The 144,179-nt window shown below is 40.8% G+C and overlaps 1 protein-coding gene across 1 annotated transcript; it reads left to right on the forward strand.

The window, feature by feature from the left end:
- Positions 1-8,668: 8,668 nt before the first annotated feature.
- On the forward strand, positions 8,669-119,076 carry LOC124556391 (inhibin beta chain-like). The gene is made up of 5 exons (XM_047130354.1): positions 8,669-8,869; positions 80,624-80,675; positions 88,507-88,745; positions 118,022-118,203; positions 118,318-119,076. The coding sequence occupies exons 1-5, from the start codon at positions 8,669-8,671 to the stop codon at positions 118,745-118,747; spliced, it is 1,104 nt and encodes a 367-aa protein (XP_046986310.1). The 3' UTR covers positions 118,748-119,076.
- Positions 119,077-144,179: the final 25,103 nt, after the last annotated feature.

Genomic DNA, 144,179 nt, shown 5'->3' on the forward strand with positions numbered 1-144,179 from the left:
AATATATTCGATACCTCATCCAGAAACGCACCCTCTCGACACCTGGCGAGCAAGCTACACCGCGATGCAGAGCGCCTCTCTTTCAGAGTCTGCCACTTGAGTTTATTAAACACAATTACTGAAACAGTACACTTCTCCTCACATATTCATAAACATAACAGGTGTTATGACATCTACTGTGGCTTAGATCCACTGTGTCAAATCTATTAGACCTCAAACCTTTCTTCTGTGAATGTTGTCCTTGATAAACCTATCCAGCAGAGTCAGACTGCGAGTTTGAGGGGGTCATATAATGGGACACTCCGCTTCCCCACCACCTTTCCATTCCAATGCTCAGAAAATGTCTCATGGAGAAATGTGATAACATCCCCATGATAGAGGGGTGGTGCATTATTCCACTGGAGAACCAAGTCAGGAGGCATATGGGAAACTGTATAGTTCACCAACATGTCAAGAAAAGTATACCCTATCACTGTAGACTCCATGAAAGAAAAGGACTAATCACACCATGTATAAGTAATCCCAACCACATTTTAACTTTTGGTGTGTCCCTTTCATACTCAACTGCTTCTCCTAGAGCCTCACTTCCCCATATTGAACAGTTACATTGGTTAACTTTGCCACAGATGTGAAAGGTAGATTCGTCACTGACCAGCACTGCATTGAGGTAGTAATTTTTGTCTATACAATGCAAAAATTCAACAGGAAAATCACATCATCTGGAGTTATTCTTAGGCTTAATGTGATGCAAAACTGGAGTTTGTAAGAACAGAACCAGAGACATTTGTACACTGTGTCATACAATTTTGAATGGGGAAAGGCAAGTCCCCCATTAGGTTGTCTAGTGGATTTATATGGATTTCTAGCAAATGCTTCAATCACATGTTCCATGCTGTCTTGATCCACATGTGTTTTAGATGAGTTCCAGCATTTGAAATAAAACTTTCTCTTTCTCAAAGAGTTCTGTCCAACTGATGAATGTTTTAATGTGTGACAGTATCCACAATACATTCTCTTCTTGCTTGCTGCTGCACAGGTGTTACAGATTTTAACTCTGCTAACCATAGCATGCACCTTTCAATTTGACGTCCACATGTTGTCTGTCGGGAGTGTGTCTGTCTACTGTACAGTAAACATTTCTGTAGATGTACATGCACGTGCCATGTGACTAGTTCTGTTCATGAAATGGTGAGGATCAAACCTTGGAGATGGTCTCTATCAATTGAGTATTTACCCAAGAACATAAAATGTCGAGTTGTTTTGTTACAAGAATCTGTTTGTGTATATCTCTAGCCCACACACTTGTATTATGAAACAATCTGGGTTGGGTGGGAGAGGGGTGTGTGTGTGGGGGGGGGGGGGGGGGGGACAACCTTTTCTCCTTCAGTTTTAAATAAGCTATTTACACTTAATTTCCTCGTTTATAACAATATAACATGTGCAACATTGGGATTGTAGAAGGATCTGCACACTATCAGGGGTGTTAAGGACATATGCACAACAGCTGTGCATGGTGTTATGATAAATGTTTTTACTATGTACCTTTTGTAAGCCATGCAAAATGTATTACTCAATGCCAGTATGAACTTAAGAGTTCTAAGAAGTCAGCATCGAAATAAATAAATATTCGCCAAACTAAAATTAAAAGATGGAAGCAGTTACTATTTATTTCAAGTAGATATCACTCACTCAACTTTATATGCATGATTTTTCTGTTAATAAGTGAAGATGGCTACACTGTAGCACAAGGCATAGTGCAGCCCAAAACTTTGAATTGGTGTACAAGTTAACATTTCAGAGCATCCATTGCCATCTATTTGTGCCAATGTAAAAGTGATCATAATTTGTCTGTGATAATGAAATAGTTTTTTGAGGTGCATACATAAGGTAAATTTTGCTTTAATATAATGTTTTCAGTATTGTTTATTGATAGGTAGTTATAACAGTTCCTAGGAAAATGCAGTTAGTAATATACTTGTCAAAAAATCTGCTTCAAGGGACACAGTGCACCATTTTTATATGGAACAGAGTGCAAAATTATTACAATGTGCAATGTTATATTGAATGTTGGTAAATAATAACTACTATCTATCCACAGAATGATATTTGTAAACAATATTTACAGAAATAAATAAATATATTTAAACTGCTCTGTCTTATTAAACAGTGACAACAGACTGCACAGGAATCTTGACAGTCATTACCATGACACAAGGTCAAAAAAATTGTCAGTACTTCTTCCTCATTCTACAAAGCTGTATAGTAAGAGTGTTAAATGGTTGGGAATCAAACTGTACAACTACCTCCTGAAAGAAGTAGAAAATATTCAAAAATCAACAAAATCTTTAAAACTTAAAGAGTGCTGCTAACCAAGCATTGCTTCTGTAGCATACAAGGCTTTCTTCAATGTGATCCATCATAAATTATGTTATATATTTTGATTATGTTTCAAAACTAAACTCTCTTGTTATAAATTGGGTACTGTCCATTAGAAAACTTTTGCTGTTTGATCATGACAAGCATTATTACTTGAACTTATTCAAGTATTTCTATGAATACATATGTAATATATCTTCTCAGTGATGTACACTTTAAAATGTTGTGTCTATATATGTTCTCGTATTATAAATTTGACTTGTCCCATATTGTGTTGTACACTTCTGGACATTTAATGTACAGCACGTTATTTTTCGCTCACCTTCCTGTGATAGTGTATGCTGTGAAAAGTGCAAGTCTGATTCCAGAAGGGACTGAAAATGCATTGCTGTGAAGTTAGTCACTGGAAGATAGATGTCTTTAAAATACTGATGACAGTTGATAGAGTCACTTTAGATAAAACTTGACAGAAATTAGGTCATCTACTTATTGCCAGAGTGTTCCAACAATGATGAAAGAAACACTAAGAGAAAAATAGGGAATAAGCAGCACCACTACGAACACCACAGTTGTAAAGCATTTTAAAGAACAAACCAGACAGAGAAACGTTTAACAAACTATCAACACCGACTGTAACTACTAAAGATAAAATGTCTGCTCCTTTTGATTCCTTGAACCAAGAAGTTATGAAAAGTCAAAATGTGGATGAAAAACGAATAAACAGTTCAGTTATGCATTGGTAATGTCTTAAGAGAGTGCTCTGATAAGAACACAGTTTTTACATTGGAAAAATTGTAATGAATAGATATGATGATGGATATTAAAAAGTCGCACTTACAGAGAAATTGAAAATCAAAATGCATTTGTATATTCCCATATACTTATAATTAAATCAGAATGTTTTAAAAAAAGTTATTAGCACAGATTTTTTTAATATTCATTTTTCAGGCAGATAATTGTTTTCTATACAGTGAAAAAATTCAGTGATATAACTTTTACTTAAATAAATGTTTTTCAGGCATGTACACTGTATCTCTATTTTATTACACATAGCCCCATTATGGGGCAAACTGCAAGTTTGCATTACATGGTAGTCCACCTTTTTTTAAGCTATTAATGTTGACACTCCCTCGAGGTCATTGGAGTTATGCTCAATTATTAAATTAATTTAAGGTAGTTAATGTGAGAATTTTATAAAGTTATCTAAGGTCGTATTCCAGCAGATTTCGAAGGTTACGAATTTCGTTTCCATTTTGATTAAGCTAACCATTTTAGCGAAACAAATCTCGTCAGAGAATACAGGCATTTACACAATACTGTACGTTTGTTTATGAACAGGGCATTTTCCGTATTCCGAGAAATGCTCCAACCCTAATGACATTTACGAGGGCGAGACGTCAAACAGTGGAGAATAAGCTGCGTATAAGTAACCATTAAGAGGTCAGTCGTAGATAGTTAAAGTGACAAATATAACATAGTTATTTGAAAAGAACTGCGCATTTTAGAAGAAGTCCTGTGGCAAATCTTTCTAGAAATGCGTTTGCAATTATGACGTAATAAACGGCATCATTCATTGCGCGCACTTGTAAAGATCGTAGAAAGAGAACAGCTGCTAACATTAAAAACCATGATAAGGAACATTTTCTTTGGGCAAAAGCTGGGATTATAACTCTTGAAACAGAATCAGGCACTGTGCACACAGGGAAGTTACTAAAACTAGACAACTTTGTTGCCCATAACAGTAGCTGTCTCTTATATCAGTAATAATTACCTCCCTGCGGGTAACTTCCTGCACTCTGGTAGTATTTATACATTTCCTGAAGCATTTCTCAGCAATCATGAGATATTCTTTTATGGAGCGTTCAACCTGCAAGAAACAAGATACCGGTATTTATCCATGGCGAAACGTAAGTTACGATCATTTTGATAAATCGTGCATATTACTTACGGAAACATCGTTCTTTCTAGACATGGTGAGATGCAGCGAAGTAAATGTATCGGATTAATGGTAGATGAATGAAACTTTATCTTCCGCCAACCTCGGCCTAGTAATTCTGCTCTGGGGAACAAACGACAATGCGTCGCCTGCGCGCCAAAGATAATACTACCTGACACGTTCCTTTCCAGTGTTTGCGTTTATTCTGTCTTAGAACGAAGGTAATTTGACAAATCGAAAACAAATATTAATTTTACATTTTAGTTCAAGAGGGCGAAGCATAGTTAAGAGTTGATGGTAGTATTTAGCGCTTTCTGTTTTGTATATGAATATGTTCTGTTGTTCGAAAGCTGTCGTCGCCCCAGAGAGAACACACTGTATATCACGTAAACGATTGATTCGGAAAATTGTTTTCATCATGGTTACAGATTGTGTTCCTCAAAATTGTGTGCTGATTTGGCATGGGCGACCTTTTCTGGACTGAATGCTAAGAAGGAGCTGTATTTCCTTCATTCATTTCATCACAACATAATGGTGTTATTCCAGCGAAGAGTGAAACCATCGTATTTCTGGTCAGTTTTTTCTACGAAAGGCCGCCGTAGGCGTCCATCACAAGTAGATGACCTTAGGACCTTAGAGAGAAATGCAGTTCATGTCAATATACAAAGTGTTTCCAAGTAGCCTCACGTTTTTCACAGACAATGCACTTTATCTATAATGAAATACTGTCTCATAGAAGCTGCAGAAATATTCAGTCTTGAGAGGATTTGAAAGTGGTCAAAGATTGGAAACTTTCTTTAAATGTTCAGAAATTTAAGAAAATGAGCACTTCACAAAACGATAAAACGGTATCCTATGGCTATATCATCACCGAGTCATAATCAGAATTGGGCAATACAAATACCTAGATATAACCCATGGCAAATAGGACTAACAGTGGATAATGAACACGGAGAAGAACGAATGGTCAAAGTTTTGTTTGAGCCGTGGGAGAGTGTCACAGATATTCCACAGAAACGTATCTGCTACACCCTCAAAAAGATAAACGTAAATTATTCAGTGAAAGCTTGCTTACAGAGTTTAAAGAAGCTGCTTCAAATGATAACTCTAGGAATATGCTACAATCCCCTACGTATCACTCCCTCAGAGATCGTGTGCAGAAGATGAAATTAATTACAATTCACTTGGAGACATCTACATAGTTATTTATCCCGTGTTCCAACCATGAATGAAATGGGAGGAAGCCATAATAACTGGTATAGTGAAATGTATCCACCACCATGCACTTCATAGTGGTTTGTAGAGTACAGATGTAGATGAAGATGTCTTGGCATCAGATGTCTGGGGGTAATAGATCGCGTCATAAGGAATAACGTTTGTCAGAGAGAATGCTCGTAGACGCTTCCCACCAACACTAGGTATTCATTAATATTTGATGGCCGTGGGACCACGAGAGTTCACCAAACTAGCACAGACTGCTCACCAGTTGTGATGCATACTACTTATCCCTGTAAACAGAGTGATTTTCAACAAGAAAACCTCAAGAATGAGATTTTATAAAGACATTTTAGAAGTTAATCAGTAACATTAATTTTGTTAGGCCTAAGTAGCGTAGCCGTGGGGTTACTGGTCTAGGGGCAAGACAGATATATAACCCGTACTACAGTCAAAGGGGCATCTGTGCCATGGAATAACTGTGCACGCTACATGTAGCTGTATCTTTAAAGATCAGCTAGCAAAAACCTACACTATGACATCACAGCAGCAGACCTATGCCAACCATCCTAAGTATAGACTGCCAGAAAATTCACACAGCCTGCATTGTTGCCAGATTTCATCCCTCCATCTACGGCCTCGTTAATGATATCATATAGTGTTGCCAGATTCCACCCCCCCTCCCCCCTCCCCTCCCCCTCTGACATAGACCAATAGCCATATTTGTAAATGATGGTAAATTCTAAAACTTTTGGGAAAATAAAGACAGCCCAATTGAACCACAGATTTTTCCCCCACTTTTATGACATCACAGCTCAGGACCCATTTGTTCTAAGTGTAAAATTGTGAGAAATTAAAAAAATACAAGATGAGCAAATACCCTACTGGTTGAAAATGTTGATGGCTGACCTGGGAATACGAGCATATCCATGTGACATCACAGTTCAAAACTGGAATATGAGCACAGCTTGCATTCTTGGGAGATCACTTGTAGTAAATATGGATTTCAAGATGGTGAACTTGATCATACAAGCTCAGCCTCCAGAGTGCCACCTCATTTGTCGTAAGTTTAAAAAAGTAGTACCTCAGCTGTCCTATGTTTCAACCATTCCCCTCACCTCACTGACATCACAACATGCTATCTTAACTTTGAAGCTGACTTATTCTAAGTCCATTTAGGCTGTTCTTAAGCAATTTTGCCCTCCCACTTGCTGGCCCACTTTTGTTGTTTTGACCACCACTGAGAGAGGATAGAAATGTTTATGGCTTTATTCAAACAGAAAAACTGGAGGAGAGGTCCCTTCTGGAGACAGATTGTCTGTGCTGGCCACTGCACCACGCACTAAAGACTCCTCCATTACATCACATTATGCCACTTCATGATGTATTGCACAGTGCCACACTGCACCAGTGTCTGAGCCACATGATGGCATCACCTTGCCTGCCGTTCAAATTGTTTCTGAAATTATATTCCATTGATTGTAATAATACAGAGTGTGTCAAAAAGAATCATCTAATTTTTAAAAAATCATAACTATGATGTTATTTGAGATATGTGTGTGAACAATGAGGGAGTTAAAATAGAGTAGGAACAACAGAAGTTGTTTTGTGTTCTACATTCTGCACAGTACGGGTCATTAATAACTGTTCAGTGTGACTTTCGTACCAGGTATGGTGTGGATACTCCTAGAGCAGAATGCATTAGACAATGGCATGAACAATTCCGAGAAACAGGTTGTTTGCATAAAGGCATATTGCCGGGCTGTCCCCAAGAGTGTGACACAGACATTGAATGCATCTGCCATAGTTTCACAAGGCGTCTTCAGAAATCCATTCACTGGGCAGCTCAACAGCTCAACATGCCCCCAATGTCCATGTGGCGTGTGTTGCATCAGCGTTTACATATGAAACCATACAAAATTCAGCTACTGCAAGCTCTTCATGAAGGTGGCGAACAACAATGTGTGGAGTTCCCTAATTTCGTTCTTGGCTAGATAGATGATGACAGTTTCCTTCCACACTTAGTGTTTAGTGACAAGGCAACATTCCGTTTAAATGGAAAGGTGAACTGTCAAAATGTCAGAATATCGGTTATGGAACAACCAAATTAAGCTGTAAAACTTGAGAGGGACTCTCCAAAATGTAATGTGTTTTGTGCAGTTTCACAGAAGAAGGCATATGGTCCATTTTTCTTTGCCGGGAACACTGTTACAGGAAGCACATATCTTGATTTGTTTGAGAACTTTCTCTTACCACAGTTGGAGGTAATTCAAACAATTTCATTTACCAACAGGATGGGGCGCTGCCATATTCGCATCTGCAAATGGGGAAATTCTTTAATCAAAAGATTACTGAACGATGAATTGGTGGTATTGGACCAAATGATTCAGCCTTACATTACTGACCTCCAAGGTCACCAGACCTGACTGTATGTAATTATTTCTTGTGGCGGTTTATAAATGAATCTGTTTATGTGCCTGTGTTACCAACAACCATGAATGTACTGAGACATTGCATAATAGCAGCTATGGAAGTTGTAACTCAAGACATATTCGCTGCAGTGTGGGAACAATTTGAATACTACATTGGCATATGACTTGCATCACAGTGGGAGCATATTGAACACTATAAAAATGGATGAAAAAAGCTTTTTGAGTTTCCCGTTCATCAAAAAACAAAGTTCATTATATATGAGATGTGACTGGAAATTCTTAAGAATGAATCCGCTACTGCTTACACGGAGGGTGAGCTATTTCCTTGTCCTTGAATGCCCTCTGACAGGAAACTGCGTTTCTTTCATTCAGTTCATTGAGGCAGCTGTTTGAATGCGGGTCAGTTAGGACTTGTTGCCGGTTTCTGTCTGCATGAAAATGGACGTAAAAACGAAGCAACGAGTTTGTATAAAATTTTGTTTTAAAACCGGGAAACCAGTTTCTAAGACTTACGAACTATTAAAAACAGCTTTCCGAGAATTTTATGAGGCATTCAAATGTTAATGTCTGGTTCAACAGACTTAAAAATGGCCACGAATCATTTGAAGATGAACCACAGTCCGGCCGTCCTTCCACCTCGAAAATGAATAAAAATGTTGTGAAAGTTCCCGACTTAGTGCTCCCTGATCGTAGACTTACAATTAGTGATATGGCTGATGAACTTGATTCAAGTTTCTATGAAGTTCAGTCAATTTTAACTAAAGATCTGAACATAAAACGAGTGTCCACAAAATTCATTGCAAAAGTGTTGTTAAGTGACCAGAGACAGTACCGACTTGAAGTGAGCCAAGAACTGGTTACCCGAACTAAAAATGACCCAGATTTGTTAAACAGGGAAAGTCTGTCGAAGGTAAAGACAACGTTGATGATTTTTTTCGATTCTACCGGTATTGTGCATTATGAATTTACCCCTGGAGGACAGACAATTGGCTAGGAATACTACAAATTGTTCTTGAGCGTTTGCACGAAAAGGCGCAGAATAAAAGGTCTGCATTGTAGAAAGACAGGAATTGGGCAGTACAACATGACAATGCTCCGGCTCATTGTTGTGACTTCTCCATCGTTGAATTTTTGATAAAATTCAAAATTCCTGTGCTTCCACAACCGCCATATTCCTCTGATTTGGGCCCTGTTTCCAAAACTGAAATTTTCGCTGAAAGGGAAGCAATTTAACTCTATTGAAGACATCCAGGCAAATACAAAGAGCGTCCTTAACACACTTTTTCCAAAAGTGGAAACACAGTTGGAGTCGGTGTGTTCAGTAATAAGGGAACTATTTTGGAGGAGATGCATCACAGTTGCATGTAAGTACCACCATTGTACCATTACAAGCCCATTCTTAAAACTTTAAAACTTTCCAATCACTCCTCGTATGTTTATTAGTTTCAGTAATATAGACATGCCAGATCGGATGTTTCTTTTTGATACACCCTCTATACTTAATTTTGCTATAAATCACTTTAATGAAGAATATATTATAATTGAAAATTCTACTACAGTACCTACACAATGGAGATATTTTCATGGGCTGATCAGAAGATGTGATAATATTGGCGCCTCTCATTAGAAAGTGATCACTGCAGTCTTCCTGGTAATCTATTTCAGTTTTCCAAATACTAATTAACTTAGAATCCATCTGTAATTAAAATTAGCACCTTTCCAAAATTACATTTGCCGATTTGAGTCAATATGCCAAGTATGGTCTACAATTTCACTTTGTAATTTTGTTGCCCTCATTTTTGTGAACCAGATACCTTTATTAATTATTCAATGAAGCATTTAATTAAAAAAGTGACTAAATTAACATAATTAAAACTATATTAAGTTTTCTCATAAACAGGAAGCGTACAGTGTGCTATCTATATATCACTGAGAACTTTTTATAACTCTTCAATTAACAACCCTACATGTAAAACAAATCATTTCTGGAGCCAATAGCTCATCTATATTGCCAATGTTTCACTCAGCTGTCTTAGAAATTATAATTTAACTCTCGAAATCTTAAACAATTGTTGCACCAGTTTATATATACCTCTTCCAACCAAAACTCTTCAGTTCTGAGTAAGTTAACATACAAAAAAAAAAAAAATTAAAAAAAAAACTGTGTCAGTCCCTGGTGTTAACACCATGTAGAACTTGATAAACTCTTTTGAGTTAGTCTGTGGGTAACATTCATTCCAGTGCTGTCGTTCTGGCAACACCATGGACGTCTGTAGATTTGTGTCTGGTCTACCAGCTAGCTGTGTAAACTGAAACCAAGGTCAGAACTCTACTCAGAAAGAGCGCTATAGACAATTTGCCAGTGTCATACTGATTAATATGAAGTTGAAAGTGCCTGCTTGTGCACACCATTTTATGTGAAATCAGAAGCTTGTCATAGTATTGCCATTAGTGACAATAAATGTGAAAACAAGTAAAATTATTTAAACACTGCATTGTGTATGTAACTGGATAATTTAAAATAAAACCAGCCTGCAGCAATTCAATAAACTTCCACCCATGAGACACTCAGTGCAAACAGGAAATCACAAGAGCATAATTTTTGCTTGGTGCAGCCATGTGAGGATGCATTCCTTCAAACACGAGACTGTAAGTATAGCTGAGTGTGACATTGCAGACGACTACTTATTGTCAGTGGCAGAAGTCTGGGGCATAGACAGGGGGCGGGGGAGGGGGGGTCGCAGGGAGTGCCAACACCTCCTCCAGAGACATGAATTTTTTTAGCAAGTTTAAAGTCGTGCAGGTCAAAATATGGCAATTATTAGTTGTAATGAATGTTATATTAAATATTATAATGACAGATAGAAAAGTTTGCAGAGGTCGCAGGGAGTGCAAATCCCTCCCCCAGAGACATGATTTTTTTTTAGCAAGTTTAAAGTCGTGCAGGTCAAAATATGGCAATTATTAGTTGTAATGAATATTATATTAAATATTATAATGACAGATAGAAAAGTTTGCCAGTAGACAGACTGGCAAAATGTCTATAAAGGTGTGTCCACATCAGCCACAACATGCAGCGCAACAACAAACATGTTTCATGACGTGTCGGAACATCACAGGAAATGGTTTGTTCGTGCATGCTTCGGCACTCCAGACCATCAGTCCTGGTTGTGAGGCCGTTTGGCTTGTGACAGTCAGCTTGGTATCTCATCACTGTCAGGGATGTATCCAGATACATCTTTGCTGGTCATTAGACTTATCAATGAAGACAGTTCTACTCGTCAATGAGATTCCAGGCCAAAGATGTGCCTGGAGACTCCCATGGCAGCAGTAAGATACCAAAATGACTGTCGCCCACTATATTACTCGACAACAGGAGTGACGGTTCAAAAAATGGTTCAAATGGCTCTGAGCACTATGGGACTTAACTGCTGTGGTCATCAGTATATAGTAGTCACTATTTGTTACAAGTCCAATTAACAGGTGTATGGGTGTTGTTGACAATCAAAATTAACTATTACAGAAATAACATGATCAGTAGCACATATAGCAAAAACATAACGGCTCCAGCGTAACCAAAGTAGTGCATTAGGCCCAACACCACGTCTGAGAGTGTAGATGTTTGGGGAAGTTAGTGAAAAGATTAACTAAGACTTAAAAATGGTTCAAATGGCTCTGAGGGCTATGGGACTTAACAGCTGAGGTCATCAGTCCCCTAGAACTTAGAACTACATAAAACTTACTAACCTAAGGACATCACACACATCCATGCCAGAGGCAGGATTCGAACCAGCGACCGTCCCGAATTAAGACTTAAGCTAAAGACGTATTCAAACAGTATTGGTGCTATGTGTCAAGTTATTTATGTGTGCAGGCTTGGCCAGGAATACTGTTAAATTTTACTGGTAAGAATATTTGAATTAAAGAAATCCAAATACGTCGTCTTATTCAAGTAACTCAAACAGTCAGTCCATTTTTCCAAGTTCACCATGGTCAATATTAGTCTAAATTTCTCATGATACATCAGTATTGTTGCACAGCAGAATAGTAATAAAGTGTAAGAATAAAATTTCGTTAGAAGCGGTTGGGGCAACGCTAAGTGGAAAATGCCTGCTGGGTACACAGTGGTGGCATAACCAATCTTAACACTCACAAGAACTGAAGTACAAACCGACAGGGAGAAAATGTCTCATAGTGTGAGACAGAACATCAGGATAACAGCACAGAGTAGACACAACGCTCTTCTTTAACTAGGCTACATGTAGTAACTTCACATAGGGATGATATAATAATACCTTGCTGGCTGGAAACATAGGATGTATGACACTCTGAAGCCCTGAAGTTAAACATCAGGCCAGTGAAGAGTGCTGACAGGCCAGAAAATGGGGGCACATTTATTCGGTCATATGGGAAATCACACCATCCACTGTTATAAAAACCTCACCTTCCTCCCACTCGCTCTAAGAGCAAGACCACTCCATCTACCTCACTGGTGCTTATGAAAGGTCAGCTCTACTAGTTGCAGGATGCCCGGATAAATTCCACAAAGTGTCTACAGCTGCAGCAGCATTGGAGTCCACTGTTAAGAGTCCACAGCTGTCTGGTTGAGGTGGGGATATTAACTCTGTGAGCTGCACTTCTGTCGGTGACAATGGTGGCTCAGTGAAGATGAAAAAAGAACCGATCTGCCCATCGGTGAGCTGTTCAATGTGGGAACAGATGCCTGTGCAATCACTCATGGGCACTACAGGTACAGCCTTAGTGGCTCTATGCTGGGACCACCTCTCAGGCTAACCTTGGCGTCACTGTTGGGTCTTCTGCCTACACGCTCTATTGACAACCGGCAATAAGGCATGCAGATTTCTGGAGATGAGCCTAAGTTCAGCTTCACTCAACGAGAGTGCTGTAGCTCTGAGAGGTGTCCACAGTCACACTGGGCTGTAGCAACACGCCGGCTGCTGGACCCTTCTATGGCAGATCCATGACACTGGCCCCAGACAATCCCCAGGCCTGAGCCTGCAGATTTTTCATTGGGTGCTGATGTGCTACTCTGTACCCTCATCCAAACGTGGGCTCAGCATGGCTGGTACTAGGCAGCAGAGAGAAAAGACAGAATAATGTTACAACTCTCAGAATCAAATATCTGTTAACTGAATGATGTTTCATTTGCTCCCCAGTACTACACAGAACCCCACCCGCACACCTCCGCTTGTCTATCCTACAGTCAAGTAGGAGGCCACTTCTGGTAGTCTCCTGCAAATTGGGCACCAGGAACGTAGACATCAGTACTGTCGCCATCGAGGTGCCACAACTATGCATCAGCAGCCATTTACTCCTTTCTTTATGCAGTGTGGTGAGTGGCCAATTTTTGTTGGCCTGTTTCCTGTTTTCCACTATTTTGTGGCCATGTTGAGTTGGAAGGATCTGCATATGAACTTGAAAGTGGCATTGTATAGGCCAGAACATGCAGACGTTTCACACTTGAGGGGTAACTGCCCAGAAGAGTACCTATGTCCAAATAGGTGCCGGTATTGTAATTTATGAGGGCATGAATTACCATTTGCTAGAGCAGTGCAAGTAACGTGTAGAAGTTTTAGCCATGAAACATGGCAGTGCAAGGAGTCCTACTGGACTGTGATCCGTAGTAATGATTAATACAGTTTTTTCCGCTTGTTGACAGTGTGTCAGTATAATAGGTTCTCTCTGGGACTTTATTATTAGTCGAAGCAGACGATAAATGAATACAGAAATTCTGAGTGAAACGACTGAAATTTTGAAACGTCATGTAGCCATGTTGCTCCAGGATAAAACGGAACATAGCCAGGCTAGCGAAAACTACAGAGAGAACTAGAAGCATTATGGGCTGTGACTGGGTTGATGCAATCATAAGGGGGAGGATACCAAGACTGTAGTAAACTTATCAGTCCCATTCATTGATCCTATGGCATCTAGTCTCCTTACTACATCTTTTCTGGGAAATCATCTGAGGATGTATCAGCCTTTGTGGATGATGTGAAGGAAGCAGCATGGTTGGGGAATTGATCCAGTGTCACATGAATGTCTATGCCAAAATTATGGTTAACGGTTCACCCTAAAACGTATCTCATAAACCATGAAATCCTTAGTAAAACATACACATTTTGCCCGCTAGCTGAAGAACCTATCCAACGCTATCACAATCAAAATAGTGTAGATTTTTCAGGGTAAAGCTCACAGAATTAAGACAGAAACACAGTGAGTCATTAGAGGCATACTCTGGCAAAATTCTTAAATGAAACTTAGAGACTTATAAGCTGATGCACACTACAGAGAAAGATATACACTACTGGCCATTAAAATTGCTACACCAAGAAGAAATGCAGATGATAAACGGGTATTCATTGAACAAATATATTATACTAGAATTGACATGTGATTACATTTTCACGCAATTTGGGTGCATAGATCCTGAGAAATCAGTAGCCAGTACAACCACCTCTGGCTGTAATAACGGCCTTGATACGCCTGGGAATTGAGTCAAACAGAGCTTGGATGGCGTGTACAGGAACAGCTGCCCACGCAGCTTCAACACGATACCACAGTTCATCAAGAGTAGCGACTGGCGTATTGTGACGAGCCAGTTGCTCGGCCACCATTGACCAGACGTTTTCAATTGGTGAGAGATCTGGAGAATGTGCTGGCCAGGGCAGCAGTCGAACATTTTCTGTACCCAGAAATTCCCGTACGGGACCTGTAACATGCGGTCGTGCATTACCGTGCGGAAATGTAGTGCTTCGCAAGGATCGAATGAAGGGTATAGCCACGGGTCGTAACACATCTGAAATGTAACGTCCACTGTTCAAAGTGCCGTCAATGCGAACAAGAGGTGACCGAGACGTGTAACCAATGGCACCCCATACCATTACGCCAAGAGATACGCCAGTATGGCGATGACGAATACACGCTTCCAATGTTCGTTCACCGCCATGTCGCCAAACACGGATGCGATCATCATGATGCTGTAAACAGAACCTGGATTCATCCGAAAAAATAACGTTTTGCCATTCGTGCACCCAGGTTCGTCGCTGAGTACACCATCGCAGGCGCTCCTGTCTGTGATGCAACATCAAGGGTATCCACGGCCATGGTCTCCGAGCTGATAGTCCATGCTGCTGCAAACGTCGTCGAACTGTTCGTGCAGATGGTTGTTGTCTTGCAAACGATCCGATCTGTTGACTCAGGGGTCGAGATGTGGCTGCACGATCCATTACAGCCATGCGGATAAGATGCCTGTCATCTCGACTGCTAGTGATACGAGGCTGTTCGGATCCAGCACGGCGTTCCGTATTACCCTCCTGAACCCACCGATTTCGTATTCTGCTAATAGTCATTGGATCTCGACCAACGTGAGCAGCAATGTCGCGATACGATAAATCACAATCACGATAGGCTGCAGTCCGACCTTAATCAAAGTCGGAAACGTGATGGTATGCATTTCTTCTCCTTACACGAGACATCACAACAACGTTTCACCGCCGATCAACTGCTGTTTGTGTATGAGAAATCGGTTGGAAACTTTCCTCATGTCAGCACGTTGTAGGTGTCGCCACCGGCGCCAACCTTGTGTGAATGCTCTGAAAAGCTAATCATTTGCATATGACAGCATCTTCTTCCTGTCGGTTAAATTTCGCGTCTGTAGCACGTCATCTTCGTGGTGAAGCAATTTTAATGGCCAGCAGTGTAGACCTCACGTGGGATAGGGCCTTAACTGTACTCATAAGTTGTACTTCAGCGGATATCTCATGATGGGTGAGGATAGAAAACCTTAGTGATTTGTCCTCAGTTATCAGAATCGCGGCAAAGGTAGAGCAAATAGATACTGAAAGTCAAAAATGGAGGGATCGTGATGTCTTCTGCTCTGAGCCGGCAGCGGTGGCCGAGCGGTTCTAGGCGCTTCAGTCCGGAACGGCGCGACTTCTACGATTGCAGGTTCGAATCCTTCCTCAGGCATGGATGTGTGTGATGTCCTTAGGTTAGTTAGGTTTAAGTTGTTCTAAGTTCCAGGGGACTGATAACCTCAGATGTTAAGTCCCATAGCGCTCAGAGCCATTTGAACCATCTTCTGATCTGAGGTCAAATTCTGCAGATGTGGATGAGTGGTTCACATGAAGAAGGAATGCTGCCAGCTACAGTGCTCTGAATGTGTTCAGGGGGGGGGGGGGGGGGGGATTAAGTGTGTGACTACTGAGGTGGAAAGCAAAATAGGCACACTAGAACGAAGCGTGTTTTAAATGCAACCAGGGGCCCTGAACTATTGGAGGTCGAACGATGCTCTAAAAGGACATATGTAAAGATGGATTGTTGCTTGCATGTTGCAGTGAATAATGAGGAACGCATATTCTTAGTAGACCCAGATGTACACATACCAGTTGTTAGTATGGACCTGTTAGGTAAGAAGAGACTTGTGTATCCATGACATAGGCTCTGTGAATGGCTTCTTAAGTGCATACATTTTCACCAGTGCTATCCAATCCTTAACATTACAGAGACACTCAACAATCTGGGTCAGTGTAAATACTTCTCGACCATGAATTTGATTAATGGCCACCACCAGCCGAAGTAGTTCCATATGAGCAGCTGAAGACTGGTTTTCCCACATCATGGGGACATTTCCAGTACCGAAAGATGTCATTTGGACTGAAAAACACACTAGCTACATTTCAGAGACTCTTGGATGCAGTGCTTTTGGGCCTGGAACCTAAAGGATACATGGTATATCTTGATAACATAACTGGATTTTGCAAAGGATATGGTATAACATGTGACATGTTTGGAAGACTTTCTTAATTGACTACAAGCAGTATGCTTAACACTGTGCTGATAATTGCCATCAAACTGAAGTAAACTGGCTGGGACTTGTAAATAGCTAGGAAGGAATAGTAACTGTCCCATGGATGATATCAGTGGTTTGTGCTTTTGTACCACCACAGACTACGAAGCATTTAGAGTCATATTTAGGCCCTTTGTATTATTGTAGGAATGTTTGAGAGGAATTTTGCACAAATTACCGAGCCCTTGAATTGTCTATTAAAAAAAAAAAAATGAAATCGAGCGGTCAGCCAAGGGCCAGGCTGCATTTGAGAAATTCAAACATGCTTTGATGTCGAGTCCAGTGTTGGTATTTCCTGCCTTCAAACAAGAGTTCATCCTGTTCTGTGATGAGAGCAATATGGCAGTTAGTTGTGCTTTGAGCCAAATCGTGGATAATGGGTAACATCGAGTGGCTTATGCACCAAGACAACTGATAAGGCGGAACACAATTATTCAACAACAGAAAAAGAAATTCAAGCTGTTATTTAATATATTACCTACTTTTGCTGCTATTTATAGGGACAAACCTTTAAGGTAGTTACTGATCGTGATTCCCTTAAGTGGCTATTGGAACTGAAAGGCCCTTGAAGGATAGTAACAAGGTGGACACCGAGTTTGTTTAAGAAATGGTTCATGAACCTGGAAAGTCGTGCACTAACGCAGACACACTAAACTGAAAAATTGGAGCTCTGCAAGCACTACGCAAAACTTGTCAGAGAGGTAAAAGACACAAGCAGCTTACATAGACTCATGCTTTTAGATCAGAGCAACAGATAGTGACACACAACGGAATGTTGTGCAGAAATATGAAGTGTGGACGATTTGTTGTGTTTCCCACACTGTTCAGAAACGAAGTATTCTAAAAGGGATCTGATCACTAGCTGGCATGGGGATGTAGGACAACAGATAGACATGTAGCTGAAGAGTTCTGGTGGAGAATCCAAAAGTAAACCACTGAACATTAGGTAAATGGCTGTGTACCATATGTGCAAAGAGCAGACCTTAGTCACCGGTGTATGCCAATACAAATGTTGACAAACGTGACAAAATGCTTTGAAACGCTATGTTTGGTTATTTTTGGACCATTTAACAAGACAGCAGCTGGAAATATGTACCTTCTAACAACAACAGACCACTTTTCCCATTTCATAGCAATAATAGGGATTCCGGACCAGTGAGCAGGTGTAGACGCATATGCAATGGTTAATAACTGGGTATTAACATCTGGCATTCCTGAAACTATAATTACAGATAAGGGTACAAATTTTATGTTGGACCTCTTGAAGCAGTTGTGTCACCTGATTCTTATCTGTAAACTTTGCACTATCTTTGTACTGACAGCATAAAATTTTAAGACATTTGTAAATAGTCAGCACAGTAACTGGGATACATATTTTCATTACATTTGCTGCACTAGTATGAGTCTTGGTCGTAGAAAGGGGGAGTTTTGTTAAAATTCAGTAAAGGCGTGGTTGGGCGATGAAGTCTGAGGCCGCTGGCAGTGCATGGTAATAGTATGCATCCAGTAGGTCAGGCAGAGTGAACATGGCGCGAAGCGGCAGTGGCGTCTTGCACGTACGATTTGTCTGGTGTGGAGGTACAGCGAGGCAGGGAACTGCAGCATTGCTTTAAGTTATTGCGATGTATGAGGCGAGGCATTAGGCCAGAGCCAGGAGTGGCAATGTGTAAGTGGCTGACCTATGGGAATTTACCCCTGCCATGGTTTTTGTCTCTCTCTGACACTACATCAGAAGCGAGGGGAAAAGCAGTATAAATAGTCAGGCACTTTTAGCTTGAGAGGGGGCTGCCAGGACAGTCGACAGTCGGGTTGGATCTGTGCTTGTCTACGCTTATAGGGGCCAGTCTAGTAGCGATGTTGTAAATGTTGTTGTTGTGGTCTTCAGTCCTGAGACTGGTTTGATGCAGCTCTCCATGCTAATCTATCCTGTGCAAGCTCCTTCATCTCCCAGTACCTACTGCAACCTACATCCTTCTGAATCTGCTTAGTGTATTCATCTCTTGGTCTCCCTCTACAATTTTTACCCTCCACGCTGCCCTCGAATGCTAAATTGGTGATCCCTTGGTGCCTCAACACATGTCCTACCAACCGGTCCCTTCTTCTCATCAAATTGTGCCACAAACTCCTCTTCTCCCCAATTCTATTCAATACCTCCTCATTAGTTATGTGATCTACCCAATTAATCTTCAGCATTCTTCTGTAGCATCACATTTCGAAAGCTTCTATTCTCTTCCTGTCCAAACTATTTATCTTCCATGTTTCACTTCCATACATGGCTACACTTCATACAAATACTTTCAGAAACGACTTCCTGACACTTAAATCTATACTCGATGTTAACAAATTTCTCTACTTCAGAAACGCTTTCCTTGCCATTGTCAGTCTATATTTTATATCCTCTCTACTTCGACCATCATCAGTTATTTTGCTCCCCAAATAGCAAAACTCCTTTACTACTTTAAGTGTCTCATTTCCTAATCTAATTCCCTCAGCATCACCCGACTTAATTCGACTACATTCGATTATCCTCGTTTTGCTTTTGTTGATGTTCATCTTATATCCTCCTTTCAAGACACTGTCCATTCCGTTCAACTGCTCTTCCAAGCCCTTTGCTGTCTCTGACAGAATTACAATGTCACTGGCAAACCTCAAAGTTTTTATTTCTTCTCCCTGGATTTTAATACCTACTCCGAATTTTTCTTTTGTTTCCTTTACTGCTTGCTCAATATACAGATTGAACAACGTCGGGGAGAGGCTACAACCCTGTCTTACTCCCTTCCCAACCACTGCTTCCCTTTCATGCCCCTCGACTCTTATAACTGCCATCTGGTTTCTGTACAAATTGTAAATAGCCTTTCGCTCCCTGTATTTTACCGCTGCCACCTTTAGAATTTGAAAGAGAGTATTCAAGTCAACATTGTTAAAAGCTTTCTCTAAGTCTACAAATGCTAGAAATGTTGGTTTGCCTTTCCTTAATCTTTCTTCTAAGATAAGTCGTAAAGTCAGTATTGCCTCACGTGTTCCAACATTCCTACGGAATCCAAACTGATCTTCCCCGAGGTTGGCTTCTACCAGTTTTTCCATTCGTCTGTAAATAATTCGCGTTTATATTTTGCAGCTGTGACTTATTGAACTGATAGTTCGGTAATTTTCACATCTGTCAACACCTGCTTTCTTTGGGATTGGAATTATTGTATTCTTCTTGAAGTCTGAGGGTATTTCGCCTGTCTCATACATCTTGCTCACCAGATGGTAGAGTTTTGTCAGGACTGGCTCTCCCAAGGCCGTCAGTAGTTCCAATGGAATGTTGTTTACTCCCGGGGCTTTGTTTTGACTCAGGTCTTTCAGTGCTCTGTCAAACTCTTCACGCAGTATCATATCTCCCATTTCATCTCCATCTACATCCTCTTCCATTTCCACAATATTGTCCTCAAGTACATCGCCTTTGTATAGACCCTCTATATACTCCTTCCACCTTTCTGCTTTCCCCACTTTGCTTAGAACTGGGTTTCCATCTGAGATCTTGATATTCATACAAGTGGCTCTCTTTTCTCCAAATGTCTCTTTAATTTTCCTGTAGGCTGTATCTATCTTACCCCTAGTGAGATAAGCCTCTACATCCTTACATTTGTGCTCTAGCCATGCCTGCTTAGCCAGTTTGCACTTCCTGTCGATCTCATTTTTGAGATGTTTGTATTCCTTGTTGCCTGCTTCATTTACTGCATTTTTATATTTTCTCCTTTCATCAATTAATTTCAATATTTCTTCTGTTACCCAAGGATTTCTACTAGCCCTCGTCGTTTTGCCTACTTGATCCTCTGCTGCCTTCACTACTTCATCCCTCAGAGCTACCCATTCGTCTTCTACTGTATTTCTTTCCCCCATTCCTGTCAATTGTTCCCTTATGTTCTCCATGAAACACGGTACAACCTCTTGTTTAGTCAGTTTATCCAGGTCCCATCTCCTTAAATTCCCACCTTTTTGCAATTTCTTCAGTTATAATCTACAGTTCATAACCAATAGATTGTGGTCAGAGTCCACATACGCCCATGGAAATGTCCTACAATTTAAAACCTGGTTCCTAAATCTCTGTCTTACCATTATATAATCTATCTGGTACCTTTTAGTATCTCCAGGATTCTTCCATGTATACAACCTTCTTTTATGATTCTTGAACCAAGTGTTAGCTATGATTAAGTTATGCTCTGTGCAAAATTCTACCAGGCGGCTTCCTCTTTCATTTCTTAGCCCCAATCCATATTCACCTACTATGTTTCCTTCTCTTCCTTTTCCTACTTTCCCTACTGTCGAATTCCAGATGTTGTAAATATTCTGTGTAAACCTGTACTATGTTTCTGTGTACTTGTTCGGGCTGTATTCTGCCTCCGGGGCCACAACACCAGGGGGGATGGAATGGCAGCCAGGTACTTGGAGATTGCACAGTCTGCCTGAAGGAGGGCAGTGACAGCAGTCTGCAGCATGTCCAGTCTACGGCCACGTTCGCCTCACACCTGGCGTACCAGGGTCTGGGCGAGGTGTACACTGTGGGAGGCACAGCAGCGCTGCAGCAGCGCCACAGATGGCGGTGGGTGTTGACATCTGGCATACACCACTAGTGGCAAGTTTCGGCACAGCATCCAGGAGGGCGCAGGTTTGCGTCCGGTCCTGTCCTGGAAGCAGAGGCAACCTGAGGGCCACGGGTGACCAGTACATCCACCTTCATCCCATGGTCGGACAGAGCAGGCCAAATGGGGCAGAGGGCGGCGAGGTTCAGGGATTGTAGCAGTCTCCAGAATCGAGGGCAGTTACGCGGCGCAGGACGTGAAACATTGACGGGCGGCAACCGGGGCGAGAGCGGTGGTCTTCCATCATCGGGCAGCCTTGATGACCACAGGAACAGTGTCGGCAGTCCAGGAGTACTGAGACGGCCGGACTCGCGGAACAGCGTGCAGGCGGGGTGGCAACACTACGCTTCTGTAAACTAGCTGAATAAAGGAATACTTCTGAATATTGCTGTATCACTCGGCACTGCCTCTTGACACTATTGAACTTGCTCAGCCTCCTGACGAACTATGGCATGGTGGGTCCCAGCTTCAGCTCGGCCATCTGGAGTCCTGGGTTTGACCACGACAGTCCGCAACTCATTGTTTCAGCATATACTTCTAAAGTACACATTAGTACAGGTGTTTCACCATATGGGGGAGTGTACTGTAGAAAGAGTCCATGTCCTTTCAAGGTTCTGAAACCTAAATTAGGCACTAATGAAGAGCTAGTGAAACGATTAAGCGAAGTTTGGAAGAAGGTAAAATGAGAAAATTCAAAGGCACTTAAAGGTCAGGAAAAGCAGGGAAATATACAGGAAAATTGTCACAATATAGAGCCTGTGGACTTTGGTAACAGATCTGTATACCACAAAAGGAAGAACAAAAAGGTTTTTACTAAGTACCAGGGCCCATATTAAGTGATAGAGATTACGTCATCAGTAAATATGAATGTGCAGCTTCCAATGAAGGCATTAATTATTCACATAAGCCAAGTCATTGGAGCAACAGATGCTTTGCGACAGATTCCAACACCACAGGTTGCACAGAGTAAAAACTCTGAGAAGGCAAAGAAGTCATTAGTTTAAAAAGCTCAGGATTCATGTAACATACCTTATGCATTAAGACTATGTGTTAGGTTACTTCTGTTTGTCATGTATATGTTGACTTAGTGTTTCTGGACCATAGAGGGTGGTGTTGTTTTGTTTTGGGGGTTTGTTTCCTCCTTGTTTATAATAGGTATGTTAAGAGATTCATAGTGTTGCAGTATTTGAAAGTATTTTATTGTGCACAAACACATTTGAAGGAAGGGGGGTAAAGTGACAAGAAATACAGTTCACACAGATGGCATGCCAGTATGAACAGCCAGGAATAATATAGTAATCTTGCTATTCCTGCACATTGTCCAAAGGGATGTAGGAGGTGAACTACAGAACAAGTCTCTCGAATAAGGAGTGGTGTTTTCAAAATAACCCAAAGTCCTGGTAACATGTCGTCAGCGAATGGTTGGGTTAACCTTGAATGTGCGAAAAATGAGAAATAAAGTGCATGGTATAGAAAAAAATCTTTGGAAATTCCAGAAGGAAGCAGAGAAATAGGAAATTCAAGCAGAAGTTCAGGAGTATCACAGCTCTCTTGCAAATAACTAAGGGATAGTTTGAAACAGGTGATCGACTTGGTGCCGAGAACACTGATTTGAAGAAAGAAAGGATGGATAACTGCATTCAGAAAACTGTTGAAGACCGTGTTTGGTATGATGGTTCAAACCATGTCAAGCCATCCTGATTTAGGTTTTCTGTGATGCCCCTCAATCACTTCAGGCAAATGCCAGAATCATTCCTTTGAAAGTGCATGGCCAATTTCCTTCACCATCCTTCCCTAATCCAAGCTTGTGCTCCATCCTTGATGACCTACTTGTCAACATGATGTTAAACACTAGTCCCGTTCTGCTCCACAGTGTTCAGCCGGACAGCAGATGATCAAGATATTCAGAATTTAATAGCACACCAGGCCAGGCATAAGCAGTAGCAGATGATACGAAGGCTAAGGTAAAGTGGCATACCACACAACTAGTGGACATACAGCAGGTTTCACTAAATAACAATAAGTTAGCATTGTAGTTGATGCAGTACATACAAAACACCAAGCAAAGTATAACTGGTGATCTAAAAAGGTACAGAATTAAATGGATGCAATTGATGAGCACATAGCTATACCTAGAGTGTTACAAATTTTGACACACAGTAACAATGACACAAGACTGGAGACATAAACTTTACAGGAATCCATCTTCCACACCATACAAAGGCAACTAAGTACTGCACTATTACTGCCATAGCATTTCTTAACAGGACTATGAAAATTGTTTTTATTACATTTATTAAATTACAATTTTGTTTGTGGTGGGCGTGATAAGAAACCCAGTGAAACCTTACTAACTTAGATGTAGTTGTTTTGGCCAGAGAAGCTGTCAGATATATTACCAATCCTAAACCTAATATTTCTAAATGACATGCTAAACCTGGATATCCTTTACACATTTGACCAACTTGTAGTTTCATAGAAGCAATAGATTACCACAGAAAAGATGCTGTAACACATCCAGCAGTACTGTGAGAAAAAGCTTAACCTGGTTTTCAGTTTGAAAGCAAGGATGTTCCATGAAAGGATGAATTAATAGAGCATGAATACTAGCTAGTAATGTACAAAACGTCAGGTCAGTTTTATACAGAGCTGGGGAATGTTAAACAGCAGAAGAGTAATGAAGTGTAGGAACAAATTTGTTTTAGACCAGATTGGGTAACAGTAAGAGGAACCTGTCAGTCAAGTATGCAATCATAGTTTAACCAATGTCAACACTTGGAAGAACTGAAGTACAGATACACAGGCACCTTTCTGCCTCAGAGTGTGTGAGAGAGAATATCTGAACATCAGATTCAGCACTTAGACAACAATGTGGAGCAGACACAAAGAACTTCTGTAACAAGGTTGGTTGGTTGATTGGTTGGGAAGGAGACTAGACAGCGAGGTCATCTGTCTCATCAAATTATGGAAGGAAGTTGGCTGTGCCCTTTCAAAGGAACTATCCAGACATTTTCCTGAAGCGATTTAGGAAAATCACGGAAAACCTAAATCAGGATGGCCAGATGTGGGATTGAACCGTCGTCCTCCCGAATGCGAGTCCAGTGTGCTAGCCACTGCGTCACCTCGCACGGTCTGTAACAAGGCTAAGTGTAGTAACTACACCCAGGGATGACACAAGAATACCTTTCAGGCTGCAATCTCCATATAAAAGAACGTTCTGGAGCCCTGAAATTAAACATTATGCTGACCAAGAGCACTGACAGGCTCAAAAAAGGGAGCACATTCAGTCACCTGTATGGGGGGAAACACATCACAGATTGTTATAAAGCCCTTGCCTTCCTTCCACTCATTCTCAGACTTGTGCCACATCATCAGCACTACTGATGCTGATGAAAGATCAGCCCTATTAGTTGCAGGATACCCTGGTGATTACCATGAAGTGTCTTACAGTCACTGCCATCATGGAGTCCGCTGATATGAGTTCACAGCAGTCTGACTGTGGAGGGAACTTCAACTCTGTGAGCTGCACTGCTGCTGGTCACAATAGGGACCGACTGAAGATGTGGACTGGGCCAATCTTCCGTGAATGAAGAACAATTTGCCCATTCTGACCGTTCCCACTCTGGTACTGCGTGCCATGAAATTTCGATCCCCACCAGACGTCATGGGCGTCGAAGACTCCTAGAGGTCTCTGCACCATCACTCCGTAAGCTGTGGCCCGCATTTAGTGTGAGGGTGCCACAGTGGAACACGTGGCTCCAGCGGCCAATAGCGGCGTCCTCGATAGAGTATTTAAGCGCCTGTTTCTCCCTCAGCCAGCCAGTCTAACCTTGCGTACGTCTCTGAACACATTGCCTCGCCTTAGACAGCTTATTTACTTTCTTGTTCTGTGTACGAGTGGACGTGGTTGTTAGGTTTTCTTGTGAGTCCGTTGTTTCGATCTCGTTGTTGTTTTTCTGTCCTTCGTTGGTCGTGTCTGTCCTCTGCCATTGTGTTGTTCGCGGGCCACTCCACAGGTCCCGCCGCGCTTTCCGTCGCTTCAACCCCGCGACTGTTCCGGTTGCCGTTACAACATTTTGACGATGAGGTAAGTGGTGGTTGTAGTTGGTATGGAGACGAAGTTGGTCTGTCTGCTGGAGCAACAGCAGCAGCCCATGCAGCAGCAGCAGCTCCAGTTAGACATCCTACAAAAGTCGCTGCAGTTGCTAACGGACAAAATCGATGCCCAGGACGTGTTACCACAACAGCTTCAGAGTCCTCGGGTGTCTGATGCTGCTTTCCCATGTCCGCCGCCGTTTCCACCCTTTAATGACGCTAAAGAGGACAGGGAAACCTACTTACATCAGCTCAAACAACATTTCATGGCTTTTCAAGTCATGGACGACTCCTTGCAGCGGTCGTTGTTTTTGTCTTGGGCCTCCCCAGACACGTTCTTTCTCCCCCGCAAGTTGGCACCATTGTCTGATCCTCTGGCTCTCTCTTTCCATGAGATCTGCCTTTTGGTGACAAACTATTATTCCCAACGCTACCATGTGGTCGCTTCTCGGCTGGAGTTCCACCAGTACCATAAACAGCCTGGTCAATCGTATCATTCCTGGGTCACAGACTTGCAAAGTCTCAGCTGTCGATGTGTTTATACGTGCACCAATCAGCAGTGTAAGGCTTCATAGGTGGTGGTTCAGCTGGCTCCCGATCCTGAGGTCCTAACTGCGGCACTGAAACTCGACAACCCTTCCTTGGAAGAGATTCTCCGCATGGCCCATTCCTTTGAAATTGCTGTAGCGACTAACGAGGCGCGACCGCAGGTGGCGACGATCGCGGCGTCATGGCGGGTTCTGCCCTCGTGATGACGACGTGGCCCAGCCAACAGAGGCCAGTGCCGTCGGGACCCCTTGTTGTCTGACGTCTCTATGGTATCGGCACCTTCGGTCAACCCTCGTCGCCAATCGTGCTTCCCACTTCCATCTAGCCCATAGTGCTTTACTGCCCATTCATGGGCTGATTGTCCCCAAAGCTGGAAATCGTGCACGCTGTGTAACAAGGAGGGCCACATCCAATTGGTTCATCGTAGTTGCTCGACTCGCTCCAGTCCTCCCCTCCTGGGCCTCAAGATACAGTCCATGCTCTGCAATCGGTCATCCTACAGGATGACCCATCAGTGCGGAAGCTTTTCTTCATGCTCTGCATTTTCACTGAGGATGTCAGTTTTCAGGTCAACACTCAGGCCACCGTCTCCGTGATTAATATGGCGACATATACCCGGATGGGCTCTCGTGCATTGTCGCCTCTCTCTCGCTGTTTGGTCGACTATGGAGACGGTTCCATTCCCCTCCGTGGGCAGTTTGTCGTCCAGGCGACGTACAAGCGTGTTCCCCGGCTCCTTAGCCTCATTGTCGTCGACCATCCGTCGGCTTCGAATATTTTTGGCCTGGATGCGTTTCAACTGTTTGGCTTTTCCATTTCCGACGGAATTAAGGTCGTTTCCACGGCTGTTCCCTTTCAGGACTTGGACGATCTGTGCTCCACTTTTGCGTCGTTGTTTGCACCGCATCTCGGCTGTGTTTCTGGCTTTCAGGCGCACATTACCCTACGGCCGGATGCACAGCCTCGTTTTTTCTGGGCCCGGCCCCTTCCGGTGGCCTTACGGCCAGCGATTGAGCAGGCCACTGGCGTGCTGGAGCCTGTAACTTACAGTGCATGGGCGACACCATTGGTGGTCATACGGAAACCCATTGGGTCCCTTCAGCTGTGTGGGGGCTTCGGCACTACAGTCAATGCTCAGTCCCTCGTTGACACTTACCCCATTCCCCGACAGGAAGACCCTCTTGCCAAGCTTGCCGGGGGAGACTATTTTTCCAAGATCGACCTGGCTGAGGCATACCACCAGTTGCCCTTGGATGCCGAATCTCAGGACATTATGGCTATCAACACACCTTTCGGATTGTATAAGTACAAGCGTCTTCCCTTTGGTGTCTCTTCCGCACCTGCCATTTTCCAGCGATTCCTGGAGCAGCTTACACTGCATATCCCTGTATGTGTGAATTATCTGGATGACATCTTGGTCACCGGGCGTTCCCACCAGGAACCTTGGCGCCTTATTTCACGGTCTGCAGTCTGCTGGTTTACGCTTTTGGCTGGACAAGTGTTCTTTTTTTCAACCGGAAGTCGAATACTTAGACCACTGGCTTAGCAAAGATGGCATTCGCCCTTTGGGTCATACTGTCGCATTCATTGAGGCCCTTCCTCGTCCCAAGGACTTATCTGAACTCAAGGTGTTTTTGGGCAAGGTTACTTATTACTTAAAGTTCTTGCCTTAGGCTGCCTCCATTGCTCAACCCCTCAATCACTTGCGTCACAGAGGGGTACATTTGATTGGACTTCTGCCCGTGACCAGGCTTTTCTCCGTTTAAAGGCGATGCTGAAGTCTGCCCCTTGCCTTATTCCCTTTTCTCTGGATCGCCCCTTGGTTGTGGCAGCTGATGCATCAGCATATGGCATTGGGGCCATCCTTGCGCACTGGGATACCAATGGCTCTGAAGAGCCAATCGCTTATGCCTCTAAGACATTGACCCCAGCACAACAGAACTACTCCCGGATTGAAAAGGAGGCTCTGGCGATCGTGTTCGCTGTCCAAAAAATTTCACACCTATCTCTTTGGGGCAAAGTTCACCCTCCTGACGGACCATAAACCATTGGTTACACTTTTCGGACCCCAGGTCTCACCTTCCAGAGTGGATGGCTCAATGTCTCCAGAGCTGGGCATTGTTTTTACATAATTATGCTTACACGTATAAGCCCACCACCCATCATGCTAATGCGGACGTTTTGTCACATCTTCCAGCAGGCCCCGATCCTGCCTTTGACCAACAGTAGGCCCTCTGCTTTCACATAGATTCCGCCCGCCGGGATGCACTGGACGGTCTGCCTCTTTTGGCTGCTCACATTGCTGCGGCTACCTGCCACAACCCTGTCTTCCAATAGGTTCTCAATTACGTGGTCCACGGGTGGCCATCCTATGTTACTCGTCAGATGAATTTAGATTTCAGCCCCTGGCGCCACCTGTCCTAGAGGCTCTCCATGATCGATGATGTCCTTCTGTTGGCCATGGTGTCAGATGCTCATCTGGTGTTCGTCCCTCTGGAATTGCGGCTTCGGGTGATCGGTTTGTCACACCGCGGGCACTGGGGTATGTCTTGTATGAAAGTTTTGGCTTGCCGGCATGTCTATTGGCCCGGCATCGATGACGATATTGAACACCAGGTCAGTGGGTGCACTGCCTGTGCACGTCACCAGGCAAGCCCCCTCAGTCATTTGCGCCCTGGCCTGTGCCTCGCCGGCCCTGGGATTGCATCCATATCGATTTTGCAGGCCCATTTTTGGGGTCCACGTGGTTACTCATCGTTGATGCCTACTCCAAATACCCATATGTTGTCCGCATGGCATCCACCACCACGGAGACTACACTCACAGCCCTCACCCAGGTTCTCGCCATTGAGGGCCTGCCACACACATTGGTCTCTGATAATGGCCCCCAATTCACGGTGTCCTCCTTCCACGCCTTCTGTCAGGCCAACGGTATCAAACATATCCGTAGCCCCCCTTTCCACTGTTTGTCCAATGGCATGGCGGAGAGGCTTGTTCGCACTTTTAAATACCAGTTACCTAAGGCGGTCGACACATCTCCAACCACATTGGCCCTCACCCTTTTTTTGAGCACCTATCGCACTACGTTAATTGATGGACGAAGTCCGGCAGAGCTCCTTCATGGGCGACAGCCGCAGACCCTGCTCCATTTGCTGATGCCATCCTCCTCCCGCCCCCACTCCTAGCCCTCACAGCGGTATGCCCCTGGCACAACCGTGTGGGCCTGCAAGTATGGGCACAAGGTGGGTTGGACACCCGCCACGGTCATCGCAGCCCATGGGCAGCATGTGACGTCGGTGCAGACGTCGAAAAGTTTGGAACACTGTCGTCATAATCAACTCTGCCCACGTGCAGCCATGGGACTCGCGCCACCTCCTCCTCCCCTACCCCATTCAGGTAGGGACGGGGTCCTGAAGTCACTGTCCATGCCCCCACTTGCCGTCTCCCTGCGGGCCTGCCGCCGGCCACCTCTGGGGGGATCGGTGGCTCCCTCCCCTGCCCTGGACTCTGGATCAGCTGTCATTTATACCTCGGGCACCACTTCCTCCCTGCCAATAGTGGCTGATGAGCCTTGCTCCTCTTCCCACTGCCACCCACCTCGGCACCGTCCTGGACGTTTCCGCCCCTATGCGCAAGTCTCAGGGGGGAGGGAACTTGTACCGTGCACCACGGAATTTGAATCCCCGCCAGACGTCATAGACGTCGAAGACCCCTAGAGGTCTCTGCACCATCACACCATAAGCTGTGGCGGTGCATGCATCCTCGCCCGCATTTAGTGTGAGGGTGCCACAGTGGAACAAGTGGTTCCAGAGGCCAATAGTGGCGCCCCTGATAGAGTATTTAAGCGCCTTCCTCTCGTTCAGCCAGCCAGTCTAACCTTGCGTACATCTCTGGACACATCACCTCACATTAGACAGCTTATTGACTTTCTTGTTCTGTGTATGAGGGGATGTGGTTGTTAGGTTTTCTTGTGAATCTGTTGTTTTGATCTCGTTGTTGTTTGTTCTGTTCTTCGTTGGTTGTGTCTATCCTCTGCCATTGTGTTGTTCGCAGGCCACTCCACAGGTCCTGCCTCGCTTTTGGCACTTCAGCCCTGCGACGTTACAACACCCACCCTCTTGTTGCCCAAAGTTGGTTTATTAATCATTAGAGTAAGTTAGTAACTTGTGTGGCTAATCACATTTTCACGGCTCTTGCCATACTGAGATAGTGACACACTGCAGCGAGTGACAGGGACAGTCAAATATAAATAACTGTTTCTTTTAATAATTAAAAAACTCATCATTTTGGTGTATTGATGGCTTGTTGTGAATTTTCTTTCGGAGATTTATGATTCTATAATTGTCTAGAGGATGATCAGCTTAATGTTTCAATAATAATGTGAATTCTGGTGGACTTTCTGCAGAATTGCATACACATATTCAGTCATTTCACTTCACAATACAAATCAATACAACACACACAACTCGTTCTCCATTCTCGTACTTGAAACTCGTACAACCAACTGCACAACAGAACAGAGATTTACCTCTAACAACATGTAGCAAAGAAATTACCATCATATATCAATCTATTTATGCAAAATAATCTTTGAAAGATACATTTCAATACATTTCATAAATAAAATACAATTAATTGTCCATCTTTTTCCAGAAGTCCATAATCTTCATTGTAAATAAATTAAATTTTTATAAATGATGACATTTAAACATTTTCGTATAGCTATGTAGTTGTGCAATTTGGTTTTGTGTCTTCAGTGTGGTATCGTTCACTTCATATGGTCCAGGATCAGTTAGTACATATATCTCACCATAGTTAGTTTTATTACAATAGCTCCATAAAAGGTTTGAAAGCATAAAATGCGAGAAAAATTTTGATACGTCTGGTTCAGCCAACAAGTTTGGAGGATAACAAATCAGTATTCAATGGTTCTTCATTACATAATATACAGCATTTTCACTCCATTAGCATCACTTCATTCAAATGAGGTCAAGAACAAAATTTTGGTTTCCTGAAGTCTTTTCTCATAAATTTTCAAAAACAATTTCAAAGTCTGACTTTTACCTATCCTGTAGCTGTCAAATTATTACCATATATCATATAACTTATATGAGATATGCAGAAGAATGGTGCACATAACAGTGATTTTATTGTATTAGCATAACAGTAAAATTTGTATTTCATGAGAATGTCTGTATACTTATATTCATAAATCTGTCTTTATAGGTGAAACACCATTGAATGATACTGCTCTATGATCAAAAGGAAACATCTTAGTCAATATAAAGTTATATGAAGTCTTTTCACAAAGTAAATACAGCAGAATACTTTAGAGCACATACAAAATTAATGTCGTTAGGAACTTAATCCTTTTTCTCATAACACGAATGAAATATCTTTGTAACAACATTTTACAATGTCTTACTTCCAAATTTACCTCAAAATTAATGTACTTAGGAACTTAATTCATTCTCTCATGAAACCAATGAAAAATCTTTATAACAACATTTGGAATACAAAAATATGCTATAACAAAAAATTTTCTTGCAGAACTTGGTGGATGCTACAAATGTAGTACTGTAGGTTAGGACCATCCACAGAAGGTGACATAAATAGGATATACCCTCCTAAAAAAGAGTAAAACCCCCTTGGGAACAGAATGCAGATAGGAAAGAGTTAGAGTAAATTGCCCCAGAAATTAAGAATGGATACACCCAGCTAGGGAGGGCACCACTCACCAAGTGGTGTGTCCACCAAAGTCAGCAGACCCATACCTATTTCATGTGCAAGTATATCAATTGTATTACTTATTTTGTCCTTTAGGTTCTGATTGTTATAAAGATTTTGCATTCATTAGGTTTCATGTCACATAATAAATTATACAATAGCATATGAAAACTGGCTTTTCCAGAGTTTCAAATTATGTTTCAGGATGAGACAGCTATCTCATTCTTACATGTTTTGTTTAAATTGAATTATTTAGTTACTTATGTATAAAGTGTTGGTCACAAGTTATGCCAAAAATGTTACCAAAACTCAAATTTGCTTTAATGTGCTGTTCATTCACTACTTGTCACTGCTACATTTAAAATTCTTCTTTCACATCTACATAAAGTACACTGATTTAATGGGTCAAAATGAAAGTTCAAAACATATACAAAATAATATTAAATATAAAGAAACTATCATAGTAAACATAAGTAAATTATATGCAGTGCAGGAAATTGCAGTTATTTTCTGAGAAATGGTGTGCTACCTTCCACACACATTACCAGAATTAGTATACAACAAATTTCAAAGTTTCATTGGGTTCTAGACAGCAGATGCTTAATTGTCATTTTCTGTTTCCAGAGGCATTTTTTAAATACAAATATCATGATCAAAATTAACATAGAAGTGACTTCACAACGTGTTAATGGTGTTAATACTTTATAGTCAGTAACAAGATATTTTGTGCATGTAAGTTATTTCCTATGAATACTGTTTCTCATTCCAGTGCTATGGAATCATACAGTTGTTATATAAAATTCAGATATTTTCAACAAATAAGACCCAGCTCAAGCTTCCATAAACAACAATCATATAATCAAAGGCTAATGCTCAACATCATCCTTCCTAATTTCCTTACAATCATTTCTCAGGATTTTCTACAGTATAGCAGCACACACAAAAGTAGAATGCATTATAAAACAGAGCACCAACAAGTCCCTAATATTTCATTTCCCTAAGGTCATTATAAACTTAATAAATTCAGATACTCATTATAATTCACAAAACAATAAACTATCATATTTCACAGCACTTCCTCTCAGCGTAAACCTCATCATCATCAGAAAATATTTCACAAAATCTCATAATACCATCAGTATGTCTCAAATAGAGAAATTTGTCTGCATTGTAATTCTTCTATTCTGTTCATAATAGTTGTATGTTAACCGGGGACCTAGAAACAATGGAGAGACTCCGTCACCACCGCAGCAGCAGTAGCCCACAACCCCACAATCACTATTGCAGTCCATTTCACCCCTCCACCACCTCACACTGAACCCAGGGTTATTGTGTGGTTCAGCCCCCGGTGCACCCCCCAGGGAACATCTCACACCAGATGAGTGTAACCCCTATGTTTGCATGGTAGAGTAATGGTGGTGTACGCATACGTGGAGAGCTTGTTTGCACACCAATCGCTGACATAGTGTAGCTGAGGCAAAATAAAGGGATCCAGCCTGCATTTGCTGAGGCAGATGGAAGACTGCCTAAAAACTATCCACAGACTGGCAGGCTCACCGGACTTCGACACAAGTCTGCCGTGCCGGGGACCAGGCGCTCCTTCCCACTCCGGAAAGTCTTGCGTTAGACCAATCGGCTAATTCATAATAGTATGACATGTGTTACACACCAAGAAAAATATATTAATCATTAACTTCACATAGGTCTCAGAAACAACACTCTCCATTATATCTTTCCCTCACAAAGACACCACAATAATAACTGAACTGACATGGCTCATAAATTTCTTACTTTTTCATTTTCCATAAACATCTTTTTATTCTCATAAGCACTAGATGTTTTGGGATTGCTAATATTGCCTAACAATGGTAATGTTTTCTCAGTTTAACTCATTAATGTACAAAACCTGAATTTCTTTTTTTATTGCGTATAAGCTAATTTGCCTGAGATGACTTGACTAACACGATTTTTTATACTAAGACAGTAGAAGACAAATACATAGTATAATGTAATTATAAAAGTATAAATTGGTAAGTAACAGACAGATCTTGCACGATGGAAATTCAAATTGATGAGGCAATATTCACAAGCAAAAACAATAATTCAGATAGTCAGTTTTGACATAGTAGTAAATTTTCCAGGTCTCATGTAGCAGTGACCTCACCTCTATTTATCATTTCACTAGGGAAAAATTATATATAAAAACAAAGATGAGGTGACTTACCGAACGAAAGCGCTGGCAGGTCGATAGACACACAAACAAACACAAACATACACACAAAATTCAAGCTTTCACAACAAACTGTTGTCTCATCAGGAAAGAGGGAAGGAGAGGGGAAGACGAAAGGAAGTGGGTTTTAAGGGAGAGGGTATGGAGTCATTCCAATCCCGGGAGCGGAAAGACTTACCTTAGGGGGAAAAAAGGACAGGTATACACTCGCACACACGCACATATCCATCCACACATACAGACACAAGCAGACATATCTTCCCTGATGAGACAACAGTTTGTTGTGAAAGCTTGAATTTTGTGTGTATGTTTGTGTTTGTTTGTGTGTCTATCGACCTGCCAGCGCTTTCGTTCGGTAAGTCACCTCATCTTTGTTTTTATATATAATTTTTCCCACGTGGAATGTTTCCTTCTATTATATTGATATCATTTCACTAGATTAGATTAGATTAGTACTTGTTCCATAGATCATGAATATGACACTTCGTAATGATGAGGAACGTGTCAGGTTAATAAAGGTGTCTATACAAGATATTACATTACAAAATATATTACATGACTCTTAATATTTTTAATTTCGTTTTTTTGTTTTTGTTCTTGTGAGGGTTGGGGAAATTACCCACTTACTATATCCAAAAACTGATCGAATGAGTGGAAGGAGTTGCCATTAAGAAATTCTTTTAATTTCCTTTTAAATGCTATATGGCTATCTGTCAGACTTTTGATGCTATTAGGTATGTGACTAACGGCTTTTGTGGCAGCATAATTTACCCCATTCTGAGCCAAAGTTAGATTTAACCTCGAGTAGTGAAGGTCATCCTTTCTCCTAGTGTTGTAGCCATGTACACTGCTATTACTTTTGAATTTGCTTGGATTGTTAATAACAAATTTCATAAGTGAATATATATATTGTGAGGTTACAGTGAAGATCTCTAGCTCTTTAAATAAGTGTCCTCAGGATGAGCTCCAGCAATTATTCTGATTGCACACTTTTGTGCAATGAACACTCTTTTACTCAATAATGAGTTACCCCAGAATATGATGCCATACGAAAGCAGAGAATGAAAATAGGCATGGTAAGCTAATTTACTGAGATATACAGGGTATTACAAAAAGGTATGGCCAAACTTTCAGGAAACGTTCCTCACACACAAATAAAGAAAAGATGTTATGTGGACATGTGTCCGGAAATGCTTCATTTCCATGTTAGAGCTCATTTTAGTTTCGTCAGTATGTACTGTACTTCCTCGATTCACCGCCAGTTGGCCCAATCAAAGGAAGGTAATGTTGTCTTCGGTGCTTGTGTTGACATGTGACTCATTGCTCTACAGTAGTAGCATCAAGCACATCAGCACGTAGCATGAACAGGCTAGTGTTAATCATGGACATGGTTTTGCAGTCAGTGCAATGTTTACAAATGCGGAGTTGGCAGATGCCCATTTGATGTATGGATTAGCACGGGGCAATAGCCGTGACACGGTACATTTGTATCGAGACAGATTTCCATAACGAAGGTGTCCCGACAGGAAGACGTGCGAAGCAATTGATCGGCATCTTAGGGAGCACGGAACATTCCAGCCTATGACTCGTGACTGGGGAAGACCTAGAACGACGAGGACACCAGCAATGGATGAGGCAATTCTTCGTGCAGTTGACAATAACCCTAATGTCAACATCAGGGAAGTTGCTGCTGTACAAGGTAACATTGACCACGTCACTGTATGGAGAGTGCTGTGGGAGAACCAGTTGTTTCCGTACCATGTACAGCGTGTGCAGGCACTATCAGCAGCTGATTGGCCTCCACATGTACACTTCTGCGAATGTGTCAATCCTCATTTCAGTGCAAATGTTCTCTTTACGGATGAGGCTTCAGTCCAACATGATCAAATTGTAAATTTTCACAGTTAACATGTGTGGGCTGACGTGAATCCACATGCAATTGTGCAATCACGTCATCAACACAGATTTTCTGTGAACGTTTGGGAAGGCGTTGTTGGTGATGTCTTGATTGGGCCCCATGTTCTTCCACCTATGCTCAATGGAGCACGTTATCATGATTTCATACGGGATATTCTACCTGTGCTGCTAGAACATGTGGCTTTCCAAGTACGACACAACATGTGGTTCATGCGGGATGGAGCTCCTGCACATTTCAGTCGAAGTATTCATACGCTTCTCAACAAGAGATTCAGTGACCGATGGATTGGTAGAGGCGGACCAATTCCATGGCCTCCACGCTCTCCTGACCTCAACCCTCTTGACTTTCATTTATGCGGGCATTTGAAAGCTCTTGTCTACGCAACCCCAGTACCAAATGTAGAGACTCTTCATGCTCGTGTTGTGGACGGCTGTGATACAATATGCCATTCTCCAGGGCTACATCAGTGCATCAGGGATTCCATGCGATGGAGGGTGGATTCATGTATCCTCACTAACGGAGGACATTTTGAACATTTCCTGTAACAAAGTGTTTGAAGTCACGCTGGTACGTTCTGTTGCTGTGTGTTTCCATTCCATGATTAATGTGATTTGAAGAGAAGTAATAAAATGAGCTCTAACATGGAAAGTAAGTGTTTCCGGACACATGTCCACATAACATATTTTCTTTCTTTGTGTGTGAGGAATGTTTCGTGAAAGTTTGGCCGTACTTTTTTGTAACACCCTGTATATCGCCAAAATTTGCAATGACCCTAATAGCATAAGTAGCTGTAGTCAAATGTTTCAGCAGATACTCAGTGTGTTTTTTCCAGTTCAACCCCCCATCAATGCATGCACCTAGAAATTTTGAATATTCTACCTTAGCTACCGATATCTGATCGAAGTCTATATTTATTAATGGTTTCATTCCATTTACTGTGTGGAACTATATATACTGTGTTTTGTCAAATTTTAATGAGAGCCCGTTTGCAGAGAACCACTTAATGATTTTCTGAAAAACATCATTTACAATTTCACCAGTTAATTCTTGTCTGCTTGGTGTGATAGCTATACTTGTATCATCAGCAAAAAGTACCAGGCTGTACAACATAGTCTGCCTACAATGTCTGGTTTGTACATTGCTTTGATGTCATTCTTTACTTAACATATTTGATAATTATTTTTAATTTTATGTAATAGGTCAGTTAAATTATTATTCCACATAGTTCTGTACATTCATGTTTGCATAACTCATCTAAAACCTTATTTTCACTTTTGTCTTAGATTCCTCCATTAACTACTTTCTGAGCTGTAGATGATTAGTAATTATATTTTGCATAATTTCCTGAGTGTAAATTACTACCATACATAATACAAAGTCCCTAGTCCAGTGCTTCCCCTACATAGTTCTCCACAATACATCAACATAATCATCATTTTTATAATTATCCTCATCATAAACTATAAGACATTTTTGTTAATTCTCACTTCACACTAAATGTTCTCATCTTATGATTCACTGTTAAACATCCAATAACAAGAAACCCACCTTACAGAAACATCATGACAGTAGCGTAACATTCATTTCCTGATTACCATGTTACAGATTCCAAATGCAGCATTATGACATTCAACATATAAATAAAATAAATCTCATGTGACTAGGGGCTCCTGTCGGGTAGACCATTCGCGGGGTGCAAGTCTTTCGATTTGACACCACTTTGGCGACTTGCGTGTTGATGGGGATGAAATGATGAAGATTAGGACAATACAACACACAGTCCCTGAGCAGAGAAAATCTCCGACCCAGCCGGGAATCGAACCTGGGCCCTTAGGATTGACATTTTGTCGCGCTTACCACTCAGCTACCAGGGGCATACATTCAACATGTTATTTACCACAAAGAAAATTGTATTTACACCTGAATAAATGTGCAGGAATTGGATGAGACTTCTACCTCACAAAAGAACAACATAATAAAATACAAATCATAATCATGACTTATTTCCAACCAGCAGGAAAGTAGCACAGTTCAAGCAAAAAAAAAAAAAAAAAAAAAAAAAAAGTTAACACATCTAAATTGTTTGCACTAAAATTGATGAAAAACTGTTACTATATAACTATTTACATATGGCATAAAACATTTTGTTTCTACAACATTCCTCTTTCTTTTCTGTGTGTAACAAATACATATAACTTTTTTCTTTTCTTCCTGTTTTTGCTACAACTATGTTGCTTTCCAAAATGAAAATTGGTATCCTTTACTCCATTACATCCCTTCTGATAATAATTGTTACCGATGTGTTTACTATGTCCTCTCCTGGTATGATTATTATTGTGCCAATTTTGATTACGACCTCTTTCAAAATGTGTGTGTATATTGTAGTTGTATTTCCCTGTTTCTTCCAAAACTTTATTTAATTTATCCACATATTTGAAGAACTGGTATACTGTATCATCTGGCCCCTAGACTAGGTGCCACTGTACCTCAACTGGTAAACTCCTTTTTAAAGCACCAGTCTGGGTGAGTTCATCAAAAGACATGGTCAAATGTGCTAATTTTTTAATCTGATTTTTGCAAAACTGTTTCATACCAGTACAAACATCCCTTTGATTTGGTCCATTGAGAAATTCACTTTTCGTTCTAGCTTGTTTAGTCTCTGACCAAAATTTATCAAAAAATCCTTTCTCAAAATCTATATAGGTTGTGTCATCATTCGAATCCTGATTTCCTCAGCTTAATGCTTCGCTTTCCAGAAACTTCTAAAAAAAAATTATTTTCATAATATCAGTCATATTAGGCACAAAGTTCTCCTTGCAAGGGTGCACAAAGTCTATAGGTTGTGAATTACCTTCACCTGAAAAGTCTTCACTGGAATGTTGCAAAACATGGTGCCAACATTATTGACAAGATTTCTGTTAACTAGAGGAAATATGGCTAAAATGACATGCCATTTTGTTTTTAGGTCATTATTATTTCATAAACTGCACTATAAACCATACATTTTTGACAGTCTTGTAAAAAGTGGATAATATGCCATTTTAGACCAATGTCAGGGTAAAATTACATAGGATTAAGAAAAAAGTAAGAAATACAGATAAATGTTAGATATTTGATATATTTAATAGATTTGCACTGAACAAGGAATAGACTACAACTGAAACAATTCTTCAATGGTATCAATAAAGGTTTATTATTTCAGTCACACGAAAAGTAAAGACTGAAAGTAGAACTATGAATGTGAATCTATGAAGCAACAAAATTAGTTCCATTTTGGAAAAAAAAATTCTCACCAATCCTATCTATTTGAAGACATCACAAATAAAGTTTTTTGTTCTGTGGCTTACTACAGCACATTCAGTGTGTGCCCACAAATTACACTGATGACAGTGTTCTCCAGGTTTTGAATCTGAGTGTAGTTACAAGCAGTACAACAGTGACAATCTTTGGAAGCATCACTGTTGTCACAAAAAGATCTTTTTTGTGCAATATTTCTTTTCCAAAACTAAGCTACCCCTTTGCTCTTCTCGACTATTTGGAATGCAAGTTGTCTCACATCCTTCACAGTCATACTAAACAGATGCAACCCCAATAGTTTCAGGTGTTTTACCAGTTCATACTCAAATGCAGTGTTGAAAGTACCACCCACTTGTTGCACAAAGTCAGCTTATTAAAGTTTAGAGTAAATTATTAACTTGGGCAGCTAATCACATTTTCACAGTACTTGCCACCTTGAGATAGTGACACACTGCTGAGAGAGACAGGGACAGTCAAATTTAAATGATTGGTTCTGTTAGTAATAAAAATATTCATCTTTTTTGTTGCTCTTCTTTGTTGTGTATTGATGGATTATTGTACATTTCCTTTCTGTGGTTTATCTTTCTATAATCATCTAGAGGATGATCAGGTTGATATTTCAATAATAATATGAATTCTGGTGGACTTCCTGTAGAATTACGCATATAATTTCAATCATTTCACTTCATAATATAAATTAATAAAACACTCATAGCCCTTCTCCATCCCTGCACTTCAAACTCATATGACCAACTGCAGAAAAGAAAAAAAGATTTACCTCTAACAACATGTAGCAACGAAATTACTATCATATATGAATCTATTATGCAAAACAATCTTAGAAAGATACATTAATTCATAAATAAAATGCAATTAATTCTCTATCTTTTCTGAGAAGTCTGTGATCATCATTGTAATTACATCAAGTATTTATAAACATTGATATTTAAACTTTTCTTGTAGCTATGTAGTAGTTGATTTTTGGTTTTTATGTCTTCAGTGTGGTATAGTTCACGTCATATGGTCCAACATCGGTTAGTACATTTATCTCACCATTATCAGTTTTATTACACCATCTACAAGCTGTACAACTTGGAAGCAGGGTGCCTGTGCCACCACTTCAGAGCAGTACAACTACCAGCTGAATATTGGTCCTATCTTGCAGGATGTCCTTTGCTGTTGGGGCTTCTTCCTATACACCATCTCAACAACTGACAACCAGAGCAAGCAAATTTCTAGGGCTAAGTGGAGATTTACTTAATGATAGTGCTGAGACTCCAACAGATGTCCACAGCCACATCAGCTGTAGCAACACATTGGCAACTGGACCCTTGTACAATAGGGCTGCAGTACAGATACCAGACAACATGAGATCCTGAGCCTGTGGATTCCTTGTTGGGTGCTGACGTGCTACTCTGCACCTTTGTGCAAAGGAGGCTCATCACACCTGTTGCTAGGCAGCATAGAGATATGATAGACTGATTGTAAAACTTTCAGAAATAAATGTCTGTTAACTGCATGATTTTTCATTATCACCCTGTTGCTCCACAGAACTTCACCACTGCACTTCCACTAGTCTATTCTAAAATCACATAAGAGGTCTTCATTTCCAGTCTACCCCTCCATCTACTTTAGAAGTAATTTAAGGAGTACAGGTAATAGCTCATCAAATAATTGAATCAGTGAGTCATGAAAGGGAAAATAGGCAAGACTGAGAACTGTGCTAGATTTAAAGAAATCTTTCTTCAGGCCCATAAAGTACACATAAATACATATAGATAAACACATACATATGTGTTTGGCTACATTATTCTACCTAATTACATTGGCCCAGAATTAGAGCTCAATCTGTGTTGAGGGATTGTGTAAGGTGGGATGAGTGAGCAGGGAAAGGAGGCAGAAAGTAGGAGGGAGTGTTGAGAAGCAAAGTACACATAAATACATATACGTCAACATATACATACATGTTCAGCTACATTGTCCTATCTAATTACATTGTCCCATCACTAGAACTCAACCTGTGGTGAAGGATTGTGTAAGGTGGAATGAATGAGCAGGAAAAGGAGGCAGGAAGTAGGAGGGGGCATTTAGGAAGGGTGGCTTATCACTGGGTGGGAGAAACAGAGGGTTGATGGGATAGGAACGTCTCATCAGTAAGGTTACTCTGGCGCTGGTAGGGAGAGTTGTGTGCAGTACACAATGATATGGAGGAGTGTTTTTGGAGGGGGAGATTGAACAGAGGAAAAGGAAAACTGGAAAGAAGGTGTGAGTGCAAGATAGGTGATGTTAGGGTTAAAGGGCAGGGCAGGGTCTAGCGCAGACTGAGTTCAAGTGGATATTGGACTGAAGCATGAGTTGCACACATCAACTCCATGTCATAGCTCAGGAAGGCTGTAGATGAGAGGGATTCAAGTGGCATAGACTGTAAAGCACTCATTGGTATCAAGTATCTTATGTACAACTGAATACCCTGATGTTTGGGTGTTAAGACATGCTCTAGGCCACAGTTGATTTGGTTGAATTGAAGTTAAGTGACAAAAAGTGAGGTCATCAGTCCCTCACTAAAGAGATAGTTCATTTGGAGCTAATGATGTCAGACCAACATCTCATCAAATTATGACACTACATAGAAGTGCTAAAAATTGGTGCCTTGAAAGTAACATCGATGCTAGAGGTGAGAAATAATGTAAAGAGAAGTAAAAGTATATGTATCAGGTCAGTACATAAGTCAGAGCAGATGAGTGGTCTCCAAGGGCTCATCTGTGGTGAGAGTAGCACTACTCACATCTGTCCCAACCAGGTTAAAGGCATAGTCAGTTACCAAGTAAAGAATACCTACTAGGTGCAATATCTGTAATACTGAAAGTGAGAAAGCTAACAGTGCAATGGATGTCAGTTAGACCAACAGTAACATAATAAGTTGAGAAAATGAATCAGGTCAGCACGTGGGGCCAGGTAAGTGTCCAGTGAGGCTCTGCATACAACTGAGGCTGTTGGTGCTGCAGCCTATGATATACTCAAAGTGTTACAGAGGCAGACAGCACCTGTTATTCATAGGAGTGCTACCCCAGAAATGGAGTAAATGGTGCAGCAGAAAAAAGGGGCTAACTGCAGCTAAAAGCAATTAAAACTGACTAAAAGAAAGATGATCAAGGCTGCTGCCAAAGAAGGTGACATCAAGAATATCCCAGGCCCAGCACACATCAGGAGATGCCCTGATCTCAATGAACCTGTCCCACCTGAAAAGCAGCTTAAAACATTATATTTGAGAATAAAAACTACTTTCACTGAGAAAATGGAGGACCAGTTCATCTGTCCATATGTCGTCCACCAGTATTAGGGAGAAATAATTCAGAAGGCCATTCTTAGCTTGGGGAAACTGAAGGAGAGTAATTCTACCATGATGTGAGCTATTGTCTGCAACACTACACAACCACGATGTGGAGAGGCTCATTAGATAAAATAAAACAATGGATTGAGCTGGTATGGCTAAAGTGGAGGCAAAACAGGATGCTGGATTCCTTCCAGAAGGAATGGAAGGAGTCGTTCCATGCGGCAGTAGTCACCTTAATTGTGCAGTGTTTATTAGAGGGGGTAGTAGCCCAGCAGATGATGTTCCACATCTGAGGAGAGGTCTTATTTGCACCCACAAATCTGCACCTGGGATAATCAAAGTGAATGTTGGGTGATTAATTGCTTCTCTTACCAAGTGTTTGGCCAATTCATTTCCGGGGATCGCACGTGGCTCTGGACCCACAGAAAAACAACTAAGCAGGTAATATGACTAAGATCAGAGAGAAAGTCATGAAAAGTAGGTCACATTGGGTGACACGAGAAACATCAATCAGTAGCCTGCAAACTGCTAATTAATTCACTACAAATCAAAGCACAGCTGAGGGAGCTCTGTTTAATAAAATATACAGCTCTGTGAATAGCTATTAGCTCCACCATAAAAACGCTATATGTTCCTAGAAATAAATATTGTTCCAGATCAGCAGGAAATGTAAAAGTATATCATGTCCGATCCACAGTTTTATAATCATCAGTGTAGATGACAATAGCACCCAATATGTCTAAAGAACTGGATGGAACAAATGCTGTAAAGCCATGGAGGTGGCTGTAACTTTAGGTCCTCAAAAGAGTTTTGTCCTGATTTATGATTTGGGTACTGACCAAGTGTGGGTGCGTACAGGAAAACACAGCGAGCACATTCTAAGGAGGTCCCAGCAGAGGGTAATGGGGCATATTACTACTGGTAATCTCATACATGGTCAAGTGTCAGATATCAAGGTCCTTTGTATCCAAAAATAACCTGATAAACTGGATGATTTAGGAAATTGTAATCTGGTGAGTGCATAACTGAGCAGGAGATGGTACCATTGGAATTGCAAGAGGAAGGTCACCACTTCAGCAAGAAGACTGTCTATGTGATTAATCCAGAAGATGACAGTGTCCAGTCTTACTCTATGATAAGGGACTGGGTACTACAGTTTCAAAGCTGAAGATGCCACTGTGCCATGAACCTGGTTACCATAGTCGAATCAGGATGAGAGCAGGACAAGATAGATATGGAAGTGAATAGGGCAACCTGAACCCCAAGAGGCAAGGACACGGTGAACATTCAGCTCTTGGAAGCAGCTAGACTACAGTTAACAAAGTTCAGGCAGCCATGTCACCATTTTATCAAACAGGAGTCCCAAAACTTGGGAATTTGCAACATTTAAGTGGTAGTTAGCTAAGTAGAGTTCTGGGCCAGGATTGACCGTGGTATGATGACAGGAATGCATGACCAGCGTTTTTGTGTTTGAGAATTGGAAGTCATGGGAAAAGATCCAAGGAGAGGATTTTCAGATTGTGTCCTGCAGCTGGCATTCAACCAAGGTTCCAGATTAGGAACAATACCTAATATAAAAGTCATAGACATACAACTCAGGGTTAACCAGTGGCCTGATGAAGTTCACTAGCCCATTAATGGCGATGAGGAAGAGTGTAACACACAGCACAGAATCCCTGTGGGATGCCATTCTCTTGGACCCTTGAGGAGCTGAATGGTGCACCAACTCCCACCTAGAACAAACAGTTGGATAAAAACTGACATATAAAAATCATTAAGGAGCCATAATGCTGGGTAAGTAAAATTTGAAGCATATGTCTTATGCAGGTGGAAAAAGACGGCAATGAGATATTGGTGTGTAGAGAATGCCTTCTGGATTGTGGTTTCCATCCTAACAAGATGATCATTCCTCCAAGAAATGACATTGACAGGGAAACAAAAGGCTCTGAGATTTAATAATCCAGCATAACTCTCATGCTGTCATCCTTTCAAGTAATTTTCAGAGCAAATTGGTGAGGATAATTGGTCAGTAGCTGTCAATGGATGCTGGAATATTGCCTGGTTCAAAGATTTGGATGATGACACTATCTCACTGATGCAAAGGAAAAACAACTTCTAGCCAAATGTGTTTGAAGACCTTGAGTAGATAGAATCTTTGAGCAACAGCTGGATGTTGGATCATATGAGTATGAGTATAATCAGGGCCTGGGACCATTTTGTGTGATGAGTCAAGTGTCTGAGGAAGTTCACAGTGAGTGAAAGTTTCATTATACAATGTGGTGTGATGGGGGCTGAAGGATAGGGAGCTGCCTTTTACTTGCTGTTTATGCATTCAAAAGGAAGCGAGCTAAGAAAAGATGTTGACGCTGTTGCAAAGTGCATCACAAGTTATTCAGCAAGGACGTATGCATTGGTAGAAATACCACCATGAAAGAAGAGACCAGGTACAATTGCTGCTCTTTGGCAACCCAGAGGACTACAGAGTTTCTCACATAATTGTTAAGAAGAGACACATTCACAAGGAGGAGATGTAATGTTCACAGCATACCTTTTTATTGTGTTTAATTAAATAGTGGATCTTAGCATACAGCTGTTTATAAGTACTAAAGTGGTCGGTGAAGAATTTGACTGAGATGTTGCAGTATCCTCTGAAGAGCCTGGGTAGTTCCTGCAATTTCTTTGGTACACCACAGCACCAGGCAGTGGCAGAAGTGGCCTGCTGAAAGGGGAATACGAGTTACAGCTGTGCAGCTGATTTTTTCAGAGACCTCTCCCTGAACCTCAGCAATGCGGTTTCACAGAGACAGGATGAAACTTACAGCAGAGCCATAAAACTGACAGCTGGCTGTTTGAGGAGCCCAAGATGGTAACTGGTGCATCAGGATGTGACATGAAAGTGAAGGCATCACTGGAAAGTTATGACATTTGCAAATATGGACACCCATCAGAAGGATAATGGAATGATGACACTGAAAATATGTGCTGGACTGTGACTCAGACCCAGATTTCCCACTTATTGCAAGCTGTCACCTTACTATTAAGCTATCTAAGCATCACCCAAAGCCAGACCCAAACATCCAAATGTCTTAAATCATGTGTATCCAACCTGCATCACACATTCGTTAGGTATAGTCCCATATGGGGGAGACATTTTAATTGAAAGTTGCTTGCCTGGTGTCAGCCAATAAATACAATATTGCAGTGCTTGTGTTGTTTAGAAGCACAATGTGAATTCCCTTGCATGCATGTCCAAAGGAACAGACACTATCACGACTACAGCCATTATCAAATACATGAAATCTATTTCCATTTCGAATATGGACAACCATCAAATGTATAATGAAATCACAACAATGGAAATTTTTGCCAGACAGAGGCTCAAACACAGATTTGCCACTTATCACAAACTGTCGCCTTACCATTAGGCAATGCAACCATAACTCTCAACCAGGCACCAACTTCCATATTTCCTTAACCATGTGTCTACAACTAGCACTCACACATTCATTGTGTACATTCCCGTAAAGGGGAGACACTTTAAGTGAAAGTCGCTCACCCAGTGTCGACGGTGAACTCAAACACGTTATGATTCTTTTTACATCTCCTAATTATTATGTGTTTTACCATCAGTGGCTATCAGTGCCTGTACTGCTGTTCACAATGAGGCCACACTCATCAGTAATGGCCTATCTTTTGTGGAAGACTTTGGCAGGGACTCATTAGAAATGGTCTAGCCGACAATTTGTATCTTCCTATCTTCTTCTGGTTCCTAGTATAAATACTCTTAACGTTTGCCACATGAATCACAGAGTCCTGCAAATTTCCAAATATGATATTCTTTTATTTATAGAATGTTCAAAACCTCACATATAAAGTGTGGATCAGCAAACTTTTACATTTGAACATACAACCAAGAATACCACAACTCAGCACAATAATTGTCTAGGTAACAGCTGTGAACTATTTTAACGTAATGACTTAAATTCACCAGTTACACAGATTTTTCAGTAGTGTTAACTGGATGTAAGGAGACCATATTTCCTAGGATGATAAAAAAGTCAAATTTCAAATATCTCAGGAAGATATGTGTCAATATTAAGCAAGTAATTCAACCTCAAAAAGAAGTAAACTTTTCAAAAGGTCCTAGTGTTACAGTAATATATATTTCTGTGACTGAGGAGTTGAAGAAGCAGTCCTGGATCTGCAGTGTCATGATTGTACCATTAAGCAGCTCATGCATCATGTCAAAAGTTTGGGCCATCCACTGGCAGAATGATGTGATGTTCAAAGAACTAATGTAATGAACTTGAACTGCATATGTATATGAAACATCTGAGTCAGTTATCTACAACTGAGCACTGCCAGAAACAAACATTCAGTAACATACAGTGGCACAAAAATGACAACCCATCATGAAACATCTGTAATTACACTTACAAACTTACAACTAGAAAATACTTACATAACAACAGAGAGGAAAAAATGTGGGATGAGTTTTCAGCCAAAATTATTCTAAAACATGGCATTTTGGCATATGGCTCAAGAAGTGCTGTTAATATTTGTAGATCTTGGACTACACTGTTGGATACAAAATCAAATGAACTGAGTTATCTCAGGCTAAATATCAGTTTTCTCAAAGCATGAGAGCACATATTATTTCAGGATTATATTAATTCATGGAAATGGTGTTACATGCATGTTACACAATAAACAACATATTTAAGTGAGTACACTTGGATCCAGAATCACTCCAGTACCATTAAAAGTTGCAAATAGTGAAATCTACTCACAAAAGCATCTCTGAAAAATTCTGCCTGCAAATAAACAATTTAGAAACACTGTAGCTCATTGGCTGTTTGCATGCTTCTGTTTCGAGCATCTATGAAAACAGTGTAGGTTGCAATCTGTGGCTGATCAGCTGAAACAAGACAATACTGTTGCAGGTACAAGTGATTCAAACCACAGATGACTTTTACATACTCCTATACTGACCCTATGACATCATCAATTACGTTTGCAGTGGGTGTGAAATCATCAAGATTCATCTGTAGATCAATTTAAGAATGTTGCTTGTTACATGAATCATGTTTCCTGTTACACCAGGTTGGTGGTCATGTCCACATACACTAGAGTCAAGGTGAAAGACTTCTAGGCTGCTTGAAATATTCACTGTGTCATTTCATTAACTGGATGTTACTGACTCAGAGAGTTTTGGAAATTTTTATGCAATATCTGTTATTGTAGGTCATCTGTCTAGAGCTGACTGCAATCTAATTAACAAGAGTTACACCAGATGCATTTTGCTTTTATTTACAAAGCATCTTCTGTGGTGTTCTGTAAATTGGATACACACATTTGTACATTTTTTTATTGTTTTAGGTTAAAAACAGTGTTTTCTCTATAAAGTTTGTCTGCAAGCTACATGCAATGTTTCTTTACATTATCTGCTCTTTCCCCTCTTGCTAGCAGTGGTTGGTGTTGATGGGCTTCATTTCACATTTACACCTGGCAGTTTGTGGCATTTTGCATTATTTCCTGCACTCCACCGTTTACAGTTGACTTTCGTAACTGTTTTTCATTCATCACTGCCACAGTGTTTATGCCTTTTCCTTTGTTTTTGTTCACATTCTGAGTGTTGCCAACCTATGAAATAATTTGTCTGTCTGTGTGTGTGTGTGTGTGTGTGTGTGTGTGTGTGTGTGTGTGTGTGTGTGTGTGTGTGTGTGTGTGTGTACGAGAGAGAGAGAGAGAGAGAGTTTAGTGAAACTGTCTTCTATTTCTTGTATGTAGGTAGAGATGTGAGAGGATTTTTTTTTTTTTTTTAAAGTGGAAAGGGGGTGGTCGGGAGGAAAGACAGGAATGGCCTAGACAGTGATTATGGGACAGATCTGGGAGGATATGGTATTGGTAAATGGGACCTGTGGTTATGTATAGGATGTTGTACCTATTTGGCACTATTTTGTTAAATATAATCTGTTATGCATAGTTCAGAAATATGCATGGTATGGTTCTAGACACTGGAGATCCCATTGGTAATCCATCACTTGGGTAAATAGAACTTATTATTGAGCTGAAAATAATTCTGTTCTGTTAGTAGCCCTAGAAGCCTGACTGTTTCTTTGATGTATTCATGTGGAAGTGTACTGTGTCTTAAGACATGTTATACACCCAGGAGGATTACCTCTTTTATGGGTCTATGGAATGAATAATTAATCTAATCTAATCTAATTAGATTGCAGTCAGCTCAAGACAGATAACCTACAATAACAAATGTTAACAGCTGCTGCAGAAGATGGATACACAAACAAATGTTTTATGGAATAGTTTGTAAGTAACAGGGTTTATGCTGTATCGTAACATCATTATACAGAAAAGTAGGAAACCAGGAAATACAAAAATTTGTGATGTAAATATGTTGTGAGAAACATTGCAGAACATATCTTTAAGAACATTCTACATACAGTGTACAGTGTAAAACTGGCATATTATACTAACACAGTTTATAATTAAATAATGTGTTACTTGTGTTCTATGACCTCATGATGTTAATTATTTACAAAGGTTTATATAACAGGCACACTGTAAGAAATTGTAATATAACTTCTCAAACTTATAACTATCTGAAATGTTTTTCATTTAGTACAAGGATGTTCAGATTTCTTATAAATAAATAAATTTCTTTAAGTTGAAATATATGTCATATGAGAACCAAATTACATTGAGTTCAACATTTGAGATATGAGAAGTTCTTGTTTTAAAATCCAACATGACTGTGAGCAGTGTGCTGACACAATACCCTTTCCATACTGTCATCCAGTGGTGAAGAGTCAGCAGTCATCCAGAATTTCATAGTCCTCTTCAGTTTTGATTTCAGAGACAGTGCGGCAAGGAAAAAAATTTTGATGTCTCACTGAATGGCATTAATATTAAAAAAAATTTTATTACATTGCTTAACATAAGTCGATTTTCAACTTAGGAGCTGTTGTGTTTATACAGCATTCGAAAATACATGTTACAGTCACATTAGTGCGACCACTACCTATTTTCAACTTCAATGTGCAGTAATTATTTGCAGAAGGCAGGTAGCACCACTAGCAGTGAAGGGTATGGAAAGCAAGTTGGGGGACGCAGAAAACAGTGAGACAGTTGTCATTATGTGGAAACAGAGCACTGGTTTTTGGGTCAAGGTTGAAAGCATTACCAAATCAGCTTAGTTCATAAACTGTTTACCTGCCACCATGGTTAAAGTGGACCTATCCAAAATCAATGCCTAGGCAAATGTGTTGCACCACAGGCTATAGATGATACAGGTCAATGACGGCTGCAGAGATGTGTATGGGTGAATAGACATGCAACTGTCAAGCAAGTGAACTCCCACATGAAGCAAGGAGCTATCAATGGTGCTCCCTCAATGAATGTTCAGCAGATGTTGTTGCATATGGACCTCAACATCTAGCACCTAGTTTCCTCAATGACCATTCAGCAAATGTTGTGGTGTATGAACCTTGCCTGGTTCATGCACCGATGCTGACTGCTGTTCATTGGCAACAAATGCTGGAATTTGACACCAATACCACAGCTGGATGTCCACTGAGTGGCTCAGGTGGCCTTTTCAGATGATGGATGGCTGTTGGAATGTACGGCATGATACATCCGAAAGGAAATCTTGCAACAATCATCAGAAGAGTCCAGGCCACAGGAGGGAGCATTATGATCAGGGGAATGTTTCTGCAGCATTTTCTGGATCTGGATGAGCATGTCATTCTGGAAGAAACAATGGATCAACATGAATATGCATCTATCCTTGGGAATCATATCCACAACAAAATGCAGATTTCTTTTCCTTGGTGTGATAGCACCTACCTGCAGGACAATGCCATGTGTCACACACCTTACAGTGTACATTCATGGTTTGAAGAGCACCAGGATGAGCTTACCACCCTCCCCTGCCACCAAATTCCCTGGATTTAAACCCAGTCAAGAATCTGTGCTAGCAACTTGATCAGGCAGTTCGTGCCATGACTCCTCAACTGAGAAACCAAGTGTAGCTGACCATGGCACTGGAATTGGCATGGCTCCACATCTCTGTCAATACCTTCAATAAATTCCGTGACTCTCTTCCTCCACATCGCAACAGTGGACTGCACTGCAAAAGGTGCTTATTCAGATTTTGGACAGGTCACATTAGTGTGACTGGACAATGCAGACATGGTTTCCATATTTCATTTGAACAAAATACCATACTATCACAAAATCCTTTGTTTTGAATTAGTTACTGCCAATGTAAATTCATCCACAATTAGTGAAGTTGTCAATAATTGTATTTCTTCTCTTTTAACCTCTAAGGAAGAAACTTAATTTAAATATGGGTGTAAATCTCACTATTTCCACCGCTCATTACAATAAGAAAGTGCATAATATTCTATTGATAATGAGAGATTAAAGGTGTGTGGAACAGGTGACACTATAAGTACTCTGCAAAAATAAGCGTCGATTTGAGTAAAAAAAAAAGTGTTCACAGTACACCAATAACCCCCTGTCTGATATGATAAATGCATCAACTGAGGATAGACTATATTCCAAGCATTTAAAAATAGTGAAAATTCTACCACTATTAGAAAAAAAAGTTTACTTGCCAATTGTAATATCATCTGTCTTTTCCAGAATATAGTATTAGACTAGAAAACTGCCTAAACACGAACACCATTACTGAATCCTCCCAACATGGATTTAAAAAAAACTAGTCTACTATTGATGCTGAATACATATTTCTTGATATACACTCACATTTAATAGAGCACAAGCATCCAGACTTAGGCATATTCATTATGCAGTTTAAAGCATTTCAAATGATTATCACTAACTGCAAACCATTTGGGAGTTATTTATTGTACTAAGTGTATCTGATCTCTAGAATGTTGCTTTATAAGAGTTTATGGTTTTATAAACTATCTTTTACCACTCAAGTAGTGACTGAACCACTTGTGGATAATACCCAAAAACTTCTTATTGTTCCAAATATTTGGGAAACAGTTCTCAGTATACTAGGTATGTGACTGCTCATTACTGCAGGGGCACTGTTTACAACTAGCCTAACTATATGGGATGGATTTTTAGGGTGGAAGGCGTGGCAGGTTACTAAATGCAGGTAAAGTTTCTACTTATGAGTAAACAAATTGTAACATCCTGCTTAATAGCTTCTTTGTCCATCTTTAGAATGAAATACATCACTTATTCTGTGTATCATGGATCCAGCAGGTAGGTTTGTGGAGGTATGTGGAGTGATATGTCTTCACACAGATCATGTAATTTGTGTAAATAATGGGACGCTGATTTGCAAATGTGGTGACAGTGCCCTATAGCAACCCTGATGGGTTCCATAGGATGTACATCAGGCAAATTTCCTCACAGAGACATCATCATAAGTTTGCTATGATGCTCCTTAAACCACTGTAGTGTGGTTCTGGTTCAGAGACATGGTGCTGAAAGATGACATTGCTGTCAGGAAGACACCAAGCATGAAGGGATGCAGGAGGTTTGCAGCTGTCAATGTGTCTTTGATTACTACAACATGTAACATACAAGTACAGGAGAATATCTGCCATGGCATAATACTACTCCTACTAGCCCGAATCCATGGCATTCTGCACATTTTGAACAAGCAGTCACCTTCATGATAGGATTTGTGCAGATGAACAGTGACCTAGTGTAGCAAAAATCTGATTCACCTGAAAAAACAACACATTTACATTGATTGATGGTTGAATCTGATGGTCCTGTGTCCACTGTAATCATAACTGAAGATGTTGCTGAGTCAACATGTGAACACATAAGGGTGGAGCTTCATATTCAAATATGTACAATGAACGTGGTGCTACAAAGCACTTTTGCTTGCACCAGCACTGTGTTCTTTCGACAGAGGTGCCACAAATCACTACCTATCCTATTTTGCAGATCAGACAAGCCACCAAACCCCACATTCTTTGAAGAGTTGTGGACATCCAATCATTTAGCACCTATTGGTGGTTACAATGTCCTTTTACCTCTTTCCATACGTGCTCACAACAGTAGCACATGAACATTTGACCAGCTTTGCCGTTTCTGAGATACTCATTCACAGGTGCTGCATAAAAATAATCTAACCTTTGTCAAAGTCACTTATCTCAATAGATTTCCTCATTTGCAGTCCATATCTGCAGCAGGGTGTTCCTCTGTCCATGTCTGATCTGCTTACTTAGTTTTTTTACCACACCACATACCCCCAACACAATCAGGTGGCGTCCTATGTTACAGTGGGCAGTGGTCATAATGTTTTGGCTGTTCAGTGCAGAAGTATCATAACTGAAGATGTTGCTGAGTCAACATGTGAACACATAAGGGTGGAGCTTCATATTCAAATATGTACAATGAACGTGGTGCTACAAAGCACTTTTGCTTGCACCAGCACTGTGTTCTTTCGACAGAGGTGCCACAAATCACTACCTATCCTATTTTGCAGATCAGACAAGCCTCCAAACCCCACATTCTTTGAAGAGTTGTGGACATCCAATCATTTAGCACCTATTGGTGGTTACAATGTCCTTTTACCTCTTTCCATACGTGCTCACAACAGTAGCACATGAACATTTGACCAGCTTTCACTTCTTGTGAAATTAATAAACTGACTAAATAAAATGATATTTACGACAAAAGCCACTATAATGCCTCAGATAATATTGTTTATTGTTAAATCTTTAAGGGTGGCAGTCGCTGGACCCTACATTCTAGCAGTCACAACTACCAGTTTCCATGGAGAAGGTCTATTAGATTTCCTCAGATATCTCCAGTTCTTTCCCATAGAATTGCAGAGCTTCTACAGTTTCCTGTTTAGAGACAGAATGGTGAGTGTCACATAAGCATCATCAGACAAAATGTCAGTCCATACTATCAATGTGGACATAATCATTGAAAAACAATAGCTCAGTGAAGACACCATATTTGTAGGACTGCATGTCAGTGACATATATAGCTGGAAATTACCTGCAGATATGTCATGATGAAACTTATCAAACTGTCTTACTGTAACTACTAAGAAATACATCAAATTTAGACACTTTAATGCTTCTGTAAAGTGCAGTTTAGTAAAGAGATAAAATAATTTTCTGAGGAAATAGCACTGAATCTCAAATAATTTTTAAATCAAAGAAGTGAGCACTGAGAATGCTGTCATTTAAAAGGAAATATAAACAGAGTAGGCCTTTTTTCAAGAATGTGAAAATCCTCATTCAAGCTTGTATATACAAGGATACCTTTTTTGTTTCACTGCCTAGCATTTAAAGTACTTATATACAAAGCTTGAGCGCCACACTTATAGCAAAGAAACAAAAGTCACTTACCAATCTTATCACACAATAAAAAATTATACAAAAATGTAAAGCACACAGGAATAGAAATACCTAACCACCTGCCAAATTTGTCAAATCAGACAGATCATAAATAGATACAAAATCTCAATTGCAACAGCTTTAATTACCAGTATTGATTTTGTATCTTCTCCTGTGTTAAACAACTTCCAGTAACATAGTTATTATGGTTTAAAATCATGTATTCTGCTTGCCTGTATGAACTTTTCAATCAGTTCAGTAGAATGGATCATACAGTCATAAATATGTCATCAATAATGAAATTATTACCATTTAAATGAACTGTGTTGGATAGGTCTCTGTGTATTTCAAATTAATGAAATAAAACAAGAGCATAAAAAATTGAAAGAATTGAGATGTTACTAATGCATTTTTAGTTCTAATTGTTTTTCCTCCTTAACATTTATCTCCAGAATTCCAAACAGTTGTAATAAACCATATATAAAGTACACTTTGATCCACTTATAATTACAGTTAACCAAAGCTTCCAAATTTATCCAAACCCAGCTAAAACCCAACTGAATGCATTTTGCCTTAAGCACAATCAGAAATGTCATAAATTTAACATTACTTGGAAAAGGATACAACTGGTAAATATTCCCCATCTAAAATATCTGGGAATCACTCTGTGTCATATTCTGATGTACAGGCAACAGTGCAAGAATATGAGAATGAAGAGGGAAGCCAGAAATAATATACTTCACAAGGTTACTAGCAGCATATGGAGCTCTTGACCACAAACCCTGAGAACAATGGCAATACCAAAATACCAGCATGTTACAGTGCTGCAGGGTATGTATTCCCAGTCTGATACAGCTGTACCAATGCAGACATATTTGACAAGACACTAAATGAAATGTATAGGTTTATTATAGGTTGTTTGAAACCCATGCCACTTGCAACATTCTACCAGCTTGCAGGCATAGTCACGCCAGATATTTCTTTTGAAGTGACTGCCAATGCGGAAAGAGAAAATCTAGTTCATTAGGAAAATCAGCCATCACATGAGCACATTCCAGCAGCCCCAAAGTTTAGGTTCAGAATTAATTTTCTCAAGACCACTTCATTCCTGAAAACAACAGAAAGGAAAGGACTGTGGATTTCTCGACCTGAGAACAGCTCTAACTGGCCTCTCCCTTCGGAGACCCTCCAACCTGATCATGAATAGAATTATATAATGTGGAGCCAAGGTGAATGGTTGACTTCAGTTTATCAGGAGGATTTTAGGAAAGTGTGGTTCACCTGTAAAGGAGGCTTCATATAGGACTCTGGTATGACCTATTCATAAGTCAGATTAGAGGTAGGTACTGAAGCAATTCAGAGGCTGGCTGCTAGATTTTCTACCAGTAGTTTTAATCCTGCTGCCACCAACATACATTTTACACAAGGACCATGAGGGCAACATACGAGAAATCATAGCTGATATGAAGGCATGTAGATAGTCATTTTTCCCTCATTCTATATACGACTGGAAGAGGAAAGGAAGCGACTAATAATGGTACAGTGTACCCTCCACCACACAGCATATGGTGGCTTGTGGACAATGTATGTAGATGTAGATGTGGCATTGGAAGATTCAAGAGTAAGTTTCAGAAATGGCACTTCCCTGTGAATACCACCAGCTGTGACTGTGGAGAAGTACATACCCTAAAGCACCTACTGGAGTGTAACTGTTTGCATCTTGTGCAGAAGAAGAGCTTATGCCTCCAAGACCAGGTGCAGTTAAAGTTGCAAAAATTTGGTCAACAGTAGTTTAGCTTGATAATTTATTTTTTCATTTGCTTTTAATAGTAATTACCATTTATTGTAATTGTTTCTGATTTGAACAGATAATTACACAACTTCAAATACAAGATAACTGATTCTTCATTTCTGAAAAATTGGAAAAGTATTAACAGCTTTGAAATGTGAACTCAGCAACTTGTTCACACTTTTAATTAATATTTATTTATAAGTATTACATATTTCAGAATTTTGTTAGTTAAAAGAGTGACTTTGACACTAACTAGAGGAACTATTTATATATAGAGATAGTGTACGTTTTATTTGACTCATATAATTTGGTAAGCATAAATTTTCTCAAATATAGAATTTTCTTTTCAGTACAATATTCAAGACACAGAACATAAGAAAATTTCAACCAGCTTTACTACAATAACAGCATTCTTTCTCACAAACACAGGTCAGCACAGAATATGTGCACTTTCATCCTAGAGTGTCTGCACAAATAACATAGGCAAACAGAAGGTTGTCTGGAATATTATGAATTAAGATTATAACACACGGCACATAGATTTCTTCAGCGGCACTTGTAATTTGTCGGTCACTGTGTTCTTTGGTTGGTGCAGTCCATCTTCAATGCAGTATCCAACACACTGTGCCTGCAAAATATTTGTTAATTAGTTATATCATAATACTGACAAGATGTATTTCAAAAACAGTGTAACCATCTCTTTCATACAGTACAGAAATAGGTTGCAAACTCTGTTTTGTAAATATGATGAAATGAATCACTCCTCAGATATGTTGGAAAATACAGGGCAAATCACCTAAAACTTGCACTGCCGATGTTGCAAAAATGGAAAATTCTAGTGATGTGTGGTTTTCACAGAATGGATTGGTAATCAGGGGCTCATATTGTTAGCTGATAAACAGAGTGTAATAATACTTAGAAAGTGTATGTTTTGTGCAAAAAACACTTTTTGAAGTGGAACAATGTGTATTGACATTAACTACCTAAAAGTAGGGTAACCTAGAATGTCAGTATTGTTTATTGCTGGATTATAGTGCAAGACATGTACAAGTTGCTGTATTTTGAAAAGTTTCAGCAGCAACACTAGTTTGTGCCATTCTACCTGCAGAGTTGATAGGTACAATGTTGTTATGTTTGCTGACATTGTGGTTGTGTGTCCCTTCAGTGCACTGTGATCTGCTAGTCAGTTAGTATGACAGTCCAAGCAGTAGGTCATGAGTGGAGGAGGAGGAGGAGGTTAGTGTTTAATGTCCCGTCGACAACGAGGTCATTAGAGACGGAGCACAAGCTCGGGTATAGGGAAGGATGGGGAAGGAATTCGGCCATGCCCTTTCTAAGGAACCATCTCGGCATGTGCCTGAAACGATTTAGGGAAATCACGGAAAACCTAAATCAGGATGGCTGGAGACGGGATTGAACCGTCGTCCTCCCGAATGAGAGTCCAGTGTGCTAACCACTGCGCCACCTCGCTCGGTCATGAGTGGACAATAGGATTTACCAATGCAGAAAAAGCTGACAGGCTCACAATGTTTGGAGAGTGTAGGAAGAAGGCAGTTCATTCTTGTACATTGTATGTGGGAAGATATCCCAACTGATATCAATGATCTTTGCAATTATTTGTCAATCTCTTCAACCAGTTACTTGAAAGGGGTAGTGTAATATCTAGACAACATAACAAGTGATAACAGAAGAAGGGAAAATTAATGTTTTTCCTCCTATAGCAGTTGATCCACATTTCAGCACCTGCACAATCATATGAGGAAGAGGGATGAGTGACGCATGTGTCCTAAGCATTCTCCATCAGCACAGGTTCCAACCGTAATACATCTCTCTCCATGAACAGCTGAATGGAAACAGTTATGGGAATCATGTTAACTTCTGTACATGGCCATTGAGATAGGCTACTCAGGATGTATCATGTATCTTGTTTACTGGTGAAGACAAATTTATTAATCGTGGCTAGGTAAACTGCTCAAACAGGCACTATTGGTCTACTGACAATCCCTGTTGGCTTTCTCAGTCTAAACATGTATTGTGTGGGATAGTGTCCCATCATGTCATAGGCCCATTTTCATAGATATAACACTGAACATGCATAAGTAACGCAGACTCGTAACAGACCATCTTCCACAGATGCTAGAAGATGTTCCTCTGCAGACTAGAATAAACCTTTGGTACCAACATGATGACTGTTTGGCCCATAGTGCACAAACTACTACATCATGTCTTCATGAGTTGTTTCCAAATCAGTGGATTGGACACAGAGAAGCTGCACATTGGCCAGCCCATTTCCAAGATTTGACGGCTGTAGATTTTTGTCTGTGGAGAAAGCTGAAGAAGTTGTCTGCAAGGACCAACCAACTACACTCAGTGATATGAAGTGATGCATTACTGCAGCCTGATGCACATGTGCGGATGTCAGTCCATAACAGACTGCAAGCATGTGTTGTCACTGTCGATGGTCATTTTGAACACAACCTGCAATGGTCAGTTGTCTCATTACTGGTCAGAATCCACATAACTAGTGTGTCCAATTCTGTTGTTCTGTAGTATACAAATATTGTGCAATTGTCAATATGGGAGCTTTTCAATATGTGATATCTCATAAATGACTCACATTAGAATTCTGCAATGAACACCACTGGCATTCTAATTTGCCTTACTTTTTGTTTTTTAATGTCAATTGGCAATATTCCATTTAAAACAGTGTATGTCTGTGCAAAAAATATACTTCCTAATCATTATTACAATATGTTGATTGGCTAAAAAGATGAGCTCCTGACTGCCTATCCATTATCTGAAAAGCACACGTCAAAAGCACATTCCATTTCTGCAATATCTGTGGTGAAAGGTTTAGGTGATTCACCCTGTGTACAGAAAACTGAACACAAAAGTCAACTATCAGTCACATATATAGCTATCACACATTTAATAAACAAATTTTGTCACCTATCAACTTGTAAATGTTTGAATGATGCTTTATCAATTGCTTGGTACCTATTCTTTTAGTCAGATTGTTTAGTAGTAACTAGAAATCTGAAGAAACATTTCACAACAGATCAGTGTGATGAGATTATTTCATAGTAACTATCAGAGAGTGAGAGATGAAACAGATGAAGACCACATGTGAAAAAAATTGAATCATAACAATAATGAAATCTTCCTCTACACCCAGTGCTACATATTTATTAATTAATTAATTTACTTATTACATTCGTGTTATGTAGACCCATTAGCAATAAATCGCTTTGGTGTAGAATGTGTCATTTACATAGATTTGAGACATTTGTTTATAATAATAGGTTGTACAATGAATAACATATTACATATAAAAAATTTTTACAAGAATTGTTTTTTGTAAAAAGTTACAAATTATAGATCAAACTCAATTCACATATTCTCATACATAAATTCATCCAGTGAGTAAATGGTTTTACTAAGAAGATACCGTTTAAGTTGATCTTTAAAAGTAGGTGGATCAGTAACTGACATTTTTATTGCCTGAGGGAGAGCATTAAATATTTTTATGCAATAGTAGTGTACTCCTTTTTTGCACCATACTTAGATTCTTTCGCTCAAGATGTAGATCATTTTTTACCCTAGTGTCATAGTTATGATACATGCTGTTCATTGCAGAAAGGGAATGGTTTTTACGCAAGAAACACATGAGAGAGAAAATGTACAGCTCTGTAATCATGAAATTATCTCACACTCTGTTAACATCATACGAAGATCTATCCAGATTACAGCCTTTAACCATAAAGATAACGTAAAGCATCAGATATGACAAACTATTCATTCACAAGAATCATATTTATAGCTCTTGGAATTGAAATATATGTTTGTAGATCCACCATACTCTCCACCAAAGAGTATCTGCCAGTTGACCTGGTTCCTTTAACAATGTACAGTGCCCATATCCACTCATATCTTTGACGCACTATGTAATACAGCCTGAATGTTTATTATTACATGTTACCATCAAATGGCGGTGAAGCTGACTGCTCAGATGAAGGTGAATGAAAAAATTTAAAAAAAGTTTCAGATTTTGTTTAAAATTTCCCAAACCAAATACTTAGAAGATGAGAGATTTTTCCTTTTGAAGTTGACAGTCAGGGTTCAATGTACTGTGAGCATGTTTTAGAGCATGTTTCTTTGAAATTTCATAAAGCAAATTGTTGATCACATTTTTTTGTCCTTAAACTGTCTGTTTATGTTACTCTGAAATTAGTATTACATTTAATTGGAAAACCAAATTTATTTTTCAGTTCTTTATAAAGTTTCAGAACAATTGAAGTCATCCCAGAATCCTAAACAATTCGCAATTATCCCATAACAGATAATCAGGTTTTATTGGTTTTGGAAATATTTATGTTTAAAGTCCAAAATTGACCATCTTCACCTCATTTGATGGTACCAAACAAATCCTCTTGCCACCTATGCACTTGTCTTACCACAACATATTCCACTAAATGTAGAACTATCTATGAAAGCAGTTATTTCATAGACCAGGCTTACTGCAATAAATGGTTAGTATTACATATGGGTATGAATATTACTCATCTGTTCATTGTGTTAATCTGAACATGTAGGTGATATTCTGGGTTAAATTTATTGAACCTGATTGCTATTAATACTGTTCAGCACATTAATTATCATTCAAGTTGTTGTTTCAGACAAACCTGGCATTTGCAGTTGTCTGTGCAACTTCATATGCTTAGAACTGAATGGACAGGGAAATCTCTCTGAAACAAATTATATTCTCACAGTCTTGGTTTTCATAAGTTATTTAGGTCTTCCTTCCTTTGACAGACATTCTTCTCTTTCTTCCCCATATATCTGATGTTGTACAATTATTATTTTCTATTTTTATTTTATCATTGTTTGTTGTTTTATCTTTCTTATATTTACTCTACTCTTTCTCTCTATTTCTATTGTACTCTGGGCACCCTATTTTTTCCTTAGCTTAAACTATTTTATTTCTTATACTGATACTTCTTTCTAAGATGAACACACCACACTGTTGTTGCTGGATTTATATACCTTGAATATCTGATCACGTTAAAAAGAAATACCATTATGCAGTTCTAAGCAAAGCTGCTTAAGGGAAGTATTTGAATGATGGAGAAACGAAAGAAAAATCATATGAAACAAAATATAAAAGTTTTATGAAGGTATATGGCACACATGTTATTCAAATTGGGAGGAAATGGATACTTAGACAGCTCTGAAGCTATTAAAAGACAGTAATGAGAAAGAAAATTGCACCAGAGAAAGAAATCAGTAAGCATATACACTACAGTTGAAGAATTAATAGCTACTGATCATAACTTAGAGAATAAAGGAACTGATTCACAGGCATGTGATATTCTGGATTTGAATATATTAATTAATATTATCACTATTCCTGGAAACAACCCTTACACAACTAAACAATATCACTGTTTATTTGGTCACCACTGGTTTCAAGGCTGAAGACCCATTACCTAGCATCAAAGCTTGTTGAAGCCAGGCACAGACTGTCATCATATTACTGGTACTTAAGTCAGATCACATTTCACATGAGGTTTCACTTTTGAAACAAGTTGTGATCAAATAAGTAAAGAAATTAAATTTCTATGGAACATATATATTCAGAAATTTTATCAACTATATACCTAAAATAAAATTTCCGTAGGAAAAATTGAGAAGATTATATTGAATTGTCACCATTATTAACATCACTGTAAATACTATGTTCAGGTCATATAAATCAACATCTTTACTCACATTAATATATTCAAAACTCTTGCATTCCTTTTTTTGTCCCATCTCATGCTCCCAAAGAGAACTACAGGGTGATTATAATTACAATTTTGTTGCTTGAGCCAGTGCAGATGGGAACTATTTCTGTATGAGTACATAGCTTTGTAGAAATGGTGTTCACTCTGTGCCCTGCAGAATTTGCATTGTTAGTAGTGTTAGTGTCATGACTTGGTATTAGGCACCAGAACTGATATGGCAACATAGGTTTGAAACATAAGCATCAGTGTACATTACAGCTGTAGACAGTCAGCATGAGACTGGACAAGGTGAGCTGAGCTTTGCTCGTAAAGCTGTATTATCAAAACAACAGCAATAGGGTTGCAGCTGTTCACAGGTAGCAAAACATTAAAGAAAAGTGGAAAGGTCCTCTCTCTGCATCCGATTTAAGAAAACATGATTCAAAAGTTCAAATCAACTAGTGGTTTGGGAATTTCTCCTGTGAGAGGCTAATGGCCAATTGAGCCACAAATTCTTGAAGAAGTTACAACTGCCATGGCTGGCAAGTGCTTTGAACAGTTGTGAAATGGTATTCATACAAATTTCCAAGCTGTCATGGACGAAGGTTTTTGTCACATTGGGCAATATTTGTAACCTGGAATATAAACATGTTACGCAATTAATGTGGAAATTAAAGTGTGTTTTGTTTAGTAGTTTATTTGTTGTTTCTGTTCCAGATTTTCTTACAAATGCATCTATGAAGTTTAAATGCCCTACATTCACTCATTTTTCATGAGGGCCCTGTTTAGTAGCAAAAGTTAAATTATAACCAACCCCTGCATCAGGCAGTTGACCTTCCATGCATGAAAATTAACTCAACAAAGCTAGTGGCAAATAGTATTCCTCATTCCCAGATTTTAGCTTGATTGCAGTAGCATTGGTGATGCCTTGTGATGCTTTAGATCATATATTTAATGGTCAGAAACGGAACTGAAATACTTTCCACTGTCAAACTTTACACACTTTGTAAAATGATGAAAAAATGGTCATTTCCACCACCCATATGTTAATTCCTTTGAAAACTCAGTTTAACTTCATCCTTCCCAAATTTCTCTGGTGCTTCTTACACACTAATTTAAAAAGTGAGAAGCAATAACTGAGACTACTTCCCATATCAAGTCTACAAATGAATGATGTTTGCTGAATGACAACTGTTCCAAACAGTATTTTGGACTATAATCTTGACAGTTATATAAAAATTAGCAACTGAAGTTGGTCAGTTAGTAAGAGAAAATGAAATTATACATTTGATATGGTAGGTCTTCAAATGCTTGAAAATATTTTCTTTGATTGGAGGAAAGGTCACAATTAAAATAATACAGGGTTAAAAATTTAGTAAGGGAAAATTTGGGATGCAAAGTTGCTTAAGTCTGAAATCATGACATAGAAAATCGATGTCCTGCTACAATGGCACATTTCAAAATTCACACAGTGATACAAACTGCATTAGTACATTTCAAAGTTCAGGCAGGAAGATTTTCTGCACTGGTACATTAGATATTGTTTATCCAAAATTATTACAGCAAGAGTATAATGGATCAGTTCCAGAGCAAAAGTCTCTGAAAATACACCAACATATTTATCATTAAGCTTTAGTACAACAGCTGCTGCATTTACCATCACAGAAATCTATTTCTCAACACCTGTTTGCTCTACACAAACCTAATGTATCTAGTCGTCACAGGAACAAGGGACATGGTGCAATGTTTAAAACTTACATTTGATGCCAATGGTAGCTACAATTCCACTCTGTCTTGCCTGATTGGTGTTTTCTTGATTTTCCTAAATCACTGTATCAGAATCCTGTAACAGCTCCCCCACCAAATCTAAGGTAGATTTCCTTCTGTGTACTTTTTCTAATGAGCCAGTGATCCACATCTAATGCACTCAGTGCTGTTATAACACTAAACTTTAAAAATATTTCTGTCATTCATGAACACCTTATTTCTCTTCCACAGATGAATTTTCATTTAAGAACATGAAGCTCGTTTAATTTCAAGGTTTTAATACTTATTTCTGTCATCAAACTAAATATTTTTCTCTATTATCTAAACTTATCTCTAAATGGTTTCAATCTGATTTGATTTTGATATAATATAAATAGAGCGTGTAGTTACAGTACGTGTTAAGTCAGCTTACTTTAATGATTTAAGATTTATACCACAAATTACAGTTTAAAATAAATTGTTAGATATAATAATTTGTAATATTCTATTCAGGTCTTAAAGTTACTGATAGCTAGACACTCTTCCACAGAAATGTCCTCAACACATACATACAAAACGCACATAGCAGTATATCATATTACATTTATTTGCAGTTTCAGATTCAGGTCATTATGTTATTGAAACACACAGGTGAATGTAGTAGATACCTGTAGAGCATTAAAAATATTACTTAGTTCATCTAACCTATGCTGTAAAACTCCTGTTGGATTACATAATTTTTAAGACTTTTTGGAGACTTGTTGCCTCATACTGTAGACTCTTTGGCAAAAATTTTACTAGGTGAACTCCTGATACCAGTATTCAGCAACTTTTTCAATAACTCTCAGCCAATTTCATATACTTCTTAGCTGCATAGTGTGAGTAATTCACACAACGTGAGAAGTAAAGGCAGATGCCAATTATTGACATCAGGATTTTTTTCTGGTAGAATAATGTACTATACTTCATTAATGAAGCTATTTTGTGTATAAGTACATATATTGAAATTTCAATAGTTGTAGACTTTGGAAAGTGATTCTGTATGAGTTGTTTTTTTTTCTTTAATTCAAAATGGTCTTAATGATTCTTAATACAAAAAATCTTTTTTTATTGTTGCTGTGGAAGTTTCTCTGTAACGCAGTTATGGTCAAAACGACCATGGTATAATTCCACAAAAGTTGTTTATTGGAAAACTACGTGAACTCATTCATAATAAATATTACAATGCTTAATTCATAATGAATACTGTCTATACGTCATCTCTGTCATAGTTTATTGTCTAATGTAATTTCCAAAAGTTTCACAGAGGTAAATTCTCCCAGTCTTGTTTCATGTCTATGTGATCTCTCAGTGCAAATGAGAGGTGGAGCAAGTAACTTAACAAAGGACATTCCGACTCCCGAAAACTAGTTAATAGAGACGAAGGCGATAGATTTTTACCCTTATTAATTTATAAGCAAAAGGTTCACAGTTAACAGCCTTAACTATACCGAAATAATATCCATGGTACTACGGTACAATTGGGCTGTTAAATGATTTGTAGGTCAGTTTTCGGCGTTACTCGTAAATACCGAATTACGCAGGCTTTTACCTTTAACTTCTATTACACGAGGTTATGAATTCTATTGCCCATTTGAGAAGAATTTTTAGTGAAATAGAGTAAATCTGGGATGAATATTATAACTTCTGATTATTAATCGCGAATCTGTTTGTCGAACTCTTTGTTTTATTACAAAACATGTCTAATTGTATTTACCTATTTACCTTGATGGAAACGAGAAGGCTAAGCATTCAGAGTATGTTGCGCACAATTAGCTTTAAGAGGCGCATTGCAGAATGTCAAAGAGCAAAAATTAAACCGACGGTTGACAGATACTGTGAACATTAAAGCAGCCCTTCATTACATATTTCTAGGACAGCAGTTCAAATGTGACCTATTAAGTGGTTGACGTCATTTGGGGGCACCGAAAAAGAAGGTTCAAAATGGCTCTGAGCACTATGGGACTCAACTGCTGAGGTCATTAGTGCCCTAGAACTTAGAACTAGTTAAACCTAACTAACCTAAGGACATCACACACATCCATGCCCGAGGCAGGATTCGAACCTGCGACCGTAGCGGTCTCGCGGTTCCAGACTGCAGCGCCAGAACCGCGCGGCCACTTCGGCAGGCGAAAAAGAAGGCTTTGTTGCGCAGAAACAGGTCTCTATTTATGCTAACAACAATTACCTCCTTGTGGGTCACCTCTGTTGCTCTCGAGCTATGGGTGCATTCTCTGAAACATTTCTCAATGATTTTGAGGTACTCATTAATCGAGTACTCAATCTGCAAGAAATGAGACAGGCTAGTTATGACATACGAAAAATAAGTTACAGCTATATTAATAAATTGTGCAGGTTACTTACTGAATCAACATTGTCTGTAGCCATAACTAGATACAAAAAGGAAGAAACGTATGCTGACTTTAGTTTGTTGCAATTATATTTTTCGCCGAACCGGCTCCAGTAATCTCACGCTGGAAAAAGAAGAGTGATGCAACACCTGTTGCGCCAAAGGTTCAACTTGCTGACACGTTTCTTTTTCAAGTTAATAATAATAATAATAATAGCTTTATTCAACATCGGATGGTACACTGCATATGTACAAAGAAACAGTAATGATTAAAGTTATTTGAACAATACACAAGACACATTCTTCTAAATACATCATTAATTTACAACAAAATTACAAATAGATGTTTACTGATTTCTATTCACATAATTTTATAAAGCATTTGTTGTTCTTCATACACTCCTGGAAATTGAAATAAGAACACCGTGAATTCATTGTCCCAGGAAGGGGAAACTTAATTGACACATTCCTGGGGTCAGATACATCACATGATCACACTGACAGAACCACAGGCACATAGACACAGGCAACAGAGCATGCACAATGTCGGCACTAGTACAGTGTATATCCACCTTTCGCAGCAATGCAGGCTGCTATTCTCCCATGGAGACGATCGTAGAGATGCTGGATGTAGTCCTGTGGAACGGCTTGCCATGCCATTTCCACCTGGCGCCTCAGTTGGACCAGCGTTCGTGCTGGACGTGCAGACCGCGTGAGACGACGCTTCATCCAGTCCCAAACATGCTCAATGGGGGACAGATCCGGAGATCTTGCTGGCCAGGGTAGTTGACTTACACCTTCTAGAGCACGTTGGGTGGCACGGGATACATGCGGACGTGCATTGTCCTGTTGGAACAGCATGTTCCCTTGCCGGTCTAGGAATGGTAGAACGATGGGTTCGATCACGGTTTGGATGTACTGTGCACTATTCAGTGTCCCCTCGACGATCACCAGTGGTGTACGGCCAGTGTAGGAGATCGCTCCCCACACCATGATGCCGGGTGTTGGCCCTGTGTGCCTCGGTCGTATGCAGTCCTGATTGTGGCGCTCACCTGCACGGCTCCAAACACGCATACGACCATCATTGGCACCAAGGCAGAAGCGACTCTCATCGCTGAAGACGACACGTCTCCATTCGTCCCTCCATTCACGCCTGTCGCGACACCACTGGAGGCGGGCTGCACGATGTTGGGGCGTGAGCGGAAGACGGCCTAACGGTGTGCGGGACCGTAGCCCAGCTTCATGGAGGCGGTTGCGAATGGTCCTCGCCGATACCCCAGGAGCAACAGTGTCCGTAATTTGCTGGGAAGTGGCGGTGCGGTCCCCTACGGCACTGCGTAGGATCCTACGGTCTTGGCGTGCATCCGTGCGTCGCTGCGGTCCGGTCCCAGGTCGACGGGCACGTGCACCTTCCGCCGACCACTGGCGACAACATCGATGTACTGTGGAGACCTCACGCCCCACGTGTTGAGCAATTCGGCGGTACGTCCACCCGGCCTCCCGCATGCCCACTATACGCCCTCGCTCAAAGTCCGTCAACTGCACATACGGTTCACGTCCACGCTGTCGTGGCATGCTACCAGTGTTAAAGATTGCGATGGAGCTCCGTATGCCACGGCAAACTGGCTGACACTGACGGCGGCGGTGCACAAATGCTGCGCAGCTAGCGCCATTCGACGGCCAACACCGCGGTTCCTGGTGTGTCCGCTGTGCCGTGCGTGTGATCATTGCTTGTACAGCCCTCTCGCAGTGTCCGGAGCAAGTATGGTGGGTCTGACACACCGGTGTCAATGTGTTCTTTTTTCCATTTCCAGGAGTGTATAAGTATGGTACTCTTCTAATGTGTAGAAAGGGTGTTTTACTAAAAATTTCTTAAGCTGATGTTTCAGTTTAATTGTAGGAAGAGCCATGACTGCACTAGGGAGTGCATTAGCTAATTTCATACCTGCGTACTGAGGCCCCTTTTCGTAAAGTGCTGTTGTGTGGTTGCCAATGTAAAATCTTCCTTTATTTCTAGTATTGTAAATGCATGTGTTTATAACAGTTAACACCTCTGTTTTTGGAAACAAGTTGCGACAAGATTCCCTATATTTTGGTCCACAGATTATTCTCAAACCTCTTTTTTGAAGAATGAGTAGCTTATCTAGATTAGCTTTGGCTGTTGCCCCCAAATTTCAGTACTGTAGTTCAAGTGAGAGGAGAAAAGAGCATGGTATGCAGTCTTTAGGACTACAGTGTTTTTACAGAACTTGCTAATAGTACTGATTGCAAATATATTTTTTGACAACTTAGTTGCTAGGGAGTCAATATGTGTGTCCCATTTCAGGTTGCTTTGGATTGTTACGCCAAGGAATTTGCATTCATTCTTTTCTTAGAATGAAAACATCTCACGCAATTCCAAAACACAAATAAATAATAGATCTAATTTCAATCAAGTAAGAGGTTGTGGAGAGGTTTTACGCTTTATATTTTGCATAGGAATAGGTGTTGTTTGGCGTTATCGGCGTCACAGACGTGTCGCACAAGACCGCTCAACGTTTGACTGTTGATGATTGGAAACATGTTGCCTGGTAGGACGAGTCTCGTTTCAAATTGCGTATAGTGGATGGACGTGTACGGATATGCAGACAATCTCATGAATCCATGCACCCTGCATGTCAGCAGGGGACTGTTCAAGCTGGAGGAGGCTCTGTAAGGGTGTGGGGCGTGTGCAGTTGGAGTGATATGGGACCCCTGATACGTTTAGATAAGACTCTGACATGTGAAATGAATGTAAGCATCTTCTCTGATCACGTACGTCCATTCATGTCTATTGTGCATTCCGACGGACTTGGGCAATTTCAACAGGACAATGCGACACTCCACAGAATTGCTACAGAGTTGCTCCAGCAAAACTCTTCTGAGTTCAAACACTTTCGCTGGCCGCCAAACTCCCCAGACATGAACATGATTGAGCTTGTCTGGGATGCCTTGCAACGTGCTGTTCGCATGAGATCTCCACCCCCTCGTACTCTTGCAGATTTATGGACAACCATACGGTATTCATGGTGTCAGTTCCCTCCAGCACAACTTCAGAAATTAGTTGAGTCCGTGCCACGTCGTGCTGCGGCGCTTCTGCGTGCTCGTGGGGACACTACACGATCTTAGGCAGGTGTACCAGTTTCTTTGGCTTTTTAGTGTAGACAGCCTGTAGAAAAAGTGACTAATGAGTTTCTTAGTGGTAGGATACTCAAATTCTTGCTGTATGTTGGATGGCAGTACAAAGGGTTAATACAACTGATACCCATCTTGGCTGCATAATTTAAGGTGTCTGCTAAGAGCATCCTATATTGTAACAAACACTGCACCAGTTATTAAGTTATATCACGGCATCCAGATAACTACAGAGACGATAGAGAACATTTGTGAAAACCAGTTCACTACCATTACATTGTCGACTTCACCAAAAAATGAAGAATATTACGCAAAATATGTGGGATATATTAACAGTACGAAAAAGTAACTACTAACTAGTAAGATAAAGTTAGCATTTTTTGTAAGTGAAGTAGACTTTCTTTTAATCCCAGGTAAACTAGATAACTTGAACATTTTCATGAATTTTACTACTCGTACACTGATGAGCCAAAACTTTATGACCACCTGCTTAATAGCTTGGTTGTCCGTCTTTGGAACGACATAGTTCACTGATTCTGCATATCAGGGATCCGACAGTTTGTGAGTAAGTTTCTGGAGGTATATGGCATCAAACCTCTACGCACAGGTCATTAATTCGCGTAAGTAACGGGCCGCTGATTTACGTACGCGGTAATGGCGCCCGTTTGCGACTCATATGGGTTCCATAGAATTCACATCAGGCGAATTCGGTCGCCGTGAGATCAATGTTGAGTTCACTATAATGCTCCTCAAAACACTGTAGCACGGTTCTGGTTCCAAGACACGGACAATTACAGCGCTGAAAGTTGACATCGTCGTCGGGGAAGATTGGTTGAAATGGCTCTGAGCACTATGGGACTTATCTTCTGAGGTCATCAGTCTGCTAGACTTAGAACTACTTAAACGTAACTAACATAAGGGCATCGCACACATCCATGACCAAGGCAGGATTCGAACCTGCGACCGTAGCAGCAGCGCGGTTCCGGACTGAAGCGCCTAGAACCACTCGGCCACAATGGTTGGCAGTAAACTTCATCTGGAAAGTAATGGTGGAGAAGAAATTGTGGAAACAGAACCTGGTGCATATGATATTGATGATTTAAACGAAGTTTTAAAATGGTCTAGAAAAGGTATTGCGCTGTGTGGAAACATCAATATACTTAAATCTGATATAAAGGTAATGAGTGCAACAACTGAATTTAACCAGAAAGGATCAATAGGATGGGTACCAGGTTTTACAAAAGGACAGGTTTTGTAGAAGGATCCTAATAAATTCTACGGTTCCAACCAGTCAGTCGATATACTTCCTGTCAGTACAATCCATGTCGAGTGTAACATAGCAACAAACTCTTATCTCAACAAAAGATTGATGTGTAAAATTTTTGAATTCTACCCATCAGGGGGAACAGGGTATAAGATCATTGAGGCCCCAACCAATGCTTTTTACCTCCCAGTAACAATTCAGGCTTTGGACTATCTGGAGCTGCATACTGAGGACCAGGATAGTCAACTTGTAGACTGTCGTGGCGAGGAAGTTATTGTAAGCTACATCTTAAGGAAAAATGGCAGTGACCTTGAACATGCAGAGACCAGGAAGCAGGGGTAGCCTTCACCAGTCGGGACCTGTTGGAGGTAGAAGCGATGACCTTTAACTTGCCAGGGCAGAAACGTCAGTGGCGAGGTCCAACTGGTCAGGGATCAAAGCATCCCTATATTGTAAACGGATACAGGATGGACGTAAGGTATTATACCAAAGAGCACAATGCACAGTGTGGCATTTGACTGCACAAGGGCAAAGTGATAACAAGTGCAATCTATGAGTTTCTTAAATCAGTAGGTCTGAAGCCGCACAATCACGCCGTTCTACATAACTAGCCTAATGGAACATGATGCATGTATTAAACGACAGGAATACTTATGGATTAAACCTTATGCATCAACCACATTTAACAAGAATGATGAAATTCCGATTGTCAACCAACACCAAGAGGCTTTAATGCTCCCATGGAAGAGTTTAATATATCTTGAAGGATCGTTTACAGAAAGGGATGGTGCTCCCACGGTGGCATCGAACCTTACATGTAATGCTGTAGTGTTCCTGTCGCATGAGATAACAGATGAACTTACTGGGGTGGAGATTGACCACACACGTAATATAGGGTCAACATCAACTGTAAAAAGGTGTCTCTATTTCTCCCTCAGATGCGAACGATTTAGAAAATTCTGGACGGTTCATTGATGAGCCAATGCATAAAACAGTAGAAGAGTACAAGAGATTTATTGCATGTATAACTTTAAAACTGATTATGGGATACTTTGAGGACGTGCACCAAATTGTTCTGAATGCTAAACAGGAACTTATTCTGGTATGGAGTGCAATGGATAACAACTCATACATTCAAGGAGCTCAAGAGGAGAAAGAGATCACCATCAGTAAAATATACAAAATGCCACACATCAGAGTATCAGATGAGAAGCGTTTTAAGCTTTCAAATGTTCTAAATGCTGGTGTATTTCCACTGTTATCATTCCATTTGTGAAAGTTTTCGAGTATCCAGTGCTACCAACTGTAAGCAGACAAAGATGATCTAATAAAACCTCCACTCAACTCGAGACGCCCAGGTTCATCATAGTTGCGTTTCACACCAATAGGAGAGGGAATATAGTGAATAATCCCACCAAATTTGAAATTTCAAGTTAAGTAATGACAGAATCTACCTGAACTCCGAATTCTGCCCGTATGATAGTTTACACTTGCAGTGGGACGAGAATGTATACAATCTAGCATATGATATGTACGCAAGATTCCGTGCTTCATATTGTGGACAGGAAATTCATGGAGCTAGCAGCAATCACCGTAATAGACTGTTCAAAACAGAATGGAACGAGATAATTAAATCTGGACCTATAGACGTACAAACTGAATTTGAATCTTCGACAAATTTCCAGTAATACACTACAGCATATGCACTATTTCTACATGATCGTGTGCCAGGTGTAGTGCCTAGACGGTCAATGCCGCGGTTCGACCACGTCCGCATCGTTACTCCGTGCCAGGAAGGGCTCTCAATAAGGGACGTGTCCGGGCGTCTCAGAGTGAACCAGAGAGATGTTGCTCTGATATTGAGGAGATACAGAGAGACAGGAATTGTCGATGACATGCCTCGCTCAGGCCGCCCAAGGGCTACTACTGCAGTGGATGACCGCTACCTACGGATTATGGCTCGGAGGAACGCTGACAGCAACGCCACCATGTTGAATAATGCTTTTCGTCCAGCCACAGGACGTCGTTTTACGACTCAAACTGTGCGCAATAGGCTGTATGATGCACAACTTCATTCCTGACTTCCTAGGTGAGGTCCAGCTTTGCAACCACGACACCAAGCAGCGCGGTACAGATGGGTCCAAAAACGTGTCGAATGGACCGCTCAGGATTGGTATCACGTTCTCTTCACCGATGAGTGTTGCATATCCCTTCAACCAGACAATCGTCGAAAACGTGTTTTGAATCAGCCCCGTGAAGCTGAACGCCTTAGACACACTGTCCAGGCAGTGCAGCAAAGTGGAGGTTCCCTGTTGTTTTGGGGTGGCATTAGTTGGGACCGACGTACGCCACTGGTGATCATGGAAGGCGCCATAATGGCTGTATAATAAGTGAATCCCATCCTCAGGCCGATAGTGCAACCATATCGGCAGCGTTTTGGCGAGGCGATCGTCTTCATAGACGACAATTCGCGCCCCCATCCAGCACATCTTGTGAATGACTTCCTTCAGGATAACGACATCGCTCGACTAGAGTGGTTAGCATGTTCTCCAGACATGAACCCTACGAACATGCCTGGGATAGTTTGAAAAGGGCTGTTTGTGGACGACGTGACCCAGCAACCACTCTGAGGGATCTACTCCATAGATGAGCCAGCTTAAGTAAAAATATCTGTTAGATTTCAGTTTTGACAACACATGGTCACAACAGTCATGATCAGGTATTTTGTGTATCATAAATTTCTTAATAGTGCATAACAGTGTTTCATTCTGACATCGTGTTAATTCTGTAAATATAAGCTGCTCCAGTTTACTGCATTGTATTAATCTAATCTACGTCGAATCGCAGTTGTGGAATGGGACGATCTGGACCAACAGTGCCTTGATGAACTTGTGGATATTACGCCACGACGAATAAAGGCATGCATCTATGCAAGAAGACGTGCTACTGGGTATTAGAGGTACTGGTGAGTACAGAAGTCTGGACCATCATCTCTGAAAGTCTCGCTGCATGGTGGTACAACAAGCATTGTGTGGTTTTCATCAGCAATAAAGAGGGCAGAAGTGATGTTTATGTTGATCTCTATTCCAATTTTCTGTACAGGTTCCGAAACTCTTGGAATCAAGCTGTTGCAAAACTTTTTTTGATGTGTGTACATATAATGGTTGCCTGGGATAGTGCTTGTCGTGTTCCATGTATTGGCTTATTGGAGCAGGTGACATGTGACTGTGTCTGCTTCCAAAAAATACAGGAAAAATATCTAAAATTATATCTATCATGCTTAAAGAAAACCATAGGCATACTTTCTGGGTAAAACTGTATACTACAAAAGTTGGAACAGGGTGAAGAGAAATCACACACGGTCTGTGAGATGAAAAAATCGTTAATTTTTCATCCAACTTAAAAGTAATTTTACATTTTCGACACAACAATATTTTCACGCATCTTCTTCTTTGCCTTGAGTCGATGGAGAGCAGAACGCCCGTACAATTGTAAATCTTGAATAGCAGTAAACCTGTAGATTCAATGCATCTATGCAATATTCTCCTACCTCTTCATGAAGATGATGGTATCTGCGTGGTGAAATAATGAGAGCGGCGACACCATATCTTTATAGGGTATGCCACGATTATTACATTGAATTCCACCATAGAAACGTATTCACTACTTTGCACTCCTCTGTGTTTTAGCACACATCACATTCTTGAAAGACCTCAGTGATACAATGTTTGCTGAGAATGTCTTCATAATATCTGCATCTTTTGTGTACACTACAAATTCATCACATTTAAACATGAACTGTCAACACTCATCTTCACAGAAATACCGAGTGTCTGCAATGATGTTCACACCTTGAGATATCATTGTGGAATGCTGTGGGTAGGTCGCAGCAGCAGTTCATTTATACAGCCTGTTGCACAACACCGGTGAGCAGGTGGCACGGAGTAACGATGCGGACGCGATCGAACCGCGGCATTGACCGTCTAGGCACTACACCTCCTTCCTGGTGGAAGAACTGGAACAAATTGTCTGTCGGACTCCTCCATCTAACAGGCGCTGCTCATGCATGGTTGTTCATATCTTTGGGCGGGTTTAGTGACATCTCTGAACAGTCAAAAGGACAATGTCTGTGATACAATATCCATAGTCAACGGCTATCTTCAGGAGTTCTGGGAAATGGGGTGACGTAAAACTTTTTTTGATGTGTTTATCATTTTCCATGTTCAACTTCACCTTCATGTTCAAAACAAATGTCATTTGTGTACCGTACACCCTTCTTATAAACAAGGCAATAACAGATAGTGTTTTGTAAATAACAACAAAAAATACATATGTTAACGAATTTTTCATTTATTCAATTCAGACAGATACAATTTGATTTTTGAGATATAGTTCAGTTCTTGAGGCACAGTTCATTTCTTGACTGTGATATTTCAGTGCAGAGAGGCTTTTAACATCCCCACTGTTACTGATAGTGACGGAAAAAAGAACCCCCCAGCAGTAAACTGGTTGAGAATACCAACTTTCCAGTAGTACTGGGTGAGAATATTTACAATTTTACAGATGTATAAATCCACGCCGAAAAATTTTATGAAGATACTTTTCTACTACAACCAAATTCCACAGTCCCAATAGTATATGTTTTACAAAAATTTGATGCCCTCTAAGCTACATACACTTAAAAACTAAATAGTCTTGGACAGCTAGCAGCAGATGAAACATAAAAACTATCGTATTTAGATGATGTACGTGGTGTGTAGATATATCCCCATGTATGTACGCAGTACACATGCAGTGCACATGAATAAATATTTAGATGACATGCATTTGTTTATGCTTTATAACACTTTGAAATCATTTTTCTTTTGTTTTTACTTTTTTTTCTCACAACACGCACACACACACACACACACACACACACACACACACACACACACACACACACACACACACACTCATTCTCTCCCTCTCACTCAGTCAGAGTTCCACATCACTACTCTCACTACAAGTGAATAGTGTGAGTACTTGCGAGTTACAATCCCATCATCAAGATTACCCTTCTATCATCATGAGGCGATGGGCCGATTTTAGATTGCAGCATAGTGTGCAACTAATGTCCCCTCGTCTGAATACTAGTTTACCATATCATATGCAGTGGCTGCTGTGCAGCACCATGAACACTGGTGTACAGGCACTGCAAATAGTCGTCAATAGAGAGAGCCCTCGATGCCATACAATGCACACCCTCAGCCCACTTCTGTGTGGCACCTTCCAATGTGCGATACACATACCTTTTTGATTGCAGACCTACTAACTCCACAACTGGCAGTCCATTTGCCTCGTCTTTGATAAGGATAGGATATGCAAAATGATTTTTCACAAACACATAATGAAAGTGGTACGTGTGGACTTTGGATTAGTCTAATCTGCACATCCCCACATAAATAGGTTTCATAAGCTCTACTGCAGTCTTCACCATCTCCACAGCAACAAAGTTCTCATTGAATATGATGACCTGCTTAAAATTTGGTGTGGTGATACATTTTCATATGCCCCAGCGCCTAACCCATTTGGTTGTAATCAAAATGTCACGCCGCTCTCCCAAATTCTGCATTGATGTGTACAAAATTGAATTATTCATTAATTTATAAAAATCTTTCTCAAAGTTACACGTTGGTGAATCTCTCTGTCTCGTATTCAAATCAATATACTCCTTGAACCTGGGGGATTGCATGTAGAAATTAGCCAGTGTAATTCTAACCAGCCCCACCCCAAAACTGAGGTACTTTTGGAGATTATGATAATTAATAATATATCTCTGCTTATTCCCCAGTGTTGTCATTAGTTTTGGGGTTGAACCTCCTCACAGAACTAGTTGCTCTGAACACAGTGCAAAAATAGCCTGCGTATCTTGCAAACTAACAGGGCGCACGAGTTCTGCCTCTACCCTATACCCCACATCAGAATCAGCAGCAGTGATTGTTGCCCATGTAAGCTATTTACATTCAGGTTCATGACATATCTCAAATCAAGCATTGAACCTGTCACCCATCGGTGGGTTATATGCGTTGGCGTGCCTATGGACACGTTGGCAAAGTCCCCCATATATCCCTCGCTCAAAGAAAAGAAACATGTCAGCATCGGTCAATAATTCGATGCTGTGCTTTTTGTCTTGAGCATAGCATCCCAAAACAGCCTAGGTACTGCGTAATAAAAGGCAGGATCCAGAGAATATGTGGTCACGCATAGACTCGGGAATTTTTCCCGAAAACGGCTGCAAGCAAATGCATGTCTGTGTCCATGTAAAGCCATGTGTAATATCAGGCAGCCTGGTTTTGTTGAGTTTTGCAATACTATCCAGGTACTCAAATGGGAAAACCCCTTCCTAGTTCAAAGTTGAAACTTTTCCTCGTGGAGAAATTCAGCTCGAGTGATGTGCATTTCTCCCAAGGTAGAGTTTCAACCACTTTCTGGAGCGGTGCCTACGTGAAACGTAGGGTGTGAAGGAAGCAGAGTGTAATTCCTGGCGCCATTTGTTTGGAGAATGAAATATATTTTTCAACATTCTCGTGCAGGACGTTGGCCTGCTCTTTCTTCATGCTGAAATCAGCCAAGTGCTCAGCAAGAAAGTGAGTGTCATACCCGCTTAAATCGTGGAAGAAAATGAGTATGTGCCTTCGTAGCTGGTACTTCAAATTGCATGTATTGTAGGCTGCGCCACAGAACTTCCGCATAAGACGACAGGTATGTCTGTTTTTCTATCTAACGGCATCCCACAAATATGTTAGTCAACTGCGTTATTGTACAAATTTTCATTCTTTCGGTTTGGTCATGGAAATGTTGGTGCTGTAAGCCTTATCAACTATCCATGAAAGTTTTTGAAACTCAGTGAACAGCCAAACTGCAGGATCATCCCCGACATAATAAGATTTGTAGCAGTTAAGACTTGAATCATAAGACGATATTTCGCCACTGATATGCACCCACCGACATTTTGGAACGTCGGCGCAATTGTTCGCAATGAAAACTGCAGAAACAAATGTGCCACTTGATATTTCCTGTAAGATGGAAGTAGGGGGCTAGGGAGGTGTCACTCCAAGTACCATTATCCAAGATGGCGGCCGTGGCGTTATCGGATAGCGCCATCCAAGATGGAGGTCGTGATGTCATTCAAGATGGCGAATTTTGGTGGGAAGACAGGTCAATTGGGCTACCTCCACTAACCTAACCCCCCAAACAAAAGCTGAACGAAGTGAAAATGACCGTAAGGAGAGCAATGAGAGAAGCGTTCAATGACTTTGAAAGTAAAACTTTGCAACGGATCCGAGTAAAAACCGTAAGAGGCTTTTGTCGTATGTAAAATCATAAGTGGGGCAAAATCATCTATCACTAACTCAGTGACCATACTGGCACCGAAACGGAAGATAACAGAGAAAAGGCCGAAATACTGAATTCGGTCTCCAGAAATGTTTCACCGCCGAAGATCGTAACACGGCCCTCCTTTCATACGTTGTACGAACGTCGAAGTGGCAGATACCGATCGCGGTATAGAAACGTAACTACAAAATGAAGAGCTCAGAACTGAAAACGCACCAGATGCCCAGGAACGCATTCAGCGATTGGAACAAGAAATAGCGGAACTAAAACCCGAAAATCAGAGACTTAAGTCAGAAAATAAACCTGTCTCACTCTCATTTGCAGCGGTTGCGGCTGCCGGTCCGATTGCAAAACCTAAAAGCAAAGTACAGGAAACCAATCACCAAGCAAAAGCTAAACAGTCCAGCACACTTTTCTTTAAATCAGAAACTAACCAAGATGCGAGAACCACTAGAGAAACCATCAAGAAAACAATGAACCCCAAGCAAGACAAATTAAAAATAAAATCAGTCAGGTCAACAGGAAACACCATAATAATAATTGAAACAGAATCACAAGTAGAAAAGAAAAAGATAATAGAAAAAACAGCACAGATGAAGATGTCACTGAGTTCACAAGAAATCCAACACCACAGGCAGACACAAAGGCAGTTGCACACTACCCGCGCAACAAGCAGAATACAATACAACCAAAAGTAGACCCTATACTACACCAGTTCGTTTTGTCTACGGTGGGAGCGCACACAGTCACTACGAAAAACAAAACGGTAATGTAGCTGAACAGAAAGACACATCCTGCACCTGCTCAACAAAAGACACAACCATCCCAGAAACGGACAAAGAACAGTCACCTTTTACGAGCAAGTCCCTGGTAGAGATAAAAAACAACAAGTCACTATCAGGGGAAATGCTCAGTGAAAACACATCAAACTCCATACTACCAGAAACTAAGCACTGCGAATTTATTAACTGTAGACCACGCCACACAACCTGTCTCTCGTAGCTTCAATCACCAGAGTTGTTTGTGGGCATCTTCCTCATACTGATAAATAAATAATAATACTCGTAGATAAGAGATGCATACTGAGAATACCTTTAATGCACACTACTTCATTATTCCTGATCAAATGAGTACATACAACCTGTTGAGGGAAATCAATTAAAATGGTGGAGGTGATGGTTCTTTCACTCATTTGTGAATATTATTGAACACAGTGTCTCGCGAAATGACCACAGCTAGAAAATTCAAGAACTTAGAGCTTATACAAAGGATTACCATCCTTCATGCTTCGCAAGCACCATTCGCGAATGGAAAAGGGGAGGGGGATCAGATGGTGGTATTAGAAGTAATCTCCGGGACCCATTGTCAGGTGGAATGTGGAGTGTTGATGTAGATAGCAAATAAGCAAGTGTGACTTATTGTGCATAGAGAATAAAGCAGGAAGAATATCTGAGTTAATACGTCGGTTGTTTGGGGGCTACACGGTGCGAAATTTATCACACAGAACTTCTACCTCTGGCAGCTACAATGGTTCGAAATGGGTGGAATTTGAGTCGAACAGAGCTTGGATCACAGATACGATAACGTCATTTCGTACTGCTTTAGATTAGTGCCATAGTTTATCAATCGTAGTGACTGGCCAGGGTCCACTCCAGACGTTGTCGCACTGTCCGTATGGTTGCTTGTCTTGCTGCAAACAAGCCCATTTCCTCACTCAAGGTACGTGACGCAGGTGTACGATCCCGCATGGCTGAGAGAACTAATTGGCTATTTATTTCAGGCTCGAGTAGGTTCGGGTCATTGAGATTTTGTATGGCCCTCTAAGACCCTCGGTTCCACATTCGCATGATATTCGTGGTATCCTGAAGAACACGATCAGCAATATCACGCAACGATTAACTGCAGCCTCGATAGGCCAAGATCATGCAGCTGTCGAATTCCGACACGCGCTACTAGACGATTCTCCTTCTCACACGAGGTATTATACGATCTTCTCAAGAACAAATAGCATCTTAATGACATTCCTGAACGAGAAAGTAGCTGCATAATCTTTACTTGACTGTAGATGGTGTCACTCCTGCCTACATTGTGCCGTTGCCCGGAAATGCTAATCATTTGCACATACAGTTACGTACGTATACTTCATGACAGTTTGATTTTTGCGTCCAATCCATAGTGTTACAGTTTTAATAGCCTGCAGTGTAGATATGTCGTTACTGAGAAACGAGCATTTCACGAGCCTAAAGGCATTGATTTGGTTCTCTTTAAAACGTTTCGTTTCACGCACATCGGCTTTTCCGGACTCAAACCGACTCGTACGGAGATGGTTTCCATGTCCCACCACCAAGTCTCACCAGGCAAAGTGAGTGGCGAAACAGGATACACTTTTTGTGCCCGGCGCGGCTCGAGCCATTAACGACACAGTGTTACAAATATGAATTTCCTTATGTTACTCACTATGCGATTTTTCTTCCCGCAGATTCGTTCTCAACATCTGCTCCAAATTTGGATATCGTTTGTTATTGGCATTATCTATACTGGACTGGTTCTTGAACACTAGATTTGTCAGCTGCACTTGTTGTAAGGCTGGCAGCAACAGTGCGTTGTAAACATGTGTGTGTGGTGGCGGAAGGAGGGGCGGGGGGGCGAGGGGGTGGCTGCAGTCACCGGCCGCCTGTGCAGGTACGAGTCGTGTTAGCGACCAAAAATCTGAAAATATAGTTCCGCAGCCTACAGAATTCCAGATACACTAAAATGCTTGCATCAATGCCACAAACTAATTTCACTTAGCCGACAATTGCACTACGAAATTTAAGAATATTTAGAAAGAATGCATAAATCAATATTTGCGTAACATACACGTAAACATTAATAGCACGCAGATGTGTGTAGTCATTATCATAAACGAGGTGTCAGTCAATTATATTCTAATTATATCTGATTACCCAAATGTGCCAGAATCATTCACGCATGTGCGCAATATACATAAAGCATTGTATAGTTCTGACCCTCTGACCAGTCCCTTCCTTCCAATGTATTACATTTGTAGATTTATTACATCAAGTAATTATTCATTTGGCTAGTAATAAAGATGCAATATGTCTAAATTCTACGACTACCATCGTTTCTTTTATTTAAAGCGGTGTGTGAAATATAGTTTTTTGCTTGTTATAGGCTAGCATACCAGATCAAAAATTACCAACAAAGAAAGAGGAAACCTCAATATGTAAAAAATTGGCTTATGTCATATTATATTTCAGTGGAGGTTGATTTTCTCTCATTTCGGCCTGTGACTTCAACGATAAATATAAGACGACACGGACACGATACATCCGCAACCTGGACAACAAGGTGCAGCGTCACATCATCAGATGGCCACACTTGCTGGCGGAATAACAAGCTCTTGTACGAGGGCGTGCTGAAAAGTAATGCCTACGAATTTTGTATGTGAAAACTCTTAAAGCTTTTTACATAAAGCAAACTTTATTAACATCCTACATCTTTATTCTTCATGTCTACATATTTGTAGCCCTCTGCCGCTAGAGGGCTCCGAATTGTAGCCTGTGCTATGGCGGTTTGAAACGTAACTATTTCGGCGCGTGAGATGCAGATTTTTATAATCGAGTTTCGAATTCGACGAATCCGTCCACACATGGACACATGGAGCACCCTCCCCTGCAGCATGGCAATGCCACACCACACACGAACGGTGCGACATCTGCAAAAATGCAATGCCTGGGTTTCACTGTCATCGATCATCCTCCATACAGTCCCGACTTGGTCCAGTGTTATTCTCATCCGTTTCCAAAATTTAAAGAGCTTCTTTAAGGACTTAACCTTCATAGTGATGAAGCGGTGCAACTAGAGGTGAGGTCGTGGTTCAGTCAGCAAAATCAAACATGCTACAGTGGTGGCATTAACAAACCGGACTCTCGTTGGGAGAAATGTGTTCGTTAACAGGGTGACTATTTGAGAAACAAATATAGTGGTGAAGCATAAAGATGCAGAAAGTTAATAACGTTTGTTTTATTTAAAAAGCTTTACGGGTTTTCACATAAAAACTTGATGGCTTTACATCTCAGCACGCCATAGTTATAGACTAATGTAAGTTAAAAGAACTGATCCGAAAAATTACAGTCCAATATGCTTAACATCGGTTTACTTCAGAAATTTTGAACACATTCTGAGTTCGAATACAATAAATTTTCCTGATACAGAAAAGCTTCTGTCCACATATCAGCACGTGCAAATCTCAGCTTGCCCTTTTCTCACATGATTTCCTGTGAACGACGCATAAAGGGCAACAGGCAGGTTCCATATTCTTAGATTTCCGGGAAGCGCTTGAGATGACACCCCATTGCAGACTGTTAACGAAGGTTCGAGCGTACGGATTGGTTTCGCAATTATGTGAGTGGCTCGAAGGCTCCTTAAATAAAAGAGCCCAGTGCATTGTCCTCGACACCGAATGTTCATCAGAGACAAGGGTATCGTCAAAAGTGCCACAGGGAAGTGTGATTATTATTCTCTATATACATAAATGATTTGACGGGCATAGTGAACAGCAATCTGTGGCTGTTTTCTGATGACCCTGTGGTGTACGGAAAGGTATCGCCATTGAGTAACTGTAGGAGGACACAAGATGACTTAGACTAAATTCTAGTTGCTGGGATGAATGGCAGCTTGCTCTTAATGTAAAAAAGTAAATTAATTCAGCTAAATAGGAAAAACAATCCCGTAATGTTCGAATGCAGCATTAGTAGTGTGCTATTTGACGCAATCACACCGATTATATATCTAAGCAAAACTTTACTAAGCGATATGAAATGGAACGAGCATGTAAGGAAGGTTGTAGAGAAGCCGAAAGGTCGACTTCGCATTACTGTGAGAATCTTAGGTAACTTTAGTTCATCTATAAAGGTCACCACGTACAGAGAACCAGTGCGACCCATTCTTGTGTGCTGCTCAAGTGTTACGGGTTCTCACCATCTAAGGTTAAAGGAAAAGGTCGAAGCTATTCAGAGTCGGGCTGCTAGATTTGTTACCGGTAGGTTCGGGCAACACGCAAGTATTACGGAGTTGCTACGAGAACTCAAATGGGACTCTCTGGAGGGGAGCCAACGTTCTCTTCGCGATACGCTATTGAGAGAAATTAGGGAACCGACATTTGAAGTTGACTGCAGGACGACCCTATTGCCACCAACGTACATTTCGCTTAAGGACCATGAGCACGAAACACAACTGCGGCTGCAGATGTTAAATATATACGTGTCACCAAGACAGCTGACATGGAGTCGCTTTACTACAACTAAAACGTTTTCTCTATTTTGTTGCTAGTCTGTGTGATTCACTCTAAAGATTCATACGGGGGCATATAGATAGACGTTTTTTCCTCGACCTACTTGCGTGTGGAAAAGGAAGGAGCGTATGGTGGCTTTCAGGGCATATATGTAGATGCAGATGTAACTTTATTGTGTGTTTCAGATCGCTAGCAAGAAAGACAGCAGAAGAAGAAAAGATGATGGAAGCGGACATAAAATGACTGAAGGAATAGCTGCAGCGCTAAGTCTTTACAGAAGATCGCGGGAAGAGGAATTCTCGAAAAGAAGATCGAGACGGTCCTGATCTGCCGCTGACAGTCGTTAATATAGGAGCTGCGAGGATCGTCAAACGGCCACGAGATGGGGCTATTGAGATCTTACATTAATATTGTTTTAAAATGAGTCATTTGTTGTTGTTGAAACAATGACTGCTCAGAAACTAGCCGTGTAGTTTGTTTACAAGGTTGAGCGCACTACGCCTCACTCACCCAATTATTAATTTGCACTGAAAGCTGCTGTGGTAAAATCTTTATTTTACACATAAATATACATAACAGATTCTTGATAAGAGTGACAGGCTTCTACAGACTTTTGATTCACATTTATAACAAGCCCTTCATTAAGTAGGTCTGATGCTGAAGACACTCATATTCCGTACTCAAGTTTTGTGCAGAGAGGGTAGGAAACGCCGTATGTGATGAACAGCCGAAAGCGGCACCGGGCGACAACTTCAGACAGCAACGCATGGTTCCGGCCGCCTGAGCTACGTCAGCCAGCTTTGAAGGACACGGCGCCGCTCCACGGATGTGGAAGCGGCTCCTTTGTTGTCGCTCTGCGTCGCTGCCGACTCTGTCGCTAGCGCCGTGCCGCCGATTTTCGTGGGAGATGCATTTCTTTTACTTCTCTCACCGAACAAAGAAACCTCAAAGACTAAATCCGAAAAAAGTTCTTGGAGCATCCTTGCCCAGAAGGAAGACAATGAAAGGATTACTCAAAGAGACTGCCAATTTCCACAACTGCGGCTACAGGTGTTAAACATATACGTGTCACAAAGCCAGCTGACATGGAGTCGCTTTACTACAACTAAAACGTTTCCTCCATTTTGTTGCTAGCCATGTGTGATTCACACTAAAGATTCATGTTCATTGATGATGATGTATATTGAAGATAATCGAATTCCACAGTGTTAAGGAACTCATTGTTTTATAAAAAGCGAATTGAAAATGAAATTGTATTTCCTCAGAGCTAGAGGCCTGTATGAAGGCTCTGCTTACTTTCCTTTTTCCAATCGTTGGTGATGAGGGTTTCGGTATGTCGTGATTTTCACTGCGTCCGTGCTCAGGTAATTTCGAATAAAACAAAAAGAAAGTTTTTCAAATACCGTCTCTGCATCTGTGCGTCCCCCTGCGGTCAAATAGTGGACGACTTGATTTCCACTTTCGGCATGTTGAGCCCTGACGGCGCTTCGCTGCTCCACTTCTCCGCCACTCAGATAGGTCAATCACTGCACTGTGCATGAGCGGTGGAGGTGACTAAAGTCATGGGATATCTCCCGATATCGTGTCGGACCACCTTTCCAATGGTGTGGCGCTGCAACTCGACGGGCATGGGTCAAACAAGTCGTTGAAAGTCTCTGCAGAAACAAGGAGCCAATCTGCCTCTATAGCCGCCCATAATTGTGGAAATGTTGCCGGTGCAGACTGACCTCTCTATTATGTCCCGTAAAGGTTCGATGAGATTCATGTCGGGTGTTCTGGGTGACCAAATCATTCGATCGAATTGTCCAGGATGATCTTCAGACCAATTGCGAACAGTTGTGGCCCGATGACATGGCGCATTGTCAATACATAAAAATTGAGTCCATGAATGGCTGCAAATGGTCTCCAGGTAGCCGAACATAACCATTTACAGTCAGTGATCGGTTAAGTTGGACCAGAGAACCCAGTCCATTCCATGTAAGCACAACCCACATCCTTACGGAGCCACCACCAGATTGCACAGTGTCTTATTGACAACTAAGGTCCATGGCTTCCTGGGGTCTGCGCCACAGTCGAACCATACCATGAGCTTTTACCAACTGAGATCGGGACTCATCTGACTAGACCACGGTTTTCCAGTCGTCAAGGATCCGAACGATGTGGTTACGAGCACAGTAGAGGCGCTGGAAGCGTTATCAAGCTGTTAGCAAAGGCACTCGTATCTATAATCCGCTGCCAAGCCCCATTAACGCCAAATTTCGCCGCACTGACCTAAGAGATCCCATTGTCGCAGGTCCCACACTAATGTTTTTGGTTATTTCACGCAGTGTTTCTTGTCTGTTAGCACTGACAGCTCTACGCAAACGCTGCTACTCTAGGTCGTTAAGTGAAGGACGTCAGCCATTGCGTTGTCCGCGGTGAGAGGTAATACCTGAAATTTACTATTCTCAGCATACTCTTGACACTGTGAACCTCGGAATATTGAACTCTCTAACGATTTCAGAAATGAAACGTTGCATGCGTCTAGCTCCAACTACAGCTCCGTGTTCAAAGTCTGTTAATACCCGTCGGAAACCTATTCACGTGAATCGCTTGAGTACAAATGACGCCTCCGTCAATGCGCTGCCCTTTTATACCTTGTACACGCGATACTAGCGTCAGCTGAATATGTGCATATCGCTGTCCCATGACTTTGTGTCAACTTAGTGCGAAAAGGGCAAGACACTGTTGATGACAGACGGTTATAAGCTCCGTTTCCATAAGTGACTCGTTAATAGATACAAGTGTACGAGGGGGTGTGATATAATGTTCAGAGTGTCAATAGTGTTGTACAGAGAAATGCTGAAGAAAACTTGTGTGAGCTGCCTTGCAAACTTATACCCCTTGAGTTAGCTAATGGTGATACTGACACTCTTAGATCTCACGATTTGGTTCGCATAAGGAAAAATACTCGATAAATAGTACAATTCTCAATGCTGTCAATTCAACTAAGTACCTGGGTGTTAAAATTACGAACAACTTCAATTGGAAAGACCACATAGATAATATTGTGGGGAAGCGAACCAAAGGTTGCGTTTCATTGGCAGGACACTTAGAAGATGCAACAAGTCCACTAAAGAGACAGCTTACACTACACTCGTTCGTCCTCTGTTAGAATATTGCTGCGCGGTGTGGGATCCTTACCAGGTGGGATTGACGGAGGACATCGAAAGGGTGCAAAAAAGGGCAGCTCGTTTTGTATTATCACGTAGTAGGGGAGAGAGTGTGGCAGATATGATACGCGAATTGGGATGGAAGTCATTACAGCAAAGACGTTTTTCGTCGCGGCGGGATCTATTTACGAAATTTCAGTTTCCAATTTTCTCTTCCGAATGCGAAAATATTTTGTTGAGCCCAACATACATAGGTAGGAATGATCATCAAAATAAAATAAGAGAAATCAGAGCTCGAACAGAAAGGTTTAGGTGTTCGTTTTTCCCGCGCGCTGTTCGGGAGTGGAATGGTAGAGAGCTAGAATGATTGTGGTTCGACGAACCTTCTGCCAAGCACTTAAATGTGAATTGCAGAGTAGTCATGTAGATGTACTTCTAACAGCAACAAACACGCCACTGCCAACCGTGCATAGCCTAGTGACATTAATCACTGTGAATCGTATTCGTGGCTTCTGGAAGTGCTGTACTTGACTATTGATTGTGATTTCTCATTATGACATTATTGACGTTATATCAGTCTAAATGGAACATGAAATGTGTTTTTACCTTATCTGTTTTCATCTTACTTCCTGTGAAGGTGGTCCATGACCGAAACCGGTCGACATTTATGTTTTAAAATAAACGGCTGATAGTTAAAAACGCATTTTTTCATAGAACGTCAGGTGATACTTTACGTTATCACCTCTCTTCCCCTTACCAGTCTGATACCAGCGTTTTAATTGTCTCCTGCAAGCGCGATTCGGACAAGCTGCCCACTAATCGATTAACATGGAACACATATGCATTATTGTCTTCGGCTATGGGTACATTTGATATCAAAGTTACTTTCAAGAAGCAACGAAATACGTAAGAAAATAAGTCATTGGCATTAACTCAGAAACTAAACACTTCAGGAACCAAGCTGATCTATATACCGTTCTACTTACTATTACTTGAGTCATTTGATAGTTCACTACTCGCGATTACTTTGTATACACGCTATACGCAACATAGTTTAGTAACAGTGCTAATAGCATCTAGGGTAACTGCACATTTCATCACGAAAGAACCTGAAAGATTTACATTTACATTTACATACATACTCCGCAATCCACCATGCGGTGCGTGGCGGAGGGTACCTCGTACCACAACTAGCATCTTCTCTCCCTGTTCCACTCCCAAACAGAACGATGGAAAAATGACTGCCTATATGCCCCTGTACGAGTTCTAATCTCTCTTATCTTATCTTTGTGATCTTTCCACGAAATGTAAGTTGGCGGCAGTAGAATTGTACTGCAGTCAGCCTCAAATCCTGGTTCTCTAAATTTCCTCAGTAGCGATTCACGAAAAGAACGCATCCTTTCCTCTAGAGACTCCCACCCGAGTTCCCGAAGCATTTCCGTAACACTCGCGTGATGATCAAACTTACCAGTAACAAATCTAGCAGCTCACCTCTGAATTGCTTCTATGTCCTCCCTCAATCCGACCTGATAGCGATCCCAAACGCTCGAGCAGTACTCAAGAATAGGTCGTATTAGTGTTTTATAAGCGGTCTCCTTTACAGATGAACCACATCTTTCCAAAATTCTACCAATGAACCGAAGACGACTATCCGCCTTCTCCACAACTGCCATTACATGCTTGTCCTACTTCATATCGCTCTGCAATGTTACGCCCAAATAATTAATCGACGTGACTGTGTCAAGCGCTACACTACTAATGGAGTATTCAAATATTACGGGATTCTTTTTCCTATTCATCTGCATTAATTTACATTTATCTATATATAGTGTTAGCTGCCATTCTTTACACCAATCACAAATCCTGTACAAGTCATCTTGTATCCTCCTACAGTCACTCAACAACGACACCTTCCCGTACACCACAGCATCATCAGCAAACAGCCGCACATTGCTATCCACCCTATCCAAAAGATCATTTATGTAGATAGAAAACAACAGCGGACCTACCACACTTCCCTGGGGCACTCCAGATGATACCCTCACCTCCGATGAACACTCACTATCGAGGACAACGTGCTGGGCTCTGTTACTTAAGAAGTCTTCGAGCCACTTACATACTTGGGAGGCAATTCCATATGCTCGTACCTTAGTTAGGAGTCTGCAGTGGGGCACCGAGTCAAACGCTTTCCGGAAGTCAAGGAATATGGCATCCGTCTGATACCCCTCATCCATGGTTCGCAAGATATCATGTGAAAAAAGGGCGAGTTACGTTTCGCAGGAGCGATGCTTTCTAAAGCCGTGCTGATGCATGGACAGCAACTTCTCTGTCTCAAGGAAATTCATTATATTCGAACTGAGAATATGTTCTAGAATCCTACAACAAACCGATGTTAAGGATATTGGTCTGTAATTTTGAGGATCCGTCTTTCTACACTTCCTATATACAGGCGTCACCTGCGCTTTTTTTCCAGTCCCTCAATACTTTACGTTGGGCACGATCATATATGTTTTTTTTTTACTTACTTGCTGTCTCTATTTAGACAATAAAAATAACAATTACAGTTCATGTGTCCAGACAACTAACAACTGTACTCTTTATGTTTCCAGGTCACACCTTAAATGGCCAGACCCTTCTTGAATTCTCTCGATTTCAAGAAATGGAAGGGCAAGGAGCTGGCCCAGAACTGCGGGTGAAGGCTGCTGCTCTGTGGGTCCGCGTCGCCTTCCGCCCTTCGCTCCCTAAGGACCTGAGGAGCATCCCTGACAAGAACCTTACGCTCTGGCTGTTCAAAGTAACCAAGCCGGCCACTGTATCTTTTACCAATGACACGCACCTGAGTGGTAAGGTACGTTGTCTCACAGGGGTTTTCCATTTCATTTACTAGTTATACATTTCACTGTCGATTGAAATTGTTGTAATTTAGAGATGACAGCTTTCTCTTAATTAGTTTTTACACTACTGGCCATTAAAATCGCTACACCAAGAAGAAATGCAGATGATAAACGGGTATTCATTGCACAAATATATTATACTAGAACTGACATGTGATTACATTTTCAAGCAATTTGGGATCATAGATCCTGAGAAATCAGTACCCAGAACAACCACCTCTGGCCGTAATAACGGCCTTGATACGCCTGGGCATTGAGTCAAACAGAGCTTGGATGGCGTGTACAGGTACAGCTGCCCATGCAGCTTCAACACGATACCACAGTTCATCAAGAGTAGTGACTGGCGTATTGTGACGAGCCAGTTGCACGGCCACCATTGACCAGACGTTTTCAGTTGGTGAGAGATCTGGAGAATGTGCTGGCCAGGGCAGCAGTCGAACATTTTCTGCATCCAGAAAGGCCCGTACAGGACCTGCAACATGCGGTCGTGCGTTATCCTGCTGAAATGTAGGGTTTCGCAGGGACGGAATGAAGGGAAGAGCCACGGGTCGTAACACATGTGAAATGTAACGTCCACTGTTCAAAGTGCCGTCAATGCGAACAATGGGTGACCGAGACGTGTAACCAATGGCACCCCATACCATCACGCCGGGTGTTATGCCAGTATGGCGATGACGAATACATGCTTCCAATGTGCGTTCACCGCGATGTCCTCAAACACGGATGCGATCCTCATGACGCTGTAAACAGAATCTAGATTCATCCGAAAAAATGACATTTTGCCATTCGTGCACCCAGGTTCGTCGTTGAGTACACAATCACAGGCGCTCCTGTCTGTGATGCAGCGTCAAGGGTAAACGCAGCCATGGTCTTAGAGCTAATAGTCCATGCTGCTGCAAACGTCGTCGAACTGTTCGTGCAGATGGTTGTTGTCTTGCAAACGTCCCCATCTGTTGACTCAGGGATCGAGACGTGGCTGCACGATCCGTTACAGCCATGAGGATAAGATGCCTGTCATCTCGACTGCTAGTGATACGAGGCCGTTGGGATGCAGCACGGCGTTCCGCATTACCGACCTTCATCAAAGTCGGAAACGTGATGGTACGCATTTCTCCTCCTTGCACGAGGCATCACAACAACGTTTCACCAGGCAACGCCGGTCAACTGCTGTTTGTGTATGAGAAATCGGTTAGAAACTTTCCTCCTGTCAGCACGTTGTAGGTGTCACCACCGGCGCCAACCTTGTGTGAATGCTCTGAAAAGCTAATCATTTGCATATCACAGCATCTTCTTCCTGTCGGTTAAATTTCGCGTCTGTAGCACTTCATATTCGTGGTGTAGCAATTTTAATGGCCACTAGTGTATTTACAGGTACACTGTGATTCATTGATCTTTTTTCTGACATGCTAGTGAATACATTGTACGCACTGCACTTCATTACAGAACGTGTCTGTGGTACCATAGGGGCATGTTCAAGACCCATTTTCTTAGCCCGCACGAGCCGCTACTACGCCTTTTCATAGAATTTTTCCTCAATTGTTACAATTAACCGACTCAAGAATTGATTATAGTTTAGTTTTTGTTTTTCAATCTTTCCATTCACCGGTACCACTCACTGACAGCACTGTCACATCTTCTATTGTACAGGGTGTCCCAAAAGGTAAGTTATAATTTCAGTGTCATAAGACTCGACCTTAATTAACTTTGAGAAAAAAAGTTTGGCTGATGCACCAACTCAACAACATTTTTTTGTGTTAGATAATGATTAACTGTTTTACCTTTACAAGTGACGTGAGCAACATAACTGAAAAAAGTCTTTTTTGTTGTTGAACGGTGGCTGTAACACAACAAATGAATCAAAAAATTGATTCTGTACAGGGAAAGACACAGTGAATGGCTTGGTTTATTGATAAGAAGTCAGACACCCAAGTTCAGAGGAACAGATAAAAACGCTCTCAGAGTATCCGGTGCATTGTCGTACCAGGGATTCCCAGTTCTTTTGATGCCTTACGAACAGACTTCCGTGGTGAACGCTGGAAAACCTGTCGAATTATCTGCGTATCTTCGTCACTTCTCTTTGCCCTGCCTATGTGGTGCCTCAGATTCTCACTTCCTGTTTCCATGAAGCTCCTGTGCCATTTTCTTTTTGTTGCCTGAGAGGATGGTGGTTTCCCGTATTCCGTTTGGAAATTTCTCTGAACCTGGGTATCTGACTTCGTTTCAACAAACCAAGAAACGAGCCGTGCCTTTTCCTGTGCAGACTCCATTTTTCGATTCATTTATGGTGCTCCATCCACCTTAAAACAATAAAGAAAAAATGTTTCTTCGTTATGTTGCCCTTGTTACCTAGAAAGCTAAACATTTATTCATTATCTCACATAAAAAATCTTTTTGAATTGGTACATCGGACACACTTTACTTTTATTTCTCTAACAAGCGGGGACAGGGTGGTTGTTCTTGTTGGGCATGGCTGAAAAACGAAAATAGCTGTCGTCTAATTTACGAATCGTCACAGCTTTGTGCTGACTTGTCTTTTGCGGCACCATGAAAAATGTAAATCATAATAGGTAGACAAAAATTGAACATCCACTCTTTCAGTACACAATTCGAGTGTCACAACGACAATGTCATCTGGCCCTGTCGATTTGATAGAAATAGGAAGAAAATACCCCTCGGCTTTGCAGTCATTGAAAACTTACTTGAGCAGAATGGGACAACAGCTTTACTTTTCTAACGTTATACTGGGCTACACCTCTTCACCCCAATAAGGTAATGGTGTTATTGTCCCCTTGACCTACATCTACATCTATACTTGGCAAACCACCTTCGTTGTATGTCGCAGTGTAACACTATCATTTCCACTGTGCCTTGTTCTATGCTCTGTAAGAGTTAGAACGCCTCTGATGTTACTGTCATGGACATTTCGCGATATGTGGGAGGAAGTGTCACGCTGCTTCACACTTCCTCGAACGTACGCTCGCAAAATTGTAACAGTAGATCTCTGAGTTAACGTGCATTGCCTGTCTTGCAGTGACTACCATTGGAGTCGGATGAACATCTTCTTCACTCCCTCGTGCTCATTAAACGAACCCTGATGAAACCTGGTGATGTTCTTCGGATTGTACATATCGCCGCTACTAACCCAACATAACAAGGACCCCAGTCTGATGAGCAGAATGTAAGAATCGGCCGAACGATGGTTTTGTAAACGACCTCCTTCGTGGATGAAACGTATTTCCTTAGGATTTCTCGAAGGAATTTCAGTCTGGCAGTTTTTCCTAGTTATGTCGTCGTTTCAATTTAAATAGCTCCGGATATACACAACTCGTTATGTAATTCCAACGACAATTTCAAGTGAACAATCGTCAGATTGTGTAATCAAATAATAAGAATACTTTCCGACTGTTTACGGGCACTGAGTCACATCAGTTTAGGGCGAGAATCAGCTGGTAGCCGCCGCAACAACAATTAATTCTCTGCAGTCTTCCTACAATGCGCTACGGTTTCCTGGCGTTGTGAATTCCTATAAACACAGTATCATTTGCGAACGCCCGCATTAACACACACATACGCACGTACACACACACACACACACACACATATACATACACACACACACACACACACACACACACACCACACACACACACACAGAGCCGGCCGGTGTATCCGAGCGCTTCTAGGCGCTTCAGTCTGGAACCGCGCGACCGCTAAGGTCACAAGTTCGAATCCTGCCTCGGGCATGGATGTGTGTGTTGTCCTTAGGCTAGTTAGGTTTAAGTAGTTCTAAGTTCTAGAGGACTGATGACCTCAGATGTTAAGTCCCATAGTGCTCAGAGCCATTTGAACCATTTTGAACACACACACACACACACACACACACACACACGCACACACACACACACACGCACACACACACACAATTATACATAGAGGGCGACCAAAAAGCTTTCGTTCGAACGCCATAGGGTCCAGAATCAGTATGCCAATCAGGCAAAATCGCCGTGAGCATTGAAGGCAATCGTCCGAATTATGCACCAGGTTGAACATTTCCGTTTCGCACCCAAGATGGCTGCCAAGCCGGTAACACCGTGACGTGGCTCCGCACTTCGATGCAGTTTTCTTAGGTTAAAACTGAGCAGGAACAGTTGGTGTTTACGTCCGCATGTGCCGGGAGTGTTTTTTCACACAGTGTGTTTATTAAACTTTCTGGCAGTTTAAAACTGTGTGCCGGATCGAGACTCGAACTCCGGGCCTTTGCCTTTGACGGGCAAGTGATCTACTAACAGAGCAACCCAAGCACGACTCACGACCCGCCCTCACAGCTTCAGTTCCGCCAGTACCTCGTCTCCTACCTTCCAAACTTTACAGAAGCTCTCCTGCGAAACTTGCGGAACTGGCACTCCTGGAAGAACGGACGTTGCGGTCCCGAGTTCGAGTCTCGGTCCGGCACACAGTTTTAATCTTCCAGGAAGTTTCATAGCAGTGCACACTCCACTGCAGAGTGAAAAGTTCATTCAGTATGTTTATTGCTTACTCGTTAGGTATTGTGATTTACATACGGAGAGTGAATAAAGTTTTGTGGTTATTCATACGTCGGGGCGCTTGTACACCGAGGGAGCGGAGGGCTCGCCGCCCTTCCGCCAGCCCTGCGCTTGTCGGTCTCTCGCATCAGCCAGTCGGTTCTCACGCGTCAGCACGCCGCGCCACGCCTTGCCTCGCAGCAATGCACCGATTTCGCCGTGAACGGCAACGGCAACCGACGCGTCAGCAGCCTTCAGCTGTTCTTGTTCGCCTCGCGCATCTAAACGGCTGTCTCAGCGAACGAAACCAAACGATGGCCTTGCAGACAGCATACCTCCGTACTACTACTGCTGCTGTTGCTAATAAACATTATTGTGGGAGGCGAGTGGACCTTAGAAGCCTGTTTAGACTCATAGAAGACTTATGTCAACACAAAGGCGACGCTAACTCTCAACAATTCGCACACTGAAAAACCTAAGACGTGTGTGTCGCATTTCTTTGACTTTGCCGACTCCGTCTCCACGTTTAAGCGTAGACACGAAAAATTCAGTGACCCGAGCTGGCAGCAACCGCAGCAAGTCCCAGCAGTGGTAGCGCCACATCGTCAAGGGGTGAAAATAACGCACGTAATACTGGTGTAGAGAGGCGAAGTAATTCTGCGGATATGACACTTGGATGCGACAACAGCAGACAAGATCGCTGTAATTGATGACATATTGCCTGAATTTGTAAGCGAACTAAGACAGAAGAGGGCAACCACTGCAATCTCAGCCAATGTACGAAATAAAATATGGGCGTTTGCTCTTACACGGTGTAAACTAGTAGACCAAAACGAACAACTTCGTAAAGAGGCTCACAGAGTGCGGAAAGAACTGGCCGTTGCCAATGCCCCAGATTCGCAGCACAAATCCAGCGCCTGGAGGAAGAAACAACAGACCTTAAAGAAGAGAATCAAAGACTTGAAATAGAAAACAAGCCCGTTCCACTATCTTTTGCGGCAGTCACTGCAGACGGCATAACACATAAACCAATAAGGAAGGTTGAAAAACACATTGAACAAGCTAAAGACAAACAGAAAGTGTAATTTTGTTTAAATCAGCAAATAATCACGACGTAAAGGCTGTAAGAGAAACCCTAACAAAGACTATCAACCCTAGACAAGATAAGATCAAAATCGAGGCCATTAGGTCGACAGTCCGCAGCTCGTGGTCGTGCGGTAGCGTTCTCGCTTACCGCGCCCGGGTTCCCGAGTTCGATTCCCGGCGGGGTCAGGGATTTTCTCTGCCTCGTGATGACTGGGTGTTGTGTGATGTCCTTAGGTTAGTTAGGTTTAAGTAGTTCTAAGTTCTAGGGGACTGATGACCATAGATGTTAAGTTTCATAGCGCTCAGAGCCATTTGAACCATTTGAACCATTAGGTCGACAGCAAATACAGTGATTCTGGAAGTAGAGACATAAGAGGATGGAAAAAAATCATGAGAAAACTGCACAGCTAAAGAATAACAAGTGTGAGGAGCTCCGAACACTTAGACTACTTCTGGCTGTCTATCAGACACCTGCTACATTAACACTTAAGGACTTCCTACAAGAACTTTACGAGATCAACTTGAGCAAAAATATTTCAGAGGAAGAATTTAAGGAAGAAGTAGCAATACAATTCAAGACAGGACCAAAGGGGAAGCGTCCAGTTAAAAACATAATTTAGGTCTCCCCCAGGGTTCGTCAACTCGTACTCCAAAGAGTCAGGGTCTACATACAGTTCGAAACACTGACCATTAATCCTTTCTGACCTGAATTATATTCTACCACTGAAAATTTTTTTCTTTCAATTTATGTGATCTTTAGGATACAGTGAGTAAGAATTTTAATCGTATTTTTGAAAAATATATTTTGGTGTAAGATTTTTGAAATGACTCCAGTTGAAATCATTGGAACAATGGTGTGACATGTGAGAGCAAAAACATGATTCAAATGGCTCTGCGCGCTATGGGACTTAACATCTGAGGCCAGACCCCTAGAACTTAGAACTACTTAAACCTAACTAACCTAAGGACATCACACACATCCATGCCCGAGGCAGGATTCGAACCTGCGACCGTAGCGGTCGCGCGGTCCGAGACTGAAGCGCCTAGAACCGCTTGGCCACTTCGGCTGGCATGCGAGAGCAAAAAAATAAACATTTTTCCTTTTGACAGTTCACGTTTTATTTAAGCAAAACTACGCACATTTTACAAAATACACATTAAATTATGGAAATTTGAATTTTTTGTTACAGCAACATTTTTTTAGTTAATACGTGGCAACAATCAACATATTACATTAAAATCCCTGAAACAGTTTGTATCCTTGTTAAGGCAAACTGAGACATTGCATTTCATACACTTCATCCTAGAATAGCTTGTTATCCACAATTTACGTTTTACTTTGTCAGGGAGGTGTTCTGGCCAGTGGCCTATAACATCATAGTGTACATTAGCAACTGGACGATTCGCTTTACCTGTTCTCCTCTTCTTCGTTGGATTTGGACTTGATGAACTGGCTGGACGCCCTCTCTTTTTTGGTTCTGCATTACCCCTCTTCAAAAGACCTTCTGCAATATCACTGACAAAATCAAGTAGTGGTCTGTATTTTACATTTTTTGTCCACAATGTCTTCTGTACAACAGACCGCCTTAACACATGTCATGTTGACAAGATGAAATATTATTCTGAGGTAGAACCGATGCCCCTTGAAATTTGTTCCCTAGAGTTGTACTAGCATGTCATGTAGGTCAACACCCCACATAAAAGTGTTGTACTCTTTTACTATGGCAGGTCTAGGGGCATTGACGTATTGCTTAGCAGCAACTGACCATCGTCTTACATCTTCAAGGGACTCTTGACTTTTATATGAAGAAATAAGGTGGATTCCCTTATTGTCAAACCATTTTAGCAACATGATGTTCTCATTTGTCTCTAATCTGTAATCATTAGACCCTTGACCAGTTTGTTTCAAAGAACAATCTGTTTGCAAAGAGCACTCTGCCAGTCGATTCTTTGACAGAGTTCCCACCATGTAGATTCCCAGCTTCTTTAGCTCCATAGCCAAATAATAGTAGGCAAACCAATTGTCAACAAATAATTTGTAGTTTTGATGTTTAGACAAATTATCTACAAGCCTCATGATGACATTACCACTCATATCTAAAGGGCCATCTTCCACTTTTGTCCCTTTACCCACATATATTTCAAAATCATACACAAAGCCACTTACTCCAATCCGTGAAAATACTTTCACTCTCCATCGGTGTGACTTGCTCTTCATATATTGCAGCATAGATGTATGAGACTTCAGCGAGATCATCATCTCATCTACTGAGTTGTACTCCTCTGGCTCAATTTAAAAAAATATATATTTCTCAGAGGATCGACAAAAGGTCTAATTTTGGACAATTTGCCATAGTCTTTGTGTTCTCTTGGTACCATGTTATCATTATTGTTTAGTGTAAATAAGTCCTCAACTTACAAAATCGATCTCGTGACATAGTTCCTGCTATAGGCTCATAACAGGTAGAAGCAGCCCAGTACATCCTATACTTTGGCATTGGAACAACTCCAGCTAAAATATGGATTCCAAGAAACTGTGACACCTCAATTGTAGATGTGTCTATGGACTACCCTGTTTTTTCTTGCGTAGAATATAGATTTGTTTGATCTACTAGGTTCTGAATGATGGTGCTATCAATAAATTTTTCAATGTAATTCAGTGGGGTTAATTCTTCATTTGGCGGATCAGTAACTGTGTACTGATAGGCCACATCTACTGGTTCCATATTTTTGTGTAGCCGACGTCTGATTCTTACCTGACATACATGTAGATCACTTGAATTTTGTACTTCAAGACGTGCAGCGAGGGGAGTCTCATCTAGCTCTTCCCCTTAATTGTCATTCAGTGTGTGAATTCCCATAGGAATATCTAAACAGTCTATATTTACAGTTTCATTAGCAAGATCTTCATCACCAAAAACTCTCTCTTGAACACTAGCTTCCAAATTAGATTCCTGATCTTCTTCAAAGTCAGCATCTTCAAAATCAGATATATCGCCTTCCAAAATTGCGACAATTTCTGCATCTGTCAGTGACCGCGACTTACCTACAAATAAAGCATATAAAATTAGTAATTACATCGTAACTTATAACCTACAAATTGCAATCTAATATCACTAAAAATAACCATTAGCAGTATCTTCTTCAGGTTATATGTAATATTTGTTCTTATAACCCATTTAGAAGTGATAAAAGTGGATAGCAGAAACTAAATATCTGTCTAATCGGCAGTAAACAACATCAGCGTATGTTAAAGTATGCACATGACAAAAACCTACTGATTCCAAATGGAATCATTGTTTTCTCATTGTGGAAATTGAATATAAGCACATTATTCTCTAATTCTAAAGCAACAGAAAGCGATAAAAGCTAATATTTATAAATGTAATGCATACCTGTTATTATTTTACAAAGTTGCAATTGCATACCGAAACAGGAACGCCATGCGCATGTCAACAAACAACAAAAGATTGAGACCTAACAGTCGATTATTATCGACCAACAAGGTGCTACAATCTGTTGGCAGAAAACAGAACTCCATCTTATGATTCCATCTGGGAACATTTGCTGCGTAATATGTGCTCCACAAACCAGATTATTTGGTGATTCCAATTGGAATCACTCGGTCAGAAATAGTTAAAGAATATGTAGCTGTACCTAAGCGTTGTGACAAGGAGCAGGCTTGCGGCAAATGTGCAAAGCTAGGCTATTTCGAATAAAATCTTGGTCTCCTCTCAATAAAACTCCATCTCCTCTTCTTTGCTCTCGACCTCCTTCCGTTTCACTAAGTTACCATACCAACGGTATGAATAAATGATATAGTTATGTTAAGTGAAATCGACTTGTTTATTATCTTCTGTCCCGTATTTAAACATTAAACTTCTCTCTGCTGACAAATTCCCTAGATTTTTTTAAGTCTAATTCTGTAATACTTCTGTAAGAACACTGTCAGTCGGGATCGTTCATGTGTATTGGAGAGGATTTGGACCTCCTAGCTTGCTTTCATTCTCCCGTCTACCACCTCATATAAAGCTTTACCGGAATATTTTTATTTACAGTTTTTCGACACTTTCTCTCCGTATACACTTTGGGTCATCAACATTATATGCAACATTTCACCTGTCGCCTTCTGGTCCTGAGTTCGTACAATAACTCTTCTAAAATGTAGAGCGAAGAGATTCTCTGCGCTTCCGTTATTTTCACTCAGCTGGCAAAACAGATAGCCGTGAGTTCTATATAAACAGCAGATTTACTGAACAATCGCAAAATCATCACAGTATAACTACCCACCGAGTCCTTACACCATGCATCCACTCACTGTGGCGCCTCCAAAATACCTGTCCTGCTACACGCATCTACTCACTATGGCGTCTCCAACCTACGTCCATGTCCTGAACAAAAAGTCCCAATAAACCTACTGTACGATTTTCGCTGCAAGTTTCCGGAGACATTCAAAATGTTCACTTCTGTGATTTGAAAGACTGCGATTCTAGATACCACTAACACGCCCCGTATTTAATTAGCATGATTACAGTGGCTATCTATGAGTAATTAATTATTCATTCTTCTAATCATAAGATCGTCGAAGAAATCTTAAACGGCATTACGAAGACCTTGCAGTAGACTCTGTGTTAAAGGCTTTGATTTCCTTTATTTAAACTGTTATTATAAACATTTTGTTAGCTACAAACAGTTTCATATGAAATTACATGCATGCTTCTTTTAGTGTATACAGTGAATAACGTAATCAAGACCTATGATTAAGTCTCTCTCTTTCTGTTACTGACAGCAAAATATTTAAATTTGTCAAAGGGCTGTATTACGAGATATGAACTTACAACCTTCAATGTGCAACAAAATTAAAGGATCACTCATTCCAAACCCCTTAATTGTCGCCGGCCGGAGTGGCCGAGCGGTTCTAGGCGCTACAGTCTGGAACCGCGCGACCGCTACGGTCGCAGGTTCGAATCCTGCCTCGGGCATGGATGTGTGTGATGTCCTTAGGTTAGTTAGGTTTAAGTAGTTCTAAGTTCTAGGGGACTGATGACCTCATAAGTTAAATCCCATAGTGCTCAGAGCCATTTGAACCTTAACTGTCTTCCATTAAGAGACGTAAGTTCAAAAGTTTGCTCAAAGCTGCCTACAACCTTCCTCTGTAACGATGCAGAAGTTTGGCAACCTGCGACGTCACTCTCGGGCTTGGCGACGCTTCAAACAGGAAGGTGTCGACACATGCGGAAAGAAGGATACAACTCAGAAGTTCATGTGAGGTGTAAGGTCGAAAACGACAGTTCGAAGTGCGGTGTTCTTGACAACTTTAGACTCTGCTTATACCCTCGGATGTTTCTGCTCTCATCTAAGGACACTGTAGGACAGCATCCGCGTTAAACACGATTGTACCCGTTTGGAGTGCAGCGTGACCACAATTTTTACTCTCGTATACAGGTTGGAACCACTAAGGACGGTTCAGAACAATTCGACGAAATTAGAACGTGATCTGAAGCAGTAAAGTTTGCAACACTTCTATTTTCCGCACTCTTGTGGCGTGAGCATGTGGCAGTGCAACCGTAACAGATCCGTGAATAAAACGGCAAAGGATCCCTCTAAGATCCTCCAGTTTCGCAACATCCTCGGTACCACCCACGCGACTTTATTGAGCACGTTACAAATGTACCTGTCAGAAACTTCGACATTAGTACAGGCTGGCGGCTGTTCTAGCGCCTGAAGCCAGACAAACCGCTCTCAAGGTTGGCGAGGGGGTTGCCAAACCCGTAGGCGCCAGAGCAGCCACCAGGTTGAATTGGTGTGAATTCTTCACAGGAGGGCTGAAAAAGCATAAGTATTCTTTACTGCTTCGATCGCGCTCAAATTTCGTCGAATGGTTTTGAATGGTCCCTAGCAGTTTCGAGCTGTACCCGAGAATAAAAATTGCGGTCGTACTGCACTCCAAACGGGTACAATCATGTTCAATGGGGAAGTTGCCCCACATTGTCCTTAGATAAAGGTTGAAACGTCCGAGAGTATCAGCAGTGTCAAAAGTTGTCACGAACATCTTCCTGTCGCTCATCGCACTGCGAGCTGTCGTCTTAGTCCGCGAAACGTGTGGCCATCAACGCCTCAGGGAAAGAGGTGGTATCATTGACACCCTTTAAACCACCTTATAAGGTCTTTTCGTGTTGATTCTGACCGGCGGTGTGTCTGAAATGTTTTCCTTTGCCACACATATGAGACGGCCGCTGTTACCGAGCGGTTCCAGGCGCTTCAGTCCGGAACCGCGCTGCTGCTACGGTCGCAGGTTCGAATCCTGCCGTGAGCATGGATCTGTGTGATGTCCTTAGGTTAATTAGGTTTAAGTAGTGCTGAGTCTAGTGGACTGATGACCTCAGATGTTAAGTCCTATAGTGCTTAGAGCCATTTGAACCAAACATATGAAAAAACTGCGAGATTTGAACGCCAGGTGTCGTGGTTCTAACCTCCACTGCGGAGGCAGCAAATGAGGGGGTACAATTGTGGGTAGGACGGGGTCTATCGACCTCCTCATCGTGTGACACATTCACGGTGGAGTTGGTCAGAATGTGGTGAAATGTGGTGTCAGTGTGACATTATTAACCCTAATCTCACATGAACTCTTGAGATGTGGCCTTTTTTTCGCACGTGTCGACACTTTGCTGTCTGAAGAGTCGCCGTATCGAAGGGTGCCGTCGCAGGGCGCCACGCTTTTGCACCATTTTATAGGAAGGTACCTCTGAGCCAAATTTCAAACTTATGCTTCGCAGTAGAAGACATTATGGGGTTTCAAATAAGTTCCTTTAGTTCTGTTGTGCTGTCTATGATATTTTGCAACCAGTAGATGGCATGCCCCTCTTATGTTATCAGTACAGAAATAGAGTAAATGCAGTACGAGCTGCATATACCGTATGAACTTACAATAATAATTGAGATCTGAATGGCGGAATTTGTCTTTGGTTATAGTAGTAGTACTTGAATGATGCTGACTATGATATTGTTCTCGATGAGGTGTATTACATAATTATCAAATAAACAAATAGCTTACAAACATTCTCAGCATTAACAAGTGATAATTTCTTAAATTGGTAGTGAGCTCACTTCCACTCATGGTCGACTATAGTCATATTTTTGAACGAGGTAGACAGTCCCCATTCTTTTGGTGCAATTTACGAGGGGCGTTCAGAAAGTAAGCTCCGATCGGTCGCGAAATGGAAACGACTATGAAAATCCGATAAAGCTTTGCACAGATGTGTTCGGTAGTGTCTCTAGTATAACCCCAGTTAGCATCACGTCGCTCTTCACATTTCTGAGCTCGCAGTGAGTGCGTAAAGATGTCTAGAAAATAGTGTCTGCCGCCAAGTACGAGGGCCTGGTGAGAAATTTCGCCTGAAGCTATGCAGCTAACTTTACATAACTGTCGTGCTGTTTCTTCTTCAAGACAATTCTCAGCCGCATTCTGCAGGGGCAATGAAGATGCTCCTGCATCGTTTTCAAATGGAAATGTGAGATTACCCACAATACAGTCCGCAATTGTCTCCCCCTGAGTTTCATCTCTGGTCACATGAACCGCTGTCTTTGAAGACAACATTTTTACACAGACAACGAGGTGTAGGCCAGCGTGGAGAATTGGCGGAAAGCACTGGCGGCTGCCTTCTATGATGAGGCTATTGAAAAGTTGGTACAACGCTATGACAAAAGTCTAAGTCAGAACGGCGACTACGTAGAGAAGTAGCTGAAAGATGTAGCTAATTGTTACAAGTAAAACATTTCTGATGTTCACTGTGGTTTCAATTTGGCAATCAATCGGAGCTTACTTTCTTAACAGGCCTCGTATTTAAGTTACTACTATGGGGTCCAATTATGGACCCATTACTTTATGTGTTAGATACGAGGGTAAGTCAATTATTATCTGCAAAGTAGTTATAAAGTTTTATTGTAATCAAATAGGAAACTTACAAGAACATCATTTTTCGACATAGTCTCCTTGCGTTTCAACGCACTTGGTCCATCGTTGTACAAGCTTCCTGATGCCCTCATAAAAGAAGATTCTCAGTTGAGCTGCGAGCCAGGAATGCACCGCTTCTTTCACTGCTTCGTCCAAGGCAGTTCGACGGCCCCTTCATGCCTGTTTGAGTGGGCCAAACAATAGTCAGAAGAGGGCAAGATCGGTACTATATGGAGGATGATCCAGTACTTCAAATTTGAGTTCCTGGAGCGTTTCAGCAGTGTGAGCAGCAGTCTGCGGACGGGCATTGTCGTGCACAACACAACACCTTTTAATAGCAATCTTCGGCGTTTGCTTCGAATTTCAGTCTTTAGCCTGGCAGTAAGCATCTCACTGTAACGTACACTGTTTATTGTTTTGTCCCTTTCCCCATAATGTTCCAGTACTGCACCTTGTGCCTCCCAAAAAACCGTAAGCATCAGTTTCCCTGCAGACGGTTGGGTCTTGAACTTTTTCTTGCACGGCGAATTTGGATGTTTCCATTCCATACTTTGCCGTTTACTCTCCGGTTCGTATCGATGGATCCACGTTTCATCACCAGTAATGATCCTGTCTAAGAAGTTGTCCCCTTCGTTACCATAGCGATCCAAATGTTTTTTGCAGATGTCCAAGCGCGTTTGTTTATACAACTGTACAAGTTGTCTTGGGACCCATCTTGCACAAACTTTATGAAACCCAAGTCTGTTGTGGATGATTTCGTAGGCAAATCCGTGACTAATTTGAAGACGATGTGCCACTTCGTCAATAGTTAATCGCTCTCTAAGAGAATCATTTCACGTGAACGCTCAGTGGTTTCTTCATTTGTGGCGGTAAACGGTCGTCCGGCTCCTTCATCGTGCGTAACACTTGTGCGACCATTTCGGAATTCTTCAATCAAAATGGCTCTGAGCACTATGGGACTTAACTTCTGAGGTCATCAGTCCCCTAGACTTAGAACTACTTAAACCTAACTAACCTAAGGACATCACACACATCCATGCCCGAGGCAGGATTCGAACCTGCGACCGTAGCGGTCGCGCGGTTCCAGACTGTAGCGCCCAGAACCGCTCTGCCATTCCGGCCGGCAATTTTTCAATCCATTCGTTGTGGCCAAACACTGTTCTCGTTCTGTACCGAAAGTCTTCGATGAATTCGGCCTCTGGTACGCCTTCCGACCATAAAAAACAGATCACTGAACATTGCTCTTCTTTAGTGCAAATAGATAGCGGAGCAGCCATTATTAACAGCACGGCAGCGATAACGAAACTAACCTAGCAGTTTGAAAATTGCAAAGATATAACAACAAATAAACAAAGCATGCGTCATCAACGTAAAACGACAGTACTACCAAAATAAACAAGAATATAACTAAATTGCGGATAATAATTGACTTATCCTCGTAATACTGGTTGTTACAGTTAGTTAATTGGTTCCATATAAATTAAAACTGTCATCACCCTGTACCTTAGTCTGAACACCGGTGTGCTTTATTAGATATGGTCTTACGTCTTGTCTTCCTCCGACCTTTGAACTCACTTACGCAGCCAGTTGTAATGGGACCGACATCATCTGATCAAAGTTATCCGAACACCTATTAGTGGACATTCATATGTGATGTGCCCGCCTTTCGCCATTATGACGGATTGGACGCTGCTGGAGACACTTTCAATGAGGTGTCTGAATGTCTGTGGAGGAATGGAAGCCCATTATTCCTCAAGAGCCGAAACCAGAGAAGGCAGTGATATCGTGCGCTGGACTCTGGAGCGAAGGCGACGTTATAACTCATACCAAAAGTGTTATACTGGGTTCAGGTCGGGACGCTCGACAAGCCAGTCCATATCAGGAATGCTATTTTCCAAAAACCATTGTCTTACAGATGCTGCTTTATAACATGGTGCATTGCCGTGCTGATAAAATCAGTCATCGTCTACGAACTATACGTAGTACAGAATACTGTAAAATGTTCTCATATCCTACCGCATTTTGCGTTTATCTTTAGTGCAATAAGGGGAGCACATTGTAACAGTGACAAATACCACCATATCCTAACATCACCTCCTCCGTACTTCAAAGTTGGCACTACACAAGATGGCAGGTAACGTTCTCCAGGCATTAGCCAAATCCAAAATTTCCTGTCAGATTGCCACTGGGTATAGCGTGATTCATCCCTCCAAATCACTCGTTTCCAGTCTTTCTCTGTTCAGTGGCTTCGCTACCTACTGTATCACTTTGCATTGGTTACAGAAATGTGGTTACAGAAATGTGTGGCTTATGAGGACCTGCTCTTACATTATACCCTATTAGTTTTAACTTCGTATGCAGAGCCATTGCGCTAGATAGACTGCTGGTTGCACTTTCGAACTCACAAGTGATTACTTCCACAGATTTCTTGCGATTTTGTATAACCACTTTCCAAAACGCTCAACGGCCTCTGACCGTCAGTAAATGAGGTGTCTCTGACTCTGTTAGCTGTGGTTGTTTCTTCGTGTTCACACTTCACAGAAACATCACCAGCAGTCGAACTCACCAGCTTTAGAAGGGTTGAAATGTCTCTGGTGCATTTTTATTGAGGTGACATCCAATAACTAGTGACGTTCGAAGTCATAGAGCTCTCCTAACGGACCTACCCTGCTGCTGCTTCTCTATTGATAACACAATACTCTCCGTCCACTCTCATGGTACCTAGTGGTCAATTCCGCATTACATAGCTGTGTCTGTATACTGTGGATCAAATAGTATATAGTTTAACGTGAACCCCTAGCCACGATTTATCTCGGCGTCTTTCACATCAGCATACATTTCCGGATTTGAAAGAAGGGGCAAGTGGCTGATAAAAATCCCAGGACTGACCAAGGATGAAACAGACAAAACATGCAAACGAAATTAAACAACCTACGTTTCAAATGGTTCAAATGGCTCTGAGCACTATGGGACTTAACATCTGTGGTTATCAGTCCCCTAGAACTTAGAACTACTTAAACCTAACTAACCTAAGGACATCACACATCCATGCCCGAAGCAGGATTCGAACCTGCGACCATAGCAGTCACGCGGTATCTACGTTTCAGTTCAGCTAAAATAACCTATAATGAGATATATAAACTAGGATTTAAAAATTGATAACTGATTTTTTCCTACCCACTACTACACTATTCTGCTAATTCGTAGTCACAACTATACTATGTCTCTGGACACGATATTGAATGACTTCTCAGTAAAGTCAGGCTATGCAATCGAACGTGTACTACTTCGACTCAAAACTGCTCTCATTACTAATAAACTGTTTATCGTGACGTGTTGTGGCACAATTGTTTTCCAACCCTGATCTGCGTCTAACCAAGTTTTATCGAAATCGAAGAATTCAGTGGCAGTGGACGACCAGTTCCCTGCACTCGTGTACGTACATCTCTGTCAAGGACGCGTGTCAAACCATTTAGCCCCAATACCCAGCAACAATTCTTCACAATGCTCCAGGAGGAATGTAAACAAGTTCCTCCGTCCGTGATCAGAAGTCAGCGGAAAGCCTTAACCGAAGATTGTACTGTTGGTCCTAGTGATTGCACAAAGAGGTCATGCACTCTTTTAGTCATGGCTGAGGCCTTTGGAACGAACATCAAAGGGTGTCAGAAGACTTTTCATATTGATGCCTATGTCGAATTAATGGTAGGTTTCCTGTGTTACCACCATCATCATTATACAGTCCCGCTATCATTTCAAAAGATTATAGTTTGGAAATTGTTAGAGCATTGTGGGTTATTGTAAAACGTTTATCAGCCCTCAAAGTTTTTCTTGTTATGGCAGAATTTCAATGTGCGCCCCATTCGAAGCTCTTAGAAATAAAGGTATTCGAGTTCTGCCAATGTACGGGTCAGCATTACGTCATCAACAGTCTTCATTGCTTCACTGATTTGTGCAGGAAGGGTAGCGATGTCATTGACTGGTGTTGTGTACACGCCATCCTTGACGTAACCTCACAACACGAAGTCTAAATGCGTGACATAGGGAGAGCGCGGGGGCCGTGCCATCGGGCCACTGCGACCCACTCGTCTGTCAGGAAATGTGTCATTTAATACGTCTCGCACGTTCAAATTCCAGTGTGAGGGTACACCATCGCGCTGAAAGGTGATGGACGGCTGCACCTCTTCGATCTGTGGTTGCAGGAACTGTTCGAGGATGTCCAGGTAAACAGTTCTCGTTATGGTCTTTGTGGACACCCCGTACAGAACTTCCGTGTCTCCCAGAGAGACAGAGAGAGAGAGAGAGAGAGAGAGAGAGAGGAAGAGGAAAAGAGAGAGAGGGAGAAAGAGGGAGAGAGAGGGGGGAGAGGAGGAGGGGGAGAGACAGACAAAAATCTAAGTCGACTACCGATATGATTCCCTTATATGAACGCATGGTGCCTGTTCTTTGGGACTTGTCCCAAGGAACAGACACCACACATTCATATAACTGATCGCCTTAATGGGTAATGAATCCACCACCTTCAGTGCGGATGCACAGTTACGTTAGACCTCCTGAGTGAGTCTCAAAGTAGCTAGCAACCGAGCGAGGTGACGCAATGGTTAACACCCTGGACTCGCATTTGGGAGGACAACAGTTCAATACCTCGTCCGGCCATTTAGGTTTTACGTGATTTCCCTAAATCACTTCAGGCAAATGCCGGGATGGTTCCTTTGAAAGGGCGCGGCCGATTTCCTTCCCCATCCTCCCCTCATCCGATGGGAAGGATGACTTCGCTGTTTGGTCTCCTCCCTCAAATCAACCAACCAACCATGGACGGGGCTGCGGATAAGAGGCTCTAGGTGGTAATGTGAGTCGGCACGCATTTGCACTCGTCGCCGGCGATTCCGCATAAATTCTCGTTGCAGCCTTTCCCCGCCAATCCACTTTGAATTTACATGACATGATTCCCATTGCTTTTCTCTTGCATAAAAGTTTTTCTGGCTAAGAATTTATTAGTGCCCATTCAGCACGTTTTATATTCTGCATTTTGTATTACAGCACTTTGTTTCCGTAATTCTGATTTTAAATCTGAAGAGCGCATTGCAGTTTCGACGTCAGTTCGTTCTAAAATCCACGAGACAAAAATTCTGCTATTTGTTTCTTTTACTACACACAGCTTTCATCTACAGAATTAACAGAAAATTTTAAAAAAGGCTGGCCAGTCTCGTGCGGTATGATCTACGCTTTGAGAACAGATGACACTAATTGTATCTGGCAGGCCGCTTGAATATGCACGTGCAACTGCATGGTTGTCTAACTTCAATGCTAATTCACTCGGAAACGGAGCAACGTATCGAATCTTTCTCTTAACAGCTATTTCTCAGCACAACTTATCTTGCAACACCTTTACAAGCTTCTCACAAGGGAACCTCCCCCATCGCACCCCCCTTAGATTTAGTTATAAGTTGGCACAGTGGATAGGCCTTGAAAAACTGAACACAGATCAGTCGAGAAAACAGGAAGAAGTTGTGTGGGACTATGAAAAAAATAAACAAAATATACAAACTGAGTAGTCCCTGTGCAAGATAAGCAACATCAAGGCCAATACGAGCTCAGGAGCGCCGTGGTCCCGTGGTTAGCGTGAGCACCTGCGGAGCGAGAGATCCTTGATTCAAGTCTTCCCTCGGGTGAAAAACTTACTTTCTTTATTTTCGCAAAGTTATGATCTCTCCGTCCGTTCATTGACGTCTCTGTTCACTGTAATCAGTTTAGTGTCTGTGTTTTGCGACCGCACCGCAAAAACGTGCGATTAGTAGACGAAAGGACGTGCCTCTCCAATGGTAACCGAAAACATTTGATCGCAAGGTCATAGGTTAACCGATTCCTCCACAGGATAACACGTCTGATATATTCTATACGACACTGGTGACGGCATGTGCGTCACATGACAGGAATATGTTGTCGACCCACCTAATTTGTACACTTGGCGAATGGGCAAAAAGATTCTTCTACCTTGCCGATTTAGGTTTTCTTGTGGATGTGATAATCACTCCCACAAAAGTGATGAAAACATAAGAGTTTGTCATATAAACTGCAACAAATGAATGCAACAGTTTCACAGTCGCACAGTTTTCCCTGCGCTCTATCAAAACATATGTTTTTAACGTTTTCAAATTTTTCCGTGTGTAGACCGTCATATCCTGCATATGTCCAAGCAAATCTGAACATGTCCTGGAATTTTGGAGAACGAAGTTGATTACGTGCGAGTGCCTGAACTTTGATAATTGTCTGGACATAAAAAATTAAAACTTTTCACTCGAGAGAAGACTTGAACCAAGGACCTCTCACTCCGCAGCTGCTCACGCTAACCACAGAATTGTCTGAAAATAAAAAATTAAAACTTTCCACTCGATAGAAAACTTGAACCTAGGAACTCTCACTCCGTAGTGCTCACGCTAACCACATGACCACGGCGCTCCTAAGCTCGTACACTCCTTGATGTCGCCCATCTTGCGCATGGACTACTCAGTTTCTATTTTTTGCTTATTTTTTCATAGTTCCACACAACTTCTTCCTGTTTTTTCAATTGATCTGTGTTCAGTTTTTCAAGGCCTATCCACTGTGCCAACTTATAACTAAATCTGAGGGGGGTGCGATGGGGAGGTTCCCTTGTCGGACAGTTTCTGACCATCCTGTGGGAGTATACAGGTGCGTAAAGACAAGCTTCTGGAACTTTTCGGAAGTGGATTTCGTACTCTGTATTCGAAGAGACGGCGTAGGCGCATTTCAAACAATGGTGTACTCGTATTGTTAAAATCATAGAGTTATTGATTCACCGCACCACCTAGGGGTAACAACAACGAGAAACTTAAATTAGAACCATCACATGGGAAAGTTTGTGTGGAAGGCGAATCAAAGTCTGCATTTTATTGGCAGAACACTTAGTAGATTCAAAAGATCTGCTAAAGAGGCCGCCTACACTACGCTTGTCTATTCTCTTCTGGAGTATTCCTGAGCAGTGTGAGATCCTTACATAGAATAGGAAGGGGTTAAAATGATAGCGATACACCATATGCCATTCACGCCGCCCTACACGCTTGCTTCTAGAGCTCTGATGTAGATGCAAATGTCGACAGTCGCCAAGTGTTAATAGTGGATGGTTTGGTTCTATACAATTCAGCACTGGTTTCCGAATGCCAGGCACATGTCATACAGTAGCCTCTGCTGTATTTCATCCTTGGTGTTGGGTGTTGTAAGTCTTCGTGATCAGTAAGATCTAGAATAATCTAGATTGCTCTATTCCTTCCTTGTGTCCAACACTGGCTCGCTTTAAAATAATTCCCACTTTTAAAACTACTTCTGCTGTCTGACCTAAGAGCCATTTAACTTTCTGCACAATCGTTAGTAACGCCATTACAACTGGTAATTCCATCATCTGATCCCATCAATAAATAACACTAATGGGGTTCTAGCTGTTGCAGATCATGGAAATTCTAGTCATTTACATATCCTTCAAAACTGAATGATAAAAAACTACCAGTCTGCTGAAACATTACCATCGTAAAAATTAATATTCCTACTAAGTACATTCCACCTTACTGGGTAAATGTGCTCCCCCCCCCCCTCACCCTCCCACTCCGCGTAAACATATACAATTTTTTAACTCATACAAGCAGATATAAAAAAACGAACCATTACTGAAAGCTGTTACTTATACGAACTACGCTAATGACAAACAATGCGCACATGAAATTAAGTAATCATAGTAGTAAATGAATTAAAGATTGTAAGTAAAACCAAATCAGTATGTTAACGTTTATTGCAGCTATTCTATATTGGTTTTAGTACGACGTGTGATACATAACAGATTTTATTCACTCGTCACAAAATATTCATTATTCATAAATTAGTATTTAGAAGTGAAAGAAAAGAGCTATGACTAAAAGCTGAGAAATTATCCCTTTCCAGGAGCTGTGTTCTGACTGTAATTTCACTTCGCTATGAGAAAATCATTCATTGTGTCAATGAAGTCAGATTTAGTAGCTGTGTCGTATTGTCTCGACAAGACAGCTTAATTTGACAGTCTGCTTTCACCCATACTCGACCATAAGTCGTTTATAGTCGTCCTTAATTTGCTGGAACAGTGATCACAAGATTATGCAGTCTCTGGTATTGTCATACATACATGAAATGTATTCGTAGTTACGAGTACGAACAACCATTAGTTGTATAAGGGAATGACGGCAATGAAAATTTGTGTCGGATCGGAAGTCGAACCTGGATTTCCCGCTTTAGGCGAGCGGCCGCCTTAACCGCTTTGGCTATCAGTGCCAGACCCAAACTTCCATATGTCATCGTTCCTGCGTCACAACATGTACTCGTTCACAAATTATGTATTTCCCGTACAGGAGAGGACAACTTTATTGAAAGTCGCTGCCTGATAAAGTTGTCTTATCCTATACGGGAAATACATAATTTGTGTAATTATGTTGTCATTATGTGAAATGTATGTTGGCGGCAGTAGAATCGTCCTGCAGACAGCTTCAAATGCTGGTTTCCAAAATTTTCTCAATGACGTTCCTCGGAAATAACATCGTCTTCCCTCCAGGGATTCCCATTTGTGTTCCTGTAACACTTGCATCTCTTGCCAAACTTACCGGTGACAAATGTAGCAGCCCACCTCTGTAAGAAATGGGGTGTTAAAAGTGTTTGTTAGCAATATTGGCTGTTTACTGTATCAGTAGTCTTTCATTTATTTTCACTTCATTTCATTAAACTAACATTTATATTGCTGTTCACATATTAATTATACCTATGTACACATAATTAAAATATCCTTGAATACCTGCTAGAACATGTGGTTCCAGCCTGAGGAATCATTCCCTCAATTCAGTTTATTTGTCAACAAGAAATTCAGTGTCATTTCCTGTATGCTGGATTGAAAGAGAAGCCATTATTCCATTGTGTAGATTTTTTAATGTGCATGGTGGCCATAAATAGTCTGAAAATATTGTAAGGGTGTTACAGGGTAAGTAGTGCCGATAAACAATTGTTGAGAAAAAAATTCTATACGTTGCGCCGTTTCCAAGTTAATCAGCACTGAAGTTAGCCAATCAGGCCGTTCCCGCCCAAATTCAAGCTACCCGCCAGAGACGGCGTCCCCATATGTGCTCCTTCCTTTGATTTTCCAAAACTGAACAAGAGAGCGATACAAAAATTGGACATGGAACGATAGTAAGGATCGAAACCGAGTCAAAGGCTGACCAGTCTCGTGTGCAATCATCTATGACATGAGTACAATGGACACTAATTGTGTAAGAGGCGTTCAAAAAGAAACGAGCCGGAGTCTGGAATGCGCAAACCGGTGACAGGAGGGTAACATCGTGGCGTGTGTACGAGGTGTGGTTCCAGCCAGAGTGTGGAAGTTCACAGCCCGTCGCTAGAGGGCACACGTGCACGTCACGTGACTATAGAGAGCTAGCAGCAGCATGCATCAATCCTCCAACGCTGCCAGTCGCATTGCAAACAGTGACTTGGAGGCGTCAACAGACGAGCAAAGAGGTGTTGTTCGTTTTCTGACAGCGGAAGGAGTAGGAGGAACCGACATTCATCGACGAATGTCACAAGTGTACGGCGAACACTGCATGTCCCTTGCCAGGATCAAGGCGTGGCACAAGCGTTTCAGGGAAGGACGGGTCTCAGCTGATGATGCACAATCTGTAGCATCACACTGCATTACCGATGACATCGTCCAGCTGGTGGATGCACTCATTACCCAGGACCGCCGAGTGACAGTGAAAACCATAGCCGCCATGGTCGGATTGAGCATCGAAAGTGTTCACACGATCATGGAGGATCGACTGCACATGCGCAAAGTGTGTGCCCAATGGGTGTCCCACAGTCTTCAACCACACCAGGAAGCATGTCGAATGGCCCACTGTCTTGCTCATCTGCAGCACTATGCTCGGGAAGGGAATGTGTTCAAATGGCTCCAAGCACTATGGAACTTAACATCTGAGGTCATCAGTCCCCTAGACTTAGAACTACTTAAACCTAACTAACCTGAGGACATCACACACATCCATGCCCGAGGCAGGATTCGAACTTGCGACCGCAGCAGCAGCGCGTTTCCGGACTGAAGCGCCTAGAACCGCTCGGCCACATCTGCCGCCAAGGGAACGTGTTCCTGGCACAAGTGGTGGCTGGAGATGAGTCATGGTATCATCACTTTGAACCAGAATCAAAACAACAAAGTCTCCAGTGGAAGCATCCAGGGTCACCACCACCAAAAAAGCCAAGGCCATCTACACGAGTGCAGGAAATGTTATGGCGACGTTCTTCTTTGACCAAGATAACCCTGGCCGGCCGGGGTGGCCGAGCGGTTCTAGGCGCTTCAGTTTGGAACCGTGCGACCGCTACGGTCGCAGGTTCGAATCCTTCCTTGGGCATGGATGTGTGTGATGTGTTTAGGTTAGTTAGGTTTAAGTAGTTCTAAGTTCTAGGGGACTGAAGACCTCAGAAGTCCCATAGTGCCCAGAGCCATTTGAACCATTTTGGACCAAGATAACCCCGTTCTGGTTCACTTCATGCAGCACGGGACAACAGCAAATACTCAGCATTACTCGAAAACCTTGACCACCCTTCACCAAGCGATCAAATCAAAACGACCAGACACTCTCGTTCGTGGGGTCATTCTGCTCCACGACATTGCGAAGCCTCATACGGCCAACACGGTAGCGACACTCCTGCAGAAATTAAAATGGAAGGTTCTCGGGCACCCTCCATACAGCCCGGACCTCTCTCCCTGTGATTACGCGATTTTTGGTCCCCTTAAAAAGGCTCTGAGGGGCAAACGATTCACCTCGGACGATGACGTGCAGCTGCACGTGCGGAACTGGTTAACATCGCAGCCCCGGGAAGTTTCACCACCTTATGCCACAGTGGGACAAGTTGCTCAACAGCCAGGGTCAATACTTCTAACATACAGGTACTGGTTTCTGTAATTATGCCTCCGACTCGTTTCTTTTTGAATGCCCGTATATCTGGTGGGCCTGTTTAATTTGCATGTACAATAATCTCACTGGTTAACTTCAACGCTAATTAACTCGGAAATGGAGCAATGTGTCGATTTTTTTCCTTAACAGTTATTTCTCAGCACAACCTACCCTGCAACACCATTACAAGATTTTCAGGTTGCTGCTGACCACTCTATATACCACTAGTCTTTGAGTTCATTGAAACAAGAAAAAGAGTATATTTCACTAAAATTAACTTCATTGGTCACAAGTTAAGGACGTGATGATACACAAATTATAATCATTACAGAACTGTATAAGGCTTCTGACTGACACTGTGGTATGGCACGAGGATCCCATATGTTGCAGTTGCAGCCCCTAATTTCACATTATAGGATAAAAAATGGCTGCATATGTCCTGTGGTGTTGCCCTGCACATGGTTTAGATGCTTGTGGCCCTGTTGAACAAATAGCTGATCAGTTTTTCCAGACACCTCCAACGAGTGACATGTCTGGAAATCATTCAGGCTAAGGAAGCAATGATTTCGGTCACTGATTGATTTTACATATTAGCAGATGTTAAGTAAGCCCAAAACGTTTTAGGCGTTTTCGCGAACTCTGCTGATAAGACCTTGCTCTCAACCTCATTGAATGATTGATGCGCTGCTGTCATTATGCTTCTTTTGACTTCGTTCAGATTCTGTTTATGAGCAACGATTCCGTTTGGTTCGAATCTGGAATGCATATCCTTCTCCTTGTGTAGTAACTTTCTGATATTGTTAATGAACTATTGTAGATCTTTCCCATCTGTATCTATTGTCTGTAGCACAAGGTTATGTAGTATGTGGCAAACAGTATGTATATATTTGTAACACAATCTCCTCCTCAGAGCTGAAAGTTTGTTGTTGTCTGCTTCTGATAATTTACTTGTCACGTATGGTACGAAGCAGTATCTTTCTTAGCATTTTCTTCAACACCAGTGATCAACGATGCTACAATACCTGATTACTATCTATACATTCACTGAATCAAAAAATTTTCACCAATTTATTGTCAGCAGATCCAAATTTCCCTTACACTTGAATTGTCTCCTACAGTTCTCAATGTAATACTCGGAAAATACGTTTAGTATAATGTCACAAGAGCCTATGATTTCTACTCTGAAGTTAGACGCTGTAACATTTTACTGTGGAAATAACTTAAAATTCTCCATTAGCTTCTTAAAATGATTTACCTATGTGTATTCATATGTATTAGGTCGTCAAACGTTGTTTTTCTGCTCTCAGTTAGCCTATAAAACTGTATTTTGTAGTTATTCATATATTTAGATATTTAAGGATGCTACGGAGCACAACATGTATCACAATCACCCCTTTAATACCCTTTAATATGCTTATCACCATACAATCGATAGCAATAAAGCACAGAAGAAACTTCGCGACATCGAAGATACCAGATGCACAAGTGAATCACTATTTTATTTATTTAGCCTGTTCATTCATTCGCTGTATTGTGTGCTAAATGATATTGTACTTGACTTAAATCTGTGCTTAAAAAGCAAAATATTCGTGTCTATATGTACATATGCTAAAGTTCACTTACTGAATGGAAATAGTGATACTGAAGTTAAACTCAAATAGATCTTTCTAGTGTCTTTAAATTTAATTTACCAGTACATTTTAAATACTATAGCGTGACTACTTGTTGAATAGTTTTATTCCCATAAGCATGTACCTATCCGACAAAAACATGTATTTGTTGGGATTACACGTAAGTTTCCTTTTAATCTTCTATTACGATGTTGTATGTCATAATTTTTTCTCATATTACAAACACTGCCAAATAATATTTTTTAAGAACAATAGTGTGTCCTATAATCTATAGCCATGGTAATGGTGTCATTACCAGTAATTCATATAGTAGTTTACATGACTGTCCAGCTCTGCGCCCTATAATAACCGTAATTACTTTCTTCTCGATTCTGAAGGCCCCCTGATCTGCTGGGGAATTTCATCAGAATATGAGACCATATTTCAGATGAGCATTAAGATATGCATCGTAAACACGCAATAATGAATGATCATTTATTCAGCCTTTCAGGGCACTTAAAAGGTTACAGTCTATAATCATCCTGGAACTGATGTAGTCAATATGTTTGCACTGCTTAAGGTCACTTCATATACAGATACTAAGAAACGTTTTGCCTCTTTATTTACAATGACTTCAGGTTTAAGCAAGATGTTATTTCAGCAGCTATAGAAATTTATTGATACTGTTTCCTGTAGTTTATTATGATGTAGTTTATTGTTGACCATTAACTGAGCTAACTTATAACACTCATTCCATGATGGAAATCTTCATTTTTGCTGCTTTTACAAACACCGTTGTGTCATCAGGAAACAGAACTGTTTTATGAGAATCAATATGCACGTTCATATCATTAATATAAATCAGGCATCGAAGAGAGCTCATTAATAGCCCCTACAGTATCTTATAGATGATGAATCACTCTTCTGACAAATATTCTGGTACTGCTTGGCATTGTACTTCTGCATCTTTTATATTTACTTTTTCCTTGTATTAGCTAACAAATGAATGCGTCAATTCATTTGATAGGCCCCAAATGCCATAATATTCAAGGAGAGATCTATGGCCCATCATATCGAAATCTATGGTTAAGTTTAAAGTGATAGCTACAGCTTGCAGTTTTTTATCAATAGCTTTCAAAACAGTGGCTATGCATTCGTAGAAAGCCATCTATGTTGACTTCTGGATTCAGAAACTGTGTTAGAAATTAGTTAACATTCCAATATTGTTATGAACTTCATTGTCTACTTCTGTAGTCAATGCCAGTAACACACGCCTGTGTGGTGACACCCAACTCGGAGGTAAGCCAATGTGAACCCTGGTGATGCAAGAATGTTTCATGTATGTTCTTCACACTTCATCTGTCAATTAAATGTGTACCAAATCTATGCAAGTTCTTCATATCCGCATCCAGTGACGCCTGTGGGCTGAGGATGACACGGCGGCCGGTCGGTGCCGTTGGGCCTTCCAAGGCCTATTCGGACGGAGTTTAGTTTTAGTTTTCAATTAATTTATATATCTGGTCTTCTTCAGGCATTTATAAACACATGTAATCAATATTGCTAATGTGGTAGATCCTTATATATGTGTCTCCTGGCACATCATCTGGTAGTTTCACTTTCCATGCCATGCACATTTTAACTGCAAATGTATTTTATATATATTTCCATAACATTTTAGAAAAAAAATAGTAGTGCAGAACAACCAAGAATACAGTCAGTTCATTCAAAATCCTCACTAAAATTTACCGCTGTAGCATCATCTACCATTCTCACTGATTTTGAATGTAAGTTCTAACAATCTGAGTACATTCATTTATACTGATTATCTTTGCAGATTAATCTGTTATAACTGCTTAGAACCGGTAGTTCAGAAGCCCACTCACGACGGAAACATTATTAGATATAATGGCAACAAATATATCGGACCTCTCTGAGTCTGCCCACAAAAACTGGTTCAGTGACCATGAGACAGCTACTGTGACAATGATTACCAAACACAAAGGGAAATAAAAAAAAATAATGTCTGAAAAAATCTGCACAAATATCTAGTCAGGTATTAAAAATATTTCAAAGTGTCGCAAATGGCAATAAACGTAAAACAGTGCGCTTCACAAAACACTATAGCCAATAACCACAATAACAATGAATCACAGTTGAAATTAGTCCGCACATACATATACTTCGGTGTAACAATTTGTGGAGATATGAAACAGAATGATCACATAGGATGGATCATAAATAAAGCAGGTGGCAGGCTTCATTCATTTCCAGGGCACTGGAAAAACACAGTAATTGTAAACAAGAGATCGCCTGCAAAACTCTTGTGAGCCAACCTCCAGATATTGGTGAAGTGTGTGGAATTATACTTATTATAACTAATAAATGATGCTGATCGTATGTAAAGATAGGAGGCACAATTGTTCACAGGATTGTCTGAGCCAAGAGACACTCATGGAAATGCTGAAAAACATGATCTGGCAGATTCTTGAGGAAAGACGTCAATTATCCTGCGAAAGCCTACTTAAAACGTTTCAACAATCAGTACTGAATAAGCGTCTAGGAATGTACCACAGTCCCCCACAGATCGTTACCGTAGGAAGCACAAAGACAAGATTATAGTAATCGCTCTCTACACAGAAGCATTTAAGCAGCCATTCTTGCTGTCCTCTACGCCCAAAACAAACACTAAGAAACCTTAACATGTGGTAGAATGAGGAGTGATTTCTGCCATGCAGTTCATAGTGGTTTGTAGAATATGGGTGTAGATAAGTTTCCTCGTGAGAAGTTCTGTTCATTTAAAATATGAAAATACTCCAAATTATTGTTTGTTCAGAAATTTGTGCATATTTATTATAAATCTGACGAATCTTGAACACTTGAGTTAAAGCAGAAAGCTATTTAGTATGCTGATGATTAATGGTGCTCTTCAACCGCAGAATCGGAATGTTAGTAGAATATGCTGTTGTCTTTAACAAATGGAGTAACTGTGATATTTCAGATGTTTCTCAGTCATAACCTGTTGTTTTCTTGAGAAATTGTGTGTTGTGGTATTATCCAATATGTATCAGTTTCTATTTCTTGCAGGAGTTCGATGACTACACAGAAATGGCAGCATCCTTACCTGTCACACTATCAGGACTGGGATGGCTGAAATTTGATCTCACATCAACAGTGCAGAACTGGTATGCTGCTAGACATGCTCCAAGAGAACGTCTGCGCCTTCTGGTAGACTGTTCTGGTTGTTCTTATATGGTGGAAGCCATCCTGTTCCAGCAGCGGCCACCAGATGCTGATTATAAGCCACATCCTGAGACTAGTTTCTCTAGGGTGATTAACAGTATTGACTCCACAAGTGACCTGTACTCTCAAAGTCACCCTAGCAGTCTGGGTCTATCCAATGATGCCCAGCGTCCATTTCTAGTAGTCCACACAGATCCAACTGCCATTAGACGTGTCAGAAGAAGAGCATTGGATTGCACTGACGGAGACAAAGGTCCTTGCTGCAAAAACAAATTTTACGTTAATTTTACAGAAATCGGATGGGAAGACTGGATTATAGCACCTAGTGGTTACTACGCAAATTACTGTCGTGGTGATTGTGGTGGACCTCACAGAACGCCAGATTCCTACGTGAACTTCCATACACCTCCACTGGAGGAGTATAGAAAGATGGACAGCCTACCAGGTTTACAACCTTGTTGTGCTCCACTCAAGTTCTCATCAATGTCTTTAATTTATTGGGGTCTAGACAACAAAATAATAAAGAGAGATCTCCCGAAAATGGTTGTTGATGAGTGTGGTTGTCCTTAGAATAAAAACATTCCTCCCTCATTGTGTGTCTATATATTTCCAAAAAACATTCCATAAACTCATTTCATTTATTGTCATTTACATCCATTCAAACTTCATATCATCAATTTGAATTTCACAGCTTTTATTATGACTAGACTGTTTTATTGGAAACTAGCATGTCAATGGAGGAAACACACAGAATCGAAGACTGACTGATATTTGACTGGGTGACACTTACATTCTTATCTTTTCAGCTCTTATGCTGCCTAATGTTTAGTAATATAAGTATTAATTTGTTACAAATTTTGGTAAATATGTAGGTCATTCAACCTAATAAAATTATTAAGCAGGAGTAGGCATACTATGGATGTGTAATTTATTACTAGCACTGTGTAGATGTATTGCATAATTTTTTTAATTGTACAGTGACTCTGGTAATGTTTAACTATAGTTTTGATTATGCTATTAAAACATGATGAAATGAAAGTCTCTCTTTCCATTCAAGCTACAGACAGAAGTTATAATTAAGCTGAGTTACCCATATTGATTTTTCACCTTACAAGGCACTATTTCCTTTCTTATTATTTTAAATATCTGTACACCTGTAATATTCTGTTACTTCAGTAATGATGCAACAACAATTTAGTATGTAGAATATGATCTTCAAACTTTAAAATTTAAACTACATTTTAGGATGGCTTTTCTCATAGCAATACAATGATTGTAACAAATATATAATTGTGACAATTAATATGTTTCTAAATGAATTTCACAAATCAGAGCAATAACATTACAGTCAGACATAGCAAACATATTTACCATTATGTGTTACAAGAGGAACATAAAGAGTAATTTTAATGGTGCAAAGCATTTTAAAAACATAAGGGAACAGCATAGTGGCTACAGTACTCGGTTTCGTACACAATAACTTTTCGTTCACAGTTTTTTATGAATGGAAAATGCAGGACACTTACTTTTAAATGGGTAACATATAATTTTTTTCTTCAAATGACAGACTGTTCTGCTACTTAATGGATTACACATGAATAAGATAATAACCTTTAAAGTAAATGTATACATCTGACACTCAATTCTGTCATCAATATAAAAATTAATTATTCTTCATTCAGTTCTAAAATAAAAATTGTGTTTGTTAAATCCATTTTTACGCTGATCTTTTGTCCTACTACATGCAGCTCTTAATAATGTTGAATTTTTCAGTGAGCTACATAATAACTTAAAAATAAGAATTACTAAACAATAATTGACTTTGTTATTTTTCTCTACTTGAATGGTTATCTATTATTTAAAGTTAAGGTGTACTTAATACTATCCAGTTTGTTTCACTTAAGTTACAGTTTCTCGTTAATGTTAGTAACTTTCATGGTAACACTAGAAATTTTTATCCAGCATATTTCATAATAAGTATTTGTTGAAGTGTGGTCTGTTTTTGTAAGAGATTTCTTCTACGAATTCACAAGTAATTTGGCAGTCTTCTGGCAACAGAAAAAAATACCCCAATTTCTGGTAGTGGCGTGTGTTGTCAGTTCTGTCTGCGTGTGATATTCGCAATATGTATTTATTGCGGTAGTTCCATATATTTTACAAGTGCAACTTTAGAGTATCTGTATTGCTGACGTAATTTACATTCATGAATAAAACATTTTTTACAAACCATTTTACATTCATTTCACAACAGTGATACCGGTACCTGTGCTTTTTCCTCACGTTACTTATGCTGGTTACGTAATCAAGTGTGAAGTTCAGTAAGTTGCGGTTATTAGGCATCATATTCTTCAAGCTTTTCTAATTTCTCTCACACTCACTGGTAAGTGCACGAAACTACAAATAATATCACAACAAGGACATATATTTAGAAAGCAATGATGCAATGAAACTTCAAACCAAAACATTGTTCGCTGTCTCTCACATACAACGTGCAGCGTCTATAACGGACGAAGAAAATTATGGAAACACCGCGAGAAACAGATACCTGAACATAAATGCAGAGGTTAGCAAAGTATTTGACCACGAACGGCACCTGTACAATGTCCTCAGTGCGTTGCAAGCGTCATTTTCTGATCAGAACACTAAAGTTGTGAGTCAATTATATCGCAGCAAAGTGAATTGCAGATTGTTGGTGCCCGTATGGTGGGTACTACCATAACCAATGGAGCCGAAATTTTCGTGTTTCAAGACGAACTGTATCGAAGAATTATAAGGTATACACGGAGGGCGTAAAAACATCATCTTTTAAGTCACAATACGGACATGAATGTTGAGTAATCTTGAGAGACGGTGAGTGAAGGCGATTGTACTAAAAGTAAGAGGACGACAACTGCAAAATTTACTGCAGAACTGGATGTCGCACTCGCGAACCCTGTCAGCACCAAAACAATACGAAGGGAGCTCCATAACAGCGCGAACTGGCATACCTAAACCACTCATCAGTGATGCAAATGCCCATAACTGGAAAAGGTGGCGCCGAAGCTATAAAACCTGGACTAAGGAGCAATGGATGAAAGTAAATTGGTTGGGCGAGTCTTGTTTCACACTGTTTCCAGCTACTGACTGGGTTTATGTTACAAGAGTAATGTATGGTGTCGAGGGGTGGGGATTGGTAATAATTTGGGCAGCCATATGGTGGTATTCCATGGGCGCCATCGCTATTCTCCAAGGCCGTATTATTGTGAAGGCTTGTCAGATCTATTCTATGGTGCACTGTTTGTTCCTCAATGGTGCTGCTGTGTTCCAAGACGATAGGCTATCTGTTCACATAGCTCACATCATTCAGGACTGATTTCTGGAGGACGAGGATGAATTGTCGGGTCTCACCTGGACACCACAGTCTCTAGATCTCAGTACTACAATATTATTGAGCCTTTGTGGTCTACTTTGGAGAGGAAGGTGCATAACCGCTATCCACCTCTTTCATAGTTACCTGAACTTGCTGGTATTTCGAGACGATTAGACATTGTCTTGAATGACAACGGGTTTCCTTCACTGTAACAGGGATGGTAAGGTGTCGTGGTTTTCGTGTTTCCGTACTTTTTTCAAACTCTATGCGTCACAGTAAGGTCATTTTTATTATATCAGGTTATCAATGACAGCATTCATTCCAGTTCATAATATTAGCATGAGTGAGGTAAATAGAATACTGGCAGTGATAGTCTAGCGTTATTTTAATTAATAATAGTAATATCACCAGTTGTTGTCATTTTACAAAAATGAAACTCCACACATTTTACATATAAAAACCAACTTTATAATACATTCAAATTAGATTAAGTTCTGGGATATTTTTCTTGCTTTTGTATGCAGTACGTTATTATTCATTGCTTTAAATAAGTCGAAATTGTTTTTAGAAAAACATAAAGAGTTGAAGGTACAAACATCACTAGTTAACACTGACATACTTCTGTCATTTATGTAGCTGGAGTCACCATCTCACACTTGTGCAGTCATGCTCAACGCAGCAGTGGTGGATGGTTTGAATCCTGGTGGTGAGTTAACATCAGCAGTAGATGATCATCAAGTACAGGAGAAAGGGAGACATAAAATTCCTAACCTCCAGTGTTGGTGCCAATGACCCATCTTTAAGTGCAAATCTCGGCATACTGTTTAATGGGGTGAGGGCATATTTCACTGTCGACGATGACCCACACGAAAGTGGCACTGAGAATTTTTTAAAAATCTAAAACGAATTTATTTGCAGTTGTCAGTTACCAGCAATATGTCAATTACAAGTGCCTTTACCTTAATGAAGTTGGTGGATGAGTCAAAAATTTAATATTTCTCAATGAAGGTGGTACGAAAAGTGGCAGCTGTTATAAATGTGTGATGTAGATTTTGTGATATCAGGGATTCCTTCTTCTTCAAGAGTTCGGAAGGGGTACGAAAAATATATGTAGACGATTTGACGTACACCGCTTTGATTTTAAAATGCTGACCACATCAAGAACTTTTTCATTTTAATAACTACATTAACTACACTAAACCAAACACCACTTATGAAAATAAAACATGTAAGAGATGACTTTTTTTATATTTTAAAGTTGTAGATGTTAAAATGCAAAGAAAGGATACATGTGCAATTAACAGAAATGAGGGGTGAAAGTAGAGGGCGAGAAAAACAAGGAAGCAAAAGAAGAAAATAAGGAGATGCACAGAAAGCAGGTGTTAGGAAAAGGATTGCTGAGGGAAGCAGAAATATGTAGCGCCAATTGTCATGACGTAAGTAGACATTAGAGATTTAAAAGAAGTTGGTCAGAAGAGCTGAGGCTATCCATAAGGTAAAAGGTGCAGGTATTATGAACAGATCCTACTCTGAACAAAAATTCTGATCTGTGGGTCTGTAAAAGGTATCTACCCAGTCATAAAGACAAAATCATTTTGAAAATGGTACAATCACCAAGGTAAGAACAGAATGACGAAGAAGTAGACTCTTGGTGACGAGTGGTATTGAGTCACGTAAGAGTCAGATGGACAAAAGAAATTCGGTTATGAATTAGTAGTGTGTGTCTGTGAAAGTACTAGACACCTTTTATGTAGTTACTTTAGAACTCTTGGCTTATGTTTACAATATGATGCACACATTCAGTGATCAGGATATTACGATGTTATGAGAAGAATACATATCTGACATTTAATACTGAATATTTATCGTTATAAAAGGATTGTAATTGATAGCATGTATGACAATGTTGATGAATATTAAACAAGTCTGAGAAAATTTTAAGGTTAATTTGGAAAAAGTTAATCATTATTTCACTGGAAGAATTATACATCTCATCATCATAATGATTCCATGAGGCAAAAATATCGTTAATTTACCTAAGACAGGACAGCAAGTAATGATCATGAAATTACACGAATGCTAATTTTAAGTGATCTGTGAAAAGGTCGGTCTCAGAGGCAGCGATTGTGATTCCCACTAACCATCCCTCATACAAATTTCCATATCTACACCTAAAACATGAACTGCCATGCCTCTTGGTGAAAAGAAATTACCTTAAGTTAGTTGGGCAAGCTAACACTAATCTGCAGCCAGTTCAATTTAGTCTTGCAAGAAGAAGTACTCGCCAACGGAAAGACCTCCTGAATGTAGAATTTTAGTCAAGAGGTAAATTCCATTAATAGCAGCAGACAATTTGAGAGCAAGAAATTGAGCAGGAAATACTAATATTCTCTTAAAATCAATAGGAATGATACATAAATGTACAGCACATGATAGTTGTAAAAGCAGATTTCATTCGAACCAATACAGTGAGAGAGATTCTCGCTTTTTCAAGCACTTGAAAGACCGTCGGAAAAATTATCCACATTAATTACACCCCTGGTCCTCGATCGCATCAACTTCATATGGATTTTCAACCTGAGGTTGTCGATTGCCTCGGTCACAAAGTGATATTCTTCTCACATTATATATTCTAAACTTCCACATTCGCTTGCACAAAGAACATCTTTGGGTCCATACGATTGGTTCTTTCTGAAGTCTTCCGGTTTTCATCAGCTTTCTTTATGTCTTTATTATCGACGAAATTCTTCGAAGGATGGAACAAAAAACAATCTCACTAAGAAAACTGTTCATCCATTTCGCTTCTCTCACAGATCCTCTCAGTGCAACTAACTCTGTTGCGCAGTCCATTGTTTCCTGCTGCTCCAGCTCACAGTCACACTCCGAAAGACTGTCGATTATCCTCTAATAGATTTACGGTGGTTTGAATCGCAAAAATTCCAATTTTCTTACCAGTCTTGCCACAAGCGGGTGTAGCGTTTGTTTTCTCTCGCAAATAATTTAGAGTGTGTTTGATGGCATGCCAGTTTTTCTCACTCAGATTCCTACTAAACTTGCTTAATTACAGCCTGGTACACACTGCCAAGTATAGGAGACTTCCAGCTGTGGTTCTGTATTTTGATGCATCCATTTTGTTGGGCTTCAATTTATCCGTCGTATTTTGTAGTTTCATTTTCAAGATGAGAACTGTTTTCATAGGCTTGCAGTTTTCTACTCGGAAGTATTGCGAGATTTCTTTTGTGTTCGTTGTTTGGTCTAAAATCGGTGTTTCATCTTCTCTAGTAACTCAGACTGACTTAAGAATGAGAAAAACCGGCCGGTTAAAACCGATGCCGGGATTTTAGTTCTGAATAATAGGTATTTCTCGGTATTTGTGTAGACTCGGTTATAACAGATTTTTTATATTATACTCATGACCGAGTAAAAAAACCATTTATCAATTAGCAATAGAAGCTGCCCTAAAATTTTTCAGTTTTAAATAAACCCTTTTCAAAATAGGAGTAATTTTTATTAGTCAAATTAGCATTTGTTTGAAATATTGCGTTATTACAAAAAATGGGAAAAGCAGTCAGTGATATTTTAATAACAGTGTCGAAAGAAACGAGCAAGAAACGTATGGCATAAGAATTAATACAGCATTCCTGAGACAATACTGTCCCTGTTGGTACTTGTCGTGGCTTAAAGTAAGCGCGAACGTGCAGCGTGCAAGACTTGACCCCACCTGGTCTATACGGTAGTTTCTCGCTGTCGTCGCCAGACATCCGTTGTATTGTAGAATCGCACCAACTTATCCTGAAAATATTTTTACGAAGTCACTTAGCAGTAAAGTACAATGCTTCATATACTTTAAGAGATTAAAGAGTTGTCTGACATTTCTGTTGTGGTTGTTGCGGTCTTCAGTTCAGAGACTGGTTTGATGCAGCTCTCCATGCTACTCTATCCTGTACAAGGTTCGTCATTTCCAAGTAACTACTGCACCCTACATCCTTCTGAATCTGCTTAATGTATTCATCTCTTGGTCTCCATCTACGAGTTTTACCCTCCACGCTGCCCTAAGGTACTAACTTGGTGACCCCTTGATGTCTTAGAACACGTCCTACCAAGTGATCCCTTCTTCGAGTCAAGTTGTACCACAAATTCCTCTTCTCCCCAATTCCATTCAGTAACTCCTCGTTAGTTATGTGATCTACCCATCTAATCTTCTACATTCATCTATGCACCACACATCGAAAGCTTCTATTCTCTTCTTGTCTAAACCATTTATCGTCCATGTTTCACATCCATACATGGCTATACTCCATACGAATTCTTTCAGAAAAGACTTCCTGACACTAATGTCTATACTCGATGTTAATAAATTTCTCTTCTTCAGAAACGCTTTTCTTGCCATTGCCAGTCTATATTTTATATCCTCTCTACTTCTACCATCATCAATTATTTTGCTCCCTAAATAGCAAAACTCATCTACTACGGTACTTTAAGTGTTTCATCTCCTAGTCTAAGTCTCTCAGAATCACCTGATTTAATTAGACTACATTCCATTATACTCGTTTTGCTTTTGTTGATGTTCTTCTCATATCCTCCTTTGAAGACACTGTCCATTCCGTTCAACTGCTCTTCCAGGTCCTTTGCTGTCTTCAGAGAATTACAATGTCACCGCAAGCCTCAAAGTTTTTAGTTCTTCTCCGTGGATTTTAATTCCTTCTCCAAATTTTTCTTTTGTTTCCTCTACTGCTTGCTCAGTATATAGACTGAATAACATTGGGAATAGGCTACAAACCAGTCTCTCTGCCTTCCTAAGCACTGCTTCCCTTTCATGCCGCCCGCATCTCGTGGTCGTACGGTAGCGTTCTCGCTTCCCACGCCCGGGTTCCCGGGTTCGATTCCCGGCGGGGTCAGGGATTATCTCTGCCTCGTGATGGCTGGGTGTTGTGTGCTGTCCTTAGGTTAGTTAGGTTTAAGTAGTTCTAAGTTCTAGGGGACTGATGACCATAGATGTTAAGTCCCATAGTGCTCAAAGCCATTTGAACCGTTTTAGCCTTTCATGCCCCTCGAGTCTTATAACTGGCATCTGGTTTCTTTACGAATTGTAAACAGCCTTTGCCTCCCTGTATTTGACCCCTGCCAACTTCAGAGTTTGAAACAGAGTATTCCACTCAACATTTTCAAAAGCTTTCTCTAAGTTTACAAATGCTAGAAACATAGGTTTGCCTTTCCTTAATCTCTCTTCTAAGATAATCCGTAGGGTCAGTATTGCCTCAAGTGTTCCAGCATTTCTACGGAATCCAAACTGATCTCCGCCAAGGTCGGCCTCTACTATCTTATCCATTCATCTGTAAAGAATTCGAGTCAGTATTTTGCAGCTGTGACTTATTAAACTGACAATTCGGTAATTTTCACACCTGTCAACACCTGCTTTCTTTCTGATTGGAATTACCATATCCTTCTTGAGGTCTGAGGATATTTCGCCTGTCTCATACATCTTGCTCATCAGATGGTAGAGTTTTGTCAGGGCTGGCTCTCCCAAGGCTATCAGTAGTTCTAATGGAATCTTGTGTACTCCTGGGGCCTTGTTTCGACTTAGGTCTTTCAGTGCTCCGTCAAATTCTTCTCCCATTTCGTCTTCACCTACGTCCTCTTCCCTTTCCATAATATTGCCCTCGAGTACATTGCTCTTGTACAGACCCTCTACATACTCCTTCTACCTTTCTGCTTTCCGTTCTCTGCTTGGAACTGGTTTTCCATCTGCGCCCTTGATATTCATACAAGTGGTTCTCTAAAAGGTCTCCTTAACTTTCTTGTAGGCAGTATCTATCTTACCCATTAAGATATATGTCTCTACATCCTTACGTTTGTCCTCTAGCTATTCCTGCTTAGCTATTTTGCACTTCCTGTCCATCTCATTTTTGAGACGTTTGTATTTCTTCTTGCCTGCTCTATTTACTGTATTTTTATATTTTTTCCTTTTCTCAGTTAAATACAATATCTCTTCCGTTACTCAAGGATTTCTACTAGCCCTTGTCTTTTTACCTACTTGATCCTCTGCTGCATTCACTAATTCATCTCTCAAAGGTACCCATTCTTCTTCTACTCTATTTCTTTACCCTATTCCTGTCAATCGTTCCCTAATGCTCTCACTGAAACTCTCTACAATCTCTGGTTCTTTCAGTTAATCGAGATGCCATCTCCTCAAATTCCCACCTTTTTGCAGTTTCTTCAGTTTTAATCTATAGTTCATAACCAATAGATGGTGGTCAGAGTCAACATCTGCCCCCGTAAATGTCTCACAATTTAAAACTTTTTTCCTAAATCTCTGTCTTACCATTATACAATATATCTGAAACCTTCCAGCGTCTCCAGGCCTCTTCCACGTATACAACCTTCTTTCGTGATTCTCAAACCAAGTGTTATCTATGATTGAGTTATGCTCTGTGCAAAATTCTACCAGGCGGCTTTCTCTATCATTCCTTATCCCCATTCCACCTTCACTGCGTTTCCTTTTCCTGCTATCGAATTCCAGTCACCCATGACTATTAAATTTTCGTCTCCCTTCACTATCTGAATAATTTCTCATATCTCATCATACATTTCATCAATCTCTTCATCTGCGGAGCTAGTGGGCACATAAACTTGTACTACTTTGGTAGGCATGGACTTCGTGTCTATCGTGGCCTCAATAATGCGTTCACTACGCTGTTCGTAGTAGCTTACCAGCGCTCCTATTTTTTTATTCATTATTAAAACCTCTCTTTCATTACCCCTATTTGATTTTGTATTTATAACCCCGTATTCACCTGACAAGAAGTATTGTTCCTCCTGCCACCGAACTTCACTAACTACCCCTATATCTAATTTAACCAATCCATTTCCCTTTTTAAATTTTCTAATCTACCTGCCCGATTAAGGGATCTGACATTCCACGCTCCGATCAGTAGATCGCCAATTTTCTTTCTCCTGATAACGACATCCTCCTGAGTAGTCCCGCCCGGAGATCCGAATGGGGGACTATTTTACTTCCGGAATATTTTACCCAAGAGGACCCCATCATCATTTAACCATGTAGTAAAGCTGCATGCCCTCGAGAAAAATTATGGCTGTAGTTTCCCCTTGCTTTCAGCCGTTCGCAGTACCAACACAGCAAGACCGTTTTCGTCAATGTTACAAGACAAGATCAGTCAGTCATCCAGACTGTTGCTCCTGGAACTATTGAAAAGGCTGATGCCCCTCTTCGGGAACGGCACGTTTGTTTGGCCTTTCAACAGATACCCGTCCGTTGTCATCGTACCTGCAATACGGCTATCTGTATCGCTAAGGCACGCGAGCCTCCCCACCAAAGTCAAGGTCCATGGTTCATGGGAGGGGGGGGGGGGGGGGGAGGGGGAACTGCCATTTCTATGAAATAATAAAAGAGGAAGCAATTATGGTAACAGTGATAAACTAAACACTAACAACACGTAGCTGATCTGCTGCATGTGTCTACATAATATACCTTCATCTGCTTGCTGCCCTTGAAAACGGACAGATTAAAAAGAAAAACAGAGTTCTTCAACCCAGGTTTCATCCTTTTTCACTGAGTACCCGTAATGCCCAAATATTGGTATGATCCTCGATTAAAACGTGACTTTTGAGCAGAATTTCAATAAATTACGATGCGTATGAGCATACTGGTAATGTTTGTAGTATTCAACCACTTGCCACTTTTCGAGAAACGGTGGATTGGCTAAGTTTTCTTTTATTTTCCGACTTAATTTAATATTTTGGTTCTATGTAACTTGAAACTGATGGAATCAAAATTATCAACCTTTGCTCTGTTTCCACGTTTATTCCAGGTAATAGTAGGAACAAAAAAACCGAAAAGTGGCTATTTCAGAAACCGGTTAATTGAAGGATTTTAACTGTCAGATTAAGCTCGCGTGGAAAATTACCGATATATCCGAATTCCGGTTCCTTCATTAATGGTCGCCATCCCTAGACTGACTTCATGACCTGCTACTCCGAGGTTCCTTATTCTACGCTTGATATCTGTTTCATTTCAGTTATTTCCTTTCCGACTCTTGAACACAGTATTCCTTGCATATGCAGGAACTCACTGATTGCTCCATTCCACCTCCTGCTGGACTGATGCAATCCTTTTCAGATCTGTGGAGGCACTCACTGTTCTGCGATTCCTTCTAATTTGGTGTGGCACTGAATTTCCTTCGTCATTTGATAGTGGCATCTGTGAAATACATCGTTAGTTCCACATGGGCCTCATCTTTTACTTCCATCATCTGAAATGCTGCAATGCCTTCCAAACGACGAATGTCCAAGTCTCGTTTGACTACTATTCCTGTAAGGAACTGCATAAATTTCATCTTTATAGCTGGACCGTAACATTTGTCAAAATCTATTCCGGGACTTCGCTCATTACTTAAAGCCACCGCTCACAATCTATATCTGAAAATTCTTTGATTCTCATCATGCTTTCGCTTGAAAACTCAAATTTTTTATATTGTCTTTGTATTGTTAACTAGTGGTAAAGATGTCCAGGTAGGGTTTTGCATTAGGTTTTCCATTATTTCTTGCCATTTATTTTTATCATTAGCTGACGTTGATTCTTGTATGCTTTATGGATCTTTTTCTTTTAGTTGTACACTGCTTTTCAGCGGTACGTTCTAATATTTCATCCCAATTAGTATACAACAAAGTTAAACACCAAACAACGTAAATACTTTTCAGGTATAAATATTCACCATTTTTGCGATACTTAATTATCATTGGGAAGAAATAATTATAATCACAATACGTTTTACTTATTTTTGTCTCTGGCCTCTTGGTGGTAGTCAAAGTTCAGGTTTGTTACGAAATGGTTGAAACATATTTCTTTGCCGTTTTCATACACTTTAGTGCCAAAGAAACTGGTATAGGCATGCGTATTCAAATACAGAGGTATGTAAACAGGCAGTAGAGAATGCTGCGGTCGGTAACGCCTAAATAAGACAACAAGTTTCTGGCGTAGTTCTTAGATTGGTCACTCCTGCTACAATGACAGGTTATCAAGATTTAAGTGAGTTTGAACGTGGTGTTATAGTCGGCCCACGAGCCATGGGACAGAGCATCACCGAAGTAGCGATGAAGTGAGTATTTTCCCGTACGACCATTTCGGAATGTACCGTGAATATCAGGAATCTGGTAAAACATCATGTCACCGACATCGCTACGGCCGGAAAAAGATCCTGCAAGAACGGGACCAACGATGACTAAAGAGAATCGTTCAACATGACAGAAGTGCAACTCTTCTGAAAATTGCTGCAGATTTCAATGCAACAAGTGTCAGCCTGCGAGCCATTCAACGAATCATCATCGATATGGGCTTTCGGAGCCGAAGGCCCACTCGTATACCCTTGATGACTGCACGTCACAAAGCTTCACGCCTCGCCTGGGCCAGTCAACACCGACGTTGGACTGCTGATAACTGGAAACATGTTGCGAGTCTCGTCAAGAATAGCATCGAGCGGATGGACGTGTACGGTTATGGACACAACCTCATGAATCCACAGACCCTGCATGTTAGCAAGGGACTGTTCAAACTAGTGGAGGCTCTGTTGTGGTGTGTGCGCGTGCAGCTGGACAGATATGGGACCCTTGAGACGTCTAGGTACGACTCTGACTGGTGTCACGTACGTAAGCATCCTGTCTGATCACCTGTATCCATTCGTGTCCATTGTGCATTCCGACTGACTTGGGCAATTTCAGTAGGACAACGTGACACCTCACTCGTCCCGAATTACTATAGAATGGCTCCAGGTACACATTCTGAGTTTAAACTTTCCGCTGGCCACCAAACGTCCCACCATGAACATTATTGAGCATATGTGGGATGCCTTGCAACGTGCTCTTACGGATTTATGGATTGCCCTGCAGGATTCATGGTGTCAATTCCCTCCAGCACTACTTCAGACATTAGTCGAGTCCATGCCACGTCGTGTTACGCCACTTCCGCGTGCTCACGGGGGCCCTACACGATATTACGCAGGTGTACCAGTTTCTTTGGCTCTTCAGAGTATATTAGTATCAGATTAGCTATTCACGACATTGCTTCAAAAGACAAGTGAAACAAATGACAATCATCTTGAGACTAGTAGCTTAGTATGTTTGCAGACCGGAATCTAAGCACAGATTCTCGGGATTGGCGAGCAACGCCCATATTTGTAATCTTATATTACCCAGCAGAATTGTCATGGAATGGAAACATTTTAATCACTATAATTTTATAACTGGAATATTAATTTTGACAAAAGTGCAAACTGTAAGAAACCTGAGAATTAGTGCTACAATACTATAGTCTTTGTTATTCAAGTCTTATTCAGTTTTGTAAAATCATACTCTTAGATTATGAAAGCTGCTATCATCAATAACTTTTCAAAGAAATTATTTTTGGAAAAGGAAAATTGTTCTTTCAACAGCTGAGAAAAGTAGGTTTCCATTGAGTTATGTCTAAGCTAATAAAAATATTTAATTCATTCGTATATATGATTTATTTTTCAGTCCCAACTGGATTTTTTTTTGCAGTATGACAAATTTCAGTCTCACTGGATTATCTTCAGAACTATGTAGTTTGTGGAAGCTCCCTGTTGTTTGTCTGTCGGAATTACGCTACAGAAAAGTAAAGGTTACACATATAAAAATTTTTAAAATCAACATAGTTGCTGATTCTCTCTACGCGAATGCATGGTCTGTAATTGTAATAAAGTCTGGAGTAATACCTGCTTTTTAGGTATCGTGATTTTACCATATATCTTTAAATAATATATTTTTCATAACGCTAATTACATATCATAAGCAGGAGTCTGCTCACTACATACTGAATAAAAAAGCTTAGTGGGAAACATCTTAAAGTTTCGACAATTTTAAGAATATGTTGATTACACACTACGTGTTTAATGGACAATACAAAAGGTATATGAAGTTTTATTTGGATTATTAGTTCCCTCTTTGTTTTTTAATTATTTCTTTTACTTTAAAATAAATGATATTGTTTCAAAATCTACTGCTGTACGTTGAGCATATGGATTGTACCTGTAGCTCAAAAGAAATATTTTATGAGTTACAGCACATTCTGAATGAAATAATAACTTATATGTGATCAGATACCAGTTAGTATCTAGAGCTTTTATAAACATTGTGCCAGAGCCTGTAGGCGTCCATTATTTCTGGATATCTAACCATTAAATGAAATTGTGCTATTGTTCAAATTTGCAACGTGTGTCTTTCATTTTTGCCCATGCACAACATACGATTAACAGTAGATGATCACTGTTTGGTTTCTCCATTGTTTTCTGTTGTCTGACATCTACTTTGCAAGTAATTTGCCGGTGCTCTCACTCTGCTCCAGTAATTTTGTGCTAGTCCCCTCTTCAAAAGCGTACATCGTGCAGTATTTGCAAGGGTTTGGTTCCACCGTTCTGCAACATCAATTTCTTGGTGTCTGGTATGGGCAGTAATCTGCCTCTGAATTCCATCTCTACCAAGAAATGCTTCGAAATCATTACTCATTTGTTCACCTTCATTGTCCCAATGGGGCATTTCTATTCTTTTCTGTAGAAAATTATCTGTGTACAATTTATATTTCTGAATGACTAAAAATTTCAGATTTAGCTTTTAGCAAATAGACTGCTGCATATCTCGAATAATCGTCAATGAATGTTATAGCTTAGCTGAGCCAAAGACACACGTTACATCGCTGTGCATCAAACACAGCTGTTCATTTGCTATGTTTACAGAATGTTTGGGGAAAGGTCTAGCTTTCCTTTTGCCTTCGATTCAAATACAGCACAACTGATTATTCCTGTCATCTCACACTTCGAGGTTTATTTCATTACATTAGACCTATTTCTTAGCTTTATCAATATGAATGTAGCCTAATCTTCAATGCCATAAGACTAATGCTAAGGTTTTGCGACAGGGCCACGTCCACACTTCTAAACGCTTGAGTTGGGTGACTAAAGTAATACAGTTTCCTGTCTTTTGTGACTATTTCGCACTTTTGGTACATTATTCTAGTATCATTTTCTGGCGACGATACCACCACCTCTTAATCGGTCGTCTGAGGGGCTAATATCAAATTACACACAATGTCTGGAATGTAAAAGATATTTCGCAAGTCGACCGTTTGTCTCTTCCACATACTTCTGATAGACATACGCGCACAATGCTGGAGCCTTACGTCGCGAATATCCATCACGGTTCGGTACTTTTACTGACTCTTTATGTTTGAAGTAAGTGATGAATTTATGAAGCTGATGAGTCATGTGGTCCGTTGTTACACTGTCAGAAATTTATCATTTTCTCAGAAAGTGGTGTATGTTGCATGTGAATATGTAACATTATCCAACAGTCTTCCACTTCATTTGCAGAGTGATATTTTGTGCGGTTGTTTCGCTGGCAGCAACGCAGCTTTGCGAGCATTTTAATGACACGTTATTTTAATACATTTCCCTTTCTATGTTTTGCTTGCTCGTTGTCTGAAACGTGGTCACAAAAGTGTGGGGAATATTATCTAATATATCCACAGCAATAGCAGAAATTCTTAATTCTGTTTTCAAACGATCCTTTATAAAGGAAAACCTAGGAGTGCTACGACATTTAATCTTTGTATCACTGAAAAGATGAGTGAAATATATAACAGTGTGATTGGCATTGATAAACAGCTCAAATCGTTAAAACTGAAAAAGCCCCAGCAGCAAATGGATTCCGTATCACATCCTGTACCCAACTTGCAGCCGGATTAGCCCTTCTGTTAACTATAATCTATCGTAGAACCCTCGAACAAAAGAACCGTAGCTGGTAGAAAGAACAGCTCGCTTCTGTCAACAAAACGGTGGCAGAAGTGATTCACGAAACTACTGTCCAGAATCATTGATATCCATATGTAGTGGAATCTTAGGACATATTGTGAGCTCAAAGACAATGAGGTCTATCGAACCGAACGATCTCCCCTATGCCAGCACGGATTTCGTAACCATAAATAATGTGAAACCCAACTCGCACTTTTCCCACAAGACATCCTGAAAACGATGGATCAAGGCAGTCAGGTAGATGCAGTATTTGTCGATTACCTAAAAGTATTTGACCCAGTTCCACACCCACGAAATTTGTTACTGGATTGGGTACAAGTAACTTCGGGTGCGCTCTAGGGAAGTGTGCTGTGTCCCTTCCTGTTTATGTTGTATATTTATGACCTTGTTGACAATATTAATTGTGATCTCAGACTTTTCGCAGATTATGCAGTTATGTTCAATAAAGTACAGTCTGAACGAATCTCGACAAGTATTCTGGCAGACCTTGACAAAGTTTCAGAGATAGCGAAATTGCTTAAGATGTTCGTAAGTGTAAAACTATGCACTTCACAAGACGAAAAAACAGTATCGTACGAATATAATATCAGTGAGTCACTTTTCTTAGACTTAATTACAATTAAGATCCACTACCTTCTACAATACAATGGACCGTACTGCAATATACTAAACAATTCTACTTCAAACTACAGTTGTACTTTAATTTACAAATAATGCAAAAACATGAATACAACACAATCAGCCTGATTAGCCGTACTGGGAGATCCTAGTAGGTTGCCCATACGTAGTGACGAGGACGCTGGCCGCTAATATCCATTTACGAAGCTACTGCCTTGATACTTAACAAAAATTTATTAATTTTCACCCATTACCATACTAAACGACATTCCACCGCTCCTACTGCAACAGTAACTATCTATTTTACTGGGCACCGTACAATACTACTTAGATGAGTAGATGGAGGGGAGATAACCAGCAACCGACGAGCCGATCCAAATCCCACGCATCCGATCCGAACAGCGGCTGCCAGCCGGCGTGCTTCGGCAAATCCCCCAAACACCTTCAAAATCCTTCAGTCCCCCGCAAGAGCGAAGGTTGGAGGACCAACCGCTCACTCCATTCTCCTGTTCGATCTTGCGTCTTGTCCGATGCAAACTACATAGTCATACAGCAACTATTTTATATCAGCAGCTGATAGACCCTCACGTTCTTCTGAGGCTACATTACTGAAAGTTGGACACTCGAATAGTATATGCTCACAGGTATCCTTTAGAGCACCACAGTCGCATGTTGCTGAGTCTCGCTTTCCAATCTTGTGCAAATACACAGGATATGGCCGATGGCATGTGAGAAGATATATTAATCCCCGCCTAAGTGCAAAATATTTCATGTTTAACTTTTCCATTACATTAGGTAAGAATCCAGAGACTCTTCTCGCAGTTGTTGACGTGTCCCATTGCTCTTGCCATATATTCACGGTCTCTTCTCATATTTCTCTTTTATTATTTAGGTGCTTTCCCATAATTTCCCTTACCTTTCTGTAATCCCTTTCCCATAACCAGTAGTATGCAGCACTCTGCCTTATTAGTAACATAAGCCCATTATCACCAGTAATCCATCAGTGGGAGAAGTGCCAAAATCTTCAATTGTCCCGATTAATACGTTTCTTTGTACTCTTCTCACAGCCATTCCGGGTCTCATCAAACACAATCTATAAGCCCATAGGCTGGAACCGTATACCACCATTGAAACCTACAGGCTACCATGATATAATCTTATTACACGAGGTTGAAGATAAAATTTCCTCTGCCCAATACTTATTAATCCGTGTAGCACATCCAGTGCCTTTTTGCCTGTGTGACGCGAAGTTCCAGTCCTGGTCCAGGTATACCCCAAGGTATTTACACCGAATTCTCATTTCTTGTGGGACCTCTATTAAGCTTTCCTTTTAGCAACATATACAACAACTTCTGTGGTGCTATACTCCACTTAGATTTTTCACACCAGTCCATTATTATCACCATATGCGAGTTCTTCAATCCAGTTCAAGGCGACTATTTCCCTGCACCAACACGAGTAAGTCATCAGCGTAAGCGACAGGCCCCGATACCGAAGCGTACACCTGGAAGGACCTCAGAAGGGGCTCCATACTGAATCCTCAGTACGTCCTCTATATATGTCTTTGACTACAACTGAATTGCGGGAAGTCATCTTTGGCACTCAGTGCCTGCAGTAATCCATACGGCAACCACACAGCGACACCACACATTGCATGTCCCGCAAGCAGGATAACAGCGCCGGCCACGAAAGATTGTCAGATTCACCGGAGAAATCTACCATCACTCCCAGAGCAGGTCGCCGATCACACAAATTCGGCTAACAGATTGAACGCATCCTTTATGGACCGACCTCGGCGTAATCCGATTTGTCACTCAATCATATGAGCTATTTCCTGATGACTTCATAGTCTGTCGCAGAGCAGCTTCTCCAGCCCTTTCTCCAGGGTGTCTAGTAAACAAATTGGTCTATATCACTTAGCGTCGCGTGGATCTTTATCTTGTTTGCGTAGTTTCTATATACGTGGAAATCTGCAAGTCTCTAAACATTTATTAAAGATTTGGACCAAATATGGGGTGATCTTAGGTGTCAGAGTTTGTAATACCTCAAGTGGAATTCCATCTGGTCCCGGAGACTTTTTTTAATCTCCTGATGATGTTAGAGGCCTCCAGAGCTGAACAAGGGTACACAGCTGTTGTTTTCTCTGGTTCCTCCAAGCGCCTATGTACTCTAGTCTGCGCCGGAGAGTCCTGCTCTGTCACACCGTCAGGTGGCAGGATCTCCAGCAAGACTACAATTGTATTCTGGCACGATGTCGCATACTCATCTTGACCTGATCTCTTAACTGATGCCAACACTGTAGGTGCCCTTATTTTCTCTCTTACAAAATGGCGTTCCCCATGGGGACATGGCTAAGTTTTCCTGTACAAGCTTGTCCCAGCCTTCCTTCCTCACCTCATATATCTTCTGTTTGTATCTTTCCCGCTGTGAACGATATATGTTAAGAGTATATTATTAGTCCCACGGATTCAAGAAGCGCTGGACCTTTCCTCGAGCACTGCCCACAGATCTACGAAGATCAGTTGGTTCGGGAGTCCTTGGCGCCGGGAGGACGCTCTGGATTCCTCCCAGCATTCGTGTAGTGACAGAAATCGCATTCTGTATTGACTCAATCATCGCCACAGCGGCCTCATACGCATAAAAATTCTCAGCCAGTTCTGGGGGAGTATATTCCCGAAGGAGCAAGTCCTAGTCTGCCTTCTTATAATTACATCTAGAGATCCATTCCTGCCGCACAGCTGTTGGTTCAGATGGAAGTGTGATCATTATAAAATTATGATCACTAGATTTCTGAGAGTCTAGGACTACCCAGTCTTCTATCTTGTTTGCAGCCACATTGCTTACCAGAGTAAAGTCAATATGTGACCTCGCTCAAGTCCGACTTGTGTAAGTACGTATATGTGTCCAGGTTTGTTCACAACATGGAAAATTTGTTCACTTATTAAATCCTCTAATAAGTGTCTCTTTTCATCTTGTTGACCACTCTGCCACGGGAATGACTTAGCATTGGTATCCATTGCCACCACCAAATTCTTTCCCTGTAGAGCCTGGCATATCGACGTTGCTTGCTCTATATATATTTCTACAGGCTCTCTGTACTGACAATTAGTGAGTCACTGCTGGAATATTTTTTGAATGATTTCGTGATAGCTTCAGCTGCCGTTCTCTTCCTTTCAGTACGATTGTGCAATTTCGGCCTTAGACTGTTTTCAAGTATCTAAAACGGAAGCATTATACATCGGATACATTGGTGACACTTGTGATTTTGACATAGGAACAAGTCATATCTGTAGATATATTAGGCGCATTATAACTTACTTTATGGCTTAATCTGTAGTAGTGTATTACGCCATGTACTTCCTTGCTCCTATGACTGCATGTAATAGTCATAAAACAAATAAGAAAGGTTTTTCGTTGTATTAGCGACACGTTACTTTTGAGCAGTTATTGCAAAGCTCTTATATGTAAGGTCGATGTGTTAACATACTTAACACAGGAAAGAGTATAATTATTTTAGTAAAATTTGTTAGTTATCCTACATATGCCTTTGCCCTCAGTTACGTTGAATTGTTGTTCATCACTGGTGTAAATATAACAATATGCAATTTATTTAAAGTAACTTGTAAATATTTGTTCTTTTACTGTGGGAGCATGTCACTGGAAGGGGTTATCTCATACCAATACCTGGGTGTAGCACTTAGTTGTGATATGAAATGGAACGATCACATAGCCTCTGTCGTATGCAAAATAGACAGCAGACTTAATTTTATTGGCAGAATAACAGGAAAACGCAATCACCCTACAAAGAAGACTGCCTGAAATAATACTAAAATATTGCTCAACTGTGTAGGACCTGTACCAGACAGAAGTAACTGGAGAAACTGAACGTATACGGAGAAGGACAGCACGAATGGTCACAGGTTTGTTTCACCTGCGAGAGAGCGCCAGGAAGATATTGAAAGAACTGAGGTGGCACCCTGTAGAAGATAAATGGAAACTATCCTGAGAAAGTCTATTATCAAAGTTCCAAGAACCGACTTTAAGTGATGACTGTAGGAATATGCTACACCTTCCTACACATCGCTCCCATGAGATCGTGAGGAAAACATTAATTACAGCAACACAGAGGCAGTTATATAATCGTTCTTCTCGCTCTCCACATGTGAATGGATCGGGAAAAAGCCGTAATAACTGGTACAATGGGACGTTCCCTCTGCCATGCACTTCACAGTGGTTCGCAGGGTATACATGTACACACTCTTTGCGGCTGTTACCATGGCCACGTGTCGTCCTCTTTGATCAGCTCAGTCCAGCTTTGTTTGTTGTATTTGCCCCCTTCTGACAGAAGGAACATTTAGTGCTCTTACTTCATTTTCGCATTTCATGTCTGTATGCGGTCATTTTCCTTCGAATTTCTAAAAAGAGAAATACGAATCATCACACAGCGTAATTCTTGTAACAGTTTCGTATTCGATAGGTAGACCCTCCTCGCTTGTATGATAATTCTGCACCAGAACGATGAACTTTGAACAGCTGTGCACTGCGTGTCGCAAAGTAATCTAACATTTATTCAACCAATTTAATTTAGACGTTTACATATTCCTTTAACACAAACATTTCATACCACAAATCAAAATGTGTATAGGAATCTACAGTTGTTAACAGGATTCCCATTGCCTGTTTATCTGTCTTTCATTTGTCCTCTGTGGTCGAATTCCCCATGCAAGAATCGGTTGCACACTAACAATGTTTGCTGGTGAGTATACCCTTATTTCTTTAAGACCAACGGGGTAAACATCTTAATTCAATAGTTCGATTTTGCAACTGTCAGCCTTGTTTACTTTACGCTGTAAATATATTGTCGAGAAAGAATCTTTCCCATTCGTATATTATTTGCTTACAATATTCGACAGTAAATCAGTGAACAATCCGTCACGCTCTCGACACTTTATCCATGTTTAAATGGAATTTATGTGCAACGTTCTCAAAAAATAAATACAAATATCCACTTCGTGTATGTAACGCTTTTTACAATCCTTTCATCTTTTACCTGCTTATCTTCGTTAAATTCATTTGTGTCTGTTACTTCAAGAGTGATTACGCACTATCGTTTACAGTTCCTCTTAGAAAACTGCAAAAACGAAAAATTTTCATTACCAGTTCTCTCTTTGCTTGTTCGAAAGATCTTCCAACCTACGTGTTTCATTTATCTAATCATTTAGTTGCCACACTCACATCCTGTCACTGTGGATCGGTGATGCTCAGCTCAAAATCTTATCTTAAAACCAATAGTAAGGACATTAATCTAGAGCGCATGTCAGTCTTAAAAACACATTGTATATGACTATACACAGAGAGAGATTCATGCTTTTAAGAAAGATTACATCAAAACCCTTCAAAGATCACGCGAAAGATAGTCCATATAACTCACAGGAATAAGTTTAAAATTGAGTTTCCACATGCCACTAAACTGCTGCCACATGGCCTCTACTCGGAGTGGTATAAACTCACTTTAACTTCGTGACGCCAATTTCGTTCAACTACCAACGATTAGCCTCATTCAACTACCACCTCGACGATAATTTCAAAGTAACATCGCTGTGTTTTGAGACGGAAATTTTGAGGTGTGTGCGTGTGTGTGTGTGTGTGTGTGTGTGTGTGTGTGTGTGTGTGTGTGTTTTCTAGTACCAAAAAAAAGGAGCACACACATACAGACAGCAGTTGGTAGCAAAAGTTGTGGAGCTTATTCAACTGTATGAAGAGCGACCTGCTTTGTGGAGTCACGAAAAACGAATGTCACAAATAGAGCAGTTTAAACATTGCTTTAAATTGTGGATAGTATGTGGAAACACGACCCTAATTGTGATTTATTTATTGCAAAGGCTAAAATAAGAAGCGTTCGCAATGACTGCATCAATAATATGACAAAGCGTTAAAATCCTATGGGAGTGGAGCATCTGCAACACTAGCTGCCACACAAAAAGACTGATTTCTGAAAACTGTGTGATAAAAAGTATATTTGTAAACAAAATTAGTTACACTGAAAGAACCTTTCACTTTCTTTTACACGAATTTAAGAAAAATTTCCTGCATATTCTTTAAAATCTAAATGAGGTAGTTTGTGAAATTTAGCCAACACAAAAAAATCATAAGTTTAAGCTGTATAACAAATACACAGCTATAATGGCAAAAATGACGTAGAGTATGATTTCACTCGTTATGGTAAGTAGCAAGGAATTCAGACAACTTAGGTCTGCTTTTATTGTAGATGGTATGTGTACAGATCTATGATAGTGTGGTGTGTATTTTAACAAAATATTGTCTTTCTACATTCAAGGTTGCTAAAGTGCGCGTCATTTATGTTGGCGGCCGAGTTTAGGTTCGTTCTGCGCAACTGACGTCAAAAAATGCAGTCAGCCAATGAACAGAGAACAACGTTGCCAGATCTCGACTGCAGAGCAGAGCACGGACGAGTGTCTTCAGTTTTAGAAACGTTCAGTAATAAATAAAGTAATAGAACAAAAGCAATGTCTTGATAGCAAACTTTGTTTTTTGAAAGTTTGGAAAAACCATTCTTTATACCAGTTGCTTCATTTTCTATTAATTAATTAAACCAAAATAGCAATAAGACTCTTAATTCAGGCGATAGCAAGGAAAGGTGTTTGTATCAATTTCACGAACCGCTTTTTCGTAATAAAGAACAGTGGTAATTGTTTATTTCCTATTGTACTTCGACGAAGTGCTAGTAATTCATAGGCATACGAACAGTGTTTGTCAGAATTTTGCATGACCTGTTAGAGACCTTATGGAGACACATTGCAGGATGAGCTGCGCTAGCGTAACGGTTAAGGTGATGGGTTCTTAAGCGAAAAGTAGAGCGTTCGAACATTGTGTGATGCTAAAATTTTTCTTTATTTAAAAACAATATCGAAGTGTCTTACTTCACGAATTTTATTCGTTTCATTGCAATTTTTTGAAATTTCTAGTGCTTTGTCTCTTCATTAACCATCACTGCACTGCTTGCCTGTGTAGACACATGGTGTTCCCACTGCTTTGACACACTTATCATTCGATTTCACAAAAACTATTTGGCCCAAAAATTAGATTTTTACACATCTTCTTGACTGATACCTTCCCCCCATAAATGACTTAATTTTGTTTCGATGTTCAACCCAGTTATTGTGCAGCATTAAATGTAGTAAACCATTGCACGAAATTTTGAAGAGTTTGCAGAGGTAAAAGTCCATAGCGCAAACTTTCCGTATGGTCGATTTTAGTTGCCACAATGTTGGGAATGAAACGTGGACAAGGTACCTAAATTTCATATAAAATTTACTGTATAACAATATCTCATTTAATTTAAGTACCACATAGGTGTTGTATGTAATATTGAGAAATATTCCGTCTTTCGCGACTGTAATAAAAGTTTTATTTACACCGGGCGCGTTTGGCTTTATTTTAAAGCACTTCAATCAGTCAAAGGAAGTGGGGGGAAGGTATCAGTCAAGAAGATGTGTAAGAATATAATTTTTGGGCCAAATAATTTATGTGGAATCGAATGATAAGTGTGTCAAAGCAGTCGGAAACACCATGTGTCAGCATAGGCGAGCAGTGAAGTGACAAAATCGCGCACAGCGCGGAATGCGGGGAGCACGTCTCTGTAGCAGCGAAAGGGTTAATGCGGCCGTGGTGGCTTTACTTCATAAACTGCGCGCTCCCCCCTAAACGTAAGCTTGCGAACTATACTATACTATGGCGCTGCTTCTCTTGGCGCGTGCGTCGTGTGCAACTGGCAACGCAGCAATCTCCCACGTCTGGGCGGGTATGCACTAGCCGCCAAGATAAAAGACTTCAACTATAGCAGTAAAAAGTTCAACTATTGCAGCTACGAGCACAAAATTATTAATTTATGTGGTGAAGTTATATGATGTTCCTTTTATCTCATTTGTGGATAACATCTGCATGTGAATAAGTAACTATGTTGAGTAATTAGTGAACATTGATTCATAGCTTCATAGGAATTCACTTAATTCTACAAATGATGAAAATTAATGCAATACTGGCAGTTATTGATATTTTACATAGTACCGGTAACATATGTACACCTAAACACCGTCGAGTCAATGTGAGAAAGGAAGTAACTAGGTCTCTGATGGCAGTAAAATTCTAACTTGACTTTAGCTTTTAACAAAGAAACATGAATATCAAATCACGAACTATTTTACAGTGTTATATATTCCTAAGGTTGTGCCAGAAAGGGGGCGATCTGCAGTGTAATAAACTCAGAAGAAAATCTTCGAAAATCAACTTCTCTGGCAAAGCATATATTCCGATAACCAGTTTCAGTAAGCCTACATCACCAAACACACCAAATTTGTTCTTTTAAGGTCACTATGATTTCTGACTTGGATTATGATTTTATGTAAATAATGGGTTTCTGAATGCTCTTTCTTCAGTTAGCATATTAACAATTACTTGTTACTGTAAATTCATACCGTTCGGTTACCCGTCCTCTGTTCCTGTAGTAAGAGAATGACACTCCAGGTTGCAGAAGGTGTCTCGCTTTCAGTCTTGACCCAAGCAATTCAGTGACATCTTTTGCCACACTGAAGTCACGATTTAAATAATTTAGTTCGTTTTGACTAAATAATTCTGGTGCAGAATCTTCTTCTGGGTTATCATCATTACCATCATTGTATTCATTTTCTGAGCTACCCTTCTCCCGAAAATCTTGAAGAATGGTAGGAGGATCTGGAATAGGGTGAAAGTAGGGGTAACTGACCGTAAGGCTGAATAAATATTAGTATCTTTTATGCCGAACTTACTTTTAATTTATGACCTCCAACACTAGCTATATGAACGTAATAATGATGTACATGAACCGAGCGAGGTGGCGCAGTGGTTAGCACACTGGACTCGCATTCGGGAGGACGACGGTTCAATCCCGCGTCCAGCCATCCAGATTTAGGTTTTCCGTGATTTCCCTAAATTTCTCCAGGCAAATGCCGGGATGGTTCCTTTGAAATGGCACCACCGACTTCTTTCCCCGTCCTTCCCTAATCCAGTGAGAGCGATGACCTCGCAGTTTGGTCTCTTCCCCCAAACAACCCAACCCCATGTACATGATTTTGCGATTCACTCCAAACCATTGGAATTGCAGAAGACATTGGTTTCCTCTTCACATTTTCCAACAGTCCTA

The sequence above is a fragment of the Schistocerca americana genome, chromosome X (assembly GCF_021461395.2).
Source record: "Schistocerca americana isolate TAMUIC-IGC-003095 chromosome X, iqSchAmer2.1, whole genome shotgun sequence".
Taxonomy (NCBI): domain Eukaryota; kingdom Metazoa; phylum Arthropoda; class Insecta; order Orthoptera; family Acrididae; genus Schistocerca; species Schistocerca americana.

What these genes read in the sequence shown, in the direction of transcription:
- LOC124556391 (XM_047130354.1), top strand. Translation starts at nt 8,669, where the DNA reads ATGGCTGATGAACTTGATTCAAGTTTCTATGAAGTTCAGTCAATTTTA. An exon ending in ACAGGGAAAGTCTGTCGAAG is followed by an intron (nt 8,870 to 80,623) that starts GTAAAGACAACG and finishes TGCTTGTTATAG; the next exon opens with GCTAGCATACCAGATCAAAA. An exon ending in TATATGGTGGAAGCCATCCT is followed by an intron (nt 118,204 to 118,317) that starts GTTCCAGCAGCG and finishes AAGTCACCCTAG; the next exon opens with CAGTCTGGGTCTATCCAATG.